At 40.3% G+C, this 144179-nt stretch overlaps 1 protein-coding gene across 3 annotated transcripts; it reads right to left on the bottom strand.

Annotated features, from left to right (window-relative positions):
* Positions 1 to 58903: 58903 nt before the first annotated feature.
* GK5 (glycerol kinase 5) lies at positions 58904 to 143833 on the bottom strand. Of its 3 annotated transcripts, XM_049867242.1 has the most exons (16): positions 143576 to 143833; positions 132748 to 132841; positions 130118 to 130193; positions 119471 to 119564; positions 110750 to 110881; positions 100461 to 100536; positions 99837 to 99898; positions 99671 to 99744; positions 99409 to 99469; positions 97931 to 98057; positions 96542 to 96646; positions 81427 to 81521; positions 73296 to 73399; positions 72378 to 72437; positions 71133 to 71266; positions 58904 to 66283 (listed from the first exon to the last, which is right to left on the bottom strand). In XM_049867242.1, exons 1-16 carry the CDS (start codon positions 143735 to 143737, stop codon positions 66135 to 66137), a joined length of 1605 nt encoding a protein of 534 aa, XP_049723199.1. In that variant the 5' UTR covers positions 143738 to 143833; the 3' UTR covers positions 58904 to 66134. The 3 variants fall into 3 exon arrangements, with proteins under 3 accessions (XP_049723199.1, XP_049723201.1, XP_049723200.1); XM_049867244.1 differs by lacking the exon at positions 71133 to 71266 and having other exon boundaries at positions 66180 to 66283; XM_049867243.1 differs by lacking the exon at positions 58904 to 66283 and having other exon boundaries at positions 71164 to 71261.
* Positions 143834 to 144179: the final 346 nt, after the last annotated feature.

The raw sequence follows: 144179 nt of genomic DNA, 5'->3' as shown, positions 1-144179 counted from the left end.
GGTGATAAATTACACCTCAAATTGTATATATTTTTTAAAAATTTTTATTGTGATAAAATATGTACGACAAAAAATTTGCCATTTGACCTGTTGTTAAGTGTATTTCAGTATAATTCAGTGACATTAATTATGTTCACCGTGCCATGCAATCATAACCACTATCTCCAAAAGTTTTTCATTGCCCCAAAAAGAAACTCAACTTCGTAAGAAAAAACTCCTCATTCCTCCTGGCCCCAGTTCCTGGTAATGACTAATAAATTTTAGTCTCTATGCATTTGCTTCTAGTGGATATTTCATATAAGTGGAATCATCCAATATCTGACATTTTTTGGCTGACTTATTTCACTCAGCATAATGTTTTCAGGGTTCATCCCTGTCGTAGCATGTATCAGGACTTCATTTCTCTTTATGGATAAACAATATTCCATTGTGTGTACATACCACATTTTGTTCATTCATTCATCTGTTGATGAGTAACGGAGTTGTTTCCACCTTTTGGCTATTGTGCATAGTGCTGTCATGAACACTGATACACAAGTATCTGTGAAACCCTGCTTTCAAGTCTTTTGGGTCTATACCTGGGAATAGGATTACTGGGTCATATGATAATCTTATATTTGAATTTTTTGAGGAACTGCCAAATGTCTTCCATAGCTACCTTCTTTACATTCCTACCAGTAATGGACAAAGAGTCCAATTTCTCCACACCCTCACCAACAGTTCCCATTTTCCATTTATAGCCATCCTAGTGTGTGTGAAGTGGTATCTCATTGTAGTTTTGATTTGTAGTTCCCTCAGGCCTAATGCCACCAAACAAATTTTTGTGTGTTTATTGGTCATGTGTATATCTTCTTCGGAGAAATACCTATTCAAGTTTTTTGCCCATCTCTCAATAGGGTTTTGTTGTTGGTGTTGAGTTGTAGGAGCTCTTTATATATTCTGCATATTAAACTTACCAGATAGATGGTTCCCAATATTTTCTCCGATTCTATAGGTTGTCTCTTCACTTTCTTGATAAAGTACTTTGATACGCAAAAGTTTTTAATTTTTATGAAGTCCAATGTATCTATTTTTTCTTTTGTTGCTTGTGCTTTTGGTATCTATCACACCTAAGAATCCATTGTCAAAATCAAGGTCTTATAGCTTTATCCTTTGTTTTCTTCTAAAAGTTTTAGGGTTGTAGTTCTTATATTTAGGTCATTGACCCATTTTGAATTAATTTTCATATATGAGATTCAAATTATATTTTAAATTTCAAATTGTATACTGGGTGAACCTAAATTAGAACACACCTGCTTTTTTAGTTTAGAAAAGTATGCTAGATACTATTTGATACTATTCATTGTATCCCCGTCCCAGGTACTGCCACCTCTGCATCTGTTCACAAAATGATCTATCACACATCTCAAGTAGTTCTGGTGGGACTGTTCATTGTAGAGTCTCAATTGTGCCATGACAGCAAAAGTGGGTCCATTACCTAAGTCTGGCCACTTATGGTATCCCATTTCCTTCTGTACAGTAGCTTGTCTAAGCATGTGGGCCAAGGAGGGCCAAGCAAAGCTCCTCCATGGAATTTGAAATATAAATGCTAATAAGGAAAAGTTCCGTCTCTTCTATTGAGATATGCATTATTACGGAGTGAATTGTGTCCCCCAAAAATGTTTGTCAAACAACCCAATTAAAAATTGGGCAAAGGATACGAACACGCACTTCACTAAAGAAGATATTCAGGAGGCTAACAGATACTTGAGAAAATGCTCTCGATCATTAGCCATTAGAGAAATGCAAATTAAAACTACGATGAGATTCCATTTCACTCCAACAAGGCTGGCATTAATCCAAAAAACACAAAATAATAAATGTTGGAGAGGCTGTGGAGAGATTGGAACTCTTATACACTGCTGGTGGGAATGTAAAACTGGTACAACCACTTTGGAAATCTATCTGGCGTTTCCTTAAAAAATTAGAAATAAGACTACCATACAACCCAGCAATCCCACTCCTCGGAATATATCCTAGAGAAATAAGAGCCTTTACACGAACAGATATATGCACACCCATGTTTATTGCAGCACTGTTTACAATAGCAAAAAGCTGGAAGCAACCAAGGTGTCCATCAATGGATGAATGGATAAATAAATTATAGTATATTCACACAATGGAATACTACGCATCAATAAAGAACAGTGATGAATCTGTGGAACATTCATAACATGGAGGAACCTGGAAGGCATTATGCTGAGTGAAATTAGTCAGATGCAAAAGGACAAATATTGTATAAAATCTTGAGAAATAGTTTAAACTTAGAAGAACACATTCTTTTGTGGTTACTGGAGGGGGAGGGAGGGAGGGTCGGAGAGGGTTATTTACTGATTAGATAGTAGATAAGAATTACTTCAGGTGAAGGGAAGGACAACACTCAATACAGGGAAGGTCAGCTCAACTGGACTGGAACAAAACAAAGAAGTTTCCTAAATAAACTGAATACTTCGAAGATCAGCGGAGCAAGGGCGGGGGTTTGGGGACTATGGCTTCAGGGGACATCTAAGTCAACTGGCAAAATAAATCCTATTAAGAAAACGTTCTGCATCCCACTTTGAAGTGTGGCATCTGGGGTCTTAAATGCTAACAAGCGGCCATCTAAGATGCATCAATTGGTCTCAACCCACCTGCATCAAAGGAGAATGAAGAACACCAAGGTCACACGATAACTATGAGCCCAAGAGACAGAAAGGGCCACATGAACTAGAAAGTTACATCATCCTGAGTCCAGAAGAACTAGATGGTGTCTGGCTACAACTGATGACTGCCCTGACAGGGAGCACAACAGAGAACCCCTGAGGGAGCAGGAGAACAGTGGGATGCAGACCCCAAATTCTCATAAAAGGACCAGACTTAATGGTCTGACTGAGACTAGAAGAATCCCGGCGGTCATGGTCCCCAAAGCTTCTATTGGCCCAGGAGAGGAACCATTCCAGAAGACAACTCATCAGACATGGACTGGACAGGACAACGGGTTGGAGAGAGATGCTGATGAGGAGTGAGCTACTTGTATCAGGTGGACACTTGAGACTATATGGGCATCTCCTGGCTAGAGGGGAGATGGGAGGGTAGAGGGGGTTAGAAACTGGCAAAATGGTGAAAGGAGAGAGTGGAAGGAGGGAGCGGGCTGACTCATTGAGGGAATGTAAGTGGGAGTATGTAGTACGGTGTATATAAGTTTATATGTGAGAGACTGATTTGATTTTTAAACTTTCACTTAAAGCACAATAAAAATTATTAAAAAAAAAATGTTTGTCAACTTGGTTAGGCCATGATTCCCAGTATTGTGTGGTTGTCCACCATTTTGTGATCTGATGTGATTATCCTATGTGTTGTAAATCATAATCTCTATGATACTAATAATGATGTTAGTGAGGCAGGATTAGAGACAGTTATATTAATGATGCAGGACTCAATCTATAGGATTAGGTTGTATCTTGAGTCAATCTCTTTTGAGGTATAAAAGAGAAGCAAGCAGAGAAGAGAGGGACCTCAATACCACCAAGCAAGAAGAACCAGGAGCAGCGTGTGTCCTTTGCACCTGGGATTCCTGTGCTGAGAAGCTCCTAGACCAAGGGACGATTGATGATAAGGACCTTCCCCCAGAGCCAACAGAGGGAGAAAGCCTTCCCCTGGAGCTGGTATCCTGAATTTGGACTTCTAGTCTCCTAAATGGTGAGAGATTAAACTTCCATCTGTTAAAACCAACCATTTTTTGTATTTCTGTTATAGAGCACTAGATAATTAAGACAGAATTTGGTACTGAGAGTGGGGTGCTGCACCAACAGATGCCTAAAATGTGGAAGCAGCTTTGAAACTGTGAATGGGTAGAGGCTGGAAGAGTTTTAAAGTGCCTAATAATAAAAGCTTAGATTGCTTTGAAGAGAGTGTTGTTGGAATTATGGACATCAGATAATTCTGGCGAGGGCTCAGAAAGAAGTGAGAAGAGCTGTAACACCAGAGACAGGCAGTGAGAAGCAACAGCAGAGAGACGGCAGCACTAGATAAACAAGACATGCGTTATAAGGCCAATGTAGGCTATTAAACCACCATATAGAGTCAACAGATGGCGAGAAGGAAATAAAACCCTAACACCAACATTTGATCCCCTGGATCAAGATGTGTCTGAAGACAGAGTACACCAAACTTTTCAGTTATGTGAGTCAATACATTCCACTTTTTGCTTTAAGCTGTTCTGAGTAGGATGTCTATGTCTTTCAACTGTAAGAGGCTTAATATGGTATGGATAAGACAAAAAGTAACTCTTCACACATACAAAAAAATGTTCTCATAAGAGAACTACAAAATGAGAAAGAGAAATTAAAGATGGTAAACATCTGAGTATATGTTTAATGATACTCCATAAGAGGGCAAATCTTTCAAATTTAAGTCACTTCTCAGTGACATGTGACACAATTGATCACTCCTTTTTGAAACGCTTTCTTCACTTGGCTTCGAGATCATCTCTGTAAATAACTGTTGCTTTTCTTCCATCTTGCTGGCCATTCCTTTTTGAGTCTCCTTTGCTGCTGCTTCTCCTCCCCAACTTTATGTTACAGAACGCTTGTGGTGAGATCTTTGTCCTCTATATTCTCTACCCATGTACTCATTATATAGTCTCATGTAATCTTACTGCTTTTAAAATAATTTTAATATGGAATGACTCTAAAATTTACATGTCCATCCCTAAGCCTCCCCCTGAACTCCAGACTCATTTATCAAACTGCCTACCCAGTATCTCCACTTGGATGTTTCCAGGTGCCTCAACTTTTTCAAAACAGAATTCTTGAGTTCACCACAAAATCCTGCACCTCTCCAAGAGTTTTTCTTCTCATTAAATAGCAGAGCCACTTACTTAAATATTAGCATTTTATTTTGCAATGTACAAGGCAGTTATCAAGGAGTCTTCTTTAACTTCTTTCCTGCTCCTTCATCCTCATCAGTCAGTTAAGTCCTGAGGGCTATCTCTTCAAGATATATCATAGGTCCAGTCACTTTTCCCCATCTCCAATACTAGTTTTTTTTTAATACTATTGCCTCAGCTCAAATCACCATCATCTGTTGTCTGAACTACTGAGACAAGTACCAGACTGGATTCCCTGCTCCTACTCTTGCCCCTCTTCCATCCATTCTCCAACTCAGCAGCCAAAATAAACCTTAAAAAATTTTAAGCCACGTCATACGACTGTCCTTCAATTCTCAAATGGCCCTTCACTGACACATAAATAATGTACCCCCTACCCAGCCTTTGAGGAGCCACATGATCTGGCTCTTGCTTTCTTTCTAACTGCATACCATACCACTCTTCCCTTTGCTGACTCTATTACATCTATACAAGTCATCTTGCTGATCCTTAGAGCTATCACAATTGTTCCCACCTCTTTCCCCAAAATATACACATGGCTGGCTCCTTCTTCTTGTATTGAGTGAGACTCAAAGGCATCTCTCTGTCGAAACACCACCTCCTTAAAACCAAAACAAAACGTGTTGCCGTCGAGTCAATTCCGACTTATAGTGACCCTACAGGACAGAGTAGAACCACCTCGTAGGGTTTCCAAGAAGAAGCTGGTGGATTTGAGCCGCTGACCTTTTGGTTAGGAGATGAGCTATCAACCACTGTGTCACCTGCTTAGAGATGACATCTTCTGAACACTTTGTTGAAATAGTCTCCCCACCCCATAATTCTCTTTATCCTCTTATTCTGTTTTTCTGTATAACATTTATCAGAACCTGCTGGAAACCCTGGTGGTGTAGTGGTTAAATGCTATGGCTGCTAACCAAGAGGTCGGCAGTTCAAATCCACCAGGCGCTCCTTGGAAACTCTATGGGGCAGTTATACTCTGTCCTCTAGGGTCGCTATGAGTCGAAATCGACTTGACGGCAGTGGGTTGGGTTGGACATTATGTATTTATTTATTGTCTTTTCCTCCACTATACTATAAGACCCAAGAAGACAGGAATCATGTCCATCCGTCTGTCTTCACTGCTATTTCTCAAAAGCCTAGGACAGTGTCTGGCACATACAGGTGTTAAAGAATGGCAGGTGTTGGGGGCGGGGGGAAGAAGGGGAGAATAAATTTATCATGACATTGCAAATTGGTATAATCCTTTCAGTAAATCTTTGCACAACATATTAAAAGCCACAAATAACGTTCTTAACTATTGTAGAATGGCTACTGAAGGGGATTGGATATTTCCAGACAACCGATTTCAATTCTTTCCCACATGCTTCAGCCCATTCTGAGGCTTGACCTCTCCTTGCCCCTAACACCAGGCCATCAGAGGAGGGTCAGCTCAGCAGTCTTCCCTCTTCTGCTAGCTTATTATAGGAGGAGAAATTGATTGCTCATTATCTAATTTCTTCCAAATATCCAAACAAAATAGTGAGAGTATAATTGCCATTGATTCAACTGCTTTATGTTACTTTAGGGAAACAACTTTTAATATAGCAAACTGTACATATGGCCAGCAAGATTATATTTAATTCAAGGTACATTTTGAGACAAATACACTTGTTAGTTGAATGCTAATTGTCTTGTTCAGGATAACTTTCATATTCTCATTTTTCTAAAGGAGAGAGTATCATGACAATATCCTAGAAGAAATTTTCCAATACATAGACTAAACTTTTGCTTCTTCTTTTTCCCAAAGTTAGAGGATCACAAGCAACACTTTAAGAAATCTATATAGGAGCCTTAGATTAAAGCAGACCACTCCTAATCATTTACCCTAAAACAAAATCAATCATGATAATGAACCAAAATCCTCATCTGCTTATAGCTACTGATGCATGTTAAAAGCAAGACTGATTTCAAAGATTAGACAGGCCCAAAAAACAAGGGGCAAGGACTGGAAGGCAGGAGGGGACAAGAAAGTTGGTAATAGGGAACCCAGGGGCAAGAAGAGAGAGTGTTGACATGTTGTGGGATTGTTAATCAATGTCATAAAACAGTATGTGTACTAACTGTTCAATGAGAAGCTAGTTTGTTCTGTAAAACTTCAATAAAAAAAAGCAAGGCTGATTGATAAACAAAAATAAGAAAACAGAGGGTTTTTTAATGCTATTCTTTAGATGTATACGCCCCCTGGATGGCACAGACAGTTTGTTCTCAACTACTCATTGACAGGTTGGCAGTTCAAAGTCTTATGTCCCTTCAGAAACCATCTCAGGGAGGATAGCAAACGTATTCTGAACAACATCTGGGTATACGCATTTCCCTAAGTAAACATAAAAGGAAAAAATAAGCCAAAGAAACCAGGGATTTGCTTAATAAGGCCAAGTAACTCTCCAACAAGTACCACAAAAAATTTATTACAGTACTCAAAAAAGGAGAAGGGTGGGAAACTTTATAGAGATAGCAGTTTTGTAGCTATTGAAAAGGAGCAACTTGGCAGCAGTTCACAAGAATGCTACCATGCCCATCAGAGTACTGTATTCAACAGTATTTTTCTAAGTTCACTATCTCATATTCTATACAAACAAAAAAAAACTATAAAACCACACCAGTAAGCAGAATTTGATTGATCAGAATGCTGAGAACATATGCACAGGAAAAAAGGACAGCTCACTTTAAAAATACTTGCATTTTAAAATTTAGAAACACATGTTTTGCCATCATGTCAAATTGTAGTCTATTTAAGATTCTGAAAAGCCATTAAAAAAAAGAAGAACTTCCTTTTCATAAGTCCTTTAAAAGAACATTCTGTTAAATGGAAAGAAAGGGAATAGTAATGTAACAACAATAATAGGCAGCATTGATGCCAATTTACTATGTGACATGCATTGTGGATTATCTAAATTAATCCTCACAACAACACTACGAGAGATATATCATTTTTATCCTCATTTTCAAGATAAAAACTACAGCTTAGAGAGGTTAAGCAATTTGACCAAGTCAACTCAGTTTTGAAATATTATGTTATGTGTGCCTTAGACAACCCACTCCAGGGCTTCTTGAGAAATGGCCAGTTCCAGGGCTGGGGCAAGAAACATACAAGATGAGCCTGGAACATCTTGTACCGAAAATAAGGAATGTTCCAATAATGATGAAGACATGTCAAAAGGACACAGGAGCCAGTTTAAAGGGGCTGCTACTGGCCAATTTGGACAACTGAGCACCGAAGTACATAATGATAGTAACAGACCCAATAGGACAGAGTAGAACTACCCCATAGGGTTTCCAAGGAGCACCAGGTGGACTCAAACTGCCAGCCTTTTGGTTAGTAGCTGTAGCTCTTAACCACTATGCCATCAGGGTTTCCAACAGATTATAAAACCATTAATTAAAATAACAGCCCAGGGGTCTATAGTGACATAAATAAATGGGATAGAAGGGAAAGCTCTTCTTTGCAGGAGAATGCCAACGAATAAATATGAAGGAGTGATGCAGTTAGAAAACCACCATTTTGTAACCATCATCATAATTATTGATAAACAAGAATCATCAGTGGATGCTAAACTAGTGGGTGAAAGTTTGGTGAGTAACAGGATATGTACACAGTCTCGGAGTATCTCCCCACAAATTACTAATTCAAATTTTACAATGAACAAGTCTGGGATGAATCACTTTAGCCAAATGATCAAAGTTACGAAATGATCACCAGGATTGGAACAAACCAACATCATGCATCTCCTCAAGTGCACTGAGAATAATACAATATCACTTCTGAGGTATTTCTGCCCAAAATGTATAACCTAAATCTAATCATGAGGAAACATCAGAGAAACTCAAGTTGAGGGACATTCTACAAAACTCTTAAAAAATGTTAACTGTCATGAAAGACAAAGAGAAGCTGAGAAACAGGCCATATTTAAAAAGACTAAAGATACATGAGAAACCCTGGTGGCGTAGTGGTTAAGAGCTATGGCTGCTAACCAAAAGGTTCGCAGTTCAAATCCACCAGGTGCTCCTTGGAAACTCTGTGGAGCAGCTCTACCCTGTCTTACGGGGTCGCTCTGAGTCAGAACGGACTCTACGGCAACAGGTTTTTTTTTTTTTTTGGTTTAAAGGCACATGAAAACAAGATTCAGTGCATTATCCCAGACTGAACACTAGATCAGAAAAAATAATTGTTATGAAGACACCAAATAACTTGGCATATTCAAACCAAAAATGTAAGGCTAAATATAAGTACTTATACTTTGAAGTAATATCGTAACCAGCTTGAGCTAAAGGATCTATATAGAACTCTGTAACCTTTGTAAAGGGACCCTGGTGGCATAGTGGTTAAGTATTCAGCTGCTAACCAAAAGGTCAGTGGTTCAAACCCACGAGCTGCTCCATGGGAGAAAGATGTGGCAGTCTGCTTCCGTAAAGATGTACATTTTTGGAAACCCTATGGAGCAGCTCTACCCAGTCCTATAGGGTCATTATGAGTTGGAATCGACTCAATGGTAACAGGTTTGGTTTGATTTGAAACCATCATAATAGCAACTGGTTAGAAATATGAAACATATCTTTAAGCAGATTGTCATGGGTTGAATAGTGTCCCCTAAAAATGTGTGTCAACTTGGCTAGGCCATGGCTTCCAGGATTATGTGGTTGTCCGCCATTTTGTGATTGATGCAATTTTCCTACCTGTTGTAAAACTTACTGTCTGCCTGTGGTTAAAGAGGCAAGATTAGGTCATGTTAAAGACAATTAGGGTGGGGTGCAACACCCTTACTCACGTTACTGCCCTGATTCCATGTAAGGGTGGTTTCCCTGGGATGTGGCCTGCATCATCTTCTATCTTACAAGGGATAAAAGGAGAAGAAAGTAGAGAGATAGGGACCTCCTACCACCAAGAAAGAAGAGCTGGGTGTAGAGCATGTCCTTTGGGCCCAGGGTCCCCTGCACTGAGAAACTCCTAGACCCAGGGGAAGATTGAGGACAAGGACCTTCCCCCAGAGGGGGAATTCAGTGCCCTGAATTTGGACTTCCAGCCTCCTAAACTGTGAGAGAATATATTTCTCTCTGTTAAAGCCATCCTCTTGTGGTATTTCTGTTATAGCAGCACCAGATAACTAAAGCACAGGTATTTAAAAAATTTTTCCGTATCTGACACCACAAAGGAATTACCAACAAATTTTAGTTAATAATATACAGATTACGGTCTGCAACCACAATGCAACTAAACTAGGAGTCATATCTCTTATCTCTTTCTGTCTCCATATATACATATATATAAAGGAAAATTCATATGTTTAGAAAATAAAACTATATTATTGCTTAAACAACCCACTAATTAAAGTAAGAAGTTTCAGAGATTTAAAAGTGAATGACCATGATAATGCTTTATCTCAAAACTTGTAAAGTGCGCCTGAAATGGTACTTAGGGTTAATTGACATTTACTTGGATTCAGTAAAAAGAAAAAGAAAATGAAATACTGAAAATAATCAGTTAAGCAATCAACCTAAACAACAACAACAAAAAAACCCAAAAACCCAAACCCGCTGCTGTTGAGTCAATTCCGACTCATAGGACCCTATAGGACAGAGGAGAACTGCCCCATAGGGTTTCCAAGGAGCACCCGGTAGATTCGAACTGCCAACCTTTTGGTTAGCAGCTGTAGCTCTCAACCACTACGCCACCAGGGTTTAGAAGCTTAACAAAAGAGCAGTGTGAAAGTGAAAAGAAATATAGAGTATAAATTAATGAAATAGAAAAAAAATTCAATAAAACAGCAACCTAAGCATCCTGCATGAAGTAGGCACCCAATAAATACATAAGCAGTGTAGTAAAGTAGACAGAGCAGTGATTTTTAACCTTAGGCTCAGTCCCAGCTTTGATACTTATTAGCTGTGTGACCTTGAACAAATGACATAACTTCTTTGAGCTTCAGAGTTCTCATCTAAAAAATAGTTGTACTGAGTTTATCAGAGTTGTCTTAGGAGTAAATTAGATACAACTTGTTAAAGCGAAAATCATCAGATCCATCAAGCCAATGTGCCAACTACCCTCCAGTTTATACATAAATATTCTGAATGCCCCTAACTACAAAAATCCAATCTTAAATACTTTTAAGATCTCCTTATGACATATTAAAGTATAGTTATGAACATAATAATGAAAAGACAAACAACCCAATGAAAAAATGGACAAAGGACTTGAATAGATACTTCACCAAAGAGGAAATTCAAATTGGCAACAAGCACATGAAAAGAAGCTTAACATCATTAACCTTTAAACCAAAAAAAACCAAACCCACTGCCATCGAGTCAATTTTGACTCATAGCGACCCTATAGGACAGAGTAGAACTGCCCCATAGTTTCCAAGGAGCGCCTGGAGGATTTGAACTGCCGACCTCTTGGTTAGCGGCCATATCACTTACCCACTATGCTGCCAGGGTTTCCCATTAACCTTTAGGGAGATGTAAATCAAAACCACAATGAGATATCACTTCATCCCCCATAGAACAGCTACGATTTTGAAAAAAAAAAAAAAAAAGACAGGTGTTGGTAAGGATGTGGAAAAATAGGGACCCTCATCCATTGATGGTAGGAATGCAAAATGTTACAGCTGTTGTGGAAAACAGTTTGGTGGTCCCTCAACATGTTAAATATAGAGCTACCATATGACAGAGCTATTCCAGTCCTAGGTATGTACTCAAAAGAATTGAAAACAGGAACACAAACAGGAACCTGTATACCAACGTTCGCTGCAGCACTATTCATAACAGCCAAAAGGTGGAAACCACTTAGACATCCATCAGCAAATGAACTGGATAAACAAAACATGGTATGCACATACAGTAGAATAGTACTCAGTCCTAAAGAGAAATAAAGTCCTGCTACATGCCATGACACAGATGAACCTTGAAAACATTATGCTGAGTGAAATACAGAAGGACAAATACTCTAAGATTCCACTTATATAAATACCTAGAATAGGCACATGCATAAAGACTAAAGGTTATTAATGGTTACCAGAGCTAGAGGTAGGGGAGAATGGGAGTTACTGCTTCATGGGTACTGAGCTTCTGTTTGGGATGATGAAAAGCTTTTGGAAATAGGAGTGATGTTTGCACAACATGATGAATGGAATTAATCATATAATGTCACTGAAATGTACACTTAAAATGGCTGAAATGTCTAATTTTTTGTTATACGGTTGTCCCTCCATATCTGTGGATTCAACCAACCATGGATTGAAAATATTCAAAAAGAAAGTTGCAAAAAGCAAAACATGGATTTGCCATACGTCAAGCACTGCATCCACGTGAATGAAATGATGTGTAGGCATACCCTGCTGTAGCCTCCCACCATTTCACAGATCCTCGGTCTCTCTCCAGCGCTAGTTGTTTGAGCATTGCTCATCTCACATCTTGTCAATATTCCCTAAACAATACAGTACTGTATAACAACTATTTACATAGCATTTACACTGTTAGGTATTATAAGTAACCTAGAGATGATTGGAAGTATACGGGAGGATGTGTGTAGATTATATGCAAATACTACATCATTTTATATAAGAGACTTGGGCATCCATGATTTTGGTATCTGCGGGGGTTCCTGGAACCAATACCCAGCAGATACCAAGGGATGACTGTATATATTTTTAAAAAGTCTAAGATTAACAAGAGTAGGCAATAACTCATTCATTCATTTATTTATTCATTCAGCAAATTAGTGAATACCCACTATGTGCAAAGCACCAATCCAGGTACTTGGCTCACCATAGTAGATGAGACAGTAAGCAAAAAATCTTCAAATGTAACTTTAATGAAATAAAATTACATTAAGACAAGTGTTATAAAAAGAAATAGGATAGTAATATAAAGACTTCATTCAGTCAAAAATTGATTAAGAAGTACACCCACTCCTCACTTACCAAAATGGTTAGGTTCCAAAGACAAGGTCATCATGCAAAAATCAGTGTTACACAAAAATGGAGGATGACCACATCAAAAAATGGAAGATGACTACATCATTACATAACTGCCAAATGACATCGTTACATAACTACCAAACCTCTGAGAATCATGGCCAGTCAAGCTGACACATAATCTTAACCATCACAGCTAGAGTTATTCTCACCTTGCACCTTGGCATTCATTACTGCCAGGCGTATGTCGATAACGTGCACAATAGTCCAACGGTAGATTTTTTACTATTGCCGTAAATGAAAAATGTTGGACAACAAGATAGTTGGTAAGTTAGGAATACGTATATGTTGTCATAGAGACTCATAGCAAACCTACAGGACAGAGTGGAACTCCCTCATAGGGTTTCCAAGTAGCACCTGGTGGATTCGAACTGCCAGCCTTTTGGTTGTCAGCCATAGCTCACTGTAGCTCTTAACCACTGCACCATAGGGTCACTATGAGTTGTAATCAACTCGTTTGGTTTTTGGTTTTGATGTGTTGGCCTTGAGCACCAATTTATAACCTTTTCATCTAAAAATATATATTTCTAAGCATTTTTAAAACTTTCATCTTTCTTTTACATTGTGTTTAATTAAAAATCATTTGCCATATATTACTTAAACCTTCAAAAGTGTCTAGAAAGCAAATAAACGTGGCACCAAATGTTTCAAGAAGTTGCCAGCTTTGGCAGTACCCATAATTCTCAAAGATAATCGGTCATGTGCACTGACGCGTTATGTTTCATCCAGACTCAACAATCGCACACTTCTTCTGTCACCAGTCTCTTCTGTTGGTTAAAAAAAAAGAGTCAGGTTTCTTCTTCCAGCTTCATGAACACATTGTGTCAAGCTCAAAAAGTCAATCTTTGTAACCTCACCATCTGCCGCCATCGCCATCGCTTGTCAGTTCCAGACAAGACAACTCCTACAGATGGTCTCTAAATGCCAGCCTCCTCCACTCTAATCACAACTTAGCAGGTCTGGCCACAAAGCCGTTTAAAATAGCACATCAATCAAAACAAAGAAAGGAGAGCAAAAATAATTACAGATAAATTTGTAGAATTAAACAGTCACATCACTTGAATTACAGTTTGTAGACTTTCTAATGTTGCTGAAAAAAAATAAGACATTACAGCAAAGGGAGCATATTGAAGTGACAGACACTGCTAATTTTAAATACATGCTCATGATTCGAAGCTTGGAAAATACACAAACCAATAAAACAAGAAATAAATACTAGCCATTACCCTTCCTCTCAGAGGCTACTACAGTAACTTTTTGGCATAACTTCCCCCAGTATTCCCCTGTGCATGCTAACTTTTGATATGTAGTATTAATTACAAGACATTCTCATTGAAAGTGACAGTAGGTAACTCGTTTAGGTGGTTGCCATATCTAAGCACACTTCTAAGTGCTTTGCACCTATGATCTCGTTTATTTCTCACCGCAACTGTATCAGGTAAGTGCTATCACTGCTCTCAGTTTACAGATGTCAAAACTGAGCTTTACAGAGGTGTGAAGTCATTTGCCCAATTAATTAACTATATAAATAGCAATGCTAGAATATAAGCCCAGAATCTCAGACCAGCAGCCACATTCTTAACTACTATGCTACCTTACAAAACATATCTCAACTGAAATACAAGAAATAGATCCTCAGTAGATTATAACAAAAAGATACATAACTACTCTTACAATATTATCCATATGAAAGACTTCTTCAAAATTTGATATAGGACAAAGAATATCTCATCAGGCTGTGTCAGATAAATATTCTCTCCCCTCCCCATATTAAATTAAAATTTCTTTATTTTTTGAGTAGGTAATAAACATCCTCATTCCATTTTTTACAGCTACATAGTATTCCTTTACAGGATTATATCATGATTTATTTCACTAGTACCCTACGGATGGACATGTAGATTTCATGAGTTTCTAAACTGCTGACTCAAATCCTTCACATAACCTAGTGTGATCTGGCCTCTGCCTACCTCTTCCACTCAGTGTTGATTCTGACTCACAGCGACCCTATAGGACAGGGTAGAATTGTCCCATAGGGTTTCCAAAGGCTGCAAATCTTTACGGAAGCAGACTGCCTCATCTTTCTCCCATGGGACAGCTGGTAGGTTTGAACTGCTGGCCTTTTGGGCAGCAGCTGACCACTTTAACTACATCACCACCAGGGTTCTGAGGGAAGGTGAGACACAGAATTATATATTCACCAAGTAACTTCACTGAAGTAGAATTCCTCTCCCACTTCCTGGCGAAACTAGATTAATGATATGTTCCCATACGTGCTTTTAAGATAAAACCTAAGCACTATTTTCAAACAGATTGCCTGATATTTTAATAGCCCATCAACATTTATTGTTTTTTCATAATTAAAAAAAAATAATTTTTTTTTAATTTTTATAATTACTGGGGACAAAATCTAAGAAGAAAACTTATTTCTGCCACTGGCCCAAAAAAGCAACATTAGATCACCCAAACGTAGAACAAAATCACATTTCAAGATCCTGCCAAGAATCTAACAGAAAGGTTCTTGTATCAAGCAGTACAAGCCAAATTTTAAACCATTAATTCATTAATGTACAATGACAACATGGATTAGATCACCGGCTGCACACACGCTGCCGAGCAAAGCCTCATTTCCAGACTCACATGGCTTTAGTTTAGTAACACAAGCGTTAAGGCTTTTCCTTACTTGGTCCATCACAACAGGCTACCAGAGTTTTCAAATGACAACGGGAGTTTCTAAAATACCGTTTTGGTATTAATATAAATGTATAGACAAAGTACTGTACAAAGAACTATACAAGCATGAAACATTCAATTTACCCAACAAAAGAGCCCAAGAAGAAGACAAATATGGGGGCAATCGAGAGAAACAATCTGTGAAGCAAATAGCACAATTTTTAATGCCTCATTTAAAACAACACTGTACTTACACAAATACGTAATCTATTTTCAAATGAAGCGATTTTAAAATCAGCATCATCATATCAGTTATTCGCCAAGTAATTCCTCAAAATGACCCTACAGAATGGTTACCGTCTCCATTTTACAGGTGTGAAAACTGAGTCAGAGGGTTTAAGTAACTTGTCCAAGATCACACAGAACTAAAAATTACAATAAGTTTATTTAAATGAGATGCTACCACATACATGTACCATGATATCATAAAAAGATAAGTTGCAAGCAATTTTTATTTTAACGTTAAAAAATTAAACTTAATTTAATTAAAAAATTAATGTAAAAAATTTAAAGCATATTAAAGGAAGTTTGTGTTATTAGTGAACATTTAAGGATAACATCAACTATTACATAGTTTTAAATTATCTAAAAGAGACTTCTGAAAAAATGGCCGAGGATAAGAACATTTGTTTTACTAGCTTGAGTCCCCCACCTACTTAAATTTTTTTCCATCTAAAGTACAAAGATTAAGCATTCAACTACTACCTGAAAGGTTAGCAGTTCGAACCCACCCTGAGGTACCTCAGAAGACAGGCCTGGCGATCTGCCTCTCAAAAATTACAGTCTTAAAAACCCTGTGGAGCAGTTCTACTCCGCACACATAGGGTTGCTACAAGTCCAAATGGACTGGACAGCAACTCTCAACCACCACCACGACCATATATTGAAATTCCAAAAAGGTCACAACTCTCTTTCAGACTCCACAGAATGTGACACAGATAGTGAAATCTGAACTAAACACCAAAGGTTAACTACAAAAATTGTCCTCCATTTTCTCAAATTTCAAGCAGGGTGCAGATTTCGTTATTTTTTCTAAGTGTTGTAAAAATACAGATAGCATAGCATTTGCCAATTCAACATTTTTCACGTATACAATTCAAGAAGAAAAGAAAAATTACCCCAAACCCTGCCGTGATGGCTAAGGTTGTGTGTCAGCTTGGCTGGGCCATGATTCTCAGTGGTTTGGCAGTTATGCAATGATGTAATAATCCTCCACTTTGTGATCTGATGCAGTCATCCCCCATTTTGTGATCTGAGTGAGCAGCCCACAGCTTCAGGGCGTGGCCTTCATCCAATATATATGGATGTCCTGGCTAACCTCACATGCTCTAGATCCTGCGTTTGACTTGTCTTCCTCCGACCTTTGGTTCTTGGGCTGTGAGCCAGTAGCCTAATGCCTCGACCTGCAGATCCTGGGATTTGCCTGCTCCCCACAACCCCATGAGCCTGTAGCCTTCCACCTGACTTGCCAATTTTGGGTTCATCAGCCCCTGCAACCACATGAGTCAGGCAAAGTTTCCAACCTGACACGTGGGAGTTGCCAGCCTCCACAACACCATGAGCCATCTCCTTGAGATGAATCTCTCTCTGTATATTTATGTACACCTATTCCTTCTTACCGACTAGCTCATTATCCAACATTTCATTCACATCTACAACAGTAAAAACTCTGGGGCATCAGTTGATATGACATGAGCTCTAGATGCCCTTCAGAGTTGACCCGAATGAGGACAAAGGGGTTGGGTCTTTATATCCCTGCAGCACTCAGTCACTGGCCACAGAACGCCTCTGGGGGGGAGCATAACCTTGAGTAGGACAGTGCCTCGGACCAAGTGTAATGTCTCGTAAGGGAGGATATCTGGGCAGAGCACCAAAGTATCTACTAAATTACATGGCAATGAAAATGTATTAGTTGCAGTAATGCGTAACAACACAGGTAACCCTCACAAATGTAACAGTGAGTTAAAAAAAATATATTTATATAAAGTTATAAGGCATGCAAAATTTTTGTTGCTTAGAGATACACAATTAAGAGTAAAAATGGAAACTACAGACCCCAAATTTCTTTTCTCCATGGGGGGTGGGGAGGAGCCCTGGTGGTGCAGTCGTTAAGAGATATGGCTGCTGAGCAAAAGGCTGGCAATTCGAATCCACGAGCTGCTCCTTGGAAACCCAGTGGGGCAGTTCTACTCTGTCCTATAGGGTCGCTATGCGTTGGAATTGACTCCACAGCAACGGGGTTTTTAATGGAGGGTGGAGAAGGAAGGAAAGCATTTTGGTTGGGGAACAGAGGAGGCTTCAGCTACATGTTTTGTTGCATAAGCAAGGTTATAGGTTACATGGGGTTAATTGTATTATTCTATATACTTTATATACTTATGTGTATATCTTACAATGTTTGTCTACATAACAAACATTTAAGTTAAAAAAAAAGGAAAAGAAGAGAAAAACAGTAGCAAATCTAAGACCTGTGTCTCTGAAAACAATAAACTATTAGCAAATTTCACCAGGGGTGAAAAAAGGAGAAAATATAAATATATACCATATGAAAAGATAACATGAAAAAAATATAGAGGAAATATTTTAAAAATCGTAAAGACCTACTTTGTTCAACCTGGGGCAAATAAATCTGAGAACCTGGATAAAGAAGAACGATTCTTCCAAGAAAACACAAGTTACCAAAATTGCCTCCAGAAGAGACAGAATAACTAAGCCAACCAGTTACGACAAAAAAAAAAAATGAAGCTGTCAAAGCCTTGCCCATTTAAATAGCAACTAGCGCCATGCTCTTTTACAGAGAAATTCTACCAAACAATCAAGAAACAGATGTTTTTAATGCTACTAAAACTGTTCTAAAAACAAAAAAAAAACATTTCTGGCAAGTCAGTTCCAACTCATAGCGACTCTATAGGACAGAGTAGAACTGCTCCATTGAGTTTCCAAGGAGCAGCTGGTGGATTCGAACTGTTGACCTTTTGGTTATCAGCCTGAGCCCTTAACAACTTCGCCACCAGGGCTCCAAAAAAAGAAAAATTATCAATGCCTTTTTTATCAAATGCCAAAATATGCTAAAGAAGGATTTGACAAAATTTAACATGCATTCTTGATAAAATAGTCTTGCTAACTTCTTTTTTATAAATAATAAAAAAGAAAATGATGAATATTTACTTAATGAGATTATATTTTGTCAAGAGTGCATATAAAATTTCATCAAATGTTCTTTCAGCATACATGGATTTATTTTTCATTAAGTATCACTAAATAAACAATGCCATTAAAGAAATAAGTCCAGTGTCCCCTTTTACCACTGACCACTATTATTTAACATTGTTCAGCAGATACCAACCAATGCAATTAGACGAAAGGAAAATAGAAGTGTATAAAGTGGAAACAAAGAGGTATAATTATCACTATTTACAGATGATTACAACTGCCTACAGAGAAACCCCAAGAGAATCGAATGAAAAGCTCTTTCACACAATGAGTGGATTGAGTAAGATGGCCTGTTACAAAATTAATACTCAGAAATTGCAGCTTTCTTATATATAACAACCATACCTTCTAATAATAACTAGGAAGAAGAAATTATGAAAGTATTCCATTTATAACAGCAATTTTTAAAAATCAGGGAAAAACTCAGCAACGAATATATCCAAAAAACCAAACCCACTGCCATTGAGTCAATTCCAACTCATAGCGATCCTATAAGACAGAGTAGAACTGCCCCATAGGGTTTTCAAGGAGCAGCTGGTAGATTCGAACTACCGACCTTTTTGTTAGCAGCCAAGCTCTTAACCACTGGGCAATCAGGGCTCCACCAATAATATTGTTGCCGTTGTTAGGTGCCATCGAGTCAATTCCGACTCATAGAACCCTACGTACAACAAAACGAAACAATGTTCGGTCCTGAGCCCTCCACACAATCATTGTTATGCTTAACCCCATTGTTGCAGCCACTGTGTCAATCCAACTCACTGAGGATCGTCCTCTTTTTTACCGACTCTCTGCTTTACCAAGCATGATGTCCTTCCCCAGGGAGCTTTACCAAGCATGATGTCCTTCCCCAGGGACTGATCTCTCCAGGCAACATGTCCAAAGTATGCGAGACATAGTCTTGCCATCCGTGCTTCTAAGGACCATTCTGGTTGTACTTCTTCCAAGACAGATTCGTTCATTTTTCTGGCAGTCCATGGTATATTCAGTATTCTTCTCCAACACCACAATTCAAAGGAGTCAATTCTTCGGTCTTCCTTATTCATTGTCCAGCTTTCACATGCATGTGAGACGATTGAAAACATCCTGTGTCAGACGCACCTTAGTCTTCAAGGTGACATCTTTGCTTTTCAACACTTTAAAGAAGTCTTTTGCAGCAGATTTGCCCAATGCAATGCGTCTTTTGATTTCTTGACTGCTGCTTCCATGGGTGTTGATTATGGATCCAAGTAAAATGAAATTCTTGACAACTTCAATCTTTTCTCCGTTTATCATGATATTGCTTATTGATCCAGTCATGAGGATTTTTGTTTGATGTTGAAGTGTAATCCATACTAAAGGCTATGGTCTTTGATCTTCATTAGTAAGCGCTTCAAGTCCTCTTCACTTTCAGCAAGCAAGGCTGTGTCATCTGCATATTGCATGTTGTTAATGAGTCTTCCTCCAATCCTGAAGCCCTGTTCTTCTTCATGTAGTCCATCTTCTCAGATCACTTGCTCAGCATACAGATTGAATACGTATGGTGAAAAGATACAACCCTGATGCACACCTTTCTTCACTTTAAACCATGCAGTATCCCCATGTTCTGTTCAAACGACTGCCTCTTGATCTATGTAAAGGTTCCTCGTGAGCACAAGTAAGTGTTCTGGAATTCCCATTCTTTGCAATGTTGTCCATAATTTGTTACGATCCACACAGTCGAATGCCTTTGCATAATCAATAAAACACAGGTAAACGTCTTTCTGGTATTCTCTGCTTTCAGCCAGGATCCATCTGACATCAGCAATGATAACCCTGGTTCCACGTCCTCTTCTGAATCCGGCTTGAATGTCTGGCAGTTCCCTGTTGATACACTGCTGCAGCTGCTTTTGAAATAATCTTCAACAAAATTTTACTTGGGTGTGATATTAATGATATTGTTTGATAACGTTTGCATTCGGTGGGATCACACTTCTTGGGAATAATAAAACCCACTGGTATCTTCCAACTCATAGCAACCCTATAGGACAGAGTAGAATTGTCCCATAGGGTTTCCACGGAGCGAGTGGTGGATTCAAACACTGACCTTTTGGTTAGCAGCCAAGCTCTTAACCACTGGGCCACCAGGGCTCCACCAGTAATAGTAGGCTGGTTAAACCAATCATGGCCTATAAATACAAATGAAGGTGTTCAGTGTACATTGATATGGTATGACCTCCAATATAAACTGTCCAGTAAAAAAAACAAATTATAAAGAAGGATGTATGGTATACTACCATTTATATTAAAAATTATATAACCATAAATGTTAATATATGTATAGACTATTTCTAAGGCAAAGGAACTGGCTGGCTGGAAGGCAGAGTGGGAGGAAGGTTTACTTTTTTTTCTTTATTAAAATTTATGAGCCAGTTAAAAAAAAAAAAAAAGTTGCCATTGAGTTGATTCCAACTCATTGTGACCTCATGTGGGTCAGAGTAGAACCGTGCTCCATAGGGTTTTCGATGGCTGAGTTTTTGGAAGTAGATCACCACAGGGCTTTCTTTGAGGTATCTCTGGGTAGACTAGAACTGCCAACCTTTCACTTAGCAGCAGGGTGCATTAACCATGAACTTACTCAGGGTAGGATAACCTACTCACACTCTTTTATACATTTTGTATTTTGTACCATGAAGACAAACTATCCCACAGACTTACTTAAACTTTTAAATTATTGATGTATTTTCCTTCACACAGAAACAATACTTGTTTTCATAACAGAAATAATCACCTAGCTATAGAGACAATGTATGGTTTTTATAATACTTTAGATAAAACTCTGTTTTAGGAAGCATGGAGAAATATAATAATTATGTTGTAGTCAAACCCTGTGTCAAGAAAAATGTTTGTTTTTGTTCAATAGGATAGAGAACAGCTAAACAAAACCAAATTCATTGACCGACTCTTTTTTTTTTAATTTTTATTGAGCTTCAAGTGAACATTTACAAATCAAGTCAGTCTGTCACATATAAGTTTATATACACCTTACTCCATACTCCCACTTTCTCTCCCCCTAATGAGTCAGCCCTTCCAGTCTCTCCTTTCGTGACAATTTTGCCAGCTTCCAACTCTCTCTACCCTCCCATCCCCTCTCCAGACAGGAGATGCCAACACAGTCTCAAGTGTCCACCTGATACAAATAGCTCACTCTTCATCAGCATCTCTCTCCTACCCACTGTCCAGTCCCTTCCATGTCTGATGAGTTGTCTTCGGGAATGGTTCCTGTCCTGGGCCAACAGAAGGTTTGGGGACCATGACCGCCGGGATTCCTCTAGTCTCAGTCAGACCATTAAGTCTGGTCTTTTTATGAGAATTTGGGGTCTGCATCCCACTGATCTCCTGCTCCCTCAGGGGTTCTCTGTTGTGCTCCCTGTCAGGGCAGTCATCAGTTGTGGCCAGGCACCAACTAGTTCTTCTGGTCTCAGGCTGATGTAAGTCTCTGGTTCATGTGGCCCTTTCTGTCTCTTGGGCTCATAGTTATCGTGTGACCTTGGTGTTCTTCATTCTCCTTTGATGCAGGTGGGTTGAGACCAATTGATGCATCTTAGATGGCTGCTTGTTAGCATTTAAGATCCCAGACACCACATTTCAAAGTGGGATGCAGAATGTTTTCATAATAGAATTATTTTGCCAATTGACTTAGAAGTCCCCTTAAACCATGGTCCCCAAACCCCCACCCTTGCTCCGCTGACCTTTGAAGCATTCATTTTATCCCGGAAACTTCTTTGCTTTTGGTCCAGTCCAGTTGAGCTGATCTTCCATGTATTGAGTACTGTCATTGATCGACTCTTAATGCAAGTTAGCTACATGTGGGATTCCCAGATATAATTACCAAAAAATCCCAGAAGATGGCGCCATTACCTCATTAAAGTCTCACTATACGCCTCTAGCTAAGCATCTCATTCTTTAACAAACCTGATTTTCCTCTTTATATCTCTTTTGTTGCCCTTCTGCCTTCGCTCTTATATTTCCCTATCTTTCTAATCTGCGCCCATTATATTTTTTATACGCCTCTAGCTAAGCATCTTATTCAACAAACCTGATTTTCCTCTTTATATCTCTTTTGTTGCCCTTCTGCCTTCGCTCTTATATTTCCCTATCTTTCTAATCTGCGCCCATTATATTAAGCTGAAATAAACATTAATGGAAAAGGAAGGCAGAAGGAATGTCTGAATGTATAACGATACTATTTCTAAGTAAATATAATTAGAATGTATTATAAGGTTTTTCTTGTTAAATATGAGCACACAAGTTTAGATCCATTCTCTCCTGAAACTACACTAGAATGACGCTAAAGGACTAAAAAAAGATAAACTCATCAAAAAACATAGATATACTCTCAAAGTATATAAACCAACATCATTCCAAATCAAAAAAACAGTTGCTGTTGCGTCAGTTATGGCTCACAGTGACCCCATGTGTGTCGGACTAGAACTGGCCCATTGGGTTTTCGATGGCTATGACCTTTCAGAAGTAGATCACCAGGCCTTATTTTCCAGGGAGCTTGGGGTGGATCCAAACCACCAACCTTTCTGTTAGTAGCTTAGCACTTAAACCTCTGGACCCATTCAGGGACTCCGTTATTAGTCATTCCAAAACTCAAACCTAGTCAACTGCAATAGGAGAAAGCAGAACTCCCCCACAGGGTTTCCAAGGCTGTACCCTTTACAGAAGCAGAGTGCCACATCTTTTTCCTGAGGAGAGGCTGCCACATCTTTCTCCCACAAAGAGGCTGATGGGTGCGAACTGCCAAACTTTCTGTTAGCAGCCAGGTGCTTAGCCACTGCGTCACCAACGCTCCCCTTCATTAGTCATTAAACCAAACCTGTTGCCATTGAGTTTATTCCAACTCATAGCAACCCTATAGGGCAGAGCAGAACTGCCCCATAAGATTTCCAAGGAGCGACTGTTGGATTCGAACTGCCACCCTTTTGGTTAGTAGCCGTAGCTCTTAACTACTATGCCACCAGGGTTTTCTCACATTAGTCATTAGGGACATGCAAATCAAAACCACAATGAGATACCACATTTACATGGATGTAAACTCGTGTGCTCAAATTTAACAAGAATCACCTTACAACACATTTTAATTATATTTACTTAAAAATAGTATTGTTATAAAACCAGGAATTTCCCTCTGTCTTCTTTTTCACACCCACTTTTTTAGGATGGCTATTGGAGTCCTAGTGGTGAAGTGGTTAAGTATCTGGCTGCTAACCAAAAGCTTGGCTATTCGAATCCACCAGCTGCTTCTTGGAAACCCTATGGGGCAGTTCTACTCTGTCCTATAGGATTGCTGAGTCAGAATCGACTTGATGGGCAATGGGTTAGGTTTTAGGATGGCTGTTATCAAAAAAAGGAAGGAAAGAAGTGAAACCAGGAAGGCAAAATAATACGTGATGGTGAGGACGTGGAGAAACTTGGAACCGTCGTGCATTACTGGGGGAACATAAAATGGTACATCACTCTAGAAAACAACACGGCAGTTCCTTAACAAGTCAAGCAATTCCCAAAAGACTTAAAACCAAGGACTCAAACTGACGCTTGTACACCAATGTTTTTGGCAGCAATATTCATAATAGGTGAAAGGTAGAAACCACGTCCATCAACAGATGAATGGATGAACAAAATGTGGCATATATATACACTGTATTTATTTAGCCGTAAAAAGGAATGAAGTGCTAAGACAGGCTACCACATGGATGAACCTCTTATACAGTATGCTAAGTGAAATAGGACAGACATAAAAGGGCAAATATTGTATGATTCTATTTATATGAACTATCTAGAATAGGCAAATTTATAGAGACAGAAAGTAGCTTAGAGGTTACCAGAGGCTGCAGGAGTGGGAATGAGGAGTTACTGCTTAATGGATACCGAGGTTCTCTTTGGGGTGATGAAAAAGTTTTGGAAGTAGATAGAATTGGAGGTTGTACAGCATTGTGAATAAATTAATGCCACTGAATTGTAGACTTAAGAATGGTTAAAATGGCAAAATTTATGTTATATCTTACCACAATAAAAATTTTAAAACATGTAGAGGGACAGCAAGAAATGCAACAACAGTTGATACAAGGTAGCAACTGACTTTTTGAAGGTACAAAGAATAGTAATTGGCTTGGTAAAACAGAGTAAGCCAAAGCCCACGCATGTGAGGGTGAGTGAGGGTATGAAACCAACAAGCAAGAAGGCATAGGAATTGGAGGCATCTGAAGGTTGGGGTCCAGGTGGGACTGAAAACAGGAAGATTGGTTGAAAGTCTGAATGAAAAGGTTTTCGCCCAGAAGTCTTACCCCATGTAGCCAAGAAACTGCTCTCCTGCACCTCAGCAAGAGACAAATGGTTTACCTCCTACAGAAATTAAACCAGACAGGTGTAGGAACCAGATGCAGACAAGAGCTGTGTGTCATATCATACTACAAAGAGTTAATTGAAGATCTGCGTCCTGAACGGTGGACTGAGCCCCTGTTCCCACATCAGCTTCCAGAACACAGGCCAGTCAGGAGATTCCACCATAGGGAAACCGAGCCAAGAGAAAAGACCTACAATCATTCAACCACCCTGGGGTAAGATCTGTAGTTAACGACCCCTCCATGGACAGAGAGTATTCACTCAGGTTTTTATTGCCTTACCCTTTAATCTGGGGTAGGGGGAATTGCCCTCAAGTTGATCCTGATTAGTGGCAGCCCCATCTGTCTCAAAGTAGAACTGTGCTCCTTAGGGTTTTCAAAGGCTGCTTTTTCATAAGTAGATTGCCAGGCCTTTCTTCCAAGGTGCCTCAGGGCAGATTTAAACCTCCAACCTTTTGGTTAGTAGCTGAGTGCTTAATCATTTGCACCACCCAGAGACTCCTTTTTAATTTGAACAGATGGCCAAAGTTCACTGAACAACTGAGAAAAGCTTCTAACATGACATGAAGAGAACAAATTAACAGGAGAGAAGAAATGAATAAAATAAAATAGGGAAGGAAGGAGGGAAAGAAGGAAGAAGGGAAAGGAAGGGATGAAATTTTCCAACAAGTAGGAAAAAAGGTCAAAAAAAAGAAAGAAAAATCGAATACCAACCCAAAACATCCAACTAAAAGAAATTCCAGAAAGGAAAAAAAGGAACAAAGGAAAGCAATTATACAAAAGAGATCAAACTTTTGTTTCTGGAAACATAGTGGACAAAATAACCCAAAACTCTCATTTTTACAAAACATCTGGAAATGTTGGCTAAAATAAAATAAATATTCTCTGAAATGCTGAGCTTATGGGAAAAGTAAGTTTTCAGCTGCCCTGGTGGAATTTGTCAATATGAATAACCAAGAATCTTGGTTTTTAATGGTTAAAGGGGCAGAAGACAAGGGCTTTGGGCCACATAAATTGGAGAGTTGTAATTGAGGGTCCCAAAACAACCCCTTACACATTGACAAGGAGCACTAAATTTTAGAAGCACTTCACTAGAAGTAGAATGGCTGATTGAAAGTCAGGGCCCAAACCCCATCTTTGACTCTAGCTTTGACTACAGAATCAGCTGACCTTTGTAACAGAAGCTAGATCTGTTTATTAAGTTGTTTTTCTCTGTGGTCAGCCCATAGGGTTGACATGCATTGTCCCTGGGAAATTGATGAAAATCGTTCTCAAATCCTTAGTATTAGGCATCCTCAGGAAATGTTCTGCCTTAAGCAAGTTATTCTAACAATCAGTTCTCAGGATATCTGAAAATATGATGTAGTTTGGCAGTTATGTAATCATGTAATTTGGCAGTTATATAACAATATAGTCATCCTCCATGATATGATTTGTTTTAAGGGGAGATTTCTCGGAGGCGTAGCCTGCATCCAATATATATATATATATGAATGTTCTGGCAAAGCTTGCTTGCTTGCTCTGGATCCTGCATCTAGCTCATCATCATCTGACCTCCAGTTCTTGGGACATTAGCTAGCAGCCTGCCATACTGCCTGCTGATCTTGGAACTTGTCAGTCTCCGCAACCTATAAGCCAGCTACCTGCTGATCTTAAGATTGGTCGGCTTCCACAGTCTGTGAGCTAGCAGCCTGCCATCTCACCTGCTGATCTTGGATTCGTCAGTGTGATGGTTAGGACTGTGTGTCAACTTGCCTGGGCCATGATTCTCAGTGCTTTGGCAGTCATATGATGTTGTGGTCACCCCCATGATGGGATCTGCTGTGAGTAGCCAATCAGTTGAAAGGGAGTTTCCTTGGGCATGTGGCCTGCCTCAAATATAAGTGGATGTTCTGGAAAGGCTCATGGCTTTTGCTCACTCTGGCTCCTGCAGCTGGTTCCTTTTCATCTGACCTCCAGTTCTTGGGACTTGAGCTAGCAGCATACCTGTGGTCTTGTCTGCTGATCTTGGAATCCATCGATCTTTGTAGCCTGTGAGCAACAGCCCTGCTTTCTGACCTGCTCATCTTGAGTTTGCCAGCCCCTGCAGCTATGTGAATCAGGAGAACTTTCCAGCCTGACCCATGGACTTGGGACATTCCAGTCTCTAAAACCACATGAGCCATTTCCTTGATATAAATCTTTCTATATATTTATACACTTTGCCAGTTCTGCTTCTCTAGAGAACCCAGTCTAAGACAATCAGCCTCCACAGCCCATGAGCCAGTGGCCTGCCATCTGACCTGCCAATCTTGGGTTCATCGGGCCCTGCAGTTACATGAGTCAGGAGAAGCTCCAGTCTGACACATGACCCACAGACTTGGAACGTGCCAGCCTCTACAACCGTATCAGTTATTTCCTTGAGACAAATCTATCTATATATACATATACACACTTCACTGGTTTTGCTTCTCTAGAGAGCCCAGCCTAAAACATTTGGTACTGAAAGTGGTTCTGGAGAAACAAAATCATGCATTTTCTAAATTGCTTCTCAAGTCTGAGATCTTAAAGGTGCTGATGACTCCGCATCCAGTAGTGACAGCACACTGCTAATCCATGGCAATCTCAACACAAAAATATCACCACCAGTAGATCAAGGGTGAGAAGTGAGGCTCTGGGGAATCACATGTTTGACACTTTTCTACAATTGTGTCAGAATGAAAAGTATAGAGAAACTGCTTGGTTGGTCCTACTTTTGCTAGACAACGTGGTGAAAGAAAGAGATGAGCTTGAGCCTTCAGGGTCACAGCTCAAGTTGCCATTTGTGCCCTGAGAGAAAGCCTTATTTCTTGTAGTAACAGAGCTGATATTGCCGAAAACAAAACCCAGAGGCTTATTGTAAGAGTGGCTGAATTACAACGCCAAATAAATTTTCAATCTTGAATGATATCTGAAGTTAAAGTGAGGGCATTGACTGGGAAGAAACAGGATCCTGAAACTTGGGATGGGGACTTTTGAGCAGATAATCAGGAAACTGGAGACTCTGAGCCTCTCAACTTCACTGAATTAACTCCTGCCAAGAGAACCAATCCTCTTACTCCCATCTGAAGAGATTACTCCATCTTTGTTTGCTAAGCCACCATTCCCAGTAAAACCATTTTTCCCTTCGCTCTGATCTGATGAGATTAATCCAGCTGTGTCTAAACAGCCTGTGTCTATGATATCGCCTGGAGCAGTGTCTGAGTCATTGCCTGGTACAATGCTTGGGGCAGATGCCTTACAAGGCATTGTAGAATGGCCCTAGGATCCACATCTACCACCCGTTTTCTGCTTTTAGACCTTTTAACTACACTTAAGTCTCAAAAAGCCCCAAAAGATAAAGTACAGTGTGGCCCAGGAGGATGTACGCTACACTCCAAAAGAACTGCTTGACTTTTTAAACATGTACAAAAAGAAACCTTGGGAATATGTGTGGGAATGCCTACTAAAGGCGTGGGATAATGGTGCAAGGACCATAATAAAGTTGGATCAGTCTGGCTTTATTTATACAGGCCCACTAAGCATTTTTTTTTACTAAGCATAGATTCTTCATTCACTGTTTCGGCTCAAGAGGTTAGGAAAGGATCTAATAGTTTATTTGGTTGGTTCACTGAAGTATGGATTACACAGTGGCCTACACTAAATCAAGTTGAAGTACCAGGCCTGCTTTGGTATACTGAAGAAAAAGGTATCCAAAGGTTTAGGAAAAATGGCAGATTAGAGTGGATTTATCAGGTTAGATCCACAGACCCACGCATGGAGTGCCCAGAGAACACACTTTTTACCACAATGGTGAGGAACAAATTTATGAAGGGAGCCCCAGTATCCCTGAACCCTGCTGTGATTGCTATTTTATATAAGCCAGATTTGACAGTGGGAACTGTCCTAATTGAATTAAAACACCTAACTACAACAGGGCTGATTGGACCCTCATGGTGGAAGAGGCCAAGTGGTAGCAATCAATCAACAAAGATAAGGTGGGCATGGTTGCAATAAAGGACAGCAGAGTCAAAGCAATAATCAGAGTAGTTTGACTCATATGGACTTAAGGCATTTGCTACTTAGTCATGGTGTCCCTAAAAGTGAAATGGATCAGAAATCTACAGAACATTAACTTGATCTGTATAAGTGGAAGAATTCTAGGTCAACTGAATGGCAGTGTAACTCAAATCGCCAGAATAGAGACTCATGACCCTTCAGAGGTTGGGTCCCCTAGAAGAAGGAGGCCATTACACTGCCAAAATTTATACTGTCAATCTTTCTCTAGCCTTCCCAAAAGGGATCTATGGCCTTTTATGAGAGTGACTGTTCCTTGGGGGAAAAAGAAATAATCAGACTTTTCAGGGATTACTGGATACTGGCTCTGAACTAATTCCAGGAGACCCAAAACATCACTGTGGCCCATCAGTAAGAGAGGGTATATGGAGGTCAGTTTATTATTGGAGTCTTAGCTCAGATCCATCTCACAGTGGGTCCAGTGGATCCCCAAACCCATCCTGTGGTGATTTCCTCAGCTCCAAAATGAATAAGTGGAACAGACATACTCAGCGACTGGAAAAACCCCTTATTGGATCCCTGACAAGTGGAGTAAGGGCTATCACGGTATGAAAAGCCAAGTGGAAGCCATTAGAACTGCCCCTACCTACGAAAATAGTAAACCAAAAGCAATACTGCACTCCTGGAGAGATTGTAGACATTACTACCACCATCAAGGACTTGAAGGATGTGGGGGTGGTGATTCCCACCACATTCCCATTCAACTCACCTATCTGACCTGTGCAAAAACAGTTGGATCTTGGAGAATTACTGAATCATTGTGAACTTAACCAGGTGGTGACTCCAATTGAAGCTGCTGTTCCAGATGTGGTTTCATTGCTTGAGCACATTAATACATCTCCTGGTACCTGGTACGCAGCTATTGATCTGGCCAATGCCTTTTTCTCAATTCCCATTTTAAAGGACCACCAGAAGCAGTTACCTTCAGCTGGCAAGACCACTAATACACCTTCACTGTCCTACCTCAGGAGACTATCAGCTCTCCAGCCTTCTGTCATAACTTAGTCTGCAGGGATCTTGAAAGCCTTTCCTTTCCACAAGATGTGACACTGGTCCATTATATTGATGACATAATTCTGATTGGGACCTAGTAAGGAAGAAGTGTCAATGACTCTGGGCTTACTAGTAAAACATTTGTGTGCTACAGAGTGGGAAATTAATACGACAAAAATTCAGGCACCTTCCCCCTCAGTGAAATGTCTAGGGGTCCAGTGGTATGGGACATGTCAAGACATGCCTTCTAAAGTGAAGGATAAGTTGTTGCATCTGGCCCCTCCTACAACTAAAAAGGAGGGACAATACCTGGTGGGCTCTATGGATTTTGGAGATAACATATCCCTCATTTTGGTGTGCTGCTCCAGCCTATTTATCAAGTGACTCAAAAAGCTGCTTTCAGCAGGGCCCAAAACAATAGAAGGCTCTGCAACAGGTTCAGGCTGCCATGCAAGCTGTTTTGCCACTTGGGCCATAGGATCCAGCTGATACGATGTGTCAGTGGCAGATAGAGATGCTGTTTGGAGTCTTTGGCAGGCCTCTATTGGGGAATCACAGCAAAGACCCTTAGGATTTTGAAGTAAAGCCCTTCCATTCTCTGCAGATAAATACTCTCCTTTTGAGAAACAGCTTTTGGCTTGTTACCGGGCCTTAGCAGAAACTGAATGCTTAACCATGGGCCACCAAGTCACCATGCAGCCTGAGCTGCCCATCATGAACTGGGCGAGCCATAAAGTTGGACATGTACAGCAACTCGCCATCACTAAATAAAAGTGGTACATATAAGACTCGAGTGGAACCTGAAGGCACAAGTTGCATGAGGAAGTGACCCAAATGCCCACAGTCTCTACTCCTGTCACATTACCTGCCTTCTCCCAGTCTGCACCTATGGCCTCATGGGGACTTTCTTATAATCAATTGACTGAGGAAAACTCATGCCTGGTTTACAGGTGGTTCTGTACGGTATGCAGGCACCATGCAAAAGTGGACAGCAGCAGCACTGCAGCCCACTTCTGAGAACTCCCTGAAGGATAGCGGTGAACGAAAATCCTCCGAATGGGCAGAACTTTGAGCAGTGCACCTGATTATTCACTTTTCTTAGAAGGAGAAATGGCCAGATATGTGATGTGGGCTGTGGCCAATGGTTTGGCTGGGTGGTCAGGGACTTGGAAGGAATATGATTGGAAAATTGGAGACAAGGATTTATGGGGAAGAGGTATGTGGATAGACGTCTCTGAATGGGCCAAAGAAGTGAAGACATTTGCGTGTCATGTGAATGCTCATCAAAGGGTGATCTCAGCAGAGGATTTTAACAATCAAGTGGATAGGATGACGTATTTTGGAAAACAATTATCCTCTTTGCCCAGTCACTCCCATCACTGCCCAATGGGCTCATGAACAAAGTGGCCATGGTGGCAGGGATGGAGATTATGCGTGGGCTCAGCAACATAGGCTTCCACTCACCAAGGCTGACTTGGCTACAGCCACTGCTGAATGCCTAATCTGCCAGCAGCAGAGACCAACACTGAGTCCCTGATAATGGCACCATTCCTCAAGGTGATCAGCCAGCAACCTGGTGGCAAGTTGATTACATTGGATTGCTTCCAACATGGAAAGGGCATTTTCATCCTGACTGGGATAGACAGTTACTCTGGATATGGATTTGCCTTTCGTGCACACAATGCCTCTGCCAAAACTACCATCCGTGGACTTACGGAATGCCTTATCAACCACCATGGCATCTCACACAATATCACCTCGGATCAAGGGATTCAATTCACAGTAAATGAAGTATGGCAATGTGGACACATGCTCAAGGAATTCACTGGTCTTACCACGTACCCCATCGTCCTGAAGCAGCTGGCTTGACAGAATGATGGAATGGCCTTCTAAAGATGTAATTATGGCACCAGCTAGGTGGCAACACTTTGTAGCATTTGTACAATGTTCCCCAGAAGGCTGTATATCCTCTAAATCAGCATTTAATATACGGTGTTGTTTCTCCCATATCCAGGATTCACAGTTCCAGGAATCAAGGGGTTGAGATGGGAGTGGCACCACTCACTATTAATCACAGTGACCCTCTTGAAAAATTTTTGCTACCTGTCACTGTGACCCCAAGCTCTGTGGGTCTAGAGGTCTTAGTTCTAAAGGGAAGAATGCTCCCACCTGGAGACACAATATGGATTCCATTGAACTGGAAGTTAAGGATGCCAACTGGGAATTTTGGCCTCCTCATGCCTCTGATCAATAGGCAAAGAAGGGAGTTACCACACTGGATATTATACATGCCTCTGATCAATAGGCAAAGAAGGGAGTTACCACACTGGATATTATACATGCCTCTGATCAATAGGCAAAGAAGGGAGTTACCACATTGGATGGTATGACTGACTCTAACTACCAAGAGGAAATTGGATTGATGTTGCATAACGAGGGTAAAAAAGAGTATGTCTGGAATACAGGAGATCCCTTAGGGCATCTCTTAGTACTATCATGTCCTGGGATAAAAGTGAGTGGAAAACTACAGCGACCCGAATTCCGCCATGACTACCAATGGCCCAGGCCCTTCAGGAATGAACGTTTGGGTCACCTCACCAAGCAAAGAACCAGGAGCTTCTGAGGTGCTTGCTGAGGGTAAAGTGAATATGGAAGGGGTAGTGAAAGGAGGTAGTTCTAAATACCAGTTATGACCACGTGACCAGTTGCAGAAACGAGGGCTGCAATTGTTATGAGTAATTCTTCCTTGCATCTGTGCATCAAAAATTTTTGTTTTCTTCACTTAAAAAATACAAGATGTAAATGAGGCTAGTGCATTTTCGGTTGTACATGTTAGTTGTAGCATGTTAGGTGCAAGTATGACTTTATAATTGTCTTTATTTAGAGACTGTGTATGGTTTGAAGAGGTGTATACAGGTACCAAGTTGACAAGGGTTGGACTTTCATGGTTAAGGTTGTGTCAACTTGTGTGGGCCATGATTCCCAGTGGTTTGGTAGTTATGTAATAATGTAGTTCAGCAGTTATGTAATGATGTGATTTGTTTGTTATGTAATGGTGTCACCCTCCTTGATGTGATCAGCTGTAAGGGGAGTTTCCTCAGGGGTGTGGATGTTCTGGCAAAGCTTGCTTGCTTGCTTTAGATCCTGCATCTAGCTTGTCATTATCTGACCTCTGGTTCTTGGGACTTGAGCCAGCAGCCTGCCATATTGCCTGCCGATCTTGGTATCTATCAGCTTCCACAACTTGTGACCCAGCAGCCTGCCTTCTTACCTGCTGATCTTGGATTCATCAGCCTCCACAGCCCATGAGGCAGTGGTCTGCCATCTGAATTGCCAATCTTGGGTTCGTCAGCCCCTGCAGCTACATGGGTCAGGAGGAGCCTCCAGCCTGACACCTGGTCCACAGACCTGGGACTTGCCAGCCTCTACAACCATGTGAGCCATTTCCTTGAACTAAATCTCTCTCTCTGTATAAATATATATACATACATACATATACATATATATACACACATACATGCTTCACTGGTTTTCTTTCTCTAGAGAACCCAGCCTAAGACAAGACCCTTGATACCTTTTAAAAATATATATTTTATTGTGAAAGTTTACACAGAAAATTAGGTTCCCATTTAATGATTTCTATATTGTTCAGTGATATTGCTTACATTTTCCACATTGTGTCAACATTCTTATTTCTGTTCTGATTGTTCCATTTCCATCAGTCTAGCCTCCCTACCCCCCTGACATTCTCATCTTTGTTTTAGGGTAAATGTTGACCATTTGGTCTCATATAGATGATTTTTCTTTAAAGAAGCACAGTACTCCGGAGTAATTTTATTTTATGAGCCAATCTGTTATTTAGCTTAAAGGTGACCTCTGGAAGTGGATTCAGTTCAAAGTTTAAAGGGTATCTCAGGGCGATAGTAGTGGGGATTCTTCTAGTCTCTGCTGGCCCAGTGAGTCTGGCACTTTTTAAGAATTAGAGTTTTGTTCTAAAATTTTCTCCCATTTCATCCAGAACCATCTACCATGTCCCTGGTCAGAATGATCGGTAGTGGTAGCTGGGTACCATCTAGTTCTTCTGGTTTCAGAGTAGATAAGGCCATGGTTCATGGAGGCAATTAGTCTCATACACTAGTTCCTTCTCTAAGACTTTGGTTTCCTTCTCTCTCTTCTGCTCCAGACGAGTAGAGACCAATAGCTGTATCTTACAAGGCCACTCACAAGCTTTTTAAGATCCACAGACGCTACTTACCAAGCTAGGATGTAGAACATAAACTTTATGGGCTATCTTGTGCCAACTGACCAAGCTGTCTCATAAGACTATGGTCTTAAGCCTTCAAACCCAGTACATCAACCCCAAAAGTGTTTGGTTATATCTGGGAAGTGTCTGTGACTGTGCCCCCAATGTGCTTCATTATATACATGTGTAGCACACACGAACATGTATATGTATATGCCTACAGATACACCTATACACGCACACATACACCTTCCTTTACACATATATGCATACATATCTGCTGATGTAACCACTCATGTTCTTGATTGTTATTTCAAAATTGTTCATGTTACAGCCTTTACCAATAATGTCCCTTATTCTTGTGTATTTCTTAGTGTCATAATTAACCTTGGTCAAGTTATGCACACTTCACCCGCATGTGGTATTGCCTTTCCCATTACCAAAAATAACAACTGTCTACTGTCTAGAGACTGATTCCCTCTACCTGCTAACCACCAAAGAATGATGGTTTCTGTATGTATACCCATTTTTGTCTTTTTATGGAAATGAGATCATACAATATTTGTGTTTTGATTGACTTATTTCACTCAGCATAATGTCCTCCAGATTCATCCATGTTATATTTTGTGAACTCGTCATTACTCTGTATAGCTGCGTAGTATTTCATTGTATGTAAATACCACCATTTGTCCATTCATCTGCTAATGGACATTTAGGTTGTTTCCATGTTTTTGCTATAACAACACTGCAATGAACATACCAAAAAAACCAAACTCGTTGCTGTCGAGTTGATTCTGACTCATAGCGACCCTATACAGAGTAGAACTGCCCCATAGGGTTTCAAAGGACCGGCTGGTGGATTTGAACTGCTGACATTTTGGTTGGCAGACAAGCTCTTAACCACTGTACCACCAGGTGTGCATAAGTCTATTTGTGTCACTGCTATTAGAGCTCTAGGGTATATAACTAGTGTTGGGCTTGCTGGATCATAAGGTATTTCTATCTTTTTGAGGAAGCACCATTCCACAGTGGTTGCACCATTTTACAATCCCATCAGCAGTGGATAGGGTTCTGCAGTGCAGTGAACTATTTTGTATGGCTCTTCTAGTAATGCATGGTCTTGTGACTTCCACAAAATGATTGGGTGAGACTATGCAAATAAAGTGTTTGTGGCCCACCAGAATTGGACAGCTTGCTAATAATGCAAATAAGGTGCGTGGAACTCCTACAGGTGGGACCATGTAAACAATGCATACAGAGTCCTAAGTGATTGGTTAGTTTTGCCATCCTGCTAGGCTGAAAGGGAGCCAATTCCAGAAGCAAGGTGGGGGGACCTCACTACCACCAGAAGGAAAAGAAGGAGCAGAGTGCATCCTTCAGACCCAGGGTCCATGTGCTAAGAAACTCCTAGTCCCAGGAGACAAAGAGAGAAAGAGAGCACTGTAACACCAAAGACAGCGCAAGACAGGCATGAGATGGCACGGTGGACTTCCCAGCCCATACAGCAAGGTGACTACAGTGGGCGTGCTGACCCACGGAACAAGAGTGCTAAGCGCCTTTGGGCAGGGGGCATCCTGGCAGAGTGGTGTGCCTCTGGATGCCTGGTGGTGAAGCTAAGCTTGGCAACTCACAGAGTGAGAGAACTGAGCACCTTCAGGCTGAGGCTTACTAGCAGGGGTGCCTCTGGGTACTTACTGGCAGAGCTAAAGCACTTTGTAACATCTGCCTAAGCAGGGCAGAGGCCAGGCCTAGGGGTTGAGGTGCCGAAGGTAAGGCCTGCCTGTGGGCACGGCCGAAAGGTGTCCTGACTGAAGAACTGTATCCTGAGTCATTCCTGATCCTGAACTGTAACCTGTTACTTCCCTAACAAACCCCATAATCTTGAGTATTGTCTGTAAGTTCTGTATGGCCACTGCAATGAATTATTGAATGAAGTAGAGAATGCCATGGGAGGGATGGCTCGTGTCAGGATTGGTAAAAAGATTGGAGAGAGGAGGTATTTCTGACCTCCGCCTCATAGGAATCTGCCTTGGGCTGATGCTGATGGTGATTCCCTCTCCTTTACCTTATGAAGTCAGACAAGGAGGTCCAACGTTGCCGCACCATTTTTACAGATTCCAATCCCCCCACAACTTGGCCAGCATTTGTTAATTTGTTTTTTTTTTTTTTTTGATCGATGTCATTTTTGCAGGGGTGAGATGGTATCTCATTGTAGTTTTGATTTGCATCTCTCTGACGGCTAATGGGAAACCCTGGTGGCATAGTGGTTAAGTGCTACGATGCTAACCAAAAGGTCAGCAGTTCGAATCCGCGGGGTGCTCCTTGGAAACTGTATAGGGCAGTTCTACTGTGTTCTATAGGGTTGCTATGAGTTGGAATTGACTTGACAGCAACGGGTTTAATGGCTAATGATTGCTAATGGCTAATGATGGCTACTTGAGGGCCCTCTTTAGTGAAGTGCCTGTTCATATCCTTTGCCCATTTTTTAATTGTATCATTTGTCTTTTTGTTGTTGATATTTTCTGTATATTTTGGAGATTAGAGCCTTAACAGATATGTTGTCTCTAAAGATTTTTTCCCAGGGTGTAGATTCTCTTTTCACTCTTTTTTACAAGTCTTTTGATGAGTTTACATATTTAACTTTTAGAAGGTTCCATTCTGTTGCTCATGTATCTGTGGTGTGTTTGGTAATCTATTTCTGAAAAAAATTAGGTCCCATAGGAGAAACACGTATTTTAAAAAGAAAGATGGCTCTGGCTTCAATGTTTAAGGACTGCAGACAGAAAAGACTAGAATAGGAAGCTATTATATAGTCCAGAAAAGAAGGAATGGTGGCCTAGACATGGTAACAACAGTAGGGATGGAAAGAAATGGATGTGGATGACTTTTTTGCTTTAGGCATCTCTATTAGGAAGAATTATCTTCAGACTGGATGAGGCTAAGCAAGCATTCCACCACCATCTGTCAATTTGTTGTACTGAGGAGGTTTGATATTGCTATGATGCTGAAAGCTATGCCACCAGTATTTCAAATGCCAGCAGGGTCACACACGGTGGGCAGGTTTCAGCAGAGCTTCCAGATTAAGACAGACTAGGAAGAAAGGTCTGGTGATCTTTGCAAAAATATGCCAATGAGAACAGAATATTGTCCAACATCGTGCTGAAAGATGAGCCCCCTAGGCACTCAAAATACACAATGGCAGCAACAATGGATCAATGGTCTTGAAGATGATGCAGGACAGTGCAACGTTTTGTACTGTTACACATGGGGGTTGCCATGAGTCGGAGGTTACTTGACCAACAAAAACAAGCACTGGAATTCTGCACAAAATGAATATTTAATAAATTTAAGCAATGAATTAATGGAAATCAAAGCCCAATATGGACGAGAAGATTGAAGAGAGTTCCTAACTGCTGGAAGTAAACCTTCGACAAGGTACACTCACTGCCCCGATGGAATTCCCACTCAGCTGCTGGCAATCACTGAGAAACCAGGGCAAGCAGGAGACTAAAGACTGGAAAATAAAGTTCAAAAAACTATATTTCAAGAAAGAGAAAGGGTATCCTGCCAACTACTGATCACTGAAGTAAATGCAATTCCAGACAAGACTCTAGAATCACCACTGACTGGTTTGTGAATGCTTAGAAAAAGTAATAATCAACACATACCACTGAAAACCGGTACAGTTTCATTAAGGACAAGTAATCACAGATTAACACTATTTTCCTGACAATTCCTAATGGGTAAGGGTTAGAAAAAAAAAAAAAAAAGAGGCATATAAAATTATCTGGATTTTAAGTGAGACCATTTTAAAAGTTCCTCATAGAACCCTTGTAAAAATTGGGGGAAATGTGAGGAGCATAATGATAAATTGGGTGGATTTCTAACTGATGGTACAACTTGAAACAAAGAATTAATGTTTTTTAGTCAACTCTATGGGGCAGTTCTACAGGGCTGCTATGAGTCGGAATCGACTCGACGGCACTGGGTTTGGTTTGGTTTGGTTAGTCAACGTAATGGTCTCTCGCATAGACCAGTGAGCTCTGCTCTTAGAGCCGGCTAGCCAACATTTTTATAAAAGATTTGCATGAAAGCAATGTCAGCATTATCAAACCTATAGTATATCAAATTTATGGGTTTGATAAACCTTTTGATTGTTCGACAAAATCAGAATTTAAATATTTTATTTTATTGTGATAAAACACGCTATCTCAATAATTTCTACATGTACAATTCAGTAACACTGATTATATTCTTCAAGTTGTGCAACCATTCTCACTATCCTTTTCCAAATCATTCCACCACCATTAACAAACACACTGCCCCTAAGTAAAAACTCCACCTTTCCCCTCCCTTCCACCTGTGGTAACCACTAATAATCACTGGTTTCCATATATTTGCTTATTTCATATAAGGGAGCTCATACAATAGTTGACCTTTTGTGACTGACTTATTTGGCTCAGCAAAAATCAGGATTTTAAAAAATGGCAAGAGATTTGGAATCAATCTGACAGGAGAAGATATAACACCAATAAATATAAACCAAACCAAGCCCGTTGCCATCAAGTTGGTTCTGACTCATGGTGAACCCATGTGTTACAGAGTAGAACTGCTCCATAGGGTTTTCTTGGCTATAATCTTTATGGAAAGAGATATTTAGGTCTTTAGTTGCCTGGTGCCATTGGGTGGGTCCCAGCAGCCAACCTTTAGGTCAGTAGTCTAGCACAGTTCGCACCATCAGGGACCCTACTTAAATATGGAGTCTTACAAAAAAAAAAAAACCTATTCAAAAATTAGGACAGCATGACTTAACAACAACATGGACAAAACAAGAATTTTGCTGACTACAAAATAAATAATGTTGTTATTGTCGCTGTGTGCTGTCGATTTGATTCCGACTCATCAACAACACCAACACAATTGGTAACATTTATACAACACTTGAGTGCCTGGGACCATTCTAATTACTTTGCATACATACAGTCATTTAACTCTTAGAACAACCCTATGAGACAGGTACTATTATTAACCCCATTTTACAGATGAGTAAACTGAGCCCCAGAGTGTTTAAATAATCTACCCAAGGTCACCTGGCTAATAAACTGTAGAGCCAGGATTTAAACCCAGGCAGTCTAGTTCCAGAGTCCATCCTCTTAACCACTAAATTTTTATGAATTAACAGTGTGGTGTGGTTGTGGTTGCCAAAAAGCACTCTTCAAGCACATGCTTTAAAAGCAGAGCGGTAACTTATAGTCTCCTGTATTGGTTAACATCTAACTGTGAGTACCACAATTTAAGAAGAATGTAGATGAACTAAAACAAACCCACAAGTAAGCAATCAGTATTGTGAGGAGACTCAAAAAAAAAAAATCATTAGAAGAGGTTAAAAACTGAGAATATTTTGTCTATAGAAGAAAGGAATCAGTAGAATATAAAACTAATCTTCAAATATTTGGAAACCCACAAAACAGAAGAGATACAACTAGAACTAATGAGGATATAACTTCCAGTTTGTTAAAAGAAAGAATTTTATGAAAACTACAGTTGTTCAAATGTCTTTGCCTGAGAAGGTCATGTATCTCACCACTAATGTCTTTTCAAATAGGGCCTAGAAGATATTTAGCAGGCATGCTGTGGGCAGTGTTCTTAATCTTTTAGGGCATACGAGTATTTCCAAAAATTCAATGAAAACTATGAATCCTCTCTCCAGAGAAACATACAAATGCATGTAATTTTGGATAAAATTTCTGAGGGTTCACAAACTTACTTAAACTCATCCATGCCCTAGCCCTAGAGAATCATATATTCCAGATTAAAATGGACAGAATTTCAATATGAAGAGGGGGTATAGTTTATCACCTTTAAATTCATTACAAGTTAAAATTCTATGATCTAACAAACTCTCAACCCTATGCTTTTTAGTTCCTTCTGAGATCCATGCTGACACATATCTCAGTAAGAGTTTAAAAGATCAAGGCAAGGACAAAAAAAAAAAAAAAAAAAAGGAAATCTGCCAAGTGGCAATGTAGATTATCTGACAATGACTATACTCATGAATAATATGGCTTTATTATATACTTTTTAAAAGAACTGTTTTTTTGTATCTAAGTTTACAGATAAAAATATGCAAATATCTATTCAATATCTAATAGTTAATCCCCAAATTTGACATTTCTCCCCTCTGCTATTAAAGCTTTATCTTAAACTCTTCCTTTCCATCCTTTGTTCTTTGTTGTTAAGATTGATAGATCTTTGCCATAATTTTAGAGTCGGAATTGACTCGATGGCACTGGGCTGGGTATTTCTTAGTAATTTTCCTCACTATGCTCTAAAAAGTTTCACACACATAAGAGCTTCAAAACTGGTGAAATGCTACGTAAATATAAATAATTCATGCATTATTTGCAAGGCATAAATTATCAACAGCGAGAAAACAAAGCCATGAGTTGGGAGATGACTTCCTAGATACAGTACTGAGAGCATGATCCATGACAGAAAAATGGAAAAGTTGGACATAATTAAAATTAAGAACTTCTGCTCTGCTAAAGCCAAAGAATGGGACAAAATATTTATAAAACACCTATTTGATCAAGAACTTATATTAAAAATACACAAAGAACTCCTAAAAGCCAACAATAAAAAAACAAAAAACAATTAAAAAGTGGACAAAAGATCTAAAATGATATCTCACCCAAGAAAATATACAAATGGTAAATAAGCACGTGAAAAGAGGATCAGCATCGTATGTCATTAAGGAATTGCACATTAAAACAATGAGACTACACAACTACTAGAATGGCTAAAATTCAAAATACAGACACCACCAAATGCTGGTAAGGATGTGGAGGAACAGGAACTCTCACTGCTGCTGGGAATGCCAAATGGAACAGCCACTTTAGAAGTCAGTTGACTATTTCTTAGAAAGCTAAACACAGTCTTACCACTTGATTCAGCAATCACGCTCCTAGGTATTTACTGAAGGTGGAAACTTAGGTCCACACAAAAACCTGTACACAAATATTTTTAGCACCTTTATTCATAAATGCCCAAAATTGGAAGCAACCAAGATGACCTTCAATTAAATGAATGGATGAACACACTGTGGTACATCCATACAATGGAGTATTATTCAACCATAAAAATAAGTACATTATTAAACTACAAGAAGACATGGAGGAAACTTAAATGCACATTGCTAAGCCAAAGATGCCTGTCTGAACAGGCTACGTGCTATGATTCCAACTATATGACACTCTGGAAAAGGCAAAACTATAGAGACAATACAAAGACTACTGGTTGTCACAAATTAGGGGGTTTAGGGGAATAGAGAGGGTGAGGATGAGTAGGTGGAATGTGGGATCTTTACGGCAGTGAATGTATTGTGGATGATACTGTAATGGTGGACGGATGACATTATGCATTTGACCAAACCCACAGAACTGTACAACACAAAAAGTGAACCCTAATACAAACTATGCCCTTTAGTTAATAATGATGTATTAATATTGGGTCATCATTTGTAACAAATGTACTTCACTGACACAAAATGCCAATTGTCAATAAGAGGGGAAACTGAGGGAAGGGGGAAGGGAGGTTACTGTACTTTCTGCTCAGTTTTTCTGTAAACTTAAAACTGATCTCAATAATAAAGCCTATTAGTTGAAAGATTTTTTTAATAAAAAAGCAGTCTATTATGTTAAAAAAGCTAATGTATATTCACATTCTAATTCTTCATTATAAAAATCAATTTTTGAATCCTCTAGGGTATATTCTAGTGTATAATTTTAATCTACAAGCATATGCCTTCCGAGTTAAGGATGAGCTTATCCTTACATCCAATTTTGAGTTGTACTGTAGAGCACACAGTTTGAAAGTAAACAATTTGGGCTGCAAGGGAAAAATGTGAAGGTACCAGTTGGACGACACTCAAAAGTGCTGGGGAGGGGGTTCCACGATCACAAAACAGTAAGATGAATTATTACACACTAGAAAAATTCAGTGTTCTTTCTTAATTAAACAATTAAATATAAAGAGGACTAAAAAAGTAAGAGTTTAGTAAGTCTTGACTTTATTAACAAAATACAATTACCACATTGCTGCAACGGCAAGTGCACTGCCAGAAAAGTACTACAGACACCATGTCTGCCATTAGATGAGAGTCTAGTTCCAGGCACAAGATGTTCTAATAAATAACAAACGCAGCCAGAGCCGGTACACGAGTGTGATAGAATCTGGGATCTAGGCATTTGATTTTGCTCCTGGTGTTATTTGAGATGGACACTGCCATTAAAGATTTCTTACGGTAATTTGATAGTGATAAAACGCTAGCTAAGCAATGAAATGGAAAAGATGCATTATCAGATTAAATGAACTAAGTTTTATATTCAACCTTGAAAAAACACAAGGTCATATGCTGCAGAGAAAGAGGACAGACAGATAAGTAACTTCAACTATATTTATTAGCTGGAGATGATTTCAAGCAATTAAAAGAAAACAAGTAGCCCAGAAAAAAATTAGGCTGTGGAGATCAAATGAAAACACACAAAGCTAAAATTTAGGGGACAAAATGAGCTACTGACTTAGAAAAAGAGCAGGTGGGACAGGGAGTCTGAGTCCTCTGGGATAGAATGAAGAAAAAAGTATTCAAAGATGTAAAGGGAGTTTGGGGAGTGAATACCGAAAGGAATGAGCTCATTAATTGTTTCAGTAGAAAAAGGGGTCCTTTTCTGAACCAGCATTCAGAGTATTATGAATAATAAAAATTACGCCTAACTTACAACAGACAGTCAAGTATGAATCAAGCTTTGTTCCAAGGGTGTTACATATGTTAATTCCTTTACTCCTCCCAACACCCCAAGCAGGTAGGTCCTACTATTTCACAGATGAAGAAACTGAAACCACACAGTGAAAGGTAACCCAGGAGGGACTCGAACCCAGTTAAGATAGCTCCAGAGCCTGAACTCCCATCCACTTCGTGATACTGCCTGTCAGCGAGATCGCATGAAAACCTTTATACATATATATGGAGGGGCTCCGACTTCCTGAAACTTCTCAATTCAGTCTGGGCCCAAAAAAGGTGATGCTCTACTTTTTTTTTTTTTTCTCCACTACTTTAGCAAAAAGTTCTCTAAGGAGGAATATGAGATTCTTCGGAACTCTGAAAAACATCTGCTATCAGACAGATGGAGGAGTGTGGGCCACGGAAGGAAGAGGTAAAGTCAGAAACCCACTTAGAGCTCAGCCTTCTCCTCCGAAGGAGCCTGCTGGCGCAGTGGTTAAGAGCTCGGCTGTTCAACCCACCAGGGGCTCCGCGGAAGAAAAGACCTGGCGATCTACTCGCATAACGATTTCAGCCCGGAAAACCCTCTGGGCAGTTCTACTCCGTCCTACAGGGTGGCTATGAGTCGGAATCACTGCACGGCACCCAGCAACAACTTCTCACAGGACCGAGAGTGACTTAGGGGCGCCGGCTCTCCCCAGCAAGCTGTCCGGGCGGAGGGGCGCCCACCGCCGGGTCCCGACCCTGCCCTCACCCCAGACGCCCGCTGAGCCCTCCCCCACCCCGCCCCGCCCCAGGCCCGGCAGAGCCCGTGGGAACGAGCAGCTGGAGGCTGGCTGGCAGGGGCGCGAGGCCCAGAGGGGGAACCGACGCGGAGCGCGCCGCCCGGGCCCAGGCCCCTCGGCGCGCGGGCCCGCACCTCGCCGGACCTTACCGCCGCTCGGCTGCAGAGGGCGAGGCGGCCCGCGGGCTGCCGGGCCGGGCCTGGGGAGCGTCTTCGCGCCGCCACTCCTCCGGCGCCCGCGCTAGGCGGCGACCCGACCCCGGAGGACTCACACCCGGGGCGAGGGGACAGCCGCGGCCGGCCGGACGGAGGCACGGGAGTTCGAGTCCCCAGGACGGCGACTGTGCGCGCGCCCTCGAGCCGGCCCGAAGAGGAGCGATCGGGGCGCCCGGGTGCGGGCGGCAGAGGCAGCTGCAGCCAAGCCCGCGGACGGCTTCGTCCTGCCTCACCCGGCCCAGCCCCTGTCCCGCTTCCCCCGCGCGAGCTTTGGCGGCGGAGCAGGGCGGTGTACGCCCATTGGCCCGCGGCATGCGTGACGTAAGGCGCCGCTCCGCACGGATTGGCCGATCCGGCAGTGCGTGCAGGGGTAAACAAACCCCGCCCCCAGGCTGCCCACGGAGGGGAGGGGGCCGCGCGGCCAAGGGGCGGGGCCTCGAGCGCTCTGCCCACGCCCCCGGCGGCCCCCCGGGAATTCCTCAGCAGCCCCCGCCGTCTGCTAGCCGCCCTGCCCCGCGGCCGCCTGCCGGAAGGGCTGCAGGCCCGGGGCCTAAAATTTAGGGACACGCCCTCCCTCCGGGGCCGAGGGTGGGAATTTTGACTCTCCCATCTGCCCCCATCTCTCCAGTCCCATCTCTCAAGGGACGAGGGGAACTGAGGCGGTTACAACTCCGTCCCCAGCCTTTTGATGGGGTCACTAATGGTCGTGAGAGCAGGTGTGGAGCACCCTGAAATTTTCCTACAATAGAGACCACCTGGGGATGTGGAGCTTCTTCAATACCTGGGCCAGTAAGATCCAACCCAGGCCAGGTCATCATGTCATGGGAAAGCTGAAGGGGAACTCGTGGTACATACGCCCAAATACCTGCCCATTTAGTTCATATTAAAACATTTCGTCCATTAATTCTGTGCCTAGGTGAGATGTACTGTGGAGGGTCCGAGACCAGTGAGATGGGAGCTTCCCGTCTAATGGGGACAAGCTTGAAGGCGTATCATTAAAACGATGGTTAGATCTTTTTGGTTCCACCTCTTCGTTTCACTCAATCGATAAATATTTATAGATCGCCCACCATATGGCAAACACTGTTCTTGACGCTGGAGCCCTGGTGGTGCAGTGGTTAAGCATCTGGCTGCTAGCCAAAATGTTGGTAGTTCCAATCCAGCAGCCCCTCCTTGGAAGCCCTATGGGCAGTTCTACTGTGTCCTATAAGGTCACTGTGAGTCAGAATCAGCTTGATGGCAGTGAGTTTTGGGTTTATTCTTGAAACTGAGGACACATCAGTGGACAAAACACAAAAATTACTGCCTTCATCGAGCTTACATTCTAGTGGGGCAGGAAAAACACTATACAAAAGAAATAAGCAAAATATAAAGTACGTTATGTGCTGATAAGTACTAAGGGAAAAAAATTAACCAGAGAAGGCATTCAAGGGGTGGTTTCAGTCTTAAATAGGGTGATCAGGGAAGGATGCATTGAGAAGATTCTATTTATGTAAATGTCTAAAGGAGATGATGGTGGCAAAAAAGAGCCTTGGGATCTTTCTCTAGAGTGGAATACAGGGATAATTTCTGCATGATTGTACATTGATAAAAGCCTCAGAGTCAGTATTCCCCTGATTGATTCAAAAATGCAAGAACCCCAATAAAGTGGTTATTTTACATTTTCTAGTAAGAAATCAATTAAGATTTATTTTGTTTCGACAAGAAATTTTATTAATGTTCAATTTCATTCAACAAATACTTATCAAACACCATAGGCACTGAAGACATAAAAAGTAAGAAGATAAAATCTCTATCCTTAAACGCAGCCTACCAGGGGAGACCGACTGTAAACCACCTCAAAACAGTGGGTAAACGACTGTGTTGGAAGTACACACACAGAGCGCTTGGGCTAGGCAGGGGCATGTTACTGGGGAGCTGAACCGCTCTCAGTATCTCCTTACCTATAAAGAATAACCAGCACTACATTTTGGAGTAAGGGTATGGCTCTCTGAGATTCTCCAACCTCTTTCTGAGTTTCTAAGGTGACAGACTTTTAAGTGACAATCAAATTGGGTTGAACCATAGGAAGTTGGTGATATTTGGCAATTTTCACACGGCTCAACTCATTCTCTTTCAGGTTAATATAAGGATTTTGCTTATGTGATACATATAGTAAGTGTTCGACAAATGATGGCAATTACTATAATCATTCATATGTTGCTTTTGAAAAATCTATGTAAAAAATAGATGTCTAATGACACTTTGCAACACTACAAAATAGAATGGGCAGTGACTTCCAAATTTTCCATATACTGGTTTGATCTAGCTGTGAATTTCCATGACCTAATCAGGATATGCTGTGAAAGACATTAAATGCTAGTTTCACAGCAGGCCAAGAAATTCAGAATAAGGAACAGCTTGGTTTTGAAGCCAAAACTGAAAATTATCCAGAACAGAATAACTCGTGGAGTTGTTACAGGGAGGGAAATTCATGTAAATCAATTTTGCATTCCCACTCAAAGTTCCAATTTAGCAATTTGCACACGAGTGGCATTCTCTCTTCCTTCTTATTTCCCCATTAAGGGATCTTATTTCCTTTGAAAAGGAAAATAAAACTTCCACCATTTCCAATTCCAGAGAGAAGGTGTCTAAAATGTGATGGAACCTACTTTATTAATCCAACAAACACTAAGTACTTATTGTATGCCAAGAAGTATGAGGCACTGGGGATACAAACATAAATGTCCAAAGATCTCTGTTAATCAGATATTCCTTGTGCTTGGAACAATACCCCACTTGATGGTTAAGGTTCTATGTCAACTTGGCTGGGCCATGATTCTTACTGGTTTGGCAGTATGATGTAGTTTGGTAGCTATGTAATGATGTAATCACCTCCATAATAAAATCTGATATAATGTAATCACCTCCATGATGAGATATGTTATGAGCAGCCAATCAGTTGAAAGGGAGTTTCCTTGGAAATGTGGTCTGCATCCAACATAGATGGATTTTCTGACAAAGCTCTTTGGCTTTTGCTCACTCTGGCTCCTGCAGCTGGCTCCTGATCATCTGACCTCCAGGGGGAGATTGATGACAAGGACCTTCCCACAGAACTGACAGAGAGAAAGCCTTCCCTTGGAGCGGGTGCCCTGAATTTGGACTTCTAGCCTCCTAAACCTTGAGAGTATAAACTTCTGTTTGTTAAAGCCATCCACTTGTGGTATTTCTGTTATATCAGCACTAGATAACTAAGACACCCCAATTCACCCACACCCCACCTACACGTGCCTTCTTGTCTAAGTTTAAACAACACTTTCTCCAGAAAAGCTTCCCTTGTCTCCCCCTCGTCAGCTGTTACTGTAAAACTCTGCGTGTCTTTCTAACATACATCAAACTTGCAATTACTCATTTGGTGTTTATGTTGCATACCATTAGACTGTATGCTACTTGATAGTTGGAGCCATGTCATCATATTCACCATAGTATTCTTAGTGCTTCCTGCACGAGTCTGTTTGTCATATTCTGGGGGCTTGTGTGTTGCTGTGATGCTGGGAGCTACGCCACTGGTATTCAAATACCAGCAGGGTCACCCATGGTGGACAGGTTTCAGCTGAGCTTCCAGACTAAGACTAGGCAGAAGGACCCAGCAGTTTACTTCTTAAAAGAATTAGCCAGTGAAAACCTTATAAATAGCAGCTGAACATTGTCTGATAACAGTGTTGGAAGATAAGCCCCTCAGGTTGGAAGTCACTCAAAATATGATGGGGGAAGAGCTGCCTCCTCAAAGTAGAGTCAACCCTAATGATGTGGATTGAGTCAAGTTTTGGGGACCTTCATTTGCTGATGTGGCACAACTCAGAATGAGAACAGCTACAAACATCCATTAATAATTGGAACTTGGAATATACGAAGTATGAATCTAGTAAAACTGGAAATTGTCAAAAATAAAGTGGAATGCATAAATATCGATATCCTAGGCATTAGTGAGCTGAAATGGACTGGGATTGGTCATTTTGAATTGGACAATTATATGGTCTACTATGCCGGGAATGATATCTTGAAGAGGAATGGTGTCACATTCATCATCAAAAAGAACATTTCAAGATCTATCCTGAAGTACAACGCTGCCAGTGATAGAATAATATCCATATGCCTACAAGGAAAACCAATTAATACGACTATTATTCAAATTTACCCACCAATCACTAAGGCCAAAGATGAAGAAACTGAAGATTTTTACTAACTTCAGCAGTCTGAAATTGATTGAACATGCAATCAGGATGCACTGATAATTACTGATGATTGGAATGCGAAAGTTGGAAACAAATAAGAAGGATCGGTAGTTGGAAAATATAGCCTTTGTGATAGAAATGATGCTGAGATTACATGATAGAATTTTGCAAGACCAGTGACTTCTTCATTGCAAATACCTTTTTCACCAACATAAACGGCAAGTACACACAGGGACCTCACCAGATGGAATACCCAGGAATCAAATTGACTACATCTATAGGAAGAAACAATGGAAAAGCTCAATATCATCAGTCAGAACAAAGCCGGGGGCAGATCAGACAATCAATTCCTCATACGCAAGTTCAAGTCGAAACTGAAGAAAATTAGAACAAGTCCATGAAAGCCTCGACGGCACTGGGTTACTGGGTTTTTCCACGAAAGCCAAAGTAGGACCTTGAATGTATCCCACCTGAAGAACAGATTTGATGCATTAAACACTAAAAACTGAAGACCAGCAAGTTGTGGAATGACATCAAGGACATCATACATGAAGAAAGCAAGAGGTCGTTAAAAAGACAGGAGAGAAAGAAAAGACCTAAATAGATGTCAGAAGAGACTCTGAAAGTTGCTCTTGAACATCCAGTAGCTAAAGCAAAAGGAAACAATGATGAAGTAAAAGAGTTGAACAGAAGATTTCAAAGGGCAGCTCGAGAAGGCAAAGTATTACGATGACATATGCAAAGACCTGGAGATAGAAAACCCAAAGGAAAGGACATGCTCAGCATTTCTCAAGCTGAAAGAACTGAAGAAAAATTCAAGCCTCGAGTTGCAATACTGAAAAATTCTACAGGGAAAATATTAAATGACACAGGAAGCATCAAAAGAATATGGAAGGAATACACGGAATCACTATACCAAAAAGAATTGGTTGACATTCAAACATTTCAGAAGGTAACAAATGAACAGGAACTGATGGTACTGAAGGAAAAAGTCCAAGCTGCACTGAAGGCATTGGCAAAAAAAAAAAAAAAAAAAAAAAGGCTCCGGGAATTGATGGACTACCAGTTGAGATGTTTCAACAAACAGATGCAACGCTGGAAGTGTTCACTTGCTCATGCCAAGAAATCTGGAAGACAGCTGCCTGACTAACCAACTGGAAGAGATCCATATTTATGTTTATTCCCAAAGGTACTCCAACCGAATGTGCGAATTATTGAACGATATCATTAATATCACATGCAAGGAAAATTTTGCTGAAGATCATTCAAAAGTGGCTGCAGCAGTATATCGACAGGGAACTACCAGAAATTCAAGCCGGATTTAGAAGAGGACGTGGAACCGGGGATATCATTGCTGAAGTCAGATGGATCCTGGCTGAAAGCAGAGAATATCAGAAAGATGTTTACCTGTGTTTTATTGACTATGCAAAGGCATTCAATTGTGTGGATCATAACAAATTATGGATAACATTGTGGAGAATGGGAATTCCAGAACACTTAATTGTGCTCATGAGGACTCTGTACTCGACCAAGAGGCAGTCATTCCAAGAGAACAGGGGGATACTGCATGATTTAAAGTCAGGAAAGGTGTGCTTCAGGGTTGTATCCTTTCACCATACCTATTCAATCTATATGCTAAGCAAGTAATCTGAGAAGCTGGACTATATGAAGAAGAATGGGGCATCAGGATTAGAGGAGGACTCTTTAACAACCTGCCTTATACAGATGACACAACTTTGCTTGCTTAAAGTGAAGAGGATTTGAAGCACTTACTGATGATCAAAGACCACAGCCTTCAGTATGGATTGCACCTCAACATAAAGAAAACAAAAATCCTCATGACTGAGTCAATAAGCAACATCATGATAAATGGAGAAAAGATTGAAGTTGTCAAGGATTTCATTTTTCTTGGATCCACAATCAACACCCATGGAAGCAGCAGCCAAGAAATCAACAGATGCATTGGATTGGGCAAATCTGCTGCAAAAGATCTCTTTGAAGTTTCGAAAAGCAAGGATGTCACTTTCAGGACTAAGGTGTGCCTGGCTCAAGCCATGGTGTTTTCAATTGCCTTCTATGCATGCGAAAGCTGGACAATGAATAAGGAAGACCGAAGAAGAGCTGGCACCTTTGAATTGTGGTGTTGTCGAAGAATATTGAATATACCATGGACTGCCAAAAGAATGAACAAATCTGTCTTAGAAGAAGTACAACCAGAATGCTCCTTAGAAGCAAGGATGGCGAGACTGTGTTTTACACACTTTGGACATGTTATCTGGAGGGATCAATCCCTGTAGAAGGACATCATGCTTGGTAAAGTAGAAGGTCAGCGAAAAAGAGGAAGACCCTCAGCGAGATGGATTGACACAGTGGCTGCAACAATGGGTTCAAGCATAGCAACAATTGTGAGGATGGCGCAGGACCAGGCAGTGTTTTGTTCTGTTATGCATAGGGTCGCTATGAGTCGGAACTGAGTCAATGGCACCTAACTACAACAACATCCCCAGTGCACAAGAGAAGCTCAATAAGTTTTTGTTGAATGGATGAGAGTGCCACAGTCCAGCCCATCTTGGAAGGAGGAGACAAGGTATAAACAAACAAAGTCTCTCCCACTCGTAAATATGCAGGCCACAGAATAGCAAAGAGGGGGATTCCTTACAGTTTAACGTGAGGAATTTCCACATGCTGCCCCCTTCCTGGAGGGTTCATTTAAACCAACCAGTTGCTGTCGAGCTGACCCCAACTAATGGAGACCCAGTGTGTGTCAGAGTAGAACTGTGCTCCGTAGGCTTTTTTCAATGGCTGACTTTTCTGAAGTAGATCACCAGGCTTTTCTTCTGAGGCATCTCTGGGTGGACATGAGCCACCATCCTACTGATTATCGGCAGAGGGGGTGTAACCATTTGTACCACGCATGGACTCCAAGGCATGGAGTCAATTCCAACTCATAGTAACCCTATAGGACAGACTAGAACTTGTCCCCACAGGATTTCCAAGGCTGTAAATCTTTATGGAAGCAGGCTGCCACATATTTCTCCGCAGAGTGGCTGATGGGTTGCCCCATCTAAATCTGATGCTCCACCACCCGTCTGTCAGTTTGTTCTGCTGTGGTGGCTTGCATGTTGCTGTGATACTGGAAGCTATGCTACCAATATTTCGAATACCAGCAGGGTTACCCATGGTGGACTGGTTTCAGCAGAGCTTCCAGACTAAGATAAACTAGGCAGAAAGGTCTAGCAATCTACTTCTGAAAATTAGCCAATGAAAATGTTATGGATCACAACAGTTGTCTGACTTACGTGGTTTGGATATATTATCAGGAGGGAGCAGTCACTGTTGGAGGACATCGTGTTTGATGAAGAAGGCCAGCAAGAGCAAGGGAGACCTTTGGTGAGGTGGATTGGCACAATAGCTGCCACAGCGAACAACCGATGATTCTGAGGATGACATAGGACCCAGCGACATTTTGTTCTGTTGTATGAGTCAGAGTCAATTTCATGGCAGCTATCTAAATCTGGTGCTTTCTGTAGGTGCGTTTAAAGGACTCCTGGATTAGTGCCTCTCAAACGTTGATGCACACAAAAATCACTTGGAATTTGTTAAAATTCAAATTCTGATTCTGTGGGTCGGGGGTGGGGCCTGTTGTAAGTTGCCGGTTGATTGTTAGTCCAGTTAATTCTGACTCACAGCAACCCCACGTGTGCAGGGTAGAACTGCTCGAAGGGGCTTTCAAGGCTGTGACTTTTCAGAAGCAGATTGACAAGGCCTGTCTTCCAAGGCGCCTCTGGGTGTGTTCAAACCACCAAGCTTTTGGCTAGTAGTCAAATTCTTAACCAATTGCACTCCCCCGCCCCCAACCAGGGACTCTAGGGTGGGGGTGGGAGGTTAGGTTTGGCATTTCCAACAAGCTCCTAAGTGATGCTGGTGCTGCCTGGCCAAACACCACACTTTAAGCAACAAGGTCCTCAGTGACACTTTTTCAGTCATATAAAAAGTTCTGTCAGAGACTGACAAAAGAAAGAATACTTCAAAGAAAGCATTAAGTCAAAGACTTATCTTCCAAAGACAGTCCTACTGTGTGCAGTTCAGTCACCTTAATAGGACAGAGTAGAATCAAGTCTTTGGAATTCCCTCAGAATTACTTTATTAGGGTAGTGGAAGTATTTCACAATCACTCTTAAGAATAAGGTACCTCTTCTTAATATCAAACCTAAAACCCTTTTTCGGACAAAGTATTTTATTCATCCTAAAAATGTACAGTTAATTTGAGGTATGAGGAATAATGATAAACCCTTAAAAAATGGAATTAGCAACACCACTGGACCCCGTGTGCCCCTCTGAATGTCTCCCTCTGTCTTTCCCTGTCCAAAGTAACCCCATCCTGAATTTTATCATTCCATTGTTTTCTTTATCATTGTAATACATATGTATGTATTTCCAAACAATATATTGTTTAGTTTCACATGTTTTTGAACTTTGTATATTTCACATCAAACTAATATTTACCTGCAAATTATTTTTTTTGCTCAACATTGTGTTTGAGGATTCATCTGCCTTAATGAACAAAACCAAACCCAAACTCATTGCTGTTGAGTTGATTCTGACTCACAGTGACCCTGTAGGACAGAGCAGAACTGCCCCATAGGGTTTCCAAAGAGCATCTGGTAGATCTGAACTGCTGACCTTTTGGTTAGCGGTCATAGCTCTTAACCGCTACACCACCAGGGTTACCTAACCAGCTAAAGGGGATCATTTTCTGAAAATGATAAAATTTACATAAATCCATTCTTTTTTTGATAGGCATTTGTGTTGTTTACCTTTTTTTTTCCTTATTACAAAATCTGATGCATGTGTAATTTCCCATAAGATCTTAAATTATGTATGGGGTGAGAGTCAAAATATTTAACAACTGGTAATGCACAGATCTTAGCTGTTTCTCCATTGTGACTCCCACTCCTGAAACAAATTCTTACAGACAGATGGTTTATTTGGGGAAATGATACCAAGGAACAGGAGTCGGGGACCAGAAAGCATGAAACACAAAGGAAGGAAAGGCAGTCCAAGAATACGGTATTGCGATGATCGCTCCTGGAAGCCTGCAGGAGGCTCTCCTAGAAGCTGGGAAGAACACACTTCAGAATTGTACCCTTGAAGGATGGGAACCAAAACCAAACCTGTTGCCCTCGAGTTGACTGCCACTCATGGTGACCCTATGTGTTACAGAGTGACACTCCATACGGTTTTCTTGGTTATGTCAAAGTCATGATAAAAATCTTAAAGGAAACAGATCACTGGGCCTTTCTTTCATGGCATTGCTGAGTGGGTTCAAGCCACCAACCTTTAGGTTAGTAACGCAGTGCGAACTGTCCGTACCACTTAGGGACCTTCTAAGGGATGGGAGAGGGTCATGTTTATAACTGGCTCCCTATTCCATTGTTTAAAAGTTACTCTACATGGGAGAAAACAGCAGACTGGGTTCATACAAGTATTCCAAGCTGAGAGGCAGAGAAATTCAGCTCAGATAATAGGAGATATAGTAAGGCAAGGTGCTGGCAGGTGATACCTGGGCAGCTGGTTGATGCAACATTATCTGGAGTAAAAATATGGGCCAAGAGGATGTGAAGTGGAGCACAAGGCATGACTAAAACTGTTATAAATAACTCAGTAACAAAGAAAGGAGCCCTGGTGGCGCAGTGGTTAAGAACTCGGCTGGTAACCAAAGGGTTAGCAGTTTGAATCTACCAGCTGCTCCTTGGAAACCCTATGGGGCAGTTCTACTCTGTTCTATAGGGTTGCTAATATGAGTCAGAATAACTATAAAGACACATGGAAATAGAAAATCATTATTAGACAAACACCATGGTAATGATTGTTGCAGGTGAGAACCACTGATGGATGTTAAAACTAGTGAGTGAAAGTGTGATGGGAAACAGGATACAGGCCTAGTCTTGAAGTATCTCCCTACAAGATTCTTATTAACTACAACAGAGGAAATGGCAACCTTACATGGAAAAACCTGGAAGACACTACCTTCACGAAGTGACTGAGGTCACCTATTACCTGGAATAAGACATACTGACATCATTTACTACCTGATAGGATGTACTGAGATGGCCACATCACTTTGGTAATATTCTGATGAAAAACGCATAACCACAATCTAATCATGAGAAAACATCAGACAAACCCAACTGAGAGGCACTCTGTAAAAGAACTGCCCAATACTCTTAAAAAATGTCAAGGTCATGAAAAAAGTAAAACTGAGGAACGTCACAGATTGGAGGAGAGTAAGGAGACATGAAAATGAAATGCAACGTGGGATCCTGGATTAGAAAAGGGACGTTAGTTACAAAACCGGCAAATTTTAAATAAGGTCTGTCTGTAGATTAGTTACAAGCCCTGGTGCTGCATTGGTTAAGTGCTTTGTGGGAAGAAAGATGCAGTCTGCTCCTATAAAGATTTGTGGCCTTGGAAACCCTCTGGGGGCAATCCTACTCTGTCCTGAGTTGGGCAGTGGGGTTTCTTTTTTTTTTTTTTTTTGTAGATTAGTTAATACTACTGTATTAACTGGTTTCAATAATTGTGCTGTGGTTGTGTAAGATGTTAGTATTAGGGGCTGCTAGGTGAAGGGTACGTATAGGGTTCTGTACAATCTTTTACAATCTTTCCGTTAAGTCAAATAAAATTATTTCAAAATAAAAAGTTAAAAAAACTAAATGCCAGAGGATCTTCTTAAAATACAGATTCTGATGCAGTGAGTCTTGGATGAGGCCTGTAATTCTGCTTTTCTGAAAAAGCACCTAAGTGATGCTGAGGCTGCTACTCCCTACAGCAAATTGGAGTAGCAAAACTTTCCCCCCAGTTGCATTGAGGTATAACTGACATTCAATGAACTGTACACGTTTAAAGTGAATAATTTGAATACTAATGTACATATATATCCATGAAATCATCATCACAATCAAGATGAGGAATTTATCATTGGGAGACAATTTTACATGGGCCTTTGGCATGTCTGCTTGTCTTCAAGCAGAGGCAATGTAGCCTTCATGGTAGGATAGAGGTAGTGTCTCCCTCCAGAGCAGAGGACAGTTTTGATTACTGTCCAATATAATAAAAATAATTTCCTCTAGGGCAAACATCGGGCAGGTTTGCTTGCAGCCTGTTATAAAAGACTCAAGTTTCCTAAGCTTGAGGTTCCTCAGGCTACAAGGCAAACCCAGTGTGTGCACAGCATCAATCTGGAAGCTCTGTGTAAGGGCTTTGGGGGCAAGGACCAATGTGAAGATGAAGCTCACGATGTTGCTATGTAATGAGTAGTAAAGTCCTTAATCTCCGATCCAGGAATCTTGTGTCTTCTGCCAGGATCCACGAAACTGTGGGAGACTAACTTGTTAGCTTTCAAGTGGGGTAAAATCTCAAACCTTTCACAGTTCTTGACAGTATTTGAGGATGCAGCTAGGATGCTGATAGACCTGAATTTTTGGAAGAGAGAGGACAGGGGTTCTTGGGGGCTGGGTGAAGGGATATAACTCCCTAGGATCTTTCTGCCCAAGTGGTGGGTATAAGGGTCCTCTACTGTCCCACCACAAAGGAATGTTTACAGGTTGAGCAAAGAGAGAGATGATTAAAACAAACTGTGAAATAGTGCTTTTGGCTGTTGCTCACTTTCCTCTGGGTGAGAGGAGGAAGGGATGTTATGACAATGGGGAGCAAGTACCACAGCACCACGGAAAAGCAATGTGGCTGCAGTTAAGACAAAAAGCCCTTAAAGCTAAAATAAGTAATACAGTATAGGAAATGAGGATACATAGCTTTGGATGAACCCAAAACATTAGAAGTTCTTTTGGTTGAGCCATGCAGCTGCTCACAGTTGCTGGAAACTGGAAGTAAAGGCAGAACCTTACTTACTGGCACAGGAGTTGCTTGGTCTCTCTACACTCATCATCTCTCCCTCTCTCTCCCACCCTCCCCTGCTTTTTAGGAGAAAGATGATTAGGACTAAGGGCAAGGTCTCCCTGACCCTAGGAGGACCAAAGGCCATACACACTTGCCTGCATGTGCTAAGAAACTTCCGGGAGGGGAGAAACTCAAACTTTTATGGCTTTGTTGGATTTAGGTGCCCAAGTCACCATCCTGCCTGGTCCCACAGAGTTGGGGTTTAGATAGGGTTCTCTATGGGGAAGGTAAGCCAATATGACCTCGTGGGTGGGGATCTTTGGGCCAATTTAATGTCCTGCTGTTGATGCTACCACTGATGCACACAGAATTTATATGTCATCTGTTTGTACTTCCTGTCCTAGAGTGCCACAGGGGATTCTTGCAATGGGAGAGAGACACATGGAGAGAAGTGCTAGAGGTATAAGCTCCCCCGCCATTTGCCACCAGTGGGTGGGTCAGGATTTAGTGTGAGTGCCTCTGCCCTCTGACGTCCACAGCTTTGACTATATAGATGATGTCCTGCTGGTTTGGAAGTCAGAAGCCTCAGCCTAATGGCTTTGACTGCAGTGTTATCCCCTGTGTTGGAGTGCCTGATAAACCTTGACAAATTTCAGAAGTCAGGTAGGCAAGTAAAGTTCCTTGGAACTACATAGGCAGTCCCATTATCTGCTCAATCCCTTTGAAAATCAAGGAAAAATTGCTGTTTCTTCTGACACCAACCATAAAAGGTCTGGCACTGTATTGGACTTTTTGGGTAGTGGACACAGTGTGTGCCAGACTTGGGCATTCTACTCGGTCCTTTTTGTTAGCTAACTCAAAAATGAGCACGCTTTGAGTGGGGTCCATGTTAACAGGCTGTGTTGGAAGCTATCCAGCAAGCAGTGACATACTCTACACTTTTGAGGCCCCCTCCAAGCCTAGTGACCCCTTTGAGCTACAAGTCTGTGTGACTGATGATTTCACTGACTGCAGCTTCTGGTAAGGGGAGGCAGCCTTCACCTGGAGCACCCCGTAGGGTTTTGGACTTACTGCTTCCCTAACACGGCTATCAGGTACACTCCCCTTTTAAAAAGCATCTATCAGCTTGCTTAAGAGCTACAGCTGCTAACCAAAAGGTTGGCAGTTCGGGTCCACCAGCCACTCTTTGGAAACCCTATGGGACAGTTCTACTCTGTCCTATGCGGTTGCTATGAGCTGGAACTGACTCGACAGCAACGGGTTTAGGTTTTTAGTTTTTGTGTCAGCTTGTTACGGGGCTTTTGTCAAAACTGAATGCCTGGCCATGAAAATTCTGTGACTGCTCAGCCTGATGTTTCCATTTTGGCACAGATAAATTCAGAGTTGATGACTAACAAGATGGGAAGGACCCCAAAGTCCTGCTTGTCAAATGAAAACAGTATGTTAAGAACTGGGCCTTGTCCAGTGGTCTCTTGATATGAAAAAGTGGCAGATAACCCTTTGAGGGAAACTTTATCCCCCCATTTCATTATGTGAAGCAACGCTGCCGGTTTGATAGGGCCTTCCATTCACAGAGGTTCCCCTAAATATCTGGGCCTGGCTCACGGGTGGTTTGCTAAGCTGAAACCCAATGTTGTCACCTGGGCTGCCGTGGCTGTTCAACCTCACTGCTGGCAACGCAGGACAGAAAGCGGACGTGGCCACTCAATGGGCTCAACTCAAGACTGTGCCCACAGCTCTAGCCAATAGCTCCCTGGATGAACCTTGTTACATTTTACCGACTCTTGGGCTGTTGCTAATGTCCTAGCTGTTTAGTCTGCCACTTGGAAAGCCACAGACTGGCAGATTAAAGCCACTACTCTTTGAGGCCACAGACTGTAGAAACAAATCGTGGCAGCTGATAGAACCATCTGGGTCCCTCATGCAGTTGCCCATGGTAAGAGCCCACTCTCTGATGGGACCACCTGGAATCAAGTTGCTGACTGAGTCTGCTCTGCCCAGGCTGCCGCCATTGCTGTCTGGATCCATCATTGTTTGGGACGTGGTAACACACGGGCACAAGGTAAAGAACTCCATGTTTCTGATGCAGAGGCTCCTTCTGACTCCTGGTACCTCGTCACTGTTAACACTTTCTCAGTTAAGGCGTTACTATATATTTTTTTTTTTATCTAGTCTGGCCACACTCATCTGTGGTGCGTGTTTGGCTTTCTAGACCATTTGCAGTATGACCGTGGTGTGCCTTTTATCACAAAATCTGCCTAACAATGAGCTGATAGTCAAAGTATTTTATGGCCCTTCCATTCCCCAGCTTCTGGTATTGTTGTGTTAGAGAAGTCTCAAAAGTTGATTTAGAGTTCTGACTCCACCTTCCTTACCTCCTGATTATGGGACTGAATCCTCCACCGTATGGTTGTTGCTAAATATGTGTGTGAACGGAAGCACTGAACAGAGAAACAATAAATTAAAAATGACTTTAATACATCAATAGGTGTCAATCAATCATAGCCTGTTTCATTGTAGTTTCCCAAATGATTTTAAGGTTATAATTTTCAGAAAGAGATTTTTGAAAAACTGCTAGGCTAATTCCATCACATTTGTATTTGAAATTACTTTTTCGTCCAGTCAGTTATAATCTTTCCAAATACTTGAAAATATAGCCCATTTTCCCAACAAATTATATCATCTTTTCCCCCACCACAAAGAATTAACCCTCTTCTCTAGTAATTTCCCTTATGCAATAATGTAGGCCATAGGATAATAAGCCTAACAGAATCTAAAGAGGCAGGGTTGCCTAAAACCTTTTTTCTCTGATCATAGCTGTAGTCAATATATGCTTATTTCTCTATGTCCTTAATGTGTTGAAGCCAAAACAGGAAACAATATTTTAATAAGAATTTCCTGGTAAAATTTAAAACGCAAATCTAAAATTAAAGTAGACAAAAAGTTAAGGATAAAATTCCCACAGGCATGACAAATATTTCTACAGCTGTGCAGCCTAGATTTTACATACAGATCTCAACAACAGTTCGTGAGGTTCTCAATGACTATTTAATAAAACTGTGATATTTGTAGATATAAGGCAATCGGAGAAATAAGACTATGAATTTACTGATGTACATGAATTGGGATCTAGTATTTACCATTTTGCACAAATATGAAAATTTCTAATTAATTTTCCACAAAACCATTCTGAAACATATACACAAATCAGCTTATTTTAAATAAAAAGTTTAGAAACATTATCAGTGTATATAAAATATATATCTTTATACTCTATTTAAACATTCTAAAGCAGAGGAGTCTTTGAAAATTTTGCCATTACACAGTATTAGTACCACATTATATAATGAGAACAGATGAACTCTGAAGACTTCTTCGGCTCAGTATATTATAAAATCATGTTCAAAATGCTTTATACATTAGAAAGATTTGAAAATCCTACTTAATGACTTCTTAAGTCACTGGGCTGATTAAAAAAAAAAAGATATTCATTTAAAGATATGGCTCATTTAACAAACAATCTAACTAACAAATGGACTAAATATATGAACAGACATTTCACTGAAGAGGATACAGGGATGGAAAATAAGCACATGAAAGCAGATCAACAACATCATTAGCCATTAAAAAGGGAAATGCAAATTAAAACCACAAAAGAGATATCACTACACATCTATCAGAATAGCTAAAATAAAAAATAGTAACAACACCAAATGCTGGTGAAGATGCAGTGAAACGGGATCACGCACATATTGCTGGTGGGAATGTAAAACAGTACAGCTACTCTGGGAACGGTCTGACAGTTTCTTATATAAAGAGTTGGCTCATTTAAAGTGGAACCCTTACATCACTTCTTTTCTAAATAATATAGATACCTGTCTACACATAGCCGCTTCATTGTTGCTGTTGTTAGCTGTCATCAAGTCAGTCCCCAGCTCATGGCAATCCCACACCTAACGGAACCATAGGGTTTTCACCCGCTGATTTCTGGAAGTAGATCGTCAGGCCTTTCTCCCTAGTCTGTCTGAGTCTGGAAGCTCCACTGAAACCTGTCCAGCATCATGGCAACATGCAAGCCTCTACCGACAGCAGAGAATTTCAGAAATATCTGACTCTGCAGGTGCCTGCCTCTATCTACCCGGCTCCCAAGATTGTAACTGCATTCCTCTAGTGACAGTGGTCCCATGGGAACACAGTGACAATACAGCCAGTGCTAAGCTTGGAATAGATGCTGGTGCCAAAATATTTATGAGGCTATGAGGCTCCAAAACTAAAAAATCAATTGATTCAGGGTCACCTGTTTGACTTTTTGGGGCTACCCTTTTTGTCTAGTTTGAGCTATATGACTGGCTTTGGGTATACAAGAAGGTGATTCTGGGACCAGGTAGGTCTTAAAGACCCGGGGTATGTTTTGGGCTTTTAATTCTTATTGAGAAACATGATCTAAATTTCCCAAAGGGATTCAGAATCTTTTAGGGTTGCCTTATGGGGTTGCTATGAGTCGGAATTGACTTTATGGCAATGAGTTTTTTGGGTTTTAGGTTATCTGGGATGACTCTAGAATCACTTAAGGTCCAAAAACCCCAGGGTATAGGTACCGTCTCCCCTCAAAGAATTCTAGAATTTTTGCCAGGCTCTTGGGCTAGACTACTTCTAATCAAAGGCTGGGCCCCAGGTAAATCCCTTGCAGAAGGGATTATTTCTGAAGGTTTTTTCCCCCCAAAAATCAAACCCATTGCCGTCAAGTCAATTCTGACTCACTGAGACCCTATAGCACCTGTGTATTTGGCACTTTTATGGTTCAATCTCTGTCAGCTACCTGCAGCCAAATACATAAAACCTGTAAACAGAATGGCTTCAATTATAACTTGAAAAGTTAATATAGCTATGTGTATGAATGCATGTGTATCTCTACACATTTGCAAACAGAAACATTTAAAGAATATAGTTGCTGTTGTTTGTTGCCGTTGAGTCAATTCTCACTTACAACAACCCTATATGACAAAGTAAAACTGCCCCATAGGGTTTCCTAGGCTATAATCTTTATGGGAGCAGATCGCCAGGCCTTTTTTCCTGTGGAGTGGCTGATGGGTTTGAATTGCTGATCTTTTGGTTAGCTGCTGAGTACTTAACCACTGCGTTACAAGGGTTCCTGTCATAATACCATAAACCAAAAACCAAACCCACTGCTGTCGAGTTGATTCCGACTCATAGAGACCCTACAGGACAGAGTAGAACTGCCCCACTGGGTTTCCAAGGAGTGGCTGGTAGATTTGAACTGCCAACCTCTTGGTTAGTAGCCAAGCTCTTAACCACTGCACCACCAGGGCTCCCTTAACACAGCAGTCTTTCTTAATCCAACAGAAACTTATTTTACTTATTTACTTGCAATAAGTATAAACTACTCCCTATCAACCTATGTAACCCCAAGGATAAAATGCATATACAAAAAAAGTGCACCTAAAACATAAAAAAAGAAAACCTCATTCTATAAACATGAAGGCACAGTGTTAAGTTCTGTGGAAGTAGACACGGTTCCTGCTTTCAAGGCACTTGCAGCCTGGCGGAGGCTTGCACATAAGGCAGGTACAGAGAGTAATCATCTAGTTTATTCAGAGACAAAAAGAAAACAAAAAAGCAGATCAAATCAAAGATGACCCTTTGCCAACTCTGCGTAATACATTAATCCTATCCTGAACTCGTGCTCTGCTAAGTCCATGGGGGTGGTGGAGGTGGGCGGATGGGGCGGGTGAGGAAACGGGGTAGGCACACAGGGTGGGGTGAGTGGACAAAAAATTCAGAAGACAATTACAACATGAGGTATTTTTTTTGCTCCATTAGACTGAAAAATAGAAATTCTATTTTAATGTAGGACTCTCTCTTCTGGCTAACAACAGTTTCCTAACAAAATGCAGCACAGAGAAAAGAGACATGATAGACATGCTACGTGCAATGATTTCTTCCAATACCTTCTAATATAAGTGGTTCTCTACTGAGAGCAGTCCTGCCTCCCAGGGAGCACCTGGCAGTGCGTGAGGTACATTTTTGGTTGTCACAACTGGAAGGAAGATACTGGCAGCAAATGGGTAGAGGTCAGGGATGCTGCTAAACTTCCTACAATGCACAGCACAGCCCCCAACCCCACACACAACAAAGAATTTTTTGGTCTAGAATGTTAATAGTTGAGAAACTGTATCACAGCTGGATATAAAAGATTTAAAAATCAGTAAGTCTACAATATGAAAGCAATTAGTACCATTTTAAGATGAATTGTAAAGGAACATTTTCCCCCTTGATGAGCTAGGTGGGACTCTCGGACAAATATCTGATGGATCCTTAAAGGGAAAATAAAGTGTACTGAGAAATATGAGTCAGAATCGGCCCAATGGCAACGAGTAGTACAGAAAAAAAAAAAAAAAAGACTTACAAATGTTAGCATAAAAATGAAAAATAAACTTGAAAGATGGAAAGGGCAATTTTCTTTTACTCAGTTGATTTTGATTATCAACTACTTCCACAGCCACAAAAGTAAATGTGGCCACATTTCTGCTTTTGGCCAAATCTGACAAAAGATTTACTAAATTCTGACACTAAGACTGGCAGAAATATTAAAATAAAAGAGTATCTTCTAGACTTACACAGGAAGAAAAAATTAGCCACTGTGTTTTTAGGAGATGCTTAATTCCAATGAGATATTTAAACAAAGTTATCTCCCCATAGCATCTAAAAGTGTTTAGATTTATCCTTTATTTTGTGGTGGTTATATGCTGAGAAAGAAGAATGTAGAAAAAGAAGTGAGTTAACACACTTTTAGATATTAATAATATTATAATTTAGTGTATACACACACACATACACACAATTATATCCTATGAAATCACACCCACTGAGATACAGCCTATAAGGAATAGCAACAGAGCATCTTTCACAGGGCTTTGACAGGAAAGCCCTTAGTTGGTCACTAATTAAGCTTTGTAAAAATAATGTAAAAAGAATCCCTGCTGAAGCAAAGGAGAATGAAGAAAACCAAAGACATAAGGGACAAATCAGTACAAAGGACTAATGGACCACCACTACCACAACCTTCACCAGACTGAGACCAGAACAACTAGATGATGCCTGGTTACCACCACCGACTGCTCTGGCAAGGATTACAATAGAGGGTCGTAGACAAAGCAGGAGAAAAACGTAGAATGAAATTCAAATTCACACACATACACACACACACAAAGACCAGGGTTGCTGGTCTGACAAAGACTAGAGAAACCCCAAGAGTATGCCCCCTGATACCCTTTTATCTCAGTACTGAAGTCACTCCTGAGGTTCACCCTTCAGCCAAAGATTAGACAGGTATGTAGGGCCACCAATAACACACGTGAGGAATGTGCTTCATAGTTCAATCATGTGTATAAGACTAATGGGCACAACAGCCCAAAAGCAAAGAAGAGAAGGCAGGAAGAGACAGAAAAACTGGACAAAGGGAAACCGGGATGGAGAAGCGAAGAGTGTTGACACATCATGGGGCTAGCAATCAATGTCACAAAACAATTTGTGTATTAACTGTTTAATGAGAAACTAATTTGCTTTGTAAACTTTCACCTAAAGCACAATTTAAAAAAAAATTTTTAGTGTGCTTTAAGTGAAAGTTTACAAACCAAGTCAGTCTCTCCTACAAAAACTTATATACACCTTGCTATATACTCCTAGTTGCTCTCCCTCTAATGAGACACCACACTGCTTCCCTCCGCTCTCTATTTTCGTGTCCATTCAGCCAGCTTCTGCCCCGCTCTGCCCTCTCATCTCTTCTCCAGACAGGAGCTACCCACATAGTCTCACGTGTCCACTTGACCCAAGAAGCTCACTCTTCACCATTATCATTTTCTATCCCATAGTCCAGTCCAATCCCTGTCTGAAGAGTTGGCTTTGGGAATGGTTTGTGGCTTGGGCTAACATAAGGTCTCGGGACCATGACCTCCAGGGTCCTTCTAGTCTCAGTCAGACCATTCGGTCTGGTCCTAAAGCACAATTAAAAAAAAAAAAATGTAAAAAAGAAAGAATGAAGAAACTATATGATGATGATGGGATCTGATTTAACAAGTAAACAAAAACACCCCTAACTCAGCAAGCATGTTTCCAAGTCTCAATTACGTATTTGCTAAATACCCCCATCAAAACAATTAATAATTTAAGAAGACACTTGAAGTTCACTGAAATGGAATTTGCAAAAATGGAATTTGTCCTCTAGTTCTAACTGTCTCTGAAATGGATATACGTAACAGCCAACAACGAAATTCCTTGTAAAAGTCACTCTTTAGCTACATTGTAATTTACCAGCTGATTCCATAAACCGGACTTAGTGTGATCGAGCTTGACTGAGAGGGAAATAAATTCACTATTGCTGCAAATCCAACTGGAACCTACTCCAAATATATGGAGGGGCAGATAACAGGAGAACCCATTGAAAGGCGGTCAATTCTACACCCAGCCTGAAGCAACTCACAAATGGTACCCCTCCACGTGCCACCAGAGCTGGAGAAAGTGGCACGGCCCGGGCTCCCCTCTGTGGGTCTCTGACTCAGTGGTCAGAGGGCATCATTAGCATAAATACACTTCCGTCCCTGAGATATGTGTCAACCACCCATTGCACTTATCTCAGAGAGGTGAGGAGACTGGACAAACATCAAAAAGATACAAGGACAAGTAAAATACCGCAATGAAGGCAAATCTTAAGTCATCAATAAATTAGGGCACTTTCTTCAAATTAAACTCTGTCAATTAGAACCTTAATCAAAATAAATGACACTTAAGTATCTCAACAACTATGAAAGATAAAGAAAAGAAGGACAAAATTTATGTTAACCACCTGCATTTTGTAAAAAAAAAAAGGGGGGGGGAATGTTATGTTTTAAGCCAGAAGTTTTTGAAAGAAATACAATTTGCAAAGGAAAACAAACAGTATTTTTGTTCCTTAAGAATCAAAACCCTTTTTCAATTCATTAATTAAATAAAAATATTTTTTCAGTGTTTTCAATACATAAACAATGCTCATTTTCCTTGAACAAGGCAAAATTAAGGCAGTGTCTTTAAGGTCAGTAAAGGAAAGTACTGACTAGCAAGCAAGCTTCTCTGAGAGGGATCTACTGAGCTCCTAATTGGATATTGAATAGTTATGGCTTTAAACATAAAACATTGATGTTTCAAATTCTACATTTCCTCCGTTACTCTTTGTTTTTAGTTATGTGGACTTCCAATAGCCCACTTAATTTTAGAAAATTAAAGGAAATACTTTCCACATAATTTTGGAACAAAATGTGAATGGTGCTTGATTCGGAACTATTAGCTCAGATACTGAACAACTGTGCTCACATGCACTGTCGACCTAAGTATAAAAAGGAGGAGGCTCCATAACTGCCCAAATATGGTAAGAAATGGTTGACGTACTTTCGAATTTGCTACAAAACAGAAGACACAGAAGTTTTGAGGCACTGCTGCTGTATCAGTCTTACTAAGGTTTGGATTTTAAAAATATGCCTTTTTTCTGCTTGTTTATTGGCTTTTCCAAAAAGCAGTGCTTTTTCTCTCAGGTAGTGAAGCTCATCTTAAATCTTCTCTACTCAGTCATTGTAGAATTGCGTATCCCTGAGCTTTGTCTCATCAGCACATCCCGTAAGCATGCCATCTCTAGGTCCCGCCATTTTATTTAGGGCTATATCTCTGTATACCAATTCATGGAGCGTCTCACTGCTTTGACCCAGTTTTCCATACTCATTTCATATTCTTGCCATTTCTTCTGTGGCTTGAAAACCGTTTCACTTTGCCTCAGTTTCTTTAGTTCCTCCTTGTCAGTCCAAAACCCTATAGATTAAAAAAAAAAAAAATTATTCTCTAACTTTAAGGCAAATAATGAGTCCATCTAGTTTATCCACAACTCTACATGAACTGGTACAAAGGAAAACAGCTACTATTTTAAAGTGCAATCCAAATATTTTGTTGCATTTGAATTTTGTAAGTTTGAATATTCCTGGAAATAAATAAACCAAGATTATAAAATCTTTTGTTTTTAACTTTCCAGCTTTCTTCCTGTGTGGCAGGACACCGGGTCACTTCTGAAGCAGCCACATTCTGCCATCATTTAATTTCATGACTTACCATTCAAAAAAAAGAAAACTCAAGTAAGAAATAGTAAATTTTCTTTTTACACAATGAAAATAAATTAAGATTTCTGTCACACATCTTGAGGTAAGTGATGGGATATGCATAAAATCTAATACTGGGAATTAATATAAGAATTTCTTTTTCAAACTATAGCATTTCATACAACTTATTTAAATTCTAAAGGAGCCCTGAGAGTGCAATGGTTGAGCACTCAGCAGCTAAAAGGAAGGTTGACATTTCAAACCCACCCTGCAGCTCTGTGGGAGAAAGGCCTGATGATCTGCTCCGGTAAAGGTTGTTGTTTTTGTTGTTAGGTGCTGTCGAGTCGGTTCTGACTCATAGCGACCCTATCTATGCACAACAGAACAAAACACTGCCCGGTCCTAAGCCATCCTTACAATCATTGTTATGCTTGAGCCCATTGTTGCAGCCACTGTGTCAATCCACCTCGTTGAGGGTCTTCCTCTTTTCCGCTGACCCTGTGCTTTGCCAAGCATAATGTCCTTCTCCAGGGACTGATCCCTCCTGACAACATGTCCAAAGTATGTAAGACGCAGTCTCGCCATCCTTGCCTCTAAGGAGCATTCTGGCCGCACTTCTTCCAGGACAGATTTGTTCATTCTTTTGGCAGTCCATGGTATATTTAATATTCTTCGCCAGCACCACAATTGAAAGGCGTCAACTCTTCTTCGGTCTTCCTTATTCATTTATATGATGTGATTGAAAATTCCATGGCCTGGGTCAGGCGCACCTTAGTCTTCAGGGTGACATCTTTGCTCTTCAACACTTTGAAGAGGTCCTTTGCAGCAGATTTGCCCAATGCAATGCGTCTTTTGATTTCTCGACTGCTGCTTCCATGGCTGTTGATTGTGGATCCAAGTAAAATGAAATCCTTGACAACTTCAATCTTTTCTCTGTTTATCATGATGTTGCTCATTGGTCCAGTTGTGAGGATTTTTGTTCTCTTTATGTTGAGGTGTAATCCATACTGAAGGCTGTGGTCTTTGATCTTCATTAGTAAGTGCTTCAAGTCCTCTTCACTTTCAGCAAGCAAGGTTGTGTCATCTGCATATCGCAGGTTGTTAATGAGTCTTCCTCCAATCCTGATGCCCTGTTCTTCATATAGTCCAGCTTCTCGTATTATTTGTTCAGCATACAGATTAAATAGGTATGGTGAAAGAATACAACCCTGACGCACACCTTTCCTGACTTTAAACCAATCAGCATTCCCTTGTTCTGTCCGAACAACTGCCTCTTGATCTATGTAAAGGTTCCTCACGAGCACAATTAAGTGTTCTGGAATTCCCATTCTTCTCAGTGTTATCCATAGTTTGTTATGATCCACACAGTCGAATGCCTTTGCATAGTCAATAAAACACAGGTAAACATCCTTCTGGTATTCTCTGCTTTCAGCCAGGATCCATCTGACATCGGCAGTTTGTCGTACTGTGGGGGCTTGTGTGTTGCTGTGATGCTGGAAGCTACGCTACTTGGTAATCAGATACCAGCAGGGTCACCCATGGAGGACAGGTTTCAGCTGAGCTTCCAGACTAAGACAGACTAGGAAGAAGGACCCGGCAGTCTACTTCTGAAAAGCATTAGCCAGTGAAAACCTTATGAATAGCAGCGGAACATTGTGTGATATAGTGCTGGAAGATGAGCCTCCCAAGTTGGAAGGCACTCAAAAGATGACTGGGGAAGAGCTGCCTCCTCAAAGTAGAGTTGATGGGTAAAGGTTATAGCCTTGGAAATCCTACAGGGCAGTTCTACTCTGTCACATGGGGTCACTGTGAGTCAAAACTGACTTGACAGCACCTAACAACATAACAAGGGCCCTGGTGGCACAGTGGTTAAGCTTTTGGCTGCTAACCAGAAGGATGACAGTTGGAATCCACCAGCCGCTCCTTGGAAACTCTAGCGGGGGGCAGTCCTACTCTGTCCTATAGGGTGGCTATAAGTCGGGATCCAGTGGACAGCAATGAGTTTAACAACATAACAACATTTAAATTCCAATTCAAAATCATACCGTAGTTCTACCATAAATTGTTCCTTACAAACAGAACCATGTGATTTATAATGAAAACATAAGAACACATTTATAATTATGATTACAAATAGTCTGAAATCATACAGGTCTTGTTAATAAACCTGACTCAAATCCCCTACACAGAAGTTTTAACATAGTCTACAAGTGTTCCTTTCTCTTAGCAATAAACAAGCTAACACATATTTTTTTAAAAATTTTTTGTCAAGACACATTCCTTCCTTATTTATGAAGTGAGCATTTTCGAGTATCTACATTTTAAAAGTACATTAATTTATAGATGTTTTAAAAGACTAAAAATTGTTTTCATCAGTGCTCTATGGTTTGATAAATCTAGCCAAGAAAATAACTATGTTCTTAAAATCCTTATTTCCTGAATTCAATATTTATATTTTTAAGGTGTATATATTTTAAACATCATTTCATTAAATATGTCTAGAACAGGCCCCCATTTCTGGGTGAGTTTCTAAAAGACAGAGTATATGCATAGACTTCAGATTTCAAATTTCTGAGAGAGAAGCAATCCCAACAGACACCTCAGCTTTTCTGAGACGGTAAAACTGCTCCCTGTAGTTAGTTATATTTCTTTGTACAGAAAAAGTTTGAAAATATAGGCATAACAAAGTAAATAAAACTTCAAGCCATTTATTGTGTTACGTGCAGGGATAATCTGCATGTGTTTATTATTTAAAGTATTTAAAATGTTTAATAGAGTATGACACATTTAATCATATAAGGTGAAAAGTGCAGAAACATTTGATTAACTGAATAAACAATATTAGAGCGCTTATGAGAACTTGATTTACCCTAATTATAAGTTTAATTTATTCAATTTACAAGTGTTGCTTTAAGACCTTGAGAAGGTTTTCCTTGCTATGGTTCTCGTTTGTTTTAACAAGCATTTGAAAAAGATCACATACATTAAATTTATAGAATCTGAATGAAATATGCAAAGAAATCGAAGTAGCTACCTTTGCCAATGGGACTGATTATTTAATGGAAATTTATTTTTTCAACTTGAATTAATCAAACATTAATCAATGAACAAATGAGAGGGATAAATGTACTTTTATGCATAATTATCAAATTTGTATTAGAATGAAGTTTAAGTTGAATTTACCCAGATTTCATGCTTTTTGGATCTCTAACTTTAAGAGACTTTAATATTAGCTTTAAACTTTTCACAGTAAAATATCCTTTTCCTGTTTTGTGGCACAGAACACTGACCCCTCCATACAGGAACACATTAAAATATTTCCAGTGTCCCCAGGCATCATCCAGTTTCCAAGAGAGCATCCTAATTCGATGCTCTGTATCCTTCCCCGCTAATCCTTTCACTAAGGGTCAAGGTCATCTGCTCAGCCCAGATCCGTCCATGTTGCCCTCCTGCTTACAATTCTTCAGGGGTTCTTCTAAGTCTTCAGGATCAAGTCCAAACCTCTCCTTAAGAGGAGCCCGCCAGAGCTGGACCTCTGCGTATCTCTCCAGCCTCCCCTTGTCCTCATCATACAGCGCTTGCTTCTCTTAATGACGCAGTACCTTTGTGTGAGCAGCTTTTTCTGTTGGACCACCCACCTCTTATGTTCTTGTCACCTGGCTGGCTGTAACTCCTTCACAAGTGGGCCACATCAACTCCCCTGGATAGCCTACACCACTTGCTGACCATTGGGTTTATTACAAGTTTCATAATCAGTTGATCTGTCCATCTACTCCCACCAGAGGGCAGGAACTATGTCTTTTAACCTCTTTCTTCCTAACAGTAACTGTCATGTAAAAGGTGCTCACAAATGTTGTTCAATAAATAATTGAGTGGTTTCTACTAACACAGACAAGCATATCTACCCAGAAAGCTTAATCAGGGATCCTCCTTTGCTAGAGACCAAAGCAGCTGAGAATATTTTTCTTCTCATGTTTCCTCTGGAGTTCTGGTAGCGCAGTGGTTAAGTGCTACGGTTGCTAATCAAAAGATCGGCTATTTGAATCCTGACTGAAGGAGTAAAGTGAAGATGGAAGAGGGACAACCAGTCCCACCAGCAGGAGGTCACAGGGGTTTTTGCGAACAATATGCATATGTGGACGGGTTTCAGCGGAACATCCAGACTAAGACAGACTAGGAAGAAAGGCCTGGCAATCTACATCTGAAAATTAGTCAATGAAAACCCTATGCATCATAACAGAACACTGTCCAATATAGTGCCGGAAGATGAGCCTCCTTGGTTGGAAGGCACTCAAAATGCACAGTGGCCGCAACAATGGACTCGAGCATACCAACAATAGTGAAGACAGTACAGGACTGGGCAATGTTTTGTTCTGTTGTACACGAAGTCGCCATAATTTAAGCTGGAGCCAACTAAATGGCAACTGACAACAATGAGTTGTTGTAGATTAAGGGACACCAATGCTTTCCAGACCCTTTCTATAATTTTGAGATTTGGGAAGAGAAATGAACTCTGTCAGAAATAGTTTACAAGATAAAGTCCTTGTTTTTACAAAATCGACACATACCAACAGCAAGGCCAGCTAGAGAAGCCGCACCTCGGCAGGACATGTCAATGTGAACGGATCTGTCTATATTCTGATTAATCAGGTCTGAGGTCATCTGCATGACAAAACTGTTCTTACAGACTCCTCCATCTGCCCTGCGGGGAGCAAGAAAAGGAACATCAATCACTGCAGCCAAAGCATAAAAGCATCATTAATTCTTTTGAAGTGGGCCAGACAATTTTCTTAAATCCTTGATTTTATTTTATAAGTTTAATTTTTAATTCCAAAATTATATCACTTAGCACTGACCTGCAGACAGAAGGCCTTACTGGGGGTAATTATTTAAACATTTCCCCTGATTCTTCCCAACGATTTTCCTACCTGCCCAGTTTGTTCTGCAACACCAGTTCAAAATAAAAATTCATCTGGACATTTCAGCAAAGAAATCAGAAATCTGATGTTTTCATGCCAAAAGGATACCCACACATCTGAAAAAACCAATTTTTAAAGATCTACATAATATAAATCTGAGTACTAAGATCCTCCCAAATTTCATAAAGTGCTGTATTCTCCATAAATCTGAAATTAGCTTTCCTTTTCTCTCCAAATTCCTACGACCAAGACTTTTGTTGCAAAGGGGGGAGGCGTCGGATCTCTTTGAGATCATGAATGATTGCAATAGCAAAATACTAAAAGCAGCTACCACTTAGCGAATGCCTCGCGGGTTCTACGGCCTGTATCAGGTTCTCCGAGTTAACTCGCTCACCTTACCAGCAAGGGAACTGAGCCCCAACTCACAGAAAGGAAAGGGGTGGTCTGGGTTTAAAGGCAGACGCTGACTCCAAACTTTGCTTTTTTTCCTTTACTGAAGGATAATGCTTACTCCCCCAAATCACAGCACCTCTAATAATGCTTTTAGGGAATAAACCTTAAACATAATTTACTTGTCACCATAATGAACTCAAAATGAACTTTATACATAAGAATTTAAGTCTCAGAAATTTAAAGCCTAACTTCTAATCCAATTTGTTAGAAATAAAGAATAATCATCGAGTTGATTCCGTCTCACGGCAACCCCATGTGTGTCAGAGTAGGACTGTGTTCCATAGGGTTTTCAATGGCTGATTTTTCAGAAGCAGATTGCCAGGCCTTTCTTCTGAGGCACCTCTGGGTGGGCTCAAACTGCCAACCTTTCAGCTGGCAGCCGAATGCACTAACTCTGTGCACCACCCAGGGACAGAAAGTATAAAAGCAACATATACATACCGGATTTTTGTTACAGGAATATGGATCTCTTTCTGCATCACCTCGTATAACTGTTTATTTCTAGTTGAAAAACAAGACAACTATTTAGAGGAAATAAATACCACAATAATACTTTTTTTTATGCAGATCTAGAAAAAGAAAAACTATTTTTTTACATTACATTTATAAAATATGCAAAGGAAGATATTAAAGAAATATATTCTGCTAGCTGGAAGTTGTCTAACAGATGTCCAACCAAGCAGGGGCCTCAGGGCCTGTGCATTTTGCCTTAATAAAAAAGAGGCTAATTTTTATATTAGAACTAAATTTAATCAGCTACTCTTTCTACAAATAAAAATTTAAAGCAACAGCCCATTTAATAGATAGCTATTAAGATGATGTACCATAAATAACAGCTGGTAGAACTCAATAAACGTAAAAATAGTCATTTTGTAATCACAGAAAATTTTATTTGAAACACTACAAATGTTCCATACTTCATGGCAGTCACATTCTTACTTTTAATCACCTACACCTATCTCATCACAAAAAGGTCACAAGAAACAGGCATAAAAATAATTTTGCTAATTCAATCTTATTAGTTTGAACTCTCCTGCATGAAAAAATACACCCAAACCTTTCGACATCCAAATATTGAATCTGTTATGCTTAAGAAATGGATATTAAAAAATCATTCAGTTTTCAGATATCAAACCTAAGTGGTACTACTAAATATGAAAAGAAAAGAAAAAAAAAGATTCCAAAGAAATGAGCAATACGAACAGACTACATCATCAAAAAAAATATACAGTATAAATTAAACTAACAGTAAATAAACCCTTGGTTAACAAATTAAGACATTTCCAATTTAGTAGCAAATCAATCAAAGAAATAGCAACATTGTACGGGGAAGGGGCAGGTTAGGGCAGGCTTTCGTACCTGAAAGCTATTGACTCCAATATTGCTCGTACGAGATGGTATTTACTGGTGGAAGGCTTTAAACCCATGAACGAGGCACATGCACAGGGGTCATTCAACGGAGCCTAAAGTAAGACATAATAAGAACTCAGTCTTATTCTAAATTACATATCCTGAAGAAATATTATTAGAAATATAGCCATTTAGACGAAAATATTATTTGGAAGAAAATGATCTTTGTTTAGAGTTAAATAATGTAATAATAAATGATAGCCCAAAGATTATGTCAAATATTAGAACAACTTTTTAACAGGTTTTAAGCAAGACCGAGTCAAAGACGTTGGACTTGGCTATACTTTCTGTTTGAGCTCATACCAAGAAAAGGGACTGAAACACATGCTGTTATTGACAGGTGCCACTGAGTCAGTTTCGATTCATAGCAACCTTACATCCAACAGAACGAAACATCACCTGGTCCTATGCCATACTTACAATCGTTTCTATGTTTGAGCCCACTGTTGCAGTCACAGTGCCAATCCATCTCTTTGAGGGGCTTCTTCCTTTTCACTCACCCTCTAATTTACCAAGCATGATGTCATTCTCTGGGGACTGGTTCCCTCCTGATAACATGTCCAAAGTATATGAGATGAAGTCTCGCCATTCTCACTTCCAAGGAGCACTCTGGCTGTACTTTTTCCAAGATAGACTTGTCTGTTCTTCTGGCAGTCCATGGTATATTTGATATCCTTTGCCAATACCATAATTCAAAGGCATCAATTCTTTGATCTTCTTATTCATTGTCCAGCTTTTGCATGCATATGAGGCAATTGAAAATACTATGGCTTGGGTCAGGTGCACTGTGATGGTTAAGACTGTATGTCAAATTGGCTGGGCCATGATTCTCAGTGATTTGGCAGTTATGATGTAGTTTGGCAGTTATGTAATGATGTAAATTGGCAGCAATGAAATGATGTAATTTGGCAGTTATATAATGATGTGGTAATTCTCCACTTTGTTATGATGCAGTTTGGCAGTTACATAATGATGTAAATTGGCAGCTATGAAATGATGTAATTTGGCAGTTATATAATGATGTGCTAATTCTCCACTTTGTGATCTGATGTAGTCATCCCCATTTTGTAATCGATGTGAGCAGCCAATAAGTTGAAAAGGGACTTTCCTTGGGGGTGTGGCCTGCATCCAATATATACATCTGCTCTTCACTTATTGACATGGTTAGGTTCCAAAGACCAGCTTGCTATGCAAAAATGGAGGATGATCACATCAGATCATAAAAATGGAGAATTACTACATCATTATATAACTGCCAAATTACATCACTACATAACTGCCAAACTGAGAATCATGGCCCAGCCAAGCTGGCACATAACTTCAACCACGATAGCCAGCGTTACTCTCGCCTCACACCTAGGATTTTTTTTTACTGCCAGATGTGCCTTGTTAATGTGCAAAATAGTTGGATAGTAGATTTTTTACTTTTGTTGTAAATGTGAAATGTCAGAGAACAAGACAGTAAGTGAGCAGTAGGTGTATAACAGTTGTTCTGACAAAGCTCACTTGCTCTGGATCCTGCATCCAGCTCGTCATCATCTGACCTCTGGTTCTTGGGATGTGAGTCCATGGCCTACCTATTGCCTGCTGATCTTGGAGTCATCAGCTTCCACAGCCTGTGAGCCAGCAGCTTGCCACCCGACCTGTCAATCTTGGGTTCATCAGCCCCTGCAGCTACATGAGTCAGGAAAAGCCTCCAGCCTGATGCCTGACCTGTGGGCTTGGGACTTGCCAGCCTCTGCAACTGCCTGAGCCATATCCTTGAGATAAATCTCTCTCTCTCCCTACCCCTCCCCCCCCGATATATATATGCTTCACTGGTTTTGCTTATCTAGAGAACCCATCCTAAGACATGCACCTTAGTCTTCAAAGTGAAATCTTTGCTTTTTAACACTTTAAAGAGGTCTTTTACAGCAGATTTGCCCAGTGCAGTACGTTGTTTGATTTCTTGGCTGCTGCTCCTGTGAGCGTTGATTGTGGATTCAAGTAAAATGAAATCCTTGACAAGTTCAGTATTTCCTGTGTATCATGATGTTGGTTATTGGTCCAATTTTGCAGATCTTCATTTTCTTTATGTTGAGGTGTAATCTATACTGAAAGATGTAGTCTTTGATCTTTACCAGTAAGTGCTTCAAGTTCTCTTCACTTTCAGCAAGCAAGGTTGTGTCATCTGCATACTGCAGGTTGTTAATGAGTCTTCTTCCAATTCTGATGCCCCGTTTTCTTCGTACAGTCCAGCTTCTTGAATTATTTGCTTAGCATACAGACTGATTAAGTATGGTGAAAGGATACAAGCCTGACACACACCTTAGCTGATTTTAAACCATGCAGTATTCCTTTGTTCTGTTTTAATGACTGTCTCTTGGTCAATGTACAGGTTCCACATGAACATAATTATGTGTTCTGGAATTGCCATTCTTCACAATGTTATCCATAATTTGTTACGATCCACACAACTGAATGCCTTTGCATAGTCAATAAAACACACGTAAACATCTTTCTGGTATTCTCTGCTTTTAGCTAAGATCCATCTGACACTAGCATGATATCCCTCGTTCCACATTCTCTTCTGAATCCAGCCTGAATTTCTGGCAATTCCTTGTCAATGTACTGCTGCAAACATTTTTCAATTATCTCCAACAAAATTTTACTTGCACGTGATATCAATGATGTTGTTCAATAATTTTGACATTCTGTGGGGTCACGATTCTTTGGAATGGGCATCATATATGGATCTTTTCCAGTCAGTTGGCCAGGTGGTTGCCTTCCAAATTTTTTGGCATCAGAGTGAGCATTTCCAGTGCTGCATCCATTTGTTGACATCTCAACTGGAATTCTGTTAATTCTTGGAGGCTTGTTATGTGCGAATGCCTTCAGAGCAGCTTGGAATTCTTCCTTCAGTACCATCAGTCCTTGATCATATGTTACCTCCTGAAATGGCTGAACATCAACCAATTTTTTTTGGTGCAGTGACTTTGTGTAGTCCTTCCATCTTCTTTTGATGCTTCCTGAGTTGTTTAATATTTTCCTCATAGAGTTCTTCAATATTGCAACCCCAGGCTTGAATTTTTTCTTCAGATCTTTCAGCTTGAGAAATGCCAAGTGTGTTCTTCCCTTTTGGTTTCTAACTCCAGTTCTTTTCACATTTCATTATAATCCTTTACTTTGTCTTCTCAAGCAGGCCTTTGAAATCTTCTCTTCAGCTCTTTTACTTCATTTCTTCCATTCGCTTTAGCTACTCTACGTTCAAGAGCAAATTTCAGAGTTTCTTCTGACATCCACTTTTGTCTTTTCTTTCTTTCCTGTCTTTTTATTGACCTTTTGTTTTCTTCATGGATGATATCCTTGATGTCATCCCACAGCTCCTCTGGTCTTTGGTCATTAGTGTTCAATGCGTCAAATCTGTTCTTGAGATGGTCTCTAAATTCAGGTGGGATATACTCAAGGTCATACTTGGCTCTCATGGACTTGTTTTATTTTCCTTCAGCTTCAACTTGAATTTGTATATGAGCAATTGATGCTCTGTTTCACAGTTGGCCCCTGGCCTTGTTCTGACTGATGATATTGAGCTTCTCCATCGCCTCCTTCCACAAAGGTAGTTGTTTTTATTTCTGTGTATTTCATCTGGTGAGGTCCACGTGTATAGTCACAGTTTATGTTCTTGTAAAAAGGTATTTCCAGTGAATAAGTTGTTGGTCTTGCAAAACTCTATCATGTTATCTCTGGTGTGATTTCCATTACCAGGGCCATATTTTCAACTACTGATCCTTCTTTGTTTCCAACTTTAATGTTCCAATCACCAGTAATTATCAATGCATCTTGATTGTGGTTTGACCAATTTCAGACTGCAAAAGTTGGTAAAAGTTTTTAATTTCTTCATCTCTGGCATTAGTGGTTGGTGCATAAATTTGAATAATAGTCGTAGTAACTGGCCTTCCTTGTAGGCGTATGGATATTATCCTAACACTGACAGTGTTGTACTTTAGGATAAATCTTGAAATGTTCTTTTTGACGATGAATGCGATGTCATTCCTCTTCAATTTGTCATTCCCAGCATAGTAGACCATATGATAATCTGATTCTAAATGTCCAGTATCAGACCATTTCAACTCATTAATGCCTAGGATATCGATCTTCAATTTCATTTCATTTTTTAAATGTTCCATTTCATTTTTGACAACCCTCAATTTTCTGATTCATACTTCATATATTCCATTTTCCAGTTACAAATGGATGTTTACGCTGTTTCTTCTCAGTTTGAGTCATGCCATATCAGCAAATGGAGGTACCAAAAGCTTCACTCTACCCATGTCATTAAGGTTGACTCCAGTTTGAGGAGGCAGCTCTTCCCCAGTCATATTTGGAGTGCCTTCCAACCTGAGGGGCTCAGCTTCTGGCACTGTATCAGACAACATTCTTCCACTATCCATAAGGTTTTCACTGGCCAATTTTTTTTTACATTGCCAGGTTTGTTTTCCTAGTCTGTCTTAGTCTTGAAGCTCCGCTGAAACTGTCCACCATGGGTGACCCTGCTGGTATTGGACATACCGGTGGCATATCTTCTAGTGTCACAGCAACACACAAGTCACCACACTACAACAAACTGACAGACAAGTGTATACAGTGAAGTATATAATAGTGACAAATTATTAAATGCCTAGCTTTATAAGTGTGGAAAATGAAAAGTAATCCTAGTATTTTCCCCTTACTCCAGCTGCAAAGTTTTTACATTAAAATTGTTTAAGATGAAGAGTGACTTTTTCAAATTGAGGTGACATTTACATAATATTAACTCGTTTTAAAGTGAACTATTCAGTAGTATCCAATACATACATAATGCTGCATAACCACGATCTTTATCTAGCTCCAAAACTTTACTTTTATCACCCCAAAAGGAAACCCCATATCCGTTACACACTTAGTCTATGTTCTTCCCATCCCCTAGTGCCTGGCAACTGCAGATCTACTTTCTGTCTCTAAGGATTTCCCTGTTCTGGAATTTTCAAATAAATGGTGTCATACAGTATGTGACCTTTGGGTCTTGCTTCTTTCACTTAGCATTATGTCTTTAAGGTTCTTTCACTTAATATTAGGTATTGGTACTTTATTTCTTTTTAATGGTGAGTAATATTCCATTCTATGTAAATGCTGCATTTTGTTATCCATTCATCCGCTGATGGACACTTACGCTGTTTCCACCTTTTGGCTATTGTGAAGGACACTGCTATGAACATGCAGGTACATATATTTGTTTGGTACCTGTTTTCAATTCTTTTGAGCATATGCCTGGAATGGAGTTGCTGGGGTATACTTTTAACTTTTTGAGGAACCAATAAACTGTTTTCTTTTAAAGAGACGTCTGTTGTTGTTGTTGCTGTTGCCATTGAATCAATTCTGACTCACAGTAGCTGCATGTGACAGAGCAGAACTGCACCGCTGGGTTTTCTAGGCTGTAATTTTTATGCAAGCAGATTACCAGGTCTTTCTCCTGCACAGCTGCTAGGTGGGTTCAAACTGCCAACTTTTTGGCTAGCAGCCAAGCACGTAACTGTTGTGACACCAAGGCTCCTTTGAGTGACTTTAAGGATATAAATTAGACTTAAGATTATATATAGATATATATAATCTTTTATGTGTGTGTGTATGTGTGTATATATATATATAAATATATATGTAATGCAAAAAATGTACTTTTCATGGCATAACTTTTACCCAATATGTTGTCAGACATTCAAACTAAACTCTTCTATTTCTTAATAGTCATACTCCCTATTATCAGAAACAACCCAGCCTAACATCTCTCTTTAAAAGAGCCAAAATCTTAGGCTAGAAAATTGTGTGTGTGTGTGTGTTTATCCTTATATCCCCGGAAACTCAAAACAATATTGGAACACAACAATGAAGAACAAAGACCCCTGCTTCTGAGGAGCTTGCAGTCTCACAAGGAGGCTGACAGAAGACCTCTAACACACCCTACAAGGTCACAGCAGAGAAACATGCAGTGCTCTCAGGGAAGCGTGGCCGCGGACACAAGCATCTGTAGCCTCAGGGCCTTGAAACGTAATCCCTCCACCTGGAAAAACATTGTACTACTCCTACTCCTAGTTCATTCTATGCCCCCTCCAAATCTTGGCTCAGCTTCCTCTGGGAAAACTTCTGACCCCAGAGATCAGGTTAGGCTCACTATTATATGTTTTTATGGGACTCTAGTTTCCCATCACATCACATACCACAGGTTATATCTGCAATCACATATATGTGTGTGGTTGTTTGTTGAACGCTGTCTTCCCTGCTAACACTCCAAGTGCCGCAGGGGCTGGAGCTGTGTCTGAGGTACTAGCATTATATCTGTGTCTCCAGGGCCTAGTACTATGTCTGGCCCAGCATAGGGGATCAACACACATTTGATGAATGAATGAACAAACAATAACCAAAAAACCAAACTCACCGCCATTGGGTCAATTCTGACTCATAGCGACCCCATATGTGACAGAGCAGAACTGCTTCATAGGGTTTTCTTGGCTGTAATTTTTACGGAAGCAAATCACCAGGCCCTTCTTCTGTGGCACCACCAGCTGGGTTTGAACCACCAACCTTTTGGTGAGCAGCCAAGCACAAACCGTTTGCACCACCGAGGGTCCCAAACAATACTTGTCCTAATTGCTTAACTGAAGAAATCTACCATACAGCTCTTCTTCACTGTAGCTAGGACGATCCTCCCATTGTGACTTTATTTTGATGATCTTTCAGGTTTATGAACATCTTTTTGTGATTTAATCAGCAGAGGCTGAGTTACAGACTAAAATTGGTTTATACAAGATGGTATAATACTGTAAAACTAAGATCAGACAGATTGTGCCAGCTCAATCAGCCTCTAGTGATAGGCCATGGTTTTTCTGCACAAAAATAAGTTCTCCCAGCATACTACATAAAACATGACTGTCTGGAAATCACTTCTGTACAAATAGCTAGGAACATAAGTCGCTATTAGAGCCCTGCTGGTGCCAACAGTTAAATGTTCAACTGCGGAAATCCTACCATTGAACCAGCAATGCCTCACATGATGAAAATGACAATTAAGTAGAAGTTATGAGAATTAAGAACACAGAGCAAAGCTAGGAATGAGAAGAGAAAAAGCATGACCGTGGAGAGGCGCAGAAACCGCAAAGAACACTGCAAACTGCTGTACCAGTTGCCAAGCCCTTTCCAGCCCCAGTCCTCAGGAGTATGTGAACAACACGTCCTCTCGGGTAAGCTTCAGCAAGCCTGCTCCTTGCAAATGTAGGAGCCATCATTAATGCACGATTCTTCGTCCTCTGAAGGCTGACACTTGGCTCACAGTCCTATTCATCATCACGGGAACTTCAACGTCCACGCAGATGACCTCTGATTCTTGCCTCCAGTACCTGTCATACCTGATCTACTTTAGTATTCTGCTCCCCAAACCACAAGCCCTTCTAGAGCAAAACCACAATGGCTGCACCAGTTGATGCTGTCCCCTGGCTATGACCCCCATAGTCCAGCCTACTCCTGCCATTCCCAGAAGCAGCTGTCCCGGACCTTCCCTACTCTACTCAAAGCTCTTCCAATGCTCCTTTCTCAGCAGATTCTCTTCAGAAATTGAAGCCTTCAACAGCCTGCCCCCACTTATTTAAGGTTGCTCTCCTTTAGCCTCCTTTCCTTCTACTTCCCCATCCCCTATTTCTCCAGTTGCTGACAAACGCAGCTTATAGGTGATCTTCTATTTTCCAGACAGTTTAGTATCAGTACACTGTTGTCTGAATCAACTTTCGGTTTTGAGTTACGAGTTCCATTTTACATTTGGGAGAGATCTGGCCTGCAGCTTCCCCCTCTTGAACATTTTGCCAGGTTGCAATCATGGCAGGACAGGGATATTTTGCTCTCCAGATGAAATGAAAAATCACATCTGTGATAGATTTGTCTAAGCTTTTGGGCTTTTGCAATACTTCGGTCTTTTTCTTAATCGTATACTTTATTTTTATAGGCATGTGAGTTGACAGAGAAATTAAAAACAGAGTTGCCAAGACAAAGTTGCTACTCATGTCTTTTTTTTTTTTACCTGCAGTCCACTAAAAGATGGAACAAAATAAACTCCTTCAGAATCTTCTAAACATTTGGCCATTTTTTCAGTCTCCGCAGCATCTGTGAAAAGATCTGGAAACACAAGCAAATAAACAAAACAAAAGAGGTTTAAAAGGGGCAAACTGAATGATGAGACATGACTAGTATTTACCTGTGTCCCCATTTATTATGAAAATATTGTGAAAGGTCTGTTCACTTAGCCAAAACTGTCCTAGCATTATCTGGGTCCCTACCCTGCATAGGTTTACAAGCCCATGGAAGGGGTAAGGAAGCCAGAAGGTCCTCTCAGATAGGCCTTCTATGCAGCAAGCCTTACCGCTTCCTTACATGTATGTTTCTTGGCATTAAAACATTATCCTCCTGAAGACAAGAGCCATCCTAGTTTTCTGAGGAAAGAATCATCAATCATCAACTTAAAATAACCAAGAGAATCAACTGGAAAACTATTCCATCTAATGAGTTCAGTAAGAGGCCAGTAACAAATAGATACTCTAGAAGTCAATCTTTAAAAAACAAACCAACCAAGCTCAAGACCTAATTCACTCAGTAAACCTTTCACTGACGTATACCACATAAAAGCCCGTTGCTGTTGAATGGACTCTGACTCGTGGTGACCTATGTGTGTTAGAGTAGAACTGTGCTCCACAGTGTTTTCAATAGCTGATTTTTGGGAAGTAGACTGTCACCCAGGTACCTCTGGGTGGACTCAAACCTTCAACCTTTTGGTTAGTAGCCCAGCGTATTAACTGTTTGTACCACCCAGGACTCAGTATACAATACATACAAAAAAATGTACAAACCCTAAGTGTATAAAAACTAAAACCAAATCCTTTGCTGTCGAGTCAATTCCTACTCACAGCAACGCTATAGACAGAGAAGAACTGCCCCGCACGGTTTCCAAGGAACACCTGGTGGATTCAAATTGCTGACCTTTTGATTAGCAGCTGTAGCTCTTAACCACTAGGCCACCAGGGTTTCCCCTAAATGTATATCTGGATGAATTTTCACAGTGCAGATACACCCAGAAAACCAACACCCAGATCAAGGCACAGAATATTACTGGCACCCCCGGAAGATCTCCTCACATCCCACTTCAGTTACTACCACCTACCAAGAGTAAACAATATCCTGACTTCTAAGACTATAGATTAGTTGTGCCTGGTTTTGAACTTCTTTTGTAAGATACATCTATGTTGGTGTATATAGTCGCATGTCATTCATCCTCACCCCTGTATAGTTCCATTCTGACACTCTACATGATGTATTCATCAATTCTACTGCTCATAGGCACCTTGGGTAGTTTCCAGTTTGGGGCTAATATAAATAACACTTGTTCATATACCTTTTGGTGAACATATGGACACATTTCTGTGTCCATATGGATGGAATTGCTGCTCCTGTAGGGTGGCTATGAGTTGGAACCTACTTGAGGGTACCTAACAATAACAACAACAGGGTCTTCATGTTTAGGACTGGCTATAGCAGATATTGGAAACCCTGGTGGCACAGTGGTTAAGCGCTACGGCTGCTAACCAAAAAGTCAGCAGTTCGAATCCGCCAGGCGCTCCTTGGAAACCCTGTGGGGCAGTTCTACTCTGTCCTATAGGGTCGCTATGAGTCGCAATCGACTCGACAGCAACTGGTCAACTGGTTATAGCAGATATTGCCAAAAGTTGTACAAAGTGACAGTACCAATTTAAGAATCCTGCCAGCAGTATGAGAGTTCCAGTTGCCCGTATTCTTGCCAATAATTGATATTGTTTTTTTCGTTTTAGCTATTCTGGTGAATGTGTGCTAATATCGTATTACAGTTTGAGTTTGCATTTCCCTGCTGACTAATGAAGCTGAATACTTCTATGTATTCAAAGAACACTTCATTGCCCATTTGGACATCCTTGTTTGTGAAGTGCTTGCTCAAGTCTTTTGCCCATTTTTCTGGTTGGTTCGTAGGAATTTTTCTATCTGGACACAAGTCCTATGTATCTTACTAGTATCTCACCTTTTCCCTCTCTGAACAGTGTCTTTTTAAGAACTGAAGTACATAATTTTTAAGCAGCTCGATTTTTCTTTTATGGTTAGTGCATTTTGTTATGTTAAATAAACTGTTGCTTACTCCAAGTGTAAGAATATTCTTCTATATTTTCTTCTAAAAGCTTTTTGATACCAGTCTTAACATTTGGGACAATTAGGAATTGAATTTTACATAGTGTGAGGTAGGGGTCAAGAATAATTTTTTTCCATCTGGATAGTCCATTGACCTAGCACCATTTATTGGAAAGAATGTCCTTCACCCATCGCATTAGAGGATCCTCTTTAAAACCTAAGTAGACCTTCCAAAGAAACTAAACTCACTGTCTTTGGGTTGATTCCAACTCACAGCGGCCCTACAGCACAGACTAGAACTGCCCCATAGGGTTTCCAAGGCTGTAATCTTTACGGAGGCAGACTACCACATCTTTCTCCCACAGAGCAGCTGGTAGGTTAGAACCACCAACCTTTTGGTTAGCAGCCGAGTTCTTACCTACTCCACCACCAAGCCGTTAAGTTGGTCCCGACTCATAGAGACCCTATAGGACAAAGTAGGATTGCCCCACAGGGTTTCCAAGGAGCAGCTGGTAGATTCGGATTGCCAACGTTTTCGTTAGCAGCTGATCTCTAAACCACGTTGTTATGTAGGAAAACAGTCCAGTTTTATAAATTTATCTTATATTCTGTTATTGGTGGTGTTGTTAGTTGCTGTTAAGGCGATTCAAACTCTTGGTGACCCCATATGTTACAGAGTAGAACTGCTGCACAGGGTTTTCTTGGCTGTAATCTTCATGGAAGCAGATCGCCAGGACTTTTCTTCCGCAGTACCACTGGGTGGCTTTGCACCACCAACATTTAGGTTAGTGGTTGAGTGCAAACTGTTTGCCCCACCCAGGCACTTTATTCTGTGACAGATGACCTGTTTTTTTCCTTGGTATAAACAATGTCATTTACAAAAAAAAAAAAAAAGTTTATTAATATTTATGGTTTCTCCTTTCCTAAGAATAGGACAAGGACATGATTAGAATTGCCTGAAAGGTTTTTTCCAAAAAATGTATGTCTCCCCCTCCCCACCCCTGAATATCTGGCTACTCTCCTAACTCACAACTGTTACTAATGGGAGTATATAGCATCCCTTTGGTGCATCCATCCTCGGTGGTACAGCGGTTAAGAGCTGGGCTGCTAACCAAAAGGACGGCAGTTCGGATCCACCAGCCGCTCCTTGGAAACCCGATGGGGCAGTTCTGCTCTGTCCTGTAGGGTCGCTCCTTGAATCAGAATTGATTCGACAGCAATGGGTTTGGTTGATGTATAAGAATAGAAAATGGCTTAGAAATGCTGTTATAAATATTTCTAGTACCACATGCCACACAGATATCTATGTGAAAAATAACCCCAGTGTTTCTCCAGCTGGTGGTTTTTAAATCTATATTTAACCAAAAAAAAAAAAAAAAATCATGTCCCAATGTCAAATGTTTTAAACCAACTAAAGATGTGGAAAACGAACTAGACGGCTGGTTTGAGGAAAGTTTTTGGTAATAGACAGAAGAGATCTAGCATATTCTTCATTTTCTGGTCCATCTTTTGCTTGAATTTTTCTAAATAATCTTCCATATAAACTGTTTTCAAATGAGCTTGTCGATGAAGTCTTTTGGAGTAATACACTTCTTCCTGCCTCTCCCATTGGATGCAACTCCAGAATCAGCGATAGAATGCACACAGAAGCTATCTGAGGACTCTGAAGGGAAAAGCTAGCCCACAGGGGAGCTCGAAGTACCACCACACCGGAGATGAGTTTCCTGTTTTTCATTTTCTCTGGGATCTCCTGGCCTAGTCAGGAACAGCCTGAAACCCGAAACCCAGATATACACGCTGGAAGCAAATATGAAGAGCTTCGAAGGAATGAAGCCCTCTCTTTCTGGTCTGAGGAGCAGAAGACGGGGGTCCCTACAGGGTGGGGGAAGTTCCTCTCTTTTTGTTTTTGGACTTTTTTTTATTGTTTTGGAAACCCTGGCAGAGTAGTGGTTAAGTGCTACGGCTGCTAACCAAAGGGTCGGCAGTTCGGTTCCGCCAGGCGCTCCTTGGAAACTCTATGGGGCAGTTCTACTCTGTCCTATAGGGTCGCTATGAGTCGCAATCGACTCGATGGCACTGGTTTTTTTTTTTATTGTTTCCTGTCCCAGCTCCCATGGCAGCCCAGCAGCCCAGGCACATAAAACGCCACGCTGACAGTATGGGGAATCCCCGTTGCTTGCTTCTTCTTTTTCTTGGTTTCTCCTGCCCCGGGTCACAGGCAATACGTGGCTGCAGTGACAACCGATATGGCAGCGGAGGTGACCAAAACTCCAAGGCAAGCAACAGCACTGAGGAAATTCCTGTTGTCTTTTTTCCTTCCTTTTTCTCCCTCCTCCACTTTTCTTCTCTTTCAACCCTCTTGCCACTTGGCTGGAGGTGGAACTTGTATCAGAAGGTGTGCAGTAGACTAGGGAAACTAAAACCCCAGCTTTCTAGCCAGACGATCAGGATGGGGGACCCTGAGACTCAGAAAGTATGGAGGAAGAAAGGAGCTCAGGAAAGTGATCCCATAAAGATTTGTAGGAACTCTTGGTCTCACCTCTGGGCTGCACATGTGTAGATCTGACCCTAAACAACATACCACAGGCTTTGAGAACTGGTCTCTGGGGGGAACAATTACCCACTCTGGCCAATGGGTGGCACAAATGAGGGCGAGATTTGAACAGCACTGCAAAGGCTTTGAAAACCAAACTGACATAGGAAGCACAGCCAATAGAGAAGGCAGTTTGGAACTTCTGATCGGAACATATCCAAATTTACTGCCTGTTAAAACAAAACAACCAAAAATTCTCCATAGGATTTAAACAAAATTCAGAGTCTCACACATATTATTCAAATTTTAGATACAATCTAAAATAGATCAACATATGAAAGACAAGGAAAAATCTCAAGGGCTTGCAAGGGAAAAGATAACAGACACCAGTCCTGAGATGACACTTATGTTGCATTTATCAGACAAAGACTTTAAAGGAGCAACTGCGGCTATGGAGCCCTGGTGGCATAGTGGTTAAGAGCTACGGCTGCTAACCAAAAGGTCGGCAGCTTGAATTCATCAGCTCCTCCTTGGAAACCCTATTGGGCAGTTCTACTCTGTCCTATAGGGTTGCTATGAGTCGGAATTGACTTGACAGCAATGAGTTTTTGGTTTATTGCAGCCAGACTCTAAGAAATAAGGATGAATGCCCTTGAAATAAATGAACCACAAAGAATCTCAGCAAAGAAATAGAAGATATGAAGAAAAACCAAATGGAAATTTTAGAACTGAAAAAGACAATAATCCAAATTTAAAAATCCACTGTATGTGCTCAATATCAGAATGGAGATAACAAAGGAAACAGTCATCAAACTTGAAGACAGATCAATAGAAATTATCTTATCTAAATGAGAGAAAAAGCATTACAAAGCAAGAATAGAGCCTCAGGGATCCATGGGACAATAAAAAACAAGGTCTAACATTTACATCATTTAATGACCAGAAGGAAAGGAAAAAGAGTGTATTGCAGAAAACCTATTTGAAGAAATAATGGCTATAAATTTCCTCTAATGGGAGAATGAGACAGATCTACAGATCCGAAAAGCTCAGCAAATTCCAAACAGGATAAACACAAAGAGATTCATGCCCAGATGTATCACAATTAAAAAGCTGGAAGCTAAAAAGTACCAAAAGCGCCAGAGAAAAATGATGCATCACATATTGGAGAAAAAGCATTCAAATGACTGTGGCCTTCTCACCAAAAACTAGGAAGGCCAATGGCAATGGAGCAACATCTTTGAAGTCCTAAAAGAACTGTCAACCCAGCAAAACTATCCTTTGAGAATAAAGACTAACTAAAGAAAGTCTCAGATGAAGGAGAATTAAGAGATTTGTCGCCAATGGACATGTTATAAAAGAAATGCTAAAGGTCATCTGTATGCAAAAAAGTGAACCTTGGCCTAAACCTTACACTTTATATAAAAATTAACTAAAATTGAATCAAATATCCACATATAAAACAAACTATAAAACTCTTAGACAAAAACATGGGAGAAAAATCTATATGATCTTTGGTTTGGCAAATTGTTCTTAGATATAACTCCAAAAGTACAATCCATAAAATAAAAAGTTGATAAATTAAACTTCACGCAGACGAAAAACTTTTGTTTTAGCTAGGAAATACTACTAAGTTAAGAAATACAGTTAAGAAAATGAAAAGACAAGGTACAGTGTGGAAGAAAATATTTGCAAATCACATAATCCAAAAAGGATTTGTATTCAGATAAAAAAAAAGAACTATCAAAATAGCCCAATAAAAAATACATGAAAGATCTGAACAGATACTTAAAGAAGATACACAGATGTCAAACAAACACATGAAAAGATTTTTGTGCGTATTTGGCATCTATGTATCTTCTTAGCCACTGAATACTTAACATGGGTGAGTTTACGAGTATGTAAACTAAACCTCAATAAAGTTAATTAAAAATAATACTTCTTTGCAAACATAGGGAAAGAGGCTCAACTTCATTCATAATAAGAGAAACGCTATTTAAATACTGAGATGGCATTTGTCACCCATCCAAGTTGGCAAAAAATCAAAATCTTGACAATACATAGGATTAGCATGGCATGGAGACATGGGGTTGCCTTGAGTTGGAATTTCATACATTGCTGGGGGGAATGTAAAATGGCACAACTCCTATGGAGGGGAATTTGGCAATATCTAACAAAACTACAATGCATTTACCCTTTGACACAGCAATCCTACCTACAGGAATTTATACTTAAGATACACCACCAATAATATGAAAATACATATGCATAAACTTATTCATTGGCAGTGTCAATTATATTTATAAAATATAGGAGACTGGTTGGATAAACTATGTACATAAATGCAATGGGGTACTATGTAGCTGTGAAAAAGAATGAAGGTCTTTCTGAACTGACGTGAAGTAATTCCCACTGTATATTTACAAATAAAAGAGGAAAGCACAAAACAGCATACCTATCGTACAACCTTTTGGGTAAGAAACAAGTGAAAATAAGAAAACATGCATGTACCTTCATGTTTTTGCAAAAAGAAACAGGAAAGATAAATAAAAAAAACAAATGAACTGGTTATCCGCAACGGATGGGGAGACAGGATAAAAGGATAGGGGAGGGCGTCCACTTTTCTGAGTATACCTTTCTCATGACCTTGACTTTGGAAATCATGTTAATGGTCCACATTAAAGGAAGAATAATTTTAAAAGATGGAGAAGGGGGGAACAATATAAAACCAAATAACAGAAATAAATGAATCTAATTTTATTTCAAATTAATAAGATAATCCCAGCAAAGGAAGAGAAACAAAAAAAAAAAGAACTAGTCCAAATAACTCTGGAACAGAGTGCTTTGTCCATAAAGGCTTGATCTAAAGAAAACAAAACTGCAAACTATCTTGAACAACAATTGCCTGTTGTAGCGGTACGGGTCTAGCAATTTGGAAACTATTTTATGTATATTGTAAGATTGAGGAGATGAGTTACATTAATATTTGGGGGAGTTAAGATTCTCAGTGTGGAAAAAGGAAGATAAAAATATAGAATAGGGAAAGACAAGTATGAACTCTTAAAAGTTGGACTGGAATTGGGGGTACAATAAAAACCCATGATTTCTAATATACATACACATGTATACATACATACATACATTTCCAGCTCTGCCCACTAAAAGGGACTAAGATAAATATGCCCTTGTTGTAGCTGTTGTTAGTTGCTGTCAAGTTCATTTTGACTCATGGCAACCCCATGCGTGCAGAGGATACTGCTCTGCAGGCTTTCCAAGGCTGTGACCTTTAGGAAGCAGATCACCAGGCCTTACTTCCAAGGTGCATAAGGGTGAGTTGGAACTGCCAACCTTCTGGCTAGTAGTCCACTGCTCAACCATGTGTGCCACCTAGAGATTTCTAATGACCCGCTAGTCATTGCTTTTAAATACCATTTCCCACTAAAAGGAATCAGGGTTCGCTGGAAAAGTGGTTAATTCCATGGTGGGGGTAGGGAAAATACAAGGTAAACTTGAAACATATTATGCCAGAAACATTCAAGAAAATTCTCAAGATAATAGCCACAGACACTTAAAAAGGCATAGGGGCTTTCACTCGCCAAATCTGAGGCAATTTGAGCATGAGAAAAACAAGAACTATAAAAATGATAACTTGTTAAATAAAATAAGAAACTATGAGCCCACACCAATAATAAATAGATAAACAAACAGGGGAGAAGAGAAAGCTTCTCCTTACACAGCAGAACGATAACTAATAGAGAAAAATGAATGAATTAAAAAAACACCATTTTGCAACCGCCATAGTGAAAACAGATTCAGGAAAGACTCATCAATGAATGCTAAATTTAGGGGCTTGGGGAATTTTGTTGGGGGAATTTTGATGAGAAATGGGATGGCTTGCTATCTCCCTAAAAATTATTACAAAAAAGGGGAAAAAAGTAATTATACTATGCAGAAACTGGAAAACATCTTACATAAGTGAACAACACTAACAATCAAAAATGGGTTAATTGGTGGATACCGTGCGTCTCCTGATATAAATCCTGAGAAGGAGACAGCATTGCTTACGTATTATTCCAGACAGAGTTGCATAGCCTGGGTCTAGTCACGAGAGACTCAAACTGAGGGGCGTTCTAGAAAATAACTGACCCATATTCTTCAAAAATGTCAATGGCATGTAACACAAAGAGACGCAGAGAAGGCTGTCCCAGATGAAGCCAGACAATAAGTGATCTTGGACTGGACTCTGTATTAGGAAAAAAAAGATGACCATGAAGGACATTATTTGTTTTAGGACACCTTATTAGAGGGTACCTAAGAAACTGGAATATGGATGACAGAATTGATAAAAGTATTATAGCCAGTGTTAAATCTCCTAAAATTAATAGCCAGAGCCATAAAATTAATAACCATACTATAGCTATATAAGAGTATATTCTTGTTATTAGGAAATACACAATGAACAATTATAGGGTTAGGAGTGTGTGCATACTCTCTATTCTCAAAGGGCTCAGAAAATTATGCAGATGTAAGTATTTATTATCCTACAGCACATAAGTGAAGCCCTGGTGGCACAGTTGTTAAGAGCTCAGCTGCTAACCGAAAGGTCAGCAGTTCCAATTCTTAGAAACCCTATGGGGGCAGTTCTACTCTGTCCCATAAGGTCGCTATGAGTTGGAATCGATTTGATGACAACGGGTTTTTTATAATATATAAAATGAACAGATAGGTGATTGATAGATAGACGGATGGATGGACGGACAGACGGATGGACGGATAATGTAAACTTAGCCAAATGTTAAAAATTGACAAATCTGGGTAACGGATATACAAGAGTATTTGTAGTATTCTTACAACTTGAAGTTTGAAATTATTTCAAAATAAAAAGTGAAACTAGGTCTCATTTTCTCCTCTGTCTGTGTATACATATCCTGTGAAAGAGTTTAATAATTTTACTTTTTACTTCTCAATGTTCTGGTTTGTGTATCCTTATCCTTTTGTGGCTTGTAAGTTTATTATGCTTCTCTCTCTCTCTCTTTTTTTTTCTTATTAATAAGCATTCATCATTTCCCCTAAGTACCATCTTTATAGAATATAGGCATTTTCTTTCTTTCTTCTTCTTTTTTTTTGACACTGTTAAATTACGTTTCAAATTTGTTTTCCTTGGCCCTAGTACTACTTAAGAAAAGACATTTCAAACTTCCATGTGGTCAAATACCGTATAACCACTGTTTTATTCTTCAAGTCTAGCTGTATTACATAACAGGCTGGGATGCTTACCCTTTTGCTTTTCTAAACACGGCATTGAGAACAGGATTTGTGTGTGTGCGTGTGTGTGTGTGTGTTGAAAGGGATCTATATGGAACTCAGAAGAAAGCATAATGAACAGGCTGAAGAACAGAATAAAACATATTCTCCTGTCTGTTCCCAAGCAGCACTTTGCCCTTGAGTTATACATCATAGACTTAAAAGCATTTCTGGGAAACAAAAACTAAAGAAACCATTTTGGAAGATTTAACAGAAACATTACTTTTGTAGAACAACCACACATGTACATAAAATCATTAAGGCTGGCTTATTTAGTGTCTCTCTTTAGTTTTAGGGTAATTTCAATCTCTTACGGGGATATCCAAAACCACATTCCTAATGTATGGAAACAGGGGGTTTACATTATGGTTGCTGTTTTGGGGTGCCGTCGAGTCCATTTTCAATTCATAGCAAACCCATGTGACAGAGCAGAACTGCCCCATAGGGTTTCCTAGGGAGCCCTGGTGGTCCAGTGGTTAAGAGCTTGGCTGCTAACCAAAAGGTGGGTGGTTTGAATCCACCAGGCACTTCTTATATAAGAGCAGTTCAAATAAAATAAAACAAAAAGTCTTGACTGCTACTAAAAAAATTCTTTTTAAAAAAATCTTTTTATTTGAATAACATCTTCTTGTACACTTGACTTTCTCCATTTTGAGATCTTTGTTCTATTTCTTTTAGCCGAAGGAAATATCTCCTAGAATAATTCCCCAGAAAATACACGCTGCATGTCTGAGTATTCCCAAGAAATGTCTCTTTTGTTCTCAGTCTCAGTGATATCTTTGTCAGGCACTGGAATTTGGCTCATTGTCCTTCTTTCTCTGTGGTGTGTACACGTTGTTCCACCTCCCAAATGCTGCAATTAACTTCCATGGCAGTCTGACTTTGTTCCTTTATAAATAAACTGTTCTTCGTGTCTCGGAGCTTTTCTTTATCCTTGGGATTCAGGCAATTCATCTGGATATAACCCAGTCTGGGCCTTTTTTTTTTTTTTTTTTAAACCCACCTAGCACTTGGTGAGCCATTTCAGTCTGAAAACTCAGGTTTTTCCTCATCTCGGGGAAGTTTGTTTTCAATTATTTCTTCAATTATTACATTTTAACTTATTAATTTTCTACTTTTTGGAAAGGTAATGTTCCAGAAAAGGCACTATTATTTACCTATATCATTGCTGGTCTTTCTTCCATATCTCTTACCCTTGAGTTCTAATTTCATTTTCTTTTTTTAAATCTTTAAATTCTTCCTGATCCCTATTTAGGTTTTCAGCACTGTCCATTCTACTATTTATTATTATTATTTTTACATTTTATATATCATGGTTTCTACTCCTTGAAGTGCTATGTCTTCCAAATGTTTCTTTGCAATAGCTTCTTTTATTCCTTTAAGAGTTTTTCCTAGGGTTTTTTGGTTTTTGTTTTCTTTTTCATTTTCTGTTTCTTCTATTACATGTGCCTCTGAAGGAGCCATTGAGCTTGGTCACCTTCCTTTAAGGGATCCTAATGTTCTTAAATACCCTGGTGGTGTAGTGGTTAAGTGCTACGGCTGCTAACCAAAGATTCAGCAGTTTGAATCCACCAGGCACTCCTTGGAAACTCTATGGGGCAGTTCTACTCTGTCCTATAGGGTCGCTATGAGTCGGAATTGACTCAACGGCACTGGGTTTGGTATGTTCTTAAATACTTTGTATTTCTTACTCAGGCCAGGCTTTGGGGTTGGCAGGCAGTGAGAGGTAAGGGAGTGAGTTCCCTTGGCTTGGGTTTCTCCAGGTATGAGTGTGAAAGATTAGGCTTCCCCTCTCAGCTTGCAAGGGGAGAGTAGTTCACCTACACAGTGCTAATGTCCACTGTTAGTAGCCTCTTCCAGGGCTGCATGTGACGGATGGGCCAGGCCAGCTCTTTCTTCTTCACATGCTGAGGGGTACAGGAGAGACGGAACCAGTTTCCTTTATTTCTGGTAAACAAGGGTGCTGGGTAATTTTAAATGTGTACTGGAAGTCTTATCGGGATTGCCTGGAGCAGGCAGATGTGACAGGCACCAATTAAAAGTGATCTTGCTAAGGAAAAGATATCCCCTGACCCTTGTTACTAAAGGACAGCAGAGATGGGAACTGCTTCAACTGTAGAGAAGGAGTAAACCATTCTTTCAGTTCCTTTGACTAGGTCATGGAAACCCTGGTGGCGTAGTGGTTAAGAGCTATCTATGGCTGCTAACCAAAAGGTGAGCAGCTCGAATCCACCAGGTGCTCCTTGGAAACTCTGTGGGGCAGCTCTACTCTGTCCTGTAGGGTTGCTATGAGTCAGAATTGACTCGATGGCAACAGGTTTTTTTTTTTTTTTTTTGACTAGGTCATGATCTTCCCTTCCCTGGTCCTTTCTGCTTGGAATGCTCCTTGACCAACCACCTCTGCACCTGCCCAACCACTCTACTCTTCCTTCACTGCTCAGCTGAAACAGTACTTCTTTAAAGAAGCCTTCTGGCTCTCCAGGAGTCCCTGGATGGCTCAAATGGTTAAGCGTTCAACTACGAAGTAAAAGGTTGGCAGCTCAAATCCACCTAGAGGCACCTCAGAAGACAGGCCTGGCCATCCTCTTCCACAAAATCACAGCTTGAAAATCTATGGAGCACCATTCTACTCTGCATGCATGTCTGCATGCATGGGGTCGCTATGAGTGGGAATTGACTTGATGGCAACTGTTTTTTTTTATGTGTGTGTGCTTGTTTTCTAATTTTCCAGACTAGACAAAGTCCTTCCTTTACAAGGGGATCGTTCATCCTGCTACCACTTCTTCCTGTCACTTAACACTAATGCTTTTTTATGAAAAAAAAAAAAAAAATTGTTCATTTAATACATGTCTTTCCTACTAGACTGTAGTCTCTATGAGTAAAGGGACAGTGTTTGTTCACTGGTGTCTCCCTAGCACCTAGCCCAGTTCCAGGCATATACTGAGCATGCAAATATTTGTTAATTTAATAAAAGTAGAAGACATCAAAATATTTGTAAGACTGAGATCTCAAAATCAAACAAAGAGTGAAGGGGACCAGAAATGGACCAAATCAAAAAGAAAAGAGAGAGGTGACCACGTGGGGACTCACATATGGCAGCTAACATAGAAGGATTAAAAAAAAAGTGAGAGAAAACTGGCCTGGGTCAAAAATATTAAGAAAACAAATCTAAAAGTCAAGATGAGCCTGGTTTAAAATAGCTTTTTACTTATGTTCAAGTTTTTCAACCCAGCAAAGGGGCATAAAGAAGCCACCATTCAGAGTGGGACAAAGACCATCATGCTACACAAAGACGTAAAGGCTCAGAACCAGCAGAGTTTTCACGTCTTCAAGGACATGGGAAACCTATTCAGGCTCTTACGGACTGTGTTTCTCCTGAATAAAATTTAATTTTTTTAATATGCTCATTAGAATGAATCCTCAGAACAGAAAGGGATTGTCTAAAGAGATGTGTTCAGAATATTAAAATAATTTAAGGAGGAGATTTTAAATGATAAAGAGCTTTGAAATAAGCATAACTTATTAATAAGTAATTTTACCCTTATAACGCAGGTACAGTCTTAGAGAGCAAGGGAGAAAGGGGAAAACTGGCCAACATGTTCCTCCTGGAGTGTACATTTTCTGTCAATAGAACTATCTTTGTCTTTAAACAAATTAGCTTAGTTCAAATCCATCATGTAAAAAGTCAAAGTCTGCCCCATAATTCATGCATCAGTGATAACCATTATGAATATTTTTTATAACATTTAACACTTTATATGTTATATATGGTTAGATAATATACAGGCTTGTCATTATCCAAAACTGCCAAAAAGTAGAAACAACCAAAATGTCCATTAACTGATGAATGGATAAATTGTGGTGTATCTATACAATGGCATCTTATTCAGCAATAAAAAGAAATGAAGTAGTGACACATGTCACAACACAGACAAACCTTGAAAACATTATGCTAAGAGAGAGACGCCAAACTTAAAAGACCACATCTTGTATGATTCCATTCATATGAAATGTCCAGAATAGGCAAATCCATAGAGACTGAAAGCAGGTCAGTGGTAGCTGAGGGTTGGGGGTTCCACGGTTGTAGGGGTAAATGGAAATGTAAAATGAATAGGTATGGGGTGTCTTTCACGGAGGATTTTAGATTTAGATTGTGATGATGGTGGCACAGTCCTGTGAGTGCACTAAAAAACCATGAATTGAATTGTATACTTCAAATGGATGAATTATATGGCGTGTGAATTAAATCTCAATAAAGTAGTTTTTAAAAAGGCCAAAAAAATTTGACACAGGCTGTCCTGTAACTGCTTCATCCCTCCTTATTATGTCATGGACAATGCTCCATGTCAATAAGATACACAACTACATTGTTATTTTTAGGTGATTGCACAATGTTCCTCTGTTGGGGTATACTGACGTTTATTCACTCAGTGCTTTATTATTAGACAGGAACCCGTTTCCTATTGCTTTATTAAACACCCACGTATGGGCATATATCTTTGCACATGTGTGTAATTATTTTCTTAGCCAAGAACAGAACTGAGGGGCAAAGGGTTGTCACTCTTTAAAATAATGCAAATGGCTAGATTGTCCTCCAGAAAGGTCACACTAATTAACACTCCTCCCAATTGAAAACAAGAACACTTTGTTCTCTACATTCCCACCAATGCCGAACATCAAACTTATTAACCTTTGACAATATGAGAAGTAATATAATTTTTTAAATGTGTACTTCTTTGATTATTGAATTTGAGTAGCATCTCACAGCAGTCATTTGATTTCTTTTATGAAATAATTGTACTTCTGTGATTTGCCTATTTTTTCTTTTTTATTGATTTTTCTGACACATGTTACAAACTGTTTTCTTTACCAATTTGTCTTTTAACTTCACTTATAACATGTATTTTCCTACATACGTTAATATTTTATATATTCAAATCTATTATTCCTTTTTTTATGGTTCCTGGCCTCAACATCTAGCCTTTCACCATCCCAATATCATAAAAATATGATCCTGTATTTTATTTCCAGTACATGAAACTTGGTTTTTATATTTATTTGAACAATCCATTCATTCTCTACTGATCTGCTATCCTGTGGCATCCTTGAATTCTTGAAGTTCTGGTTTGTGAAATCCATTTAAAAGAGGACTTACTTAACTGTTGAGCCCATTTTATAGCAGTACCAGTGTCTCCTGCATTGCCTTCAGCTAAGCAGACAACTTCTTGTCCAATCTTCCACCCAATCAATGGATAAAAACCTTAAAAAAAAGAAAAATCAAAGCAAGTCATATAATAAATACATAATTCACTACAGAGACTTCTATAATGCAACTATTTGAGTATCTCAAAAAATAGCAAAGTAGCTCTGAAGTTAGACTGCCTGAGTTCAAATCCCAGCCCCCCGCACTTCTTAGCTGTGGTCTTACAAGTTTTTGACCTCTCAGCCTCAGTTTCCTCAACTGGAAAACAGCCTACCTCAGAGAGTTGTGAGAATAAATGAGTTAATACATATAAAGAAGTGAGCACAGTGCCTGACATATCCGATGAACAATAAATAGTAACCTTTATTAGCCATAGGGATGTCTGTGTCCCTAGAAACACAGAAATAAGTACTTTAATTGAGAAATAAAAGGTTATTATGAGATTGGCTTGCTAGAGAAGTTACTACATTATTGTGTTTCTGCATGGTTTCTAAACATTGTTCCTAAATGGAAACAGCCTCGTGCAGTGATCAACATTTTCCAGCTTCCATTCTCCCAATTCGGTGGCGGGGGGGAGCTTGAGGGGAGACGGAAGTGGGAAAAAGATTTGTAAAAACCCCCCTTAGGGGAACAGAGCCCCGGACTAAGAGCCCCCAGCTCTGCTGAGGTGGTTCCCCAGGCAGGATTTTCTTGGTTTGCACATCCCAGGATGCCCTTCCTGAGGGAGAGCAAATTCCTAGCAATTGTCATCAAAACCCTAAATATGCATGGCCACTAGTTGAGAACTACCCTTCCAAAAAATTTCATAGAAAAAGAAGAATTTTATAAGACATAAAAGAAAAAAAAGAATTAGAGGCCTAATCAAAAAGTTGGTGGTTCGAATCCACCAGCTGCTCCGTGGGAGAAAGACATGGCAGTCTACTTCCGTAAAGATTACAGCCTTGGAAACCCTATGGGGCAGTTCTAGTCTGTCCTATAGGGCCACTATGAGTTGGAATCAACTCGATGGCAATGGGTATTTTTGGTTTAGGATGTCTTAAACAAATATGTATTACAGATAAGTACTTGCCAAACTGACCAAAATACCCTACTCCTTCTGGATCTCTATAATAACACCTTTCTCATTTTTTTGTAATATAAGATCTTTCCCCTAAATACGCTTTTAATTTAAAGAAAAAAAAAAAAAAAACGGAAATGAGGACTAGTCTCTAAGAATGATAATAAAAAATATGCTAGAGAAGATCCTTAACATAAATTGAGAAAATAGTCTGAGTATCACAAAAGTTAAATATGAACCAAAGAAGTGATGCTTTGTTAACAAACAGGGTAAATTCTATTTACCTCCAATAGTCTGTTGAGGGTGGTTTCCAGTATTAATATCCAAAAATGTCCCGGTTCCCATGGTTAATTTCACATCTCCTGTATGGAAGCAACACTCTCCAAACATGGCTGACTGCTGGTCGCCTACCTGCCAAAGACGTTTAAACGTAAGGCCTACTTGCCCTTAGCACTGGCATGTTTCGTGGTATCCTTCTGCTTCAGTTATCCTATTTTTATGACTAAACTTTTTCTTTTTTTCCTTTTCCTTAAAAAAATCAAGATCTCCTAGAAGAACAGGGAACAACAACTATAGAATAAGAGTCCCTCTAGGACTAACTTTGTGTGGATAACAAACATGTCTCAGGAATTTCTAATGAGCAGGCTGCTTCATCACTTCTAACTATTATATCAGTAATTCTAGAAATAAAGGTAAGAATAAAAATTGTGCAGAAGAAAAACTTTTCATTCTCAACTTAGCAGTTTCACTCATTTGTCAAAATAACTGACCTCACATATTTCCCTTTTAAGAAGAGCCATACGTGTGTGTTTAACTGTAAATAAATTTATGTCAGAACCATATCTATCCCAAGTTCTTCCTTTTTGTTAAAAAAGAATAATTGTAACATTTTGTTAATATAGCTAAATGTAGGCATACATATATATAGCAGTATTTTAAGGAACAAAATTCATCTAAAAAAAACCCCGTTTTCACTAATCTGTATCTCCTCTAGCCATACATTAATCTAAACTTGAGCTTACGCTTAAACTGAAGAAGACTGAGACTCTCTAAATGACCATAAATTTGTAACTTGGGAATTAAATTCGTCTTCCCTTGCCTTCCTCCCCCGGCTGCTGTGAGACTGTCCATCCAGGGACCAGGGACAGGTGGTCTATACGTCCCAGCATTGGAAATCAAAGACAAAGCCTGAGTTTCTACAATTTCTTCATCAGGTGGCAAATCTTTGGGCTTCTCCAACTTCCTGACTCTTTCATCCAGTCAGAGAGAAAGAAAATTACCAAGAAAGGACCCTAAAAAATCAGGAACAGCTCATTTTTCATTCCTCCACAAGTTTCTCTACTGGTGGTAGCTGCTGGCTAAGGACTGTGTAACTGTAAAGACAGCTTTCTCCTTTAGTTTAAACTTTCCTGTCACTGTTCATGGTTACACTGTATCAAGTATACACTAAGCATTTGCCCTATCAATGTTTGTTGTCTCGGGGCATCAAACGTAAACCAAACATAACTCAGGATATAATATTTTAAACAAATTTAACAGTTTTCTGAAAAACCAATACACACAGAAGTTAGAAAAGTTTATGAAGCACTTCCACGATTAGAAGACTCAAGGGCCCTTTAGCTTATGAAGGAAAAAAAAAAAGATACTTTCATTTTATTCTGCCAAGGACCTTTTGCTTCTCTTAAAAAACAAGCCCCGGCTATTCATATATATTCATTCAGTTTATACTACGCAAAGAGAAACCCTGAAGTTTTTGACTTACCAAGGCTGTGATTGGTATAGGCACACCAAATATCTCTTCATCCACCATTCCAAAATTGTGGCTTCAAATAAAATTGGTCGAAAAGTCATAGCTTTAGAAAGATGAGTTCTAAAATACAGCAAATTGTCTTTAGCATAGGTCAAGAGTTATATCAAATGAACACACAAGCACCTCCAACATGTAATAAAATGTTCTTCTCTACCAAGAGAAAATGAATTCAGGGGTAATTTTGCTGGTTTCTGCGTCTGGTGCTCATTATTACCTGGTGTCCCTCACAGGAGGCAGGAGAGAGAGTGGGATTGAAAGCAGGGAGGTAATGAGCCCGCTCCAACACATCTAGCGGAAAAACAGGCTGTGAGAATCCAACCTAAATTACACAAAATGGTGATTCAAAATGGAAGGGGGGAAAAATAAATAAAACACTTTACCTCATATGGATCAAAAAGTCCAGTTGTACTGGCATTTGAAAAATCTGTGGCATATTCAGAACCTAAATTTACATTGGAAATAATACATTTTTTTATCAGGTGGTGTAAATAAATACCTGTCGCTGGTTTATAATCTAGAATTTGTCTACTCCCAAATTCATTCCAACAGTGGATTTCCAGGGCAAAGTTTCCAAAGCGCTTTCCCACGTAATCTTTATGAAATTTTATTAGTTTACAAAAGCATTTTCATACACATTGTCACTACCTGACTCCCAACTGAAAAATAAGGAAAGAGGGTCAGAGGTGCCAAGTGATTGTCTTCCATTGTACCAGGTGCAAAGTGGCAGATATGGTGCCAAGCATAAGTCTTCCCACTTTTGAAAGTCTGACTGTCCCCTAGTCTTCTATTCAAAGTTCATCATAATTTTAAAATCACCCTCCTCTAATACTAAATCGAAAATTCATCTAGCTTTCCTGCAACATGGAATTATTACGGTACCAAAGAGCAATATGACTGAGATACAGGAAGGAAAAAAGTAAGTTCTACTTCTGCTTTTTTTTGACAAATATTTTCTGTCAAATTTCAGATCCTTGAGGTAGAGCTGATTATTAGGCTGTCTTTACCTTTTGTGAGCTTATGTAACAGCCAGGTATCAACAGTCCCAAAGCAGCAATTTTCTTCTTCAACTGCCTTTTGTACCTTGAAAACACAATAGCACCAAAGCAAAAAAAAAAAAAAAGGCTAAACTATTAAGTACAACATTGAATGCAGGGTAGTAGATACAATACAATCTCACTTTTTAAAAATAAAATGTATCAAATACATTTCTATAAGGTTCCTGGGTAGCACAAATGGTTTGCCTTCGACTGCTGTGCTAACTTAAAGGTTGGCAGTTAGAACCCACTTAGTGGTACCATAAAAGACAAACCTGGCGATCTGTTTTCATAAAGATTACAGCTAACGAAACCCTATGTAGCAGTTCTACTCTGTAATACCTGAGGTTGCCATAGGTCAGCATTGACTCGACAACAGCGGGTTTGGCTTTTTGGTTTATGCATATATAAAATACATTGTATGTGTATATTTATACACACACACACATATATATACATCTCTGTGCATATGTAATATACTTTCTATGTATATATTCTACCATGCATCTACCAGCTTGTTGTACCGTGGTGGCTTGCATGTTGCTGTGATGCTGGACGCTATGCCACCTATATTTCAAATACCAGCAGGATCACCCATGGTAGACAGGTTTCATCAGAGCTTCTAGACTAAGACAGGCCAGGAAGAAGGCCTTAAGGTCTACTTCTAAAAAAATCGGCCAGTGAAAACTTTATGAATAGCAGCAGAACACTGTCTGGTATAGTTCTGAAAGATAAGCCCCTCAAGATATGATCGCAGAAGAGTTGCCTCCTCAAAGTAGAGTCAACCTTAATGACATGGATGGAGTAAAGCTTTCGGGACCTTCATTTGCTGATGTGGCATGACTCAAAATGAGAAGAAACAACTGCAAACAACCATTAATAACTGGAACGTGGAATTATGAAATATGAATCTAGGAAAATTGAAAGTCATCAAAAATGAAATAGAACACATAAAGATCGATATCCCAGGCATTAGTGAGCTGAAATGGACTGGTACTGGACATTTTGAATCAGATAATCATATTGTCCACTATGCTGGGAATGACAAATTGAAGAAATATGGCGTCATATTCATCATAAAAAAAGATCTATCCTGAAGTACAATGCAGTCAGTGACAGGACAGTATCCACACGCCTACAAGGAAAACCAGTTAGTACTACTATTATTCAAATTTACACACCAACTACTGAGGCCAAAGATGAAGAAATTGAAGATTTTTACCAAAATCAGCAGTCTGAAATTGATAAAACAAATAATCAAGATGCTCTAATAATTACTGATGACTTGATGCAAAACTTGAAAACAAGGAAGAAGGATCAGTAGCTGGAAAACATGGCTTTGGTGACAGAAACGACGCCAGAGATCACATGATAAAACTTTGCAAAACCAATGACTTATTCATTGCAAAAACCTTTCAACAATATAAATGGTGACTATATGCATGGATCTCACCAGATGGAACACACAGGAATCAAATCGACTATATCTGTGGAAAGAGATGATGGAAAAGCTCAGTATCATCACTCAGAACAAGGCCAGGGGCAGACTGCAGATCAGACCATCCACTGCTCATATGCAAGTTCAAGTTGAAGCTGAAGAAAATTAAAACAAGTTCAAGAGAGCCAAAGCACAACCTTGAGTATATCCCACCTGAATTTAGAGACAATCTCAAAAATAGATTTGATGCACTGAACACTAAGGACCAAAGACCAGATGAGTTGTGGGACGACATCGAGGACATCGGACATGAAGAAGGCAAAAGGTCATTAAAAAGACAGGAAAGAAAGAAAAGACCAAAAATGGATGTCAGAAGGTACTCTGAAACTTGCTCTTGAACACAGAGTAGCTAAAGCAAAAGGAAAAAATAATCACGTAAAAGCACTGAACAGAAGATTTCAAAGGGCAGCTTGAGAAGACAAAAGTATTAAAATGAAATGTGCGAAGACCTTCAGTTAGTAAACCAAAAGAAAAGAATACACTAAGCATTTCCCAAGCTGAAAGAACTGAAAAAAAAATTCAGTCCTCAAATTGCAATATTGAAGGGTTCTGTGAGCATAATATTGAACGACTCACAAAGCATCAAAAGAAGATGGAAGAAATACACAGTCACTGTACTGAAAAGAATTGGCCAACATTCAACAATTTCAGGAAGTAGCATATGATCAAGAACTGAAGGAAGAAGTCCAACCTGTACTGACGGCACTGGCGGAATACCAATCAAGATGTCTGAACAAACAGATGCAACACTTGAAGTGCTTACTCATCTATGCCAAGATTTTTGGAAGACAGCTGCCTGTCCAACAGACTGAAAGAGATCAATATATGTGCCCATTTCAAAGAAAGGTGATCCAATGAAATGCGGAAATCATCAAACAATATCATTAATAACACACAAAAGTAAAGTTTTGCTGAAGATAATTCAAAAATGGTTGCAGCGGTACATTGACAGGGAGCTGCCAGAAATTCAAGCTGGATTCAGAAGTGGGTGTGGAACAATGGATATCATTGCTGATGTCAGACGGAGCTTGGCTGAAAGCAGAAAATACTAGAAAGGTGTTTACCTGTGTTTTATTGACTCTGCAAAGGCATTCAACTGTGTGGATCATAACAAATTACAGATAATGTTGTGTGGAATGGGAATTCCAGAACACGTAATTGTGCTCATGCGGAACCTGTACATGAACCAAGAGGCAGCCGTTCGAACAAAACAAGGGGGTACTGAGTGGTTTAAAATCAGAAAAGGTGTGTGTTAGGGTTGTATGCTTTCACCGTATTTATTCAATCTGTGTGCTGAGCAAATAATCCGAGAAGCTGGAGTATATGAAGACAAATGCAGCATCAGGATTAGAGGAAGACTCATTAACAACCTGCAATATGCAGATGACATAATCTTGCTTGCTGAAAGCAAAGAGGACTTACTAATAAAGGTCAAAGACTACAGCCTTTAGTATGGATTACACCTTAACATAAAGAAAACAAAAATCCTCACAACTGAACCAATAAGTAACATCATGGTAAATGGGGAAAATATTGACGTTGACAAGGATTTCATTTTACTTGGATCTACAATCAACGCCCATGGAAGCAGCAGTCAAAAAATCAAACAACGAATTGCATTGGGCAAATCTGCTCCAAAAGACCTCTTTAAAGTATTAAAAAGCAAACCTGTCACTCTGCAGACCAAGGTGCTTCTGACCCAAGCCACGGTATTTTCAATTGCCTCATATGCATGCAAAAGCTGGACAATGAATAAGGAAGACCAAAGAGGAATAGATGCTTTTCAATTATGGTATTGGCAAAGAATATTCAATATACTACGGACTGCCAGAAGAGTGAACAAATACGTCTTGAAAGAAGTCCGGCCAGAATGGTCCTTTGAAAGGAGGATGGCGAGACTTCGTCTCATGTACTTTGGGACATGTTATCCGGAGGAATCAGTCCCTGGTGAAGTACATCATGTTTAGTAAAGTAAAGGGTCCGTGAAAAAGAGGAAGACCCTCAAAAAGAAGGGCTGACACAGCAGGTGAAACAATGAATTCAAACACAGCAACAATTGTGTGGATGGTACAGGCCAGGGCAGTGTTTCACTCTGTTGTACACAGGGTTGCTATGAGTTGGAACCTACTCGACAGTGCCTAACAACAACAACAACAACAACAACAATGTATATATTGAAATATACACATAGAAAAACAATTTCTAGAATATACCCCAAACAGTTCTAATTAATTATTACAGATGTGAGATTTAGCGGGTAGGGGGCTTTTATTTTCTATGCAGTATTTTCTGAAGTGTTTTAGAAAAAGCCAAAAGAAACATAGCCTTAAGTGCAGGATGGCACAGTACAGCCCACGGGCCAAATCCAGCCCATCGCATTTGAGTTAGTCAACCACTTCCTCTTTCTTGAAACACTTTTTATTATACGGACCCTTTGAGTCCACACTGGCCTGGTTTTCCTTCTTGCTCTTGGGCTGCTCCTGCTCCTCTCCCTAGCATCTACATGTTAGAATCCTGAGGACAGTTCTCTTTTCTCCCTTAAAAAGCTTTTAAATAATTCTTACCTCTAGTCCTAACCTCTCCTGTAACCTCCAGACTTAACCAACTTCTTTATTAAGTATCTCCCCCTGGAGGCATCTCAAACTTAACATGGGCAAAAAAAAAAAAAAAAAAACTCTTGGATTCCACCTCACCCACGAGCACCTACTTTGCTCCTCTCATGGTCAATACTGCCTCAGTATTGAGCACCAATATTTACCCAATTATTCACTCCAAAATCATGGTGTCCTCTTAGATAGCTCTCATCTCTTCATGCCCCTCATTCAACAATCAGCAAGCCTTGTTCATTCAACCTTTAAGAATTTTCTTGAATTTGACCACGTCTTACCACCTACACTACTGTCACCTTACTCTAAGCTACTATCATTTCTTGCCTGTTCTACTGCAACAGCCTAACTAAATCTGTCACCCACCTACGTCTGACTCATCCTACCACTCTCCACATTACTCAGTCTTCTCCACAGTGGCCTCCTTGCTAGTCTTAGAAGATGCCAAACTCATTGTTCCCTTAGTCTTTGTACTTGCTGTTTGCTCTTCCTGAAACACTCTTCCCCCAGGTCTTTATACCGTACCTCCTCCCTCAAGTCTGTTCAAATGTCACCTTCTCTAATCACCCCATCTAAAATAACTCCCCGCCTCTGTCACATTCTAACACTTTGCTCTCATTTACTCTCCTTCTTAACACTTTTTAAAATCTAAAGTTATTTATTTATTTTCTGTCTTCCCCACTAAAATGCAGGCTCCTTGATGGCAGGAACTTAGGCATTACTAATCCCTTTGTCTAGAGCAGTGCCTAGTAAAGAGCAGATGTTTAGTAACTACTTAAATGATGACTTGTCACAACCACCTCATTTTCCAGATCCAGAAACAGCCTTACAATGTGCTCTTCTGCCCATACCCTATCATATAGGTGAATCTTATTTCAATCCTTCACTTATACAAAGACTCACCATCGGTATTTATGTGAAGAATTTGTTTTTCTCTTTAGAGTCTGAGTGACTAAAGAGAAAAGCTTTTCCATTCCAATGTCTCCACTATTTTTTTTCTCTCTTTGTTTTATTGTGCTTTAAGTGAAAGTTTACAATTCAAGTCAGTTTCTCATACAAAAACTTACACACACATTGTTATATGACCCTAACTGCTCTCCCTGTAATGTGACAGCACACTCGTCCTCTCCACCCTGGATTTCCTGTGTCCATTCAACCAGCTTCTGTCCCCCTCTGCCTTCTCATCTCACCCTTGGGCAGGAGCTGCCCACATAGTTTCATGTGTCTACTTGAGGTAAGAAGCACACTCCTCACGAGTATCATTTTATGTCTCACAGTCCAGTCTAATCTTTGAAGAGTTGGTTTCGGGAATGGTTTTAATTTTGGGCTAACAGAGAGTCTGGGGGCCATGTCCTCTGGGGTCCCTTCAGTCTCAGTCAGGCTATTAAGTCTGATCTTTTTACTAGAATCTGAGATCTGCATCCCACTTTTCTCCTGCCCCATCAGGAATTCTCTGTTGTGTTCCCTGTCAGGGCAGTCATTGGTAATAGCCAGGCACCATCTAGTTCTTCCGGTCTCAGGCTGATGGAGTCTCTGGTTTATGTGGCCCTTTCTGTCTCTTGGGGCCCTATTTTTCTCGTGTCTTTGGTGTTCTTTGTTCTCCTTTTCTCCAGGTGGGTTGAGACCAATTGATGCATTTAGATGGCCACTTACTAGCTTTTAAGACTCCAGACATCACTCACCAAAGTCCGTTATTTCTAACAGTAAAAACCATCCTAAAGCCAAACCAAACCCACTGCTGTCGAGTCGACTCCAACTCATAGCGACCTATAGTGACCCTCCTAGAGCGTAAAAAAGAAAGTTGTTGTTGTTGTTAAGTGCCATCGAGTCAGTTCCGACTCATAGCGACCCTGTGCACAACAGAATGAAAGAAAGTACAAATCATGGAATTATAATCTAGTGTATGATTGTCAACAATGATATAATTCAGTTCTAGGATTCAAAATGTTCAAGAATTTAACCAAGGAAATTTCACTTCCAATAGTGGCAAACCAGGTAATTTAGTAGAAAAGTTGGGCAAAATATTAAAAACCAACTGCTTGAAGGTGCCAAACAGCAAACAAAATAGAAGAATTACTGGACCAACTGCTGTGCTTCTTAGTTCAGTCAACTATACAAGACCAAACAGGAAATACCTGCCCAAAAGAAAAGATGGGGAGGGACAGAAAAGCTGAATGAATGGACACGGGGAGCCCAAGGTGGAAAAGCAGAGAGTGCTGACACATTGCAGGGATTGCAACTAACACCACTAAACAATTTGTGTATAAATTTTTGAAGGAGGAAAAAAAAAAAGGTTATGTGCTAACGCAGTTCATAATGACAACGTTCTGCATCCTACTTTGGTGAGCAATGTCTAGGTTCTTAAAAGCTTGCAAGCAGCTACCTAAGATATAACTATTGGTCTTTTCCCATCCAGAGCAAAGGACAGTGAAGAAAACCAAAGACTCAAGGAAGCAGTTAGTCCAAAGGCTATTGCTACTGACCACTCTGACTGGGATCACAACAGAGGGTCCCAGACAGAGTGGGAGAAAAATGTAGAACAAAAAATCAAATTCACAAATAAAAGACCAGACTTACTAGTCTGAAAGAGACTGGAGGAAGCCCCTAGACCATGGCTCCAAGACACCCTTCTGACCTGGACCTGAAGCCATTCACAGAGACCACCTTTCAGCCAAACAAAAGACAGGCCCATAAAGCAAACAATAACACCCAAAAGGAACGTGTTCCTCAGAACAATCAATTATACAAGATAAAAGGACAACATTTGCCCAAAAGCAAAGACAAGAAGGCAGGAAGGGGTAGAAAATCCAGAAGAAAGGAGACAGGGAACCCAGGGTGGAAATGGGGAAAGTGCTGACACATTGAGGGGAATGCAACCAATGTCATGAAGCACTTGATGTACAAACTATTGAATGGGAAATAAATTTGCTCTGCAAACTTTCATCTAATACATGATAAAAAATTTTAAAAATATGACCCGTGCAAAATGAACACAGAACTTAAAGACTTGGAAAATTTAGTTGTACAAACTAAGGACATGTATCCCAGAATGTTCACTAAGGACATGGCTACACATTCTTTTGTTAAAGTGATTAAGCCTGTGTGGTGGTTAAGATTGTGTGTCAACTTGGCTGGGCCATGATTCTCAGTGTTCTGGCAGTCGTATAGTATTGTGATCACATCCCTGTTGAGATTTGATATGTGATCACCCCCATGATGGAATCTGCTGTGAGTAGCCAATCAGTTGAAAGGGAGTTTCCTTGGGCGTGTAGCCTGCATCTGAATATAAGCAGACATTCTGGCTTTTGCCTGCTCTGGATCCTGTAGCTGGCTCCTGTTCATCTGACCTCTGGTTCTTGGGACTTGAGCTAGCAGCTTACCTGAAGTCTTGTCTGCCAATCTTGGGATTCATTGATCTTCACAGACTGTGAACAAGTGTCCTGCTCTCCGACCTACTGAATCTTGGGTTTGCTAGCCCCTGCAGCTACGTGAATCAGGAGGAGCCTTGTGATCTTGCCTGCTGATCTTGGAATTCATCAATCTTCACAGCCTGTGAGCAAGAGCCCTGCTCTCCAACATACTGAATCTTGAGTTCGCCAGCCCCTGTGGCTACGTGAATCAGTAGAAGCCTCTATTCTGATCCATGGACTTGGGACGTAATACCCTCTACAACCACATGAGCCATTTCCTTGATATAAATTTCTCTCTCTATATATATTTATATGCTTTGCTGATTTTGCTTCTCTAGAGAATCCAGACTAAGACATCTTGTGACTGATCTAACCAAATACCCCAGCAGAAAACCCATCACCATAGACTAAAGGAGACAGAGAAAGAACACAAGGAAAATACACTGCCTGCCTCTTGCAATTCTACAGGCAGGAAACAGGCCAAAGGAGCTACAGCTGTTGTCCTGCAAGAAAAGGGCTATCCTGGAGCAGCTTGGAGATCAGTGGAACTGTTGGAAGCAGCACAGGAAGCAAGGCCCGTTTGATTTCAAAGAGTGGGGCCATGGCCTCCTAGGATTCAAAGAGTCAGATCTTCACCCATTCAGTTCCAGAATGTGGGGCTGCTGTTCATGAGTGCCAGCGGCATGGGGCCCCAAAGCTGGGGGGGCGGGGTGGCTGCCACACCCAAGGGGCAGAAGAACAGGGCCTGCTGGAGCTCAGGGGGTGGGGTAGCCACTCAGATGGATTAGGAGAATGGGGCCACCCAAAGCTGAGGGAGCAGAGTTGTCATTCCAGTAGGCCTGGAAGGCAGAGCTGAAGGCCAGGGCCGAGGGGCCTCCACCCAGAATCCAGAGGGTGTGGCCAACACCCACAGTCTGGAGGGCAGTGTCATTGCCCAGAGGGTCTCAAAGAACAGAGGATGATTATTTTCAAGCCTTAAGAGTGGTCATGATTAAAGTTGTGTGTCAGCTTGGCTAGACCATGATTCTCTGTGGCTTGGCAGTTATATAGTTTGGCAGCTATGTAATGATGTAATCATCTCCATGATGAGATCAGATATGAGCAGCCAAAAAGTTGGAAAGGAGTTTCCTTGGGGCTGCGGCCTGCATCCAATATATGTGAACTTTCTGACAAATCTTGTGGGCTTTTGCCTGCTCTGGATCCTGCAACTGCCTCCTGTTCATCTGACCTCCGGTTCTTGGGACTTGAGGTGACAGCTTACCTGCTGATCTTAGGATTTGTCAGCCTCCACAGCCTGTGAGCCAGTGGCCTGCCAGCTTACCTGCCAGTCTTGGGTTCATCAGCCCCTGCAGCTACATGAGTCAGGAGAAACCTCCAGCCTGAGCCATGGACTTGGGACTTTCCAGCCTATACAACCAAGTGAGCCATTTCTTTGATATAAATCTCTCTCTCTCTTTCTCTGTCTCTATCTCTCTTCACGAATTTTGTTTCTCTAGAGGACCCAGCCTAAGACAAGGGCTAATGTAAATTGTTCTACTGGGTTTTGGACTTGCTTGGTGTCCATTATGCCTTCTTTCCCTCCAGTGTCTCCATGTGTAATAGAAATGTCTACTTTGTGCCTGTACCACCATTGTATTTTGGAAATAGATAACTTGTATCCTGGGATTCACAGGTTCACAGATGAGGAGGAATTTTGCCTCAGGATGGAATATGCCTAAAGTCTCACCCTTTTTGGATTCAGGTGATTCAGAAGATGAGATTTTGAACGTGGAGTTGATTTAAGACTTTTGGGATGATGTGACAGTGGGAATGTGTGTTGCATGTTGCAAGGACAGGAATGTTGGGGGGCCAAGGATGGAATGTTATGGGTTGAATTGCAGCACAGTGCAGTGCCATCGAGTCCATTCCAACTCATAGCGACCTTATAGGACAGAGTAGAACTGCCCCATAGAGTTTCCAAGGAGCGCCTGGTGGATTCGAACTGCTGACCCTTTGGTTAGCAGCTATAGCACTTAACCACTACGCCACCAGGGTTTTATGTCCACCAAAAATATGTGTTGTAAATCCTAGCCTCTGTTCCTGTGTTTATAATCCCATTTGCAAATGGTTTGTCTTTGTTATGTTAATGAGGCAGGATTAGTGTAGGGGGTTTCTTGAGTCAATCTTTTTTGAAATACAAAAGAGATTAAACAAGCAAGCAAGAGAAGCAGAGCTGTGCAAGACAGATGCCACGGCACATGAAGATCACCCAGGAGAGATGCTCGGAAGAGACAAGGACCTTCCTCCAGAGCTGATAAAGAAAGAAAGCCTTCCCTAGTGCCAGCATCCTGAATTTGAACTCCTAGCCTTCTAAACTGTGAGAAAATAAATTTGTTTGTTAAAGTCACCCACATGTGGTATTACAGCAGCACTAGATAACTAAGACAGGTACAATGGAGATCTCTGGGAGTGGAGCGAGTGTTTTAGTTCTTGATTCCGGTGTTGTTACACAGATGCTTACAACATATGTTACAACATATTACTGAATGGCTCGTTTCCAATTTTGTTCACTTTTCTATACGTGTGTTATAACTCACAATAAAAAGTTAAAAAAAAAAAATGTATAGAAAGATGCCCTGTCTTCCATCTCTATACCTGCTAGGCACTTAATTTTCCCTCAAATAATCAAATTACTATCTTTATTCATTGAATATTTTTCTCCTCCATAGTCTTTACCAGGTTTCAACATATACAAACTTTTCTTACCTCCATCAGGTTCTGTAAAACCCAGGCCAACCTCAACGAAACATGCTGTGTTGTGAAAGAGAACAAACTAGCACCTAAGAGCCGTTTACTTCTAGTGAAAAAATGAAGCAGTTGGCAGGAACCGTGTATTAGCTATTAAAAAAAAAAAAAAGTATTTTAGGAAATTGCATTTAATGGTATTTGATGTTTCTATATTAATCTTATACACATGCATAGAAAATGAACAAAGTTACTTAACTACTATACTGGGTTGAATGGTGGCCCCCCAAAAGATATGTTCACCCTGAGCCTTATCTGGAAAAAGGCTCTTTGTAGAAATAATTAAGTTCAGGATCTCAAGATAAGATCATCCTGGATTAAACCTGAAACCCAATGCCTCTGAGTCAATTCTGACTCATATCGACCAATGAACAACAGTACAAAATGCTGCCTGGTAGTGCGCCATCCTCACAATTTTTGCCAGGTTTGAGTCCATTGTTGCAGCCACTGTGTCAATCATCTCTTTGAGGGTCTTACTCTTTTTTGCTGATCTTCTACTTTACTAAGCATGATGTCCTTCTCCAGGGACTGATCCCTCCTCATAACATGTCCAAATCACATGAGACAAAGTCTTGCCATCCTGGCTTCTAAGGAGCATTGTGGGTGTACTTCTTCCAAGATAGATTTGTTTGTTCTTCTGGCAGTCTGTGGTATATTCAATATTCTTTGCCAATACCATAATTCAAAGGCATCAATTCTTCTTTGATCTTCTTTATTCGTTGTCCAGCTTTCACAGGCATAACATGCGATTGAAAATACCATGACTTGGGTCAGGCGCACCTTAGTCCTCAAAGTGAAATCTGCTTTTTAACACTTTAAAGAGGTCTTTTTGCAGCAGATTTGCTCAGTGCAACACATTGTTTGATTCGTTGACTGCTGCTTACAATGGCATTGATTGTGAATCCAAGTAAAATGAAATCCTCGACAACTTCAATCTTTTCTCCATTTATCATGATGTTGTTTATTGGTCCAGTTGTGAGGATTTTTGTTTTACGTTGAGGTGTAGTTCATACTGAAGGCTATATAGTCTTTGATCTTCATCAGTAAGTGCTTCAAGTCCTCTTCACTGTCTCCATGCAAGGTTGTGTCATCGGCATGTGGTAGGTTGTTAATGAGTCTTCTTCCAACTCTGATGCACATTCTTCATACAGCCCAGCTTCTTGGATTATTCGCTCAGCATACGGACTGAATAGGTCTGGTGAAAGGATACAACCATGACACACACCCTTCCTTAGCAAATACCTTATAAAAATCTTTTTTAAAATATAAACTATAAAAATCTTTTAAAATAACAATTATTTTCTACCTCCACCTATTTTTAATGATGGAAGTAAAGAAAGACAATGGAGGTATGAGGCTATATTTACAGTATTTATTTCACTGGGATATATATACTTAAATTTTACTGTAGGCCTCACGGACAAATTTATGCTATTTAGTAGCAGGGTAGCATTAATTCATTTCATTGCCATTCAATCAGTAATACCCTCTGCTCAAAGCTCTTGGTTATTCTTTGATTTCGAAGGCTCATATTCCAATATTTTCATGTTATTTATAATCTTACATCTTAGCTTCAAAGTACCTAAGAAACAGTACACACACACACACACACACACTTTACCTTTTAGAGTAATTGTAAGTTTACAGAAAACATGTGCAGAAAGTATAGGGGGTTCCCATATACCCCACTTCTCCCCTGCACGAGGTTTCTCCTAAGATTAAAATCAGCATTAATGTGATACATTTGTTACAACCGATGACCATTATCGATACATTATTATCACTAAAGTTCATCGTTGACATTAGGGTTCACTCTTTGGGTTGTGCACTTCTATAGATAAAGGCATAATGTCACGTAGCCACCATCACGATATCATGCGCAACAGTTTCACTGCCCTAAAAACGCTGCGTGTTCCATCTATTCATCCTCACCTCCCTGAGTCACTGGTAACCTCTGATCTTTTTACTCTCTTTATAGTTCTGCCTTTTCCAGAATGTTATGTAGTTGGAATCATAAAATCTGTAGTTTTTTTAGAAATATATTTTTTAACTAAATGACTACTAACCCAGAATAGGAAATTTCTCTATACATTATTAAGTACTCAGAAAAAAATTTTTTTTTTACTTGATACTATTTACACTCATCTTAGGAGCCCTGGTGGTGCAGGGGTTAATGTGATCAGCTGTTAACCAAAAGGTAGGCAGTTCGAACCACCAGCAGCTCAGCAGGAGAAAGATGTGGCCATCTGCTTCCATAGAGACTTACAGTCTTTGAAACACTACGGGGTCACTATGAGTCGGAATCAGCTCAGTGGCAGTGGGTTTGGTTTTCTTTTTGTTGTTGCTCCTATACTTATCTTAGGGAGTACTGGTGGTCCAGTGGTTAAAGCACTCAGCTACTAACCGAAAGGTCAGTGGTTCTATTCTGTCCTATATGGTCGCTGTTGAGTTGGAATTGGCTTGATAGCAACAGGTTTGGTTTGTTTGTTTGTTTTGGTATACTTATCTTTAGGAGCCCTGATGGTACAGTGTTTAAGCCCTCAACTGCTAACCGAAAGGTTGGTGGTTCAAACCCACCAGCTGTTCCTCGGAAGAAAGATGTGGCAGTCTGCTTCTGTAAAGACTACAGCCTTGGAAACCCTACAGGGCAGTTCTACTCTGTCCTATAGGTTCACTATGAGGCGGAAGCAACTCGATGGCAACAAGAATACTTATCTAAAAGTCAAAGGCGAAACATATCATACAGTTTCAGATCAACTTCTTACTGAGCAAAATCTTCAATTAAAAAAAAAAGCCTTAGTTACACAGAACACTAGCTTTGAGTTTTAAGATTTCTAAGATACACTAAAGCAAAAACAACAAAAACCCTAACCTGCAGCCCACTCCAAGGATGGAAACAGACACCACAACTTCCGAAGCTGATGTTTTACAAAATGCTCACTAATGAAAAACTTACCCACTCCTTGCATTTTTCCTCTGTTATTCCCAACCTCCAAAAAACTAAATTTAAAGATTTTGGTTTATCTATTAAGCAGAGTAATATGAATTTCTTTTTTTCATTTCTAACTGATAATACGTTAGTCAAGAAAATCTGGAGACTCGGTTCTCTTTACATTTCAGTCTTACTCTTTTAACTTCCTTTCACCTTGTCCAGGGCTCAAACCTTCTGCGCTTCTTTATATTTTACGTGGACTATATGGTTTACGTTATTTATTAAAATGAATTGACTCGACGGCATTGGGGTTTTTTTTTTTTAAGAGTTTTGAAGACCACCCATGATTCTTCTTTTGATCTATTATAATACTTTAAGAAATGATGTAAACTGAAATGAGTTCTCCCCCCTTAAGCACACTACACCTTTCCCTATAAAAACTTAGATTCCGGTCCTTCAGGGATCTTGTGTTAAAATTCAGATATCTTGGGAAGAGGAGGTCACACAAAAGCATTAACAGCTTTAACGGCTGCACCGTTAGTTAATGTCTGAACAATCAACCCCCAACACCAAACCAAACCTGTTGCCAATGAGTTGATTCCTATTCATAGTGACCTTATAGACAGAGCAGAACTGCTCCACAGAATTTCCAAGGAGTGGCTGGTGGACTCGAACTGCTGACCTTTTGGTTAACAGCCAAGCTCTTAACCACTATGCCACCAGGGCTGCGAACAATCAAAACCTTCCTTCATGTACTTAAACATTTATTGAGTACCTTCTATATATATATATTTTTTTCTATATACCAAGCTAGGCTAGGCCTGAAGGAAACACAGTGACTAATACAGGCAAAATCTCTGTCTTCTTGGGACGTATATTCCAGTGGGGAGAAAAAGACTGTTCACAGAAAAATTGGCGCATGAATGATCATAGCAGCGTTACTTGTAATGGCCCAAAGCTGGAATCAGCACAGCTCTCCTTCAACAGGTGAATGGTTTAATGAACTGTGGTACATTGTGCCACTGAATACTACTGGCATTAAAAACGAACCAACTACATGTACACAACAAGGTGGATGAACTCCAGGGAATTGGGCCAAGTGAAAAAACTCAATCCGGAAAGGTTACATACTATATGATTACAGTTTTGAAATGACAAAATGTTTTAAATAGAGGATGGATTAGTGATTGTCGGGAGCTAGGGATGGGGGAGGGAAGAGGGTGTGTAGGATGGAGGTGGATGTGGTTATAAATGAGCAACACAAAAAAACAAACAAAAAAAAACCCAAACCCATGGCCATCGAGTCAATTCTGACTCATAGTGACCCTACAGGACAGAGTAGAACTGCCCCATAGGGGTTCCAAGGAGTGGTTGGCAATTCAAACTGCCAACCTTTTGATTATCAGCCAAGTTCTTAACCACTGCACCATGAGGGCGTCAGTATCTTGATACCTGACCCTGAACAGGTGAAAAAGCTGGATAGGAATAAACACACACACACACACATACACACACAAATGAGTATAAGTAAGCCTGGGAAAATCTGAGTGAAATCTGTGGATTGTATCACTGCCAATATCCTGGTTGTTACATGACTAGAGTTTCATAAGATGGTACCATCGGGAGAAACTGCAAAGTGTACAAGGTGTCTCTCTGTGTTGTTTCTTATAACTGCATGTGAATCTACAATTACCTTAATAGAAATTTGTATTAAAAACAGGTATAAAAACTTGAAACTCAGTAATAGGGTGGCAGGAAATTGCTCCCTGTCCTGTGAGCTAGGCCCTAAAGGATGAGAAGGATCCAGCCATGATGGCAGAGGGAACGCTCGCAAGTACGAGGGCCTTAAAGTGAGAAAGGACATGGGTGCCACAAGGACAAAAGCAGACTGGCAAGGCTGGAGCTTACTTAGCGACATCAGGGAGAAAGGGGTTTGAGAAGTGCTCAGAGCCATAAATAAGACCAAAGCATAGTAAAGGACTGAGATTCTATTCTAGGCAGACTGGAAGAAAGCAATGGTATCGGAGATTGCCAACACACTTCAATTCACCATCTTGCCTGGTGCAGGCCTTGGCCAAACCAATGACATTGGTGCCAGCTCCAGCACATACACACTAGACATTTCCAAGAGCCTCAACAGATAAACAGCTAGCATCTGGGAAGGGATGGCTGCAGGGCCAGTTTCCTTCACTGGTAGGACAGGCCCTGGACTTGTACGTGCTAAAACTGCAAGAGACTGTATTTTTCTGCTAAGAGGAGTCAAAACTTTCATCATATACATGTTCAATACCAAGCAGACAAAGTTGCTCAAATGCTCAGTTATTTTGCCATAGTTTCACATCAAGATTTGAGATTTGGGGCTTATACTACAAAAGTAAATGTTTTCATAGACACAATTTATTTTCAAAGGAATAAAAACTTTACACATCCCCCTGAAAGACTTAAGGAATGAGTCATGACTCAAGAAATGTTGGCTGAATTGACCTGTTAGGTTCCTGACATTTTCTTACAACTGTTTTTAGCTCCTTTAATTAATGTCTCTTTTTGCTTTAAAAAGCACCTCTCAATATTCAACCTTACAAGTTATTAAAACAAGGTGCGTTTTATACAGCAAACTAACAAAAGAAAAAACCAATGCCGGTGAGATTATGACAAAATTGTTTCACTCAGCATGACTGTTATAGTCTATACTATATTCAAGTTTGTTTTCATGTAAAGTTAATGTCTTCAAATATTTATCAAATAAAGTCGATGTTTCAGACACTCCCCCATACACCACCTGGTGCCGGCTCCCTAGATGAGAAGGTATTTGTTACAGATTGAATTGTGTCCTCCCAAAGTGCCTGTTGGAATCCTAAACATTATTCCTGTAGAAGTGATCATGTTTAGAAATAGGGTTTTCTTTGTTATGTAAACAAGGCTGTATCAGTGTAGGGTGTGTCTTAAACCTAATCACTTCTGGGTTATAAAAAGAGCAGATTAGACTCAGAGGCACACACCACAGGGGAATACAGATGCCAGATGAGGCTCACCAAGGAACCAAGGAAGATCCCGGGCTACCCAGAAGGAAGGAATCAACACAGCCAAGATGCGGATTTGGACTTTTAGCCTCCAAAACTGTGAGAAAATAAATGTCTGTTCTTTAAAGCCACCCACTTGTGGTATTTTCTGTTACAGCGGCATTAGAAAACTAAGACAGCATTTAGTTGTGAAATATTAAAACAATAACTTAACAACTGTTAAGTATTAAAATAATTTAATACTATACATTGTATCAAATGTTGCAGGCTTGGCTACATTTGAGGAGTTGGAAAATTGTCTTACTCTTTGACTCAGTAACCTCACTCTCAGGAGTGCGGGAGATTTGGGGGTCTGGAGGAAATGACCCGACAGAAGCAACTGCTGCTAATGTTGATGTTGTCGTTGATGTCACTGTCATCATCATCATTGTCATTTACTGGTGGCTTACTATGTACTAGGCACCATGCTAAGAGCCTGTAACAGCCAGCTATTTATCCCAATATCCATTCTCTCCTTTTTTTTTTTTAAATAGGAGAACCCTAATTTTTAACTGGGTACACACTGTTGCCAGATACAAAACTACATTTCCCAGCCTCCTTTGCATTTAGTGTGGCCATATTGTTGTTGTTGTGTGCCATTGAGTCAATTTCGACTCCTAGTGACCCTATATGACAGAGCATTTTCTAGGCTGTAATATTTATGGGAGCAGATCACCAGGTCTTTTCTCATACAAAGCTGCTGATGGATTTCTACTACCAACCTTTCGATTAGCAGCCAAGTAATCAAGTGCTTAACTAATGTGCCACCGCAGGGTTCTTTCAGTGTGGCCATGGGACCAGGTATTGCTCATTGAGATGCAAGCAGAAGTATGTGCAAGGCAGCTCCAGGACATCTTAAAAGGCTGAGAGTGTCTCATTCCTCATTTGTTCTGTCCTGGGAACCTGTCTGGAGTCATCAAGGCCGTGAGGCAGTCCATGATATATTCAATATCCTTTGTCAACACCATAATTCAAATGAATCGATTCTTCTTTGGTCTTCCTCATTCATTGCCCAGCTTTCGCATGCATACAAGATGACTGCAAATATCATGGCTTGGGTCAGGCACATTTTAGTCCTCAAGGTGACATCTCTGCTTTTTAAGTACTTTAAGGAGGTCTTTTGCAGCTGATTTGCCCAATGCAATTCTTCATTTGATTTCTTGACTGCTGCATCCACGTGGGTGTTGATTGTGAATCTCAAGTGCTTTAGACATGTTATTAGGTGGGACCAGTCCCTGGAAAAGGACATCATGCTTGGTAAAGCAGAGGGTCAGCGATAAAGAAGAAGCCCCTCAATGAGATGGACTGACACAGTGGCTGCAACGATGGGCTCAAACATAGCAACGACTGTGAGGATGGCACAAGACCAGGCAGTGTTCCGTTCTGTTGTACGTAGGGTCACGATGAGTCAGAACCGACTCAATGGCACCTAACAACAGGCCATGAGGACAAAAGTCACAACCTAGGAATGGTGAGCTGGAAGAAGCCTGGGCTCCTGAGGACTTCACAGAGCTACCAGGTGGCCCAGTCTGCATCTTGAGAGGAGCAAAGAAATTTCTACGTGCCTGAACCAACAGAGTCAGGTCTCTGTTAACTGCAGTCACATCTAATTCTAACAGGATTACATACGGTGTCTCATTTCAATCTCCCAACAGCCCTATGAAGCAGAGTGTTCTCACTTTATAGATGGGAAGAACAGTTATAAAAATAAAAGTTATTCATCATAGCATGTAACAAAAATTTTAAAATATCAGTTTTATGAATGATGGCAAGTAAATTCTATAGTATATTCTGTACCCACTAAAAACACAATTCTACATTTTATTAAAATACAGTAAATTTTTGCATGTTAAATGAACAAGGTAGAAAACAAAAATGTACGTATATACCTACATTAGAATTACAATTATTTCAGGACCAAGGGATAAGCCAAAGAGATGAACAGAGTTGATAAACTCATGGAAATGAAAATCCCAATTTGTTAAAATGATGACATTGAGCTCTTTCCTGATTATTTTTAAAGTTTCTGAGAATGGCATTATAAAGGCATATTTATCAGAACTTGTCCTTAACTATTTTAAGCCTGATTCATGCAACCCCTTTTTTTTACAAATTCTTTTTTCACAGAAATAATAGGGTTTTCCACACATGATAATCTCAATAATTGAGATTTTATTAATTTTGAATTAGGTTAGGGTGCCTGAATTAAGTGTTCGTATGACTTATGGGTAGACCACATAAATTTTAATATTTTCTTCTTCACTTTCACCCCTAAATGTATAAATTCTACTTGGGAAGTGTAATTTTTATAGCTTGCTTCAATAAAATTTGGTTGTTTTCATAACAAAAGATGATGAAAGTTAGACCTTTCATCCTATCTGGTCTGCATCTTTCCTATTTCTCAAGGTCAGAGGCACGAACTTTCACTATCAGGTGACATTCTGGCCCTCCTCCAAGGCTCTTTAGGACTTTCCAAGGTGTGGTTGTTAAGTGCTTGGGTCTACCACAAATTCTTTTAGGTGAGTATTATTCAATTTCATTGGTGTAGGGAGTGTGTGTGTGTGTGTGAGTATTTTCTTCTTAATGTCCTAAAGCAATATAGGTAGAAAAGTATACAATTAAGGTATGGTTAAGAGACATTTACAGGAAAAACAATAATACCCAAATCACAGAAGATAAGCAAAAGATTACCTTAATTATAAGAGAACTATTCCACGATTTTACGAGGTCAGCAGCTCTTAGGTCTTGCCAACTTATGAAGTTGTGAAAATGATTTCCCGTTTTCCTAAGAAAGATGGAAATAGTATTTTGAGAATAATCAGAAACTATATAATATCATGATCTGCCACAAGGGAAAACAAAATGTCAGGCCAAAGTGTAATTTCAAATAAGCTGCCTGTCCACCTGACTGCTCCCTTTAATCCCTCAAACTTCCTGATTTCTTCCTACCAACCCCTCCTAGGCTTACTTACTTTCCTGGAGGCCAAGAGCTATCCCTTTAACTACTTTAACTGCCTTCATACTATCTACCCCTCGACATTCAACCTAACTAGACACCTTTTTAAGGAGCCCTGGTGGTGCGGTGGTTAAAGTACTTGGCTGCTAACCGAAAAGTCAGTGGTTCAAACCCACTAGCCGCTCTGCAGGAGAAAGATGTAGCAGTCTGCTTCCGTGAAGATTACAGCCTTGGAAACTCTATGGGGCAGTTCTACTCTGTCCTATACGGTCGCTAGGACTCAGAATTGACTTGACGGCTATGGGTTTTGGTTTGGTATCCACCCATTTAAGCACCTACCCCTGGATCAATCTAACTCTCTACTCTCCCCACCCTCAATGCCAGGGCCAATGAGAGGGGCTGGAGGAAAGTCATCTAGCCTGTGAATTGGTACCAATCCATATCTATGGAAGGCAACCTTGCCTGCATTCTCAAGGTCATTTAAAAAGATAAAAGCCATCTTCTTGTGCCTCATAAGTTCCCTCTCCATATCCCACAATGGCAAACCCAAAGCTTCACCAGGCTTCTCAAGCCCTAGGTCACCTCTGGCCTCTTATTTCTTAAAGGAGGTAACAGCATAGGGAATGACCTTCCTCAACACCCCACTCCTCTACTAGCTACACCTATGGCCATCCTGCATCTCCCTCGGTTCACAGGAAAAGCTCTTCCTCTCCAAGTTCAAGGCTGTACTCTCTGTATCCATACCTTCTCATTTCTTTCATCACCTAATTTCATCTAATATTCCTTCCTTCCTCTTCTCCAAACATACTTAACTTTTCCTATCTTTGAAACAGAACCAACAACATCTCTCTTGATCCAGGATGTCCCCCACCAGTCAAGCTAATCCCTCCCCAATGTTTCCTCTTGACCTCCCGTGGCCTCCCAACCCACCCAGTGCCGTCGAGTCGATTCTGACTCATAGCGACCCCATAGGACAGAGTAGAACTGTTCCATAGAGTTTCCAAGGAGCGCCTGGCAGATTCGAATGGCTCGCCCTTGGTTAGCAGTCACAGCGCTTAACCACTATGCCACCAGGGTTTCCCCCATGGCCTCAGCCAAATGCAATTTGAATGCAATTTAGATTACCAGTCACTCACAAAAACCACATTCACTACCGTGGTTACTGTCTTCTGAGTACTTAGGCTCTATGCCTTCCTTATTTCACCCTTGAATTTCAAAGTACTCTCAATGCTTCAGGAACACCATGCTCTTACATCCCCTGGCCTTTGCCAGTGATTTGTTCTTCCCACTTAGCAAAGTCCTATTCATCCTTCAAGACTTGGCTCAAGAGCCCTGTGAAATCTTCCCCAAATCCCCCTTCTGGTCCAGCCAGTCTCCTTTCTCTAGCCCTCTCACCACCAGGTATAAATCACAGGGCAGAGGCCTATCACGCTTCACCCTAACTATCTAAGTACACATCCAGACTGTGATCTTCCTGAGGACACAGCCTATTCACATTCAGATTCTAACCAGCCAGCCCAGACACTAAGCAGGTATTTGGCAAATGAAGAAATACTGCTCTATCAGCAAGGACTACCAGATTGTTTGACATAAATGAAATCTAATAACATATACTTCTTTGGAAACTTCCTATAATAAAACGAAAACCAAACCCGTGACTGTCGAGTCGATTCTGACTCATAGTGACCCTACAGGACAGAGTAGACCTGCCCCACAGAACTTCCAAGGAGCACCTGGTGAATTCAAACTGCTGACCTTCTGGTGAGCAGACTTAGCTCTTAACCACTACGCCACCATGGTTTCCACTTTCTGTAAACAGCATCTATATATTGAAAAATCTGATTTTCAATCACTGATTCAGCAAAGATTTATAAAGAAATTGGTGCCAGGAGCTGGAGACACAGCTGTGAACACAGAGACATGGCATATTTGCCCTTATAAATAAACCTGTACCAGGGAAGTCAAATAAGCAAACAATTAATTACTTAATTACAATAGGAACAAGCTCTATGAAAGAGAAATACGAGGAGCCATGAGGGTATATAATGGGAAGCCCCTGCCTAATCTGGGGTCAGGAAGACTTCTTTAAGAAATGCCACTGGAACCAAGTTTTGAAGGTTGAGTAGGAATTAACAAGGAGGGTGAATATGGACAAGATGTACCGTCTGCTCAAAGGCCCTCAAGCAGAAACAAGCATGACCTGTTAGAAGAACTGAAAGACTAGTATGGCTGAAGAACAAAGAGGGGGAGAAGATCACAAGATGAAAGTGGCACCATTAAGTCATAACATGGTAAAAGGCAATTGAGAATATTGACCTCGTAGTAGTAGCCTACATTCCAATATTCACTTAGCATTGATTCAAGTTTACTCTATCTCTGTCATCAATAAAAGGAGATGTGGGGTAGGGGCAATGCTGTAAATGAATTGTGCTGAAGCCCTCTAACACTTTATCCCATCCTTGAGGCTATTAATGTGTTTTATGTCATAAATTAGTAAGCACCATGGTACAATAAAAGATATATTCGGTGCTGTGGGAAAAGAGAGTAATTTATATACTTGTATTATGAGACTGTAAATTCCTTGTGGGCTAGTACCGTTATGTCTTTATATTCAGTTCAGCATCCAGTGCGGTGCCTCACTCCCCACAAGCCCTCAAACAGTTACTGAGTGAATCCCTTACTTGTGACTCATAGTTTATTTATGTTGCTAATTGGCGCACGCCCTGAGCAGAGGTTAGTTGGCAGAAGCCTTCCTGAGAGACATAGTGACTGAAGAAACAAAACAGCTCATGATTTTTTTTAGAACCAAAAAGACTTTAAAACAACCAAACTGGAGGTAATATCATTTAGAGTGATTTTGGAAAACAGGCTAAAAAAAATTAAACCTAAGAACATGAAGAAAACTCAAGGACTGAAAAGAGTTCATAAAAACTGAGGGGGGAGGGGAGGAAAGGCCAATTACAAAAAGAAAGTTCAAAGTTTTAGACCTCCTGACAGCCAACTGTCAGAGAAATAACGCTCCTATGGCCGTGATGACAGAAATGTACCACGGACCCAGGAGGAAAAACCAAGGAGCTGGGAAGAGGAGGTGCTGGCTGGGACTGGAACAAACAGATTGCTCCACAGGGTCTGGTCTGTCTCTCTCTTTCACTCAAAAATGAGCAAGAAGGACTTCCTGCTGGCTCAGAGCTATGCCTGCTTCCGCGTTGTGTCTTGGCTGTTTGTTGGGGAGCTTGTAGAATCTGCCAGCCTCACACCACAGAGGCTCACTGGGGCTCAGTGAGCCGAATAAGCCTCCATTATTTTAAAGTAAAAGAAGCAACATGAAGACTTGTATATTTTTTCAGAAAATATCTGGTATCTCAGTTTCTACAAGCAAAGAGAGGTCCCAAAATGCATGAAAGAATACAGTCATTCCAAAAACAGAAAAAAGAACAGCCAAGAAATTAAACTCACAATTACACCTTCTCCTCACTATCTTTTTATCGGACATTTTGCATTTATGACAATAGTAAAAAATCTACTCTATGACTAATTTGCACATCAACAATGTATGTCTGGCAGTAACAAATTCCAGGTTGCAAGGTGAGAGTAACGCTGGCTGTGAGGATTTAGGTTATACGTCTACTTGGCTGGGCCATGACTCTCAGTGGTTTGGTAGTTATGTAATGATATGTACTTTGGCAGTTTTATGTAATAATGTAGTCATCGTCCATTTTGTGATCTGATGTGGCCATCCTCCATTTTTGCAAAATGCCATTTCACATAACCACTTGGTCTTTGGAATCTAACAATGTCAGTAAGAGAGGACAGGGTGTAATTGTTTTCAGGAGAAATCATATCCTTCCCTTATGACAACACCATCACCAGTAAGAGTCTGAACTGTTTTGAAATCTGACTCTCCTACTTCACCGAAATGGGAGGTATGGTCCTCATGCCCCACAAAAACTCTGCATCCTAATAACTGACCGTCCTGTGATGAGTGAGGAGTCCCTGAGTGGTACAAATAGTTAATGCACGTGGATGCTAACTGGAAGGTTGGAGGTTCGAGTCTACCCAGAGATGCCCTGGGAGAAAGGCCTGGCGATCAACTTACAAAAATGAGCCATTGAAAACCCTATGGGGCACAGTCCTATTCTGATACACATGGGGTCATCATGACTGCAGTCAACTTGACAGCAACTAGTTTTGTTTCTTTGGTGACGATTGATATGGTAGTCAGATCCCGACAAAAGCAATCTCTGTGGACAATGGCCTAATCTCCAAATCCAACCAAATGTGACACTTCCAATCAATTCCTTTTGTAGGAACACTCTCCGGCTTCCACTTCCATATCACCCACTTCCCAGATTGGCCTTGGCCACCTTTGTCAGCTTGTTCTTCCTTCATTCCCTTTAAAGTTTGGAGAAAAAAACCCTCAGAGTTCAATCCTCAGCTTTCTTCTCTTATCTCCATAGTATACACACACTTCTCTAGGCTTCATCTATACCAGTGGTTCTCAACTCGGGGTGATTTTGACCCCACGGAGACATTTGGCAATGTTCGGAGACATTTTCGGTTGTCGCAACTGAGAAAATGCTACTGATATCTAGTGGGTACAGGCCAGGGATGCTGCTAAACATCCTACAATGCCCAGGATAGCCCCCTAAAACAAACAATTATCCTGCCCAAGTATCAACAGCACTATTCTTTAGAAACCCTGATCTACTCAGATGACTTTATTAATTCCTTCATCTGACAAATATATTACCTATTTAAGACCTGCTGATCGGTCCAAGGGGACTGGGGGGTAGGGCATGGGCAGAGAGGGGTGTCTGCAGATGGATGCTTCAGTGTGAGCTGCATTACGCTCTAAGCATTATCTCCTGTAGACAGGTACTCTATATGATAATACTCTGTGCAGCATCTCCTCTGGACAGGTAGCTGTCTCTTCTAGAGGAGACAAACCATGCCTCAGTGTAGACTACACTGATGTTCTAACATGCCCAAAACAAAAACTTCATGCCTCCTACCTCTTTGGTAGTTAATTACGTATCAGTTTGGCTAGGCTATTGTACCACTGTTTGGTCAAACGATAGGCAAGATATAGCTATTTTCTATATTAACTTTGATATTGTAGGCAGTCCTCATCCAATCAGCTAAAAGCCTTAAGAGCAAAAACCAAGGTTTCCTGGGCAAAAAGGAATTCTGTCTCAAAACTGTAACAGCAATTCTGTCTGAGGTTCCAGTCTGCAGGCCTGCTTTATAGATTTCTGACTCAAGTCTGCAATATCAAGCCTGCCAGTCTGCCCTAATATTTCAGACTTGCCAGCCTCCACACTGCATGAGTCAATTATTTAAAATTAGTCATATATGTTGTTGTTGTTGTTAGGTGCTATTGAGTTGGTTTTGACTCATAGCGACCCCACGCACAACAGAATGAAACACTGCCTAGTCCTGTGCCATCCTCACAATTGTTGCTATGCTTAAGCCCATTGTTGCAGCCACTGTGTCAATCCATCTTGTTGAGGGTCTTCCTCTTTTTCGCAGACCCTCTGCTTTACCAAGCATGATGTCCTTCTCCAGGGACTGATCCCTCCTGACAACACGTCCAAAGTATGTAAGACACAGTCTCACCATCCTTGCCTCTAAGGAGCATTCTGGTTGTACTTCTTCCAAGACAGATTTGTTCATTCTTCTGGCAGTCCATGGTAAATTCAACATTCTTCACCAACACCACAATTCAAAGGTGTCAACTCTTCTTCGGTCTTCCTTATGCATTGTCCAGCTTTTGCATGCATATGAAGCAGCTGAAAACACCATGGCTTGGGTCAAGTGCACCTTAGTCCTCAAGGTGACACCTTTGCTTTTCAACACTTTAAAGAGGTCTTTACACAGAGTCACTATACCAAAAAGAATTGATCAAATTCAGCCATTTCAAGAGTTAACACACAATTAGGAACCGATGGTACTGAAGAAAGAAGTCCAAGCTGCGCTGAAGGCACTGGAGAAAGGCAAGGCTCCAGGAATTGACAGAATACCAACTGAGATGTTTCAACAAACAGATGCAGCACTGGAAGTGCGCACTCATCTATGCCAAGAAATCTGAAAGACAGCTACCTGGCCAACCAACCAGAAGAGATCCATATTTATGCCTATTCCCAAGAAAGGTGATCCAACCCAGTGCAGAAATTATTCAACAATAACATTAATATCACATGCAAGCAAAATTTTGCTGAAGATCATTTAAAAGCAGCTGCAGCAGTATATCAACAGAGAGCTACCAGAAATTCAAGCTGGATTTAGAAGAGGATGTCAGGGATATCATTTGCTGATGTCAGATGGATCCTGGCTGAAAGCAGAGAATACAAGAAAGATGTTTACCTGTGTTTTATTAACTATGCTAAGGCACTCGACTGTGTGGATCATAACAAATTATGGATAACATTGTGGAGAATGGGAATTCCAGAACACTTAACTGTGCTCATGAGGAACCTCTACATGGATCAAGAAGCAGTCGTTCGAACAAAACAAGGGAATACCATGTGGTTTGAAGTCAGGAAAGGTGTGCGTCAGCATTGTATCCTTCCACCATGCCTAATCAATCTGTATGCTGAACAAATAATACGAGAAGCTGGACTATATGAAGAAGAACAGGAAATCAAGATTGGAGAAAGATTCATTAACAACCTGTGTTATTCAGATGACACAATCTTGCTTGCTGAAAGTGAAGAGGACTTGAAGAATTTACTGATGAAGATCAAAGACCACAGCCTTCAGTATGGATTATACCTCAAAATAAAGAAAACAAAAATCTTCACAACTGGATCAATAATCAACATCATGATAAACTAAGAAAAGATTGAGGTCGTCAAGGATTTCATTTTACTTGGATCCACAATCAACACCCATGGAAGAAGCAGTCAAGAAATCGAAAGACCCATTGCATTGGGCAAATCAGCTGCAAAAGACCTCTTTAAAGTGTTGGAAAGTCATATATACACACACATATATATATACACATATCTATTTTTATATGCATATATATATGTAATATAGAACTGCCCCATAAGGTTTCCAAGGCTGTAAATCTTTATGGAAGCAGACTGTCACATCTTTCTCCCATTGAGTGCCTGGTGCTTTCTAACTGCCAACCTTTTGGTTAACAGCCGAGCAATTTAATCACGGCGCCAATAGGACTCACAAATACACACACATGCACATAAGCAGAACAGTAAAAGCCTAGATTCTTTGAAGAGATTGTTGGTAGAATTATGGATGTCAAAGGCAATTTTGGCAAGGGCTCTGACAGAAGTGAGCACAGATACAAAGAAAGTCTCTATTGTCTTAGAGAATACATATGGTGCCAGAAACAGAATATTGCTAGAAATGTGGATGTTAAATGTGCTTCTGGTGAGGCTTTAGGAGAAAATGATGAACATGTAATTGGACAATGGAGGACGGGAAATGCTTTTCATGCAGTGGCAAAGAGCTTGCCTGAATTATGTTCAAATATTTGGCGGAAGGTAAAACTTACAAGTAATGAACCTGGGTATCTGGCTGATGAGATTTCTAAGCAAGATCTTAAAGGGGCCATGTGGTTTCTCCGTGGCACTTATAATAAAGTGTGAGAGGAAAGAGATGGACTTAAAAATGAACCTTGCAAAATGAAACCAGAATTTAACAATTTGGGAAATTCTTTTGTACAAACTAAGGGCAGGTTTCTTAGAATGTTCACTAAGGATGTGACTACACAATTTTTTGTTAAAGATATTAAGCCTGTGGCTGATGGATCTAACCAACTACCAGAGTAGAAAACCCATCAGCTTAGACTGAAGGGGAGAGAGAAAGAACACAAGGGAAAAACGCTGTCTGCCTCTTGGAATTCTATAGGCAGGAAACAAGCCAAAGGAGCTATATCTGTTGCGCTCCAAGAAAAGAAAAGGAGTCCTGGAGCAGCTTGGAGATCAGCAGAACTGTTGGAAGAAGCACAGGAAGCAGGGCCTTCTTGGTTTCAAAGGGTGGGGCTGTGGTCTCCTGGATTTCAAAGGGTGGGGCCACAGTATTCTAGGTTTCAAATCTTCACCAACTTGGTTCCGGAGGGTAGCACTGCCATTATGGTGTGCCAGGGGGATGGCGCCACTGCCCAAAGCTGGAAAAGTGGGGCTGCCATCCCCAAGGGGTAGAAGAACAGGGCCTTCCAGGGCTAAGGGGACAGTTTCATCACTCAGATGAACTAGGAGAATGAGGCTGCCCAAAGCTGAGGGAGCAGAGTTGGCACTCCAGTGGGTCTGAAAGGCAGAGCTGAAGCCCAGGCTGAGGGACTTCCACCTAGAATCCAGAAGGCAGGGCTAACATCCAGAGTCTGGCAGGCAGGGCCACTGCCCAGGTGGTCCCAGAGAACAAAGGATTATTTTCAAGCCTTGAGAGCTAATGTAAATTGTTCTGCTGGTTTCTGGACTTGCTTGGAGCTTGTTAACCCTTCTTTTCCTCCAATTTCTCCCATTTGTAATGGAAATGACCCATCACTGTACTTTAGAAATAGATAACTTGTATTCTAGGTTTCACAGGTTTGCAGATAAAAGAGTAATTTTGCCCCAGGATGTAATATACCTAACGTCTCACCTATATTTGATTTAGATGATTCAGAAGATGAAATTTTGAACTTGGAGTTGATTTAAGAATCTTGGGATGATGTGATAGGGTGAATGTGTTTTACATGTGGCAAGGACATGAATTTTGGGGGGCTAAAGGGTGGAGGAAACCCTGGTGGCGTAGTGGTTAAGTGCTATGGCTGCTCACCAAAGGGTTGGCAGTTCGAATCCGCCAGGTGCTCCGTGGAAGCTCTATGGGGCAGTTCTACTCTGTCCTATAGGGTCACTACGAGTTGGAATCGACACGATGGCACTGGGGTTTTTTTGTTTGTTTGTTTTAAAGGGTGGAATGTTATGGATTGAATTATGTCCCCCCAAAATATGTGTTGTAAATCCTAACCTCTATGCATGTGGGAATGGACTGTCTTTGTTATGTTAATAAGGCTGGATTACTATAGGGTGTATCTTGAGTCAATCTCTTTTGAGATATAAAAGAGATTAAACAAGCAAGCAGAGAAGAGATGGGGTAAGATAGATGCTAAGACATACGGAGATCTCCAAGGAATCAGGGGCAGAAACTGCAGAGACAAGGACATTCCTCCAGAGCTGACAGAAAGTCTTTCCCTAGATCCAGCACTCTGAATTAGGATGTCTAGCCTCCTAAACGTGAGAAAATAAATTTTGGCTTGTTAAAGCCATCTACTTGTGGTATTTCTGTTATAGCGATACTAGATAACTAAGATATATATGTATAAGCGCGCGCACGCACACACACACACACATATATATCCAGCTCCCATACTGGTTCTGTTTCTCTGGGGAACTCTGATTGATAGAACCCGCCTCCTGATACACACACACACACAGAGTACTGTCCAACCTGTTCCTCCTCTTATATTTATATTTTCTGTAATTTCTATCATATCCTCCCAAACATCAACACCAAAAATATTGGTTAATTCAAGTTTCTTCTTGCTTAATATTGAATTAAAGGCGAAGTCTGTGTCTGTGTGAATTTACCTTGCTTATATTTCTCAGATTCATCCCTACCCCCTCTACTCACCAGTTTTCTTCTCTACTGTCCCAAGTTCAAGATATACTTTGGAGTCTAGTGCTTTATAACAAAGATAGAACTTATAGATTTTTTTTGAAAGCAAGATACACATGTTGAGGACAATAAGAGGGTAGTGGAAAGAGTCTACACTTTGGGGTCAAAAAGGTGATTTGGAATCTTGGTTCTATGTACCCAGCGCCTTAAGCAATTTACATATTTCTTTGAGCCTCAGTTTCTTTCTCTGTAAAAAATGGACATAATATTTAAATAATAGCTTTGTTTTAAGGACAGTAGAACATAAAACAGTGCCTAGAATATCACAGGTGTTCACTACATAGCTATTATGATATTATAATTGTTTTTAATCTAACATGCCTTAGGATATAGACACTTAAATATTTGGAGTAAATTGAAAATACAAAGCATAGTATTGTATTTCTATAATTCACTAGTTTCTCTGATTCCCTTTAGATATAAGCTACTTTTTACACCTTCAATCCAAGCTTATTAGAAAAAGCTAACTTACTGCAAAAAAAAGGAGCAACAGCCTTTTAATTACTGTTATTTTAAATAAGTCAAGCCCGGATGACAAGCAGATAGCATGTTTTAATAAGCCAGAAAATAAGCTCATCTTCATCCCTCTTAACAAGCAAAACTGTTCATTCAAAGGTGAAACTCACCAAACAGGTTTCACACCAGTGTACTCATGATGATACAAACCCAGCAACAGGGTGCTTACCACACAATGCACTTACTTGTTCCATGTAATAAATGTTGCTCTCTGTGTTGAAATGCCAAGGCCAACAATTTGATTCATCTCTATTCTTGCAGCTAAAAGATACATAAAACGTGTATTTAAAACTCAATGACAACTGAGATCATCTTTAAATTTTAAACCAAAAATATCCCATGAAGTCTTCTTAGAACCAAGCAGTAGTTACCTTAACTAGTAAAGAATGTCTTCTTGAGCTTTTTTTTTTTTTTACATTTACCTTCTCTTGTCTTTTTATGCAAGTGAGTTCATACAATATTTGTCATTTTGTGATTGGTTTATTTCACTCAGCATAATGTCTTCAAGCTCCAACCATACTGTAGTATGTATCGAAACTTCATTTGTCCTACTGGCTGAGTAGTATTCCATTGTATGTATGTACCACAATTTGTTTATCCATTCAGTTGTCAATAGGCGTTTAGGTTGTTTCCACCTTCTGGCTATTGTGAATAGTGCCACAATTAACACTGGTGTATAAGTCTCTGTTTGAGTCTCTGCTTTCAAGTCTTTTGGGTATATACCTAGCAGTGGAATTGCTGGGTCATATTTTTTTTTTATGGTAGTAGTTCTATTTTCGTTTTTTTGAGGAACTGCCACACTGTTTTCCCCACCAGCTGTACCATTTTGCATTCCCACCAGCAATGGATAAGGGTTCCAATTTCCCCACATCCTTGCCAATATTTGTTATTTTCTGAGCATTACGGTCTTTTAAGAACTACCTATATGGGATTAAATTGACAACAGCAACTCGAAAGATTAGATAGGAATCTTAGGGGCAACTGAGTTCCTGTTAATGAGAGAGGACCAGCCGGAAAAGGAGGGTGAGAATAGTTGCACAACTCAAAGAACATAATCAATGTCACTAAATTGTACATGTAGAACTGTTGAATTGGTGTATGTTTTGCTTTGTATATTCTCAATGACAACAAAATAAATAAAATTTAGAAAAAAAAATCAGTGACATTTCTTCACAATATTACAATGTGGAAAAGAAATCATTCAATATAATCTTCAAGAAAAACATCTGGGTTTAACGTTTTAATAAAACAATTGGAGCTAGTAAAGCACTGATAAAATTATTTTGTAGTTCTTTTATTATTCAAGGAAAAAAAAGATTATATTCTAATGATAATAAAATAGTCTTCTTACTTGAAATGGGAGAAAAGAACAAGCAATCGCTACTCCAAATAAGTCAGACTGCATTTTATTCTTGATAATACTAAGAGATTGGATCCTAATTTAACCAACAATCAACAATACTAGAAGCTGGTTGATGGCAATAAAGGAAAATCCCCAGGGAAAGTAGCATAATTACTGAAGCTACTAAGATCTTATTTTCCACACAAACTGATGCTAGAATGCAAATATAAATATGTTCCCCCATAAATTTTTTTTTTTTTACACTACAGCAATTCGAGTGATTTTTTTGTGATATTCTTTTGAAAAGCAGTTTATCCCACTGGGCAAATTACGGACAACTTTGATTTGAACACTGACAAAGAGACATCGTTATGTACACAGGACTCCTTCCAAAAATATTTAACCTCAGTCTAATCATGAGAAGCAATATGACAAGCTCAAATTCAGGGATAATCTGCTAAACTGGCCTATACTTTTGAAAACTGTCCATGTTTTAAAGAACATGTTCTAGATTAAAGGAGACTAAGCAGACTGGCAGCTAAATGCAATGCCTCTTCTTTGATTTGACCCTGGGTTAGAAAAAAAATCAGTTATCAATGACATCAAGATAAGAAGAGAATACTGAAGACTGAATATTAGAAAACAGTATTGTATTAATGTTAAATTTCCTGAGTATAATCGTTGCATTGTGTTATGTAGGAGAATACTCTTCTTTCTAAACAAAGCTGAAGTATTTAGGGATAAGGGTTACAAGGTCTATAACTCTCATATGGTTCAGCCAAAAAATAATAATAATTTGTTGAGAATGGTAAACATTGCAAAAACCCATTTGAATCTATTTCACTGTATTATTTTTGCAACTCTGCAAAAATTGATTTTGAAATATTTCAAAACAAAAAGATAAAAAGGAGAGGCAAGTCAGCCAGAAAAATGAGGTAGAAGTTGTTTTACAATTTACATTTACCAAGTCATCTTTGAAAATATCCTTAAAGAGCTACAATTTTAGACCACGGCTGTGGTCAGGAGAGCATCTTACTTCAACCGCCACATAGACAAAAACAAAGCAAAAACTTCTTTTACAAGGAAGATAACTCAGTTGTAAACTCACGAGAGCTGGAATTGTGCATTGTAACTTTGTTTACAGCCCTCTGGTATTTTGTACACAACAGGAAATCAAGTCAGAACTTTCTAGAACCTGGAATGAAGAAAGGTGAGCCTTTACATTGTAGCTGGGAAAAAAAAAAAAAACTTAACCCAGAGGACACAGTTGCTATTGTCTACCCTTGACATACTGGTTCACCATAAACCACAAATATCCCCTGAAAAATACTAGGAAACAGTAGCTCCAATAAAATATTAGATATATAATTATAGCTTAGGAAAACCATAAAATAGTACAGAAGCCTGAGGAACACTCCTACAACAAACAAAAGATACTTTAGGGACTATTTTTATTTTTATAAATCCAATTACCTTTGACAGCTTCTTTTATTACAGCAACAAATTGAACCCAGAGAACATCAGGATCAATTTCAACCCAGCCAGTTTGAGGGTAAAGACTTTCTACCTATTTATGAAAAGAAAAGATTTAGTAAAAACAATATTAGATCAAGTCAGTTAGTAACTGGGTCTTAAGACTGGTTAAAATAATCAACGACATACTATTTATTACCTAATGACTTTTTACTGTTAAAATAGAAAAAAACATAGATGCAATAAAAAAGAACTATACACAAAATAACCATAGTTATTTACCTTTAGTTCACGAGCATACCAAAGATTTTAGCTATCTTCCATTTCTTTATTTTCCAAGTTTTCTACAATGAAGGTGTGTAGTTTTTAAAGACAGTTTTAAGTTGCAACTGACTCGATGGCACCTAACAACAACGGTGTATGTAATAAGGAGCCCTGGTGGCACAGTGGTTGAAGTGCTCAGCTGCTAACCAAAAGGTTGACAGTTCAAATGCACCAGCCTCTCTGAGGGAGAAAGATGTAGCGGTCTGCTTCTGTAAAGATTTACAGCCTTGGAAACCCTATGAGGCAGCTCTACTCTGCCCTATGGGGTCTCTATGAGTCAGAGTCAACTTGACGGTCGTGGGTCTTTTTTTTTTTTTTTGGTTTATATATGTAATGCTTTCAATTTTTTTTTTCTTTCTTCTGTTTTCAGCATTTTCATTATGATATGTCCATGTCTAGAATGCTTTGGGTTTATACTATTTAGGGTTTTTTGAGCTTCTTGATTATATAGATTTTGAATGTTTCACTAAACTTGGAAAGTTTTACAGCATTATTACTTCAAGTATTTTTTTCTACACTGAACTCTTTTTCTTGGACTTCGATTACACAAATATTAGCATCTTTTGCTATGGTCACACAGGTCCCCAAGGCTCTGTTCATTTTTAAAAATATTTTCCTGTCATTCAGGTTAATTTCTATTGATCTATTTTTAAGTTTTTTGACTTTTCCCATCATCTTCATTCTGATATTAAGCCCACCCAGCAAAATCTTAATTTTCATTATTGTATTTTTTAATTCTAAAATTTCAGTTTGGTTCCTCTTTATGTCTTCTATTTCTTTACTAAGACTACCTGCCTTTCCATTTGTTTCCCTTACTTCTTGGAGCTTTTTTAATAATAGCTGCTTTAATATCTTTGTTAGATATTTGGGTCGTCTTGGCATTGATAGCTACTGACTGTACTTTCCCATGTGAGTTGTGATTTTTCTGGTTCCTCATATACCTTGTAATTTTGGATTGTATCCTGGACATTTTTTGTTTATTTTTATTGAGCTGAAGTTTGTATAACATAAAATTAACTATTTTCAAGTGAGCAACTCAGTGTCATTTAGTTCCCAAAGTTGTGCAACCACTACCCTTATCTAGTCCTAATACATTTTCATTAGCCAAAAGGGAAACCCGGTACCTTTAAGCAGTTACTTCCATAGTATTTTGGACGTTTTGATAGTACATTTTAAGACCGGGTCTTGTGTAAATTGTATGAATAATATTGATGCAATTGGACTCAGGCCACAAATTCCTACCAGTGTTCTGTGGGATATGATTTCAGTGTCAGCTCTGTTTTTGATATTTTGCAGTGCTATTCAGATTTGTCCTGTGTGTGTGCCACCCTGGTCAGTGACTATCCTTTATTTATGTTCTTAACATTTTTGGTATACTGTTTAGGATTGTATCCACATAAGTACATTTTTGAGGAGAGCCTAGGAGTTCATATGCAGCTTTGTGGGGTTGCTTTCTCAAGTTGGTCCTTCTCTGAGGTCGCCCTGGTACTTTTTGTTCCCTGAGCCCCCCACTTTTTCATCTCCCCTCTGGCCAGAAATCTGGAGCTTCTGTTGTCCCATTTGGCTGTCCACTTCCTGTAACCCTAAATAGTATAAATCCAAAGCATTCCAAACACAGACATATCATAATGAAAATGCTAAAAATTGAAAGCATTACATATATAAACAAAAACTAAAACAAAAAAAAAAACCCACTACCATCAAGTTGATTCTGACTCATAGAGACCCCATAGGGCAGAGCAGAACTGCCTCATAGGGTTTCCAAGGCTGTAAATCTTTACAGAAGCAGACTGCTACATCTTTCTCCCTCAGAAAGGCTGGTGCATTTGAACTGTCAACCTTTTGGTTAGCAGCTGAGCACTTCAACCACTGTGCCACCAGGGCTCCTTATTACATGTATTGCTGTTGTTAGGTGCCATCAAGTCAGTTCCAACTCATAGCAAGCCTATGTACAATAGAATAAAACACTGCCCAGTCCTGCGGCATCCTCACAATCGTTGTTAGCCTCAGGCTCATCGTTGCAGCCACTGTGTCAATCCATCTCTTTGAGGGTCTTCCTCTTTTTCACTGACCCTCTACTTTACCAAGCACAATATCCTTCTCAAGGGACTAATCCTTCCTGATAACATGTTCAAAGTATGTGAGACATAGTCTCGCCATCAGAAGCATTCTGGTTGTACTTCTTCCAAGACAGATTTGTTCATTCTTCTGGCAGCTCAATATTCGATATTCTTCACCAACATCACAATTCAAAGGCATTGATTCTTCCTTACTCATCATCCAGCTTTCATATGCATACGAAGCAACTGAAAACCACCACGGCCTGGGTCAGGTGCACCTTAGTCTTCAAGGTGACATCTTTGCTTTTCAAAAGTTTAAAGAGGTTTTTTTGCAGCAGATTTGCCCAATGCAATGCATCTTTTGATTTCTTGACTGCTGCTTCCCTGGGCGCTGATTGGAGACCCAAGTAAAATGAAATCCTTGACAACTTCAATCTTTTCTCCGTTTATCACGATGTTGCTCATTGGTCCAGTTGTCATGATTTTTCTTTTCTTTATGTTGAGGTATAATCCATACAGAAGGCTGTGGTCTTTGATCTTCATCGTAAGTACTTCAAGTCCTCTTCACTTTCAGCAAGGAAGGTTGTGTCATCTGCATAACACAGGTTATTTATGAGTCTTCCTCTAATCCTGATGCCCTGCTCTTCTTCATATAGTTCAGCTTCTCGGATTATTTGCTCAGCGTACATATTGAATAGGTATGATGAAAGTATACAACCCTGATGCACACCTTTCCTGACTTTAAACCACACAGTACAGGGTCAATGATTTGAATAACTATGAATTTACCATCAGAACCATGAAGGCCAGAAAGAAGTAGCTCAATAATTTTAAAATGCTAAAAGAAAAGAGCTGTCATCCCAGGATTCTACATCAAAATTCAAATAGGATTTTTTTTTTTGTAGAGATACTCCAGATGATTCTAAAATTTATATGAAAAGGCAAAGAACTAGGATAGCCAAAACAATATTGAAAAACAATAAAGCTACAATTCTCAAAATAGTGTACTATTGGCATAAAGGAGCCCTGATGGTGCCGTGGTTAAGAGCTATGGCTGCTAACCAAAAAGTCCACTAGCCGATCCTTGGAAACCCTACAGTGCAGTTCTATTCTGTCCTATAGGGTCACTATGAGTCGGAAATAATTCAACGGCAGCAGGTATTAGCATAAAAATAGACAAATGGATCAATGGAACAGAATAGAGAGTCCAGACATAGAGCCACCCAAATATGGCTAACTGATTTTTGACAAAACACAAAGGCAATTCAATGGAGAAAAGACTTTTCAACAAATGGTGGTGGAATACCTGGACAACCATATCCAAAAAAAACCTCATAGCTTACACAAAAATTAACTCAGAATGAATCATATATCTAAATGTAAAATATTGTTTAAAAGAAAACATAAGAAAAAAATCTTTGTGACTTGTGGTTATGCAAAGAGTTCTCAGACGTGACACCAAAAGTACAATTCATAAAACAAAAAAAACTGATAAAATTAGACTCTGTCAAAATCAAAAACATTTGCTCTACAGAAGATACCGTAAAGAAAATAAAAAGACAAGCTGCAGCTAGGAGAAAATGTCTGCAAATCACACACCCAACAAAACATGTATCCAGAATAGAAATCACAAAACCCAACAGTAAGAAAACAAACCCAATTAAAAAATGGGTAAAAGACTTGAACAGGCACTTCACCAAAGAAGATACAACCACCCTCACTCAAAAAAAACAAAACAAAATGAAACACCACACCCACTGCCGTAAAGTCAATTCCAACTCATAGCGACCTCATAGGGTTTCCAAGGCTGTAAATCTCTATGGCAGCAGACTGCCTCATCTTTCTCCCGCAGAGCCCCTGGTGGTTTCCAACCACCCACCTTTTGGTTAGCAGTCCATGGTTCTTTAACCACTGCGCCATACGTACGTGATGATATTCAACATCATTAGCCATTAAAACAAAACAAAAAAAAACAAACCTGATGCCATCTAGTCGATTCTGACTCATAGTGACCCTATGGCAATTTGGTAAATGCAAATTACTATATTTCATTAGAAAGCATAAATAAAAAAAAAAAATACTAACAATACCAAGTGATACCAAGGATGCGGGAAAACTGGAACTTTTTTTTTTGCCTATTCTGACTCAAAGGCAATGGGTTTGGTTGGTTTGTTTAGGTGAAAGTATACACAAATTGGTTTCTCATGCAAAAATTTATACACAAATTGTTTTGTGACATTGGTTGCAATCTCCCCATGTGTCAGCACTCTCCTCCTTTCTACCCTGGGTTCCCTGTGTCCATTCATACAGTTTTCCTGTCCCTTCCTGCCTTCTCATCTTTGCTTTTGGGCAGGTGCTGCCTGTTTGGTCTCCTAAACTAGACTGAACTAAGAAGCACATTCCTCACATCTGTTATTGTTTGTTTTATAGGCCTGTCTAATCTTTGGCTGAAAGGCGGACTTTGGGAGTGGCTTTACTTCTGAGTTAGCAGGGTATCTAGGGGCTATAGTCTCTCAGTGATTCCTCCAGTCTCTGTCAGACCAGTAAATCTGATCTTTTATGTGTGTGTGAATCTGAATTGTGTACTACATTTTTCTCCCACTCTGTCTGGGGCCCTCTACTATGATCCACTATGATCCCTGTCAGAGAGGTCACTGATGGTAGCCTGGCACCATCTAGTTCTTTTGGGCTCAGGGTGGTGGAGGCTGTGGGTCATTTGGTCTGTTAGTCCTCTGGATTAATATTTTCCTTGTGTCTTTGTTTTTTTTTTATTCTCCTTTGCTCTGGATGGGAACAACGTATGTATCTTAGATGGCCTCTTGCCAGCTTTTAAGACCCTGGATGCTACTCATGAAAGTAGGATGCAAAATATTTATAAACTATGTTATGCCAGCTGACCTAGTTGTCCCCTGAGACTATGGCCCCCAGCCCTCACCCCCAGTAACTTGGTCCCTCAAGGTATCTGGATGTGTCTAAGAAGCTCCTATGACTTTGTCTTGGTCTAGTTGTGCTGATTTCCCCTATATTTTGTCCTTCCCTTCACTGAAGTTAACACCTGTCTACTACCTAGTTAGCGATTTCCCTTTCACACCCCTTCCCTCTCTCATAACAAATCAAAGTTTATTTTTTCCTGTGTATAAACCTTTTCTTGCATTTTTATAATAGCGGTCTCATACAATATTTGTCCTTTTGTGATTGACTTATTTCACTCAGCATAATGCCCTCCAGATCCACCCAGGCTGTGAGATGTTTTGAATTTTCATCATTGTTCTTTAGTGTTGCACAGTATTCCATTGTACGTATTATCATAATTTGCAATTGGAACTCTTATACATTGCCGGTGGGAATGCAAAATGGTACAGCCACTCTGGAAAAAGTCTGGCAATTCCTTATTTAATTAAACAGTCGCTTATCATATGATCCAGCAATCCCACTCTTAGGTTTTACCCTAGAGAAACGAAAACTGACGTTCACATTAAAACCTGTACACGAAAGGTAATAGCAGTTCTACTCATTCATAATCCCCCCAAACTGGAAACAGCTCAAATGTAGTTTAACACATGAATGAACATGGTACATCCATGTAATGCAACGGTACTCAGAAAAAATAAAAAGGAAGAGACTATTGATAAACACAGCAACATGGACAAATCTCAAAGGCATTATGCTGAAAGAAGCCAGTCTCAAAAGACTATGTATTCTATGATTCAACCATTACGACATTCTCGAAAAAAATAAAACTACGGTCAGGGAGAACAGATCAGCGGTCACCAAGGGTTAGGTATGTGGGGGGGGGTATAACTACAAAGGGGTATCACAAGCGAGTTTTTTTGGTTAATCTTATGTATGTGTTCCAGCTTCTCGACAGGAAAGAGATGTGGCAGTCTGCTTCATAAAGATTTACAGCCTTGGAAACCCCATGGGGCAGTTCTGCTCTGTCCTATGGAGTTGCTACAAGTCAGAATTGATCAACAGCAATGGGTTTATATATGTGCTAAAACTCAGAACTGTACACCAGAAAAAAGCCAATTTTATTATATCTTAATTTAAAAAAATTAAATAGATAAGATCTATAAAGCAAGCAATAATACACGGGAGGAACGTGCACCATAGTTCAATTGTGTATACGAGACTAAATGGGCACACAAACTCAAAGGCAAAGGCGAGAAGGCCGGAAGGGACAAGAAAACTGGACGAATGGAAACGGAGAGCCTGAGGTGGGGAAGGGGAGAGTGTTGACACATCATGGGGTTGGGAACCAATGTTGCAGAACAATTTGTGCATTAACTGTTTAATGAGAAACTAATTTGCTCTGTAAACTTTCACCTAAAGTATAATATAAATAAATAACAACTTACGGCTTCCGGCTAAAACGATGGCAACCTTATATATAACAGAAAGAAACCCTGCCCGGTCCTGTGCCGTCCTCGTGATCTTTGGTATGTTTGAGTCCATCGCTGCGGCTATTGTGTCAATCCGTCTCATTAAGGGGTTCCCTCATTTTTGTCGGCCCTTCCCTTTAACAAACATGATATCCTTTTCTAGCTATTGGTCTTTCCTGATGAGGTATCCAAAGTAAGTGGGGCGAAGTCTCACTAACCTCGCTTCTAAGGAGTATTCTGCTTATATTTCTTCTAAATATGATTTGTTCATTCTTTTGGCTTGTTGTGCACCATCAATTTGATGCCGACTCACAGCGACCCTATAGGACAGAGTAGAACTGCTCCCTAGGGCTTCCTAGGCTGAAATCCTTACGGGTACAGGTCACCAGGTTTTTCTCCAGCAGAATAGCTGGTGGGTTTGAACCTCCGACCTTTCAGTTAGTAACCCAGTGCTTAACCATTGTGCTACCAGACCTTCTTAGGTACTCCATAAATGTAAGTTGAATGAATGAATCAACATATGAATAAGTGGTCAGAGTAATACCCATAAGCAGAGAGCAGAGTTTCTAGGCTAGAACCCTGGCGACACTAAGTACCTCTGAAGGCTGGGATGGCCAATGCAGCTAACATAGCACTGGTTCAAAGTCCTCATAAGGACTCCAGTTCTCTTCCTTTAGTCCCTGCAGCCAGATCACTGCCCCTCCTTGAACCTGGCAGTGGGTAAGAGGTTTATTCTATGAAGGCACTGAATCAGAGGAGTTCTGTGCCTACAAATACCAGGTACAGCTGCGTACTTGGAATAGACACGGTACTGAAAAGATTAACAGATAACCAAGATCACCATTTTAAGGAAAATCTCTAACATGCAAGAAACGGCCAAAATAAAGAGGATAAAAAAGGAGCTCTGAGGGAACAGTGACAATGTGGGTAGCAGAAGGGTGACACACAATGATGTGAAGAATCTATTATTTCTCAGTAAGCTCATCAAAAACAGATTTCCAGAAATCCATTCCCTTTCCACCAAATGATATTTCTGTCATTTCTATGCAAGACTTTTTTCAAGACTACTGTAATATCCCTTTCCCACCCCCAAAAAACACTCTGTGCGAATATTATAGCTTCGGACTACAAACCTCCAGACTTAACAGTGACACCAAGAAAAGCGGTGAGTCCAATGCGCCTGGGAATGGTTTATGGACCCGGTGGTTCTTGTTCTCCCTAACAGTCCTCACATAAAAAGATGGTGCCCACCCTTCTCCAGGGCCGCTTCCCCCTACTCCACCAAATCCAGCTCACCACCCCCAGACACCACGCAACAGTGAAATCTGTTTCTCTACTGAAGGAAGGTCAAACCACAATTAGATCAAGACGATGATCGAAGTTAAGAAGAAAATTCGTGTTGCTGGTTAAAACAAAAGACGACCACATAGCTCGTCTTCCAGGAATGTAGAGGGCACACAGTACTGAAGACTGCCCTGTCCTCTCTGTCTGTTCGTCCAACCCGTTTCTCACGTAGCTTCACGTTCCACTTGGGGAAAACATGATAAACACGCTTCATGTTTTAAAATTAAAAATATCAAATACTCATAGGATTTCTAACACGCAATACTATTCTAGTATTTAACGCTAATATTTAAGAGTTTGAAGAAACAAATTAAAAAATACAAATTATTTTTTAAAGCTAAAAATGTATCTCTGCTGTTAAACCTAAAAAATGAATGTCACAAGAAATAAAACTGTAGTCTTCTGAGAAGCCTAACACAAGCCCCCTAATGTAAGAGTCTATGTCTGGGATTTCAATTTTAACCACAAGCCTATTTTGTTCTTGCCCCTGAGGGTGATCACTTTTTTATTTTTCTTTTCTTCTCCTTTCTTCTTAAAGCCATTTATTTGGCAATACCAAGCAAATTCTATAGTAAGAGGTTTTAGGTTTCTCTTATATATTCTTTTCCTTCGTAACAGTAGCAGAGTTGTGATTTTTCACTTGAGAAAAGAAACACAATCAAGTTCAGTGCCTAATCCACAGGGCCCCATGAGGCAAACTGAATTTCTAATGCTTTAACTGTCATTGAGTCATTATTTATTCAGCACCTATGAGGTAATAAACCAGATGCTGAGTAGTAATGCCGACCAATAAGACCCTCTTCCCTAAGGAACTCAGCTATCTGAAGTGGGGACCAGGTCTTTTTTTTTTAATTCATTGTGGACCAACTATTTTAAAGATATGTAATTAAAACAAGTTTCTAGAAAAATAAAATGAAAAAAAAAAGACATACAAAATAAAATCCCATGTTTTATGATAGAGACAACCGACATAAAATTACTCTGCCAAACTGCTATGCAAGTTTCTAAGCACTTAATTTTTGTTAATTTATCTCAACCCATTAGCCCAGGAACCACACGTTCAGAAGCACTGCTGTAAACTCCTTTGTCTAAGACAGCGCTTTATCATTTGAGGGCAGGGACTTTTTGTATTTCTATTTACTCACATTATTTTTCCCAGATACCCTTCCAGCTTAGAGTCTGAACAAATCATACTAGCTTGCTGCCACTCCTGATGGTCTTGATTCATCTTTGAAATTTGTACCTCATCTCTAAAAGACTAATGATTCATCCCAAATTAGGTCCCAACTGTGAAACTCTGCTTCTTCAATTTTTTTTTTCTCCCTCTAGTTCAAAATATTTCAAAAAAACAAAAACACTGCTTAAAACAGAAGTACTTTGTGTTATGAGTTATGAGAGAGGCTGGAGTGAAAATATCATTGTGCTTGAGATAAAGACTAAGACAAAGAGAAGGAGCACAGTGTCTGCCTTTCATCTGTCTTCTAAGGTGGTGTGTAGGGAATCCAGGTGGGCAGTGTGCCTGCCAGCCACCAGAGAAGGGACAGGGAGCTGCCGCAGCCCCAGCTTACTGTCCTGGTCCCAAAACCTGAGTGGAAGCCTTCTGTATACTCAGAACAAATGATCAAAGCAGTCACTACTAGCACCCTGGCTGGAAGCACAGATGGGAAGAGGGTGGGACATCAAGAAAACAAGGAGTCCAGTGCTGGGAATGACCTGTGTAACTATGGCTCCTGTGTACCCTAACTCTTCTAACATAAAGAGATGTTGGTATTGGAAAGAAGAGTAAATAAGAACAACTATTATCCAATAGGAGCCCTATTGACACAAACGGTTAAACGATCTGCTGTTAGCCTAAAGGTCAGCGGTTTGAATCCACCCAGCGGCTCCTGCGCGAAAAGATGTGGCGATCTTCTTCCCAAGAAAACCCTATGGGGCAGTTCTACTCTGTCCCATGGGGTCACCATAAGTCAGAACAACGAGTATCCAATAAACAAAACTCTGTGCTGACAACTGTGTTAGAAATTAAGGCTTCATTCAAATGAGAACAGAAGAATCATTCACCAATGGGTTGGTTGCTGGTCAATATTATTAACAGTTCAGGGCTTTACTAATAACAAGCCAATGACTTGGTAGGTTTCTCAAACCAGAAACAGATGCCACTATGAATTCTCAAAGATGGAAAGGAGAAATGAAACGACAGCACAGTCTTCAAACTTGCTCGCTACCTCTAACCCACGCCCGAATCAGTCTCCAGCATTTTGGTGAGTAGTTAGTCATGACAACTGAGGAACAGACAATACATTTAAGTTCCATCAAGATGGAAGAAATGAAAAGGGAAATAGAGATGGGGATGGAGGTTTTAACAAGGAAGTGCAGAGAAAACCAAGCAAGTCACGAACCACGCTCTGGCTGGATCCGCGCAGCCTGCCCTGTCCTGAGAGTCAACCCCGTCCCAGCCAGGTGAGGCCCGACAGGTGACTGCCCAGGTGACAAGGAGCGAGTGTGCGGCCCCGGGAACCACGCGGGGCCCCTCCTGCCCTCAGCCGGCGCGAAGGGCGCAGAGGTCCAGCCTGGCCCAGGCAGGGAGCGCGGGGATCCGAACGGTGTGGCCGCGCCCCTGGGCCGAGGGCCCGCGGTGCTGCAGGTGGCCGCGGCAGGGCCGGTGGAGGCAGACCCGCCCAGTCGCCCCTCGCGACCCGAAGCCCGCTCCCCGGTCACCTTCTGCGCGCTGGAGCCGCGGATCCGCGCCTCCCGGTCGTAGACGTGACAGCGGATCACCGAGCTGCCCACATCCAGCCCCAGCACGAAGCCTGCGCGCAGCCGGTCTGGCGCGCCCTGCTCTGGACGCTCCTGCTCCGGGGCGTCGGGCAGCCCAGCCATGCCGGCTCCGCACGCTCCTCGCGGCTGCCGCCTCGCCAACCAGCGAGCGGGCCAACGCGCTGTAAAGCCCCGCACCTCAGCGGTCGGCCACCGCCCCCGACACGCCCCGCCCCGGCCCCGACACGCCCCCGTCCCGCCCCCGACACGCCCCTGTCCCGCCCCCTCCGCCTGATCCGGAGACGGCCCCGCCCCGGCCCCGGCCGTGGCCCCGCCCCGACGCGGTGACGTCACGGCTGCGCAGGGATCCTTGCGAGACCGGCGCCGGCGGCGCCTTGTGGGGCGGGTGGAGGTGAAGCGGCGTGGCTCCCAGGTCGTATTTGGGAGGAGTCGGGCTTGGCCTCTGCTCCCTCACAAAACGCAAGCAGTTAACGTTGACTTTGACCTTTCATTTTAGTTATTTCCCGAGTAACCCCAAGCAGCCTGAGCTGGCGCCTGCGTTACT

The sequence above is a fragment of the Elephas maximus genome, chromosome 23 (genome assembly GCF_024166365.1).
Source record: "Elephas maximus indicus isolate mEleMax1 chromosome 23, mEleMax1 primary haplotype, whole genome shotgun sequence".
Taxonomy (NCBI): Eukaryota; Metazoa; Chordata; class Mammalia; order Proboscidea; family Elephantidae; genus Elephas; species Elephas maximus.
This window is presented reverse-complemented; position numbering and strand designations above follow the sequence as displayed.

What these genes read in the sequence shown, in the direction of transcription:
- GK5 (XM_049867242.1), bottom strand. Translation starts at nt 143,737, where the DNA reads ATGGCTGGGCTGCCCGACGCCCCGGAGCAGGAGCGTCCAGAGCAGGGC. An exon ending in ACATTTATTACATGGAACAA is followed by an intron (nt 119,565 to 130,117) that starts GTAAGTGCATTG and finishes CATCTTTCTTAG; the next exon opens with GAAAACGGGAAATCATTTTC. An exon ending in AAAATGGGCTCAACAGTTAA is followed by an intron (nt 81,522 to 96,541) that starts GTAAGTCCTCTT and finishes TTGTGTTTCCAG; the next exon opens with ATCTTTTCACAGATGCTGCG.